Below are 139,575 nucleotides of genomic sequence, written 5' to 3' on the forward strand. Positions count from 1 at the left end.
GGGTGGACGTTTCCACCGTTTAAAAGCAAGCTAGTCGTTACAAAATCACAACATGACAAATATTCCCCAACAAATATTTGTTACTGTCTCTTGATTAACAATTATGAAGCTGACATCCTTTGTTATGTCTCTTCCATGCTTTGCTAACACATTTTTTTTATGTTTGTGTCCTACATTATTTGATACATTAACACATGCTATCTAACCCTTCCAGTTCAATAACATGAGTAATAATAGTATCTCTAATTAAACAATGTGGTTGATTAAATACATATATTTTTAGAGTTAGGGCAGGGTATTTTATTTAGCTTCCAAGACTTGTAAAAACAAGTAAACCTTTAAATTACAATTTTAATTTTATTGTAAAGACGCAACAAAAAAAATGTTGATGGTTTAAGCTTTTATTATTCGACAATCAGTGAGCCAATTCCTTAAAAATAATTGATAATAACAAAATTGAGACGGATACAAAAGAAAAATGTGATGATTAAATTAGAATAATATGGATCGAGGAGAATATCTAATACAACTATTATACTTCGTGCAAAAGAAAAATGTGATGATTAAATTAGAATAATATGGATTGAGGAGAATATCTAATACAACTATTATACTTCGTACTACTTACACGGTTACACTACATAAACAATTAAAATTCGACCCTTAATGTAGGCCCGATAAATAAGTTTCTTCCTTAGAAATATACTTCCTCCATTCTTTTTTACTTGACCCGCTTTGACTTTTACACTATTCACCACCCCTCCTTTGACCGTGTTTTGTGGATAATATGTAAGGAAAAACATATTTATGTTGGATCATTTTGAATTCGTCTCAATAAGTAATATCATAATATATAACTTTTATATTTTTTAATTTCGGAGAATTAAAGTTATTAACCGTTAAAGTTTTACATTGGCTAGCATGATAAAAGAAACAGGTCAAGTTAAAAAAACAGAGGAAGTAGGCAATTATTTGTTGAATTACTTGTACGGGTTGTATCATGCATGCATACATGATATAACCCTTCATATAAGAAGAATATAATAATCAAACTCTGAAAATCATTAATCAATTTGCATTGATTATTGAGCCATGATTAAAAAAAAAACATTAAAAAAAAGTACCATTGCTACTAAGGTAGAGGTACTATACTACTACTGTGGTAATAATTCTTGTGATGCAATATCATAAAAGAGCCGCTTGAACTTAATGAATTTAGTTGTTCGATCATGAAGTGTAATTTTTGGCTTCTTCATTCAATTACATTTATTTATGCAACTAAATTTTACCTACGTACAAAATAAATTAAATGAAGGTGTGTGGGTCCATATATATGACACAATAACAAGTATAAATGTAGAGTAACAGTTCAGTTTGTTTCTGATTGATTGAATAATGTTTATTATTGTTGTTGTATAATATAATGTTCATATCATATAATAGTATGTAATAATTGTGGGACATACAACTATATATTATATGATATGTCATGAACTTCTTGCGTTTTGTGAAGTAGGGATTGACGGTTTTGAAAATGACAGTAACATCACATATAAACAATATCAAGATTGATGCATCACATGAATGATCCCTAAGCTAGCTAACTGCTTAAAAAAGTTTTTTCCATTCAAGTTGTGAATCTTTCACGTTCATCATGCATGCTCTTCCCTAATTCTTAGCTTGCTTCTTGTTCCATCCATCCCCACTTCAGATCTTCATCACCCGCCACACAACGTTTCACCACATGTGATTTGTTACGTTGTTACGTTCCGAACAATTCATATGTTATATCCTTAATCGGGTGTTTAAATATTGTGTTGGCTATACTGATTGGTGTTTGTAACACAAAAGGTGCACCGTACTTGTGATTATATGAATGACGTATATCAAACATGTAACACAAGAACGCATATGGAAGTTGTATGTATGTCGATTGTGTTCTGCACGCAGACTCCTAGCTAACTCCCTCACACTACGCAAATGTGTGATATACATGTTGGTGGTAGAATAGTTTAGCAGTTTGAGTCCCGCTTTATGTAAAATGTGATCATAACATGTTATATATCGTTACTAATCCATTTTATAGCGAACTAGGTTAAATGATCGATTTCACTTCCTTTGATAGTAACATGTACTCGATTTGATTTATTCTGTTTTTTTTTTTTTTTTTGAAATAACTCAATTTGATTTATTCTTTAACTTAATAGTTTTAGTCATATCATTGTAATTAATTTATTGATGAATCAAAGGAAAAATAAAATGAAATAAAAATTGACGTGGAATTTAAAATCAATGTCATCATAGATAGTTTGTTCTCAGTGTTGATAAATTTTAAAGTTTATTCCTCAAAGATAATACGGAATATAACTTCAGCTATTATCACATGTGTAATATTTATAATGTATAGTTCATTTTAAATCAAGTATTATGTTTATCTAAATGGAATAATGCACAAAGAAATTATTGAAAATACTTTTAGGGAAAACTTAATAAACTATCATTGTTCATTTGTTAGTAAGTATTTCACTATTCTTCTAAAAAGTCCCATTTAGATGTAAAATATGTGTGTTTATTTAATTATTTTTTATAGCCAGGTGAGTTATGTTTAGAGGTTTGTTCAAAATTAACCCCCGTTCACTTCACTTTATTTTCTAAAATGAAATTATTTTTACTGAATTGAAATTATTTTTACTTACTATTATATTTTTTAAGGTGAAGTGAACAGGGCCTTAGTGGACCGTAAGATACTTGTAACATATGTTACAGCAACTACTAACACATTGCTGGTAAAGAGGCCAGGTGAAAAAGGCTGTTTGGCAACAAACCATCACATTAAGAGCCTTTTACTAATTAATTTTCAAATTAATTTAACGTTACAACAACCTGTTTGTTCCCTTACACAAGTAATTCCAAACCCATAAAAGACATAATCTTACCTTCCTTTTCAGTTAGGGCTTTCCACTTGCCAACTCCATTACTTGCTGCTGTTTTTATTTTTGTTTTGTTTTTTTTTTTTTTTTTTTTAGTAATTGATTTTTAATTTTATGTGATATAGTGATGTATAAAAAGGTTGGAATTATACCTATTATGATTATGGGAGAAAATAAAATAAAGGTATGGGAATGAAATAAGCTGATTTTACATTACATCATCTAAAAAAGGAGAGGAACCTACCAAAAAGTTTAAAGGACTATTTGTTCTTTAGGAAAGTTTTTGCATGCATGTAAATATAGATAATACATCAAATTATATATCATGTAAAAGCTTATAATAAAGTGTATTTTATACTCATTAGTACTAAGATTATTGTCACTTTTTTGTTCTTTTTTGAAATTTGAAATGACAGAGAACATTATATAATAAAGTTGATTGGATCATTATATTTCAATTTATTTAGTTATTTAAAATGCTAAATTTTGTTGACATTTTAAAGTATAGTCCTAATTCTTTGAAATAAAGAATGAAATTAAAAAATATATTCAAAAGCAAAAGGCAAAGTGTTGAAAGCAAAAGCAAAAAGGCCTTAATCTTAATTTTCTTTCTCTTTCAATTTTCCTTTTGTTTTTTTCCTATCTCTTTCTCAATATACAAGTATTTTTTATTTAACAGCAGAATCAGCAGAATTAGATGCAGCTGTTGTTTATGCTTTGGGCTCATTCTCCAAGATTCCCTTGCAATAGCTAAGCCAAAACATCTTTTTATTCTTCATATTTCGCATATATTAATTTTATATTATTAATTACTCCCTCTAAATCATGCCATCACAAATCTCCAAACCATATTTTGTCAATGCATTATTATATCAAAATAGCAATTAAATAATACCTCAATATGAAAACACAAACTTTTAAATAAAACGGATGTTCAGTAAATTACTGAACATCCGTTATAAAGTGACTATAAAAGGCGCAAAAGTTACACTAAAACGCACAAAGGTTACTGTGACATATATAAGAGTTATTTATGCTTCATTGATAAATTTGACAAAAGTGATACTAAATTTGACAAAAGTGACACTAAATTTGACAAAAGTGAACTCGATGTACAGTAAATTACTGAAAACCGGGTGTATACAAAAGTAATTGATATAAAAATATTGTGAATGATGCATAAAATATGACAATTTTATTTCGCGAGTATTTTTTAAAACTATCCTTATTCCCTAAAAATATCTGATTCGAACAACATCTTTATACATTATTTACTACCCCTGTTATTTTTATACAACCCTTCTTGCAAATCAATAATGCAAAACATTAAAAGGGGAAGAAACCCTAGAGACCTAGAATCAAAATCTATAGTTTCTGTATCATTAATATCACTATCTTGGCTATGATATACAAGTAGTAGTAATAGTCAGATGTTGACAGTGCTTAAATTAACTCAACAGAAGCCTCCACTTTTTGAGACAATAAAATTACAATTAATTACAAAACTCCAACATTGTTTTTTTTTTTTTAAAAAAAAATAAATGGGAAACCCAATGCATTAGCATTATGACAGTTTATTTATAGATAGGTGAGTAGTAATAACAAAAAAGGGGTGAGTGAATGTGATAGAAGTGTTGTCTGCTTAATTGACTGCTGTCTGTTTACAGAATCTTACTACTTGTAGACTGCCTGCATCTCTGCTTCTTTCTTTCTCTTTCTACTTTCATAGAAGATGATAATTCTGACTCAATGCAATATTATACAAACCATACATTAGAATAATACAAATATTAATGTAAGCTAGCTAAGATATGGTCTAGTAATAAGCTTGATGTTCAAGCTAGATTGTTTATGTTACCAACAAGATATGGAGGTTTTTTTTAACAAAACCCTATGCAATTCTTCTAGCACTGATCCCAGAATAAAGAGCTTTGGAATTACCAACACTACTATACCATGCATAATTCATTACTTCATGCATGTTTCTCGTTTCACAAGTAGCGTCTAGTTATTAGTGTAATTCGAACTAATAATGTGACTAATGATACAACACTTTACTGGTGTATTAATAGTGTGACTACATACATATAAGAATACTCTGTATCATTTTAATAGTGTAATTTAAACTAATAAGACGGCAATCAACACCTTTATTAGCTATAGAAAAAGATAATTTAAATCATATCTTGAGATGATAAATTTAAAACACCTAAAAGAGATCAAGAGTGCCTTAAAAATAAACATATTACAATCTAACAAAAAGGTAATAGAGAATCACAAGAAAAGAGCAAGATCACATACAATTACAATTTATTTTTTTTTTGATGGAATACTTAACACCTTTTTTATGAAAAGGTAATAGAGAATCTTTGCAAGTAATTTTTGTTATGTCACAATCTAACAAAAAGAGCATTTTTTATAAAATAATTCTAAAACATAAAAACAGGAATTCAGGATCAGTTTCTTCCCTCATTTCCTATTAATCCATGGAAAAAGCCAAGTTCTTAAACAGTTACTAGTTTTATCCCAAATCCCAAGCAATTCTATACCAAAAAAATTAAAATTAAAATCAAAAGTCGGTAAAAGGGGAAATAACACAAAATAAAAATTCTGTAACATTGATTTCTCATTATACCAGCATAATTCAACAAAGTCTTACAAAAGGTTACCTTTTTTTTTTTTTTACTTACAAGTACTTATAGTACTAATTAATTAAACTTTAAAACAAACTACTCTTAAAATTAATTAATCTAACCTCATCATTTAAACTACATATAATTAATTAATTAATTAATTTAATGACATCTTTGCTGACCTCTTACCAGCCACCATACTCTCTTCTTGCTTCTCTTTCTACAATCATCTACTGCAGTCCGTTAAACTGATGATGATGATGATGCAACTCCGCCGTCGTCCAAACACCGTTAAAATCATCTTCATTATTGTTGCAATTTGTAGTCGTAACACCCACATTTGAATTATTGTTATTACTGTTGTGATTATCAGCGTAATTAGCACTAGAATTTGTTTGAAGTTGATCAAATAACCATTCAGTAGGACCACCCACATCAATTTTATTATTATTATTTCTGCTGGTGTTTTCTAAACTCTTGAACAAACTAATACCTCCTCCTCCTATAGATAGCCCTTTATCTTGATGATTGTTGTTGTTGTTTTCGTCGATTTGACTATCAACTGTTGGTTGTCCATAGATCATGGCGAGTCTTTGTTGTTGTAGCTTCCAGTGCATCTCTTGATTAATCGAGCTTAACGACTCGATTGAGGAGATAGAAATGGATTGATCACCCACACCGCCGCCGCCAGCGAGAGATAACGAGGACGAGGAGGAGGAAGAGGAGTTTTCTGAGTTTGGAATTGTTGGGTAGTTATTGTTACCACTTATACCCAACAAGTCCAAACTAAAACACCCTCCAGTTCCGGGGCCCACAGACGGGTGGTGGGCCCCGGAACTGGCGATAAACTGGGTGTAGACCCCCGCCGTAGCTGGGTGGAGCCTAGGGAGGGAGAGCCCACCCAGCTGAAACTCCATGGCGGGGGCCACTGTTGGCGGGGCCAGGAACTTAAACTCGGAACTTCCTGGCCCCGCCGACAGATCGAAGCGTGAGGAATTGGATATAGATGATGGAGGGCATGAGTTAGAGGGTTTGTGTTTTTTGGTTTTACGGCAACCGCCTCCGATTGGGACGTTGCGAAGGGCCCCACCTTTAGTCCAGTACCTTCTACAAGTCTTACAAAAGTGTCTAGGTTGTGTTAGGCTGTAATTGTTGTAGTAGCAGAATTTTGTGTTGGCGGAATCACAACGAGGGCACTTGAGAGCAGGTGGTTGTTCTGGTGGTTTTTGAGATGTTTGTTTTCGGGCGTTTGCGGTGCCGGTGTTGTTGTTGTGATCTGAAGGGTGTGCCACCGGAGGGATGTTCTCCGATGACATCATTTTTTGGTGGGTGTAAAATGAGGTGGAAGTGATTGATTGGTTGTAAAAATGGGGTGTTAAGGGGTGAAAGTGGGTGAACTTGTGAAATTCATCAAGGAGTGAGGGGATGAAGGAGGAGAAATGACTAAATGAGGTGAGGTTTTATGGGGTAGAGAGAGAAAGTAGAGGTTGCTAGAAAAGGGGTTTGGGATATATATAGCCAATTAATATGAAAACTAGTATATCATGGTGGAGAAGATTGTAGTATGTACAAGAGACAAAAACTAATTTATGACAAATGTGATCTACCTTAATTAGTTTGTAATGTGGCAATACCTTTTTATCCTAAGCTTCTTACTTGAAAAGTTGAAATTTTGGGTTTGTTTGTTTAATTTAGGATGCATTTGTCATTGGCTTAGCTTATCTTAGGGCATGTTCTCATTGACTGAACTGAACTGAGTTGAATTGAGCTGACTGAACTGAGTTGAATTGAGCTGAACTGAACTGAACTAAGCCGAAGTGAGCTGAACTGAACTGAAATGAATATTTTATAAGAGAAGAAAATTAGGAGCTACGCTGAACTGAACTGAACTGAACTAAACTGAATTGAGCTGAGATGAACTGAACTGAACTGAATTTCAACGTAAGAGAACAGGCCCTTGGTTTACACAATTTTCAATTTGTTTTAGATAGTGGAAAATAATAACCTTGAAATAATAGAGCAATGTCTAATTAGTTTAGGAAAATTAAAGGGTATTTTAGGGCTTGTTTTCATTGACCGAACTCAGTTGAACTGAACTGAACTGAGCTGAACTGAACTGAACTGAACTGAATATTTTATAAGAGAAAGAAATTAGGAGCTTAACTAAACTGAACTGAATTTCAACGTATGAGATCCTAATTAATCAAGAAATGAATATTTTATAAGAGAAGGAAATTAGAAACTGAACTGAACTGAATTGAAGTGAACTGAACTGAATTGAGTTGAACTGAACAGAACTGAATTTCAACATATGAGATCCTAATTAATCACTACTATTGATCACACGTATGGTACGTATTAAGTTTAAAAAAAAAATCAAGAATGTGTTAAGGTTAATAAGTTGGTTAATTAATTCTTGCAAAGATAATAAATTAACAACAATTGTAATAAATTTTAAAAGTACTTGAAATCCATCAGATTTTACATAGAGATCCTAATTAATATGAGTATCAAATTTATTTATGACCAATATTTTTCAAAAATTATTTTATGCTTTAAAAGGGGTCTTCTATGTGAAGCTAAGGTAAGGATCCTTCAACATTAATGTTTTCTTCTTTTGAAATAATGACTTGCTAGTAGCGCATACTTAAACTCTAAAAAAATCATCTCCGATTGTTTTTCTCCCAATTTTTCAGTCTTTATTTATTAATGAATATATATATATATATATATATATATATATATATATATATATATATATATATATATATATATATATATATATATATATATATTTTGACACATTCAATCTTTATAGTATGCATTAGAATGGTACAATTTATTAAAGATAATGATCCAATCATTCCATATAAGAACATTTTGCATAAAAGTATTATCCTTTTGAGGATATGTACATTTTTAGTATAGCAAAGTATACAGACCACATATCCACAACTCCACAAGTACAGCGAAAACTACAATTCCTAAAGACCAAAATACATACTCCGTACTTCATAATTACAAGATTTTCTTTTTTTCATCTGTTTCGTAATATTTTATTATTTCTCTTTTATACTAACTCCATTTACACTATTATTATTATTATTATTATTATTATTATTATTATTATTATTATTACTACTCCTCGTACTACTACTATTATTATTTTTTAGAGAGAGGGTTAGCTCAAGTGGTTAAAGTTTCCCTTCCGGGTGATCTTGAGATCAATTCTTATTACTCGTGCTTGCATGTGACTCTCTAAACACTATTGTTCATCCTAAGTCCCACATGAAAAGATTAAGGAATTAATAAGCTCCTTATAAGTTGAAGCACACTCCAAATATAGTATGAGCCATTTTGAAAAGGTGCCCAAAAAAAAATCTGTGTAGGTCAGGCGTAAAGCGAACAGTATCATACTAATGTGGATACATGAATAGCATTACTCTTAAAATATATCCCACTAACTATATTTTTATAATATAAAACTCCCCCTTTGGACCTCATCCTGTAATTTGGCCTGTTTTGTTCAGCTTAATTTCAGTTTAGTTCAGCTCTAATCATATCAATTCAATTTAGTTTAATCGTAAATCGGAACATACCCTTATATATGAGTCGTCTTTTGCAAAATTAAAATTCGTGTCCATAATAAATTGATTAATGATTAATTAATAAGTGAGAGCACAAGCATAGATTCAGAAAAATGCACAACGAGATGTCTTTGAGTATTGATTTTAATACATAAACTTAATTAGGAAATGAAATTGATATGCACCAAAACAAGTTTAAAACGACATAAAAATGAAACTATATATTACGAGTACTCCGTATTCAAATGAGGATTCAACGATAGGTTTCTTATTCATCGTATACGAGTAATCTGAAGTTGGGATCGATCTCCGGCCGTAATGCAGATATGTATCATGTATGTAGGATGATGGAGATGTTATATGGTACTCGTAGCAATGTCAGTGAGCTAGGTGATAGTATGTAATTAGATTATACAGTAGGTAGCATTTAGAATAGATAATAGATCGAGTGAAAATGAGGGATTGGACTGACTGCCCACGCCACTGGCAGCATTGGTCTAATTAACTTATCATGAACTGTCAATTTTAACTCCGCCTCACATACCCCAGCTACCTCACTTATAGCCCCACCTCTATCTTTTGTCTCTTCTCTCTCTTTCTTCTAAAATTGCACCATTCTATTTGTAATTTTTTTTTTTTATAATCCTATTTGTATTTGTATTTGTATTGGTGGAATAATTTTAGCCGTATTTTTTTTCAAAGGTAAGGAGAATTATTTTACAAGTACATAGAGGCTAAATTAGCGATCTATTCCACTTGTTTGAAGTGAGAATTGAACACCTTTTATAAGGATGAAAGAAGGGTCTCCAATCACTAGGCCAACCTTGATTCTCAATTGTAATCATATATGGGTGATAAGTTTCAAGGAGTAATAACAGCAACATGCATTTTACAATTTCACTTCACTACGTACTAGTACAATTGTACAAGGTGTACAACATTGTATTGTATTATTTCATGAATGATATCTAAGCTAGAAAAAAGAATTTTAAATAATATTTTGATCCAATGCTTTAGTTCACTTAACTAAGGTCATATTCTTTTGAGATTCTGTACAGAGCAGAACTGGAGTTAGTGATCAGATTTCAATAGAGTAAAATAGGGCTTTCAACACACTACAAAACACATAACAGAACATATTTAAGCAGAGTACGTATAGCATGTCAGAGAGTATATTTCAACAGAATAGGGCATAGCAGAGCAGATTTCAGCAGAGTTGAGCAGGACAAAGAAGAGCAGAACAACTCAAAAGAACAGGGTCTAAATTTCATAATAGTATTATGCTATGATTACTATTATTGAAACTACTTCCGTTCCTAAAAGAACATTTTTTATGGTTATTAGGAAATTTAAATGGGAAGTACAAATGTATGAGGAAGCTAATAAAGTACATTGAAAAGATAAATTTATATGAGATTTGTAAAAAAGTGGATAGAGAAAGTAATACGGAGTAAAAGTATATGGAAAAAACAAAATTTACATGAGAAAGCTAATTTTGCACAAATATTATTGCAAATTGGAGGGTATTTTAATGCAAATGGGATGAACATTTTGGGATTAAAATTTGACAACAATGATAATTATCAACAAATCTTTGATTCAACTATGATCGAAAATCTTTGACTACTGAGGGACAAGAGGGGGGTTAAAACATGCATGCAGACACTTGACTACAAAAAATGGGGTAAAAATCTCTAGGAAATCTAAAAGGTGAATAAATGCAACATTGTTTCTCCATTGATCATAAATGGAGGGATTTTGATTAATTGAACTGCAATTTACAGTGCTCGAAGCACTGAGACCGTTAATTAACTACTTTGTCTCGTCAGTCAAATTACACTTATTTCATTTACTTATCTTACATACGTACTCTTTAATTACTGTAATTTATTTACCTGCTACTTGGATTAAATGCTTCATCTGTTTTACTTTTCTTCCTGTACGTAATAACAAGATTTTGTAGATTATTCTTTCACGTTTTTATTAATTTTTCTGTATTTTTTGTTTACTTTTGCATTCTTTTCTTTTCGTTTGGGATTTTTTTTTTTTATTTTTTAGAACAATTTTATAGACATCGTAAGTACATAAGGAGTATTCCTGACCTTTTCCTTAAATTAAAATAACATAAGGTGTCTAAATAAAGGTATTCTTAGGGCTTATTCTCATTGACCGAACTCAGCTGAACTAAACTGAAATAAAATGAATATTTTATAAGAGAAGGAAATTAGGAGCTGAACTGAACTGAAGTGAACTGAACTGAACTGAACTGAACTGAATTTCAACGTAAGAGAACAGACCCTTAACCAAATTTAGTAGCGTAAATGAAATTAAAGTAATTATATGGGGTCACTCCATTAATTAAGCTTATGTTTATACAACATAAGATTAGTTAATTAATTAGCCTTTTGTGTTTCTCAAACTAAAGTAAATTACAATTAATAAAATACCTAATTTTGCCACCATATTCTCCACCTCATAAGTACTTGTACGGTTGTACCTAGCTACGTAAGGTCGTATGTTCAGTATCACAATTGATTTAATTTAGTATCATAATAATTTGTTAACTAATTCATTGGTTATTAATTTTATTAAACTACAAGTCACTCGGTCACTATATATAATCAATATAGATATAATCGTTATTCTACGTACATTACACTCGATAAAAATTTTACCCGGTTTTAAAATTAACTTGAATATTGACCATAAGAAAATTTATTTTTAGACCCGAATAGAATTGAATAAATAAATAAATAAAATATATATATATAGATAGATAGATAGATAGATAGATAGATATAAGTATAACCCAAACAACTATTCCATTCATTCCTTTGAATTCATTAACAGGATTTATTTAAATATAATATAAAAATTTGCCCTAGCTTAGTAAAGAAAAGTGTAATTGAATACAGATAAATTTGTATGGTGCTTTTGTGTCTTGATTTTTAATTAATATAGTGAATTTGTTTTTGAAATGACAAAGTTGTCATTTAATTATATCTCGACAACACTATTCAATTGATGATTTATGTAAGAGTCATATGACATTTATAACAAAAATTAAATCAGCAATTAGAAGAAATTAAAGAGGGGATAAGGTCAATATTATATAACTAAATGATTCTCAAAAGAAAAGGCAAGATACATAAGACATAATAATAAGATTAATAACTGCCCAAAGACGTTGAGAGTAACACTTAAGAGTTGATGACATACAAAAAAAACCAACTATAAAAAAAAAAAAAAAAAAAAAAAAAAAAACCAAGTAACACTACAGAAACAGCTAAGACCACCCTTTAGATGGTATTCATCATTTCATCAAATTAAACAATTAACTAAATTTATAATATTAATATTATAAATTAATATTATGTAGTTATGAATTTTAGACAACTGTTGAATAATTATGTTATTGTTACTAGTGTTATATAAGAGAGAGAATGGAGCTCGTGAGGGGGGTGGCCGGATTCCCGTGAAAACGAAAACAGCAGAAGAAACCGTAGGTAAGATTACAAAACAAAACATTATTATTACATACTACTTGTATATTAACAAACCACATAGATTAAGGATGGAGGTTGCTTGTTTACACAATTACACCGGTATCTATCACCGTTGACATCTACCTTGTCTTATATCATACATGCTATATGTGCTCTTTACTTGCCTTCCTTGTGTGTGTATCCATATACACTACACGTTTGTTACATGCATTTTCGTACCTACGGACTACAGAGTAATAATACATACTAGATTGCGTTTAATTCACCTTATTAAATAATGATCACTTTAACTATCACTAATTATGTATAGTTAATTGACATGAACTTATCTGAACATTGTTTAATTTGAGGGTAAATTGAATAACATGATTTAGTGTAGTTCTTATTAATAACCCTATGTTGAACTTATTTTCACTTATTTTAGGAAAAATAAATTTTGATAAGATATGTGGTTTATGAAAATATATAGGTTTAGATAAGAGTTAATAAGGGCCGATTAGGTTACTTTCATGGCTAAAATAAGTTATTATAAGTTCTAATAAGTTTTGTTAAATAAAATACAAGTGAATAGAACACACCTTAAATATGTATGCAAATTAAAGTTGTTAAATTTTACAAAAATAGATTTGAGTGATCTCATATTTTTATTGTAACGCATTTCAAAACAATATTTCGTACTCTATAAAATAGATTTGATTGATCTCGTTTTTTTTTAATGCATTTCAAAACGATATTTTGTCACGTAATACTTAATTAATTAGTATAAGTAGATTAATTAATATTTGAATTTTATTCTCATGTTAGTTGTTGATTAATCTTTACGTACTTTTCTTTAATTAATCAATAGAGGATCATATCACCTTATACAATTTTGTTACTAGTAATTATTTGTATTGTACAAAGTAATTCTTAGAGCAAAATTTGGCGTTTGAAACACATTTTACATATAAATACTTTTTAAGACAAGTACTCCGTAACTCATAGTTTGGATTTTTATCCCCAACAATAATTTAGCTAGCACCTCCATTCCACCATATAATAAGCTACAGGCCCACAATATATACAGAGTTTATAAATTTTACTTGTAATTAATAATTTACTCGTAGTTTAATTTGGACCAACAAACGTACTAGAAGAGAATTTATAGTGAATAGAGTAATGTAGCATCACTATCAAATCAGGATGAAGCCAATGTCCAAAACTTCAATTTGGAATATTAACTTTTGTTGTCTGCCCTGAACCCTACATTTTTATCAGACATACTCACATACTTCTTCCAAATTGTACGGGGATAAACCTTTCTTTATTTTTTATATTTTTGTAAAGTACGGAGTACTGTATTTTTTAATACATAAACAAATTATTAATTTTAATTACTGTGTTTACATGAAGTAAACCCAAAATCAATACCACTAATAAAATAAATGATGCATAATGTAAAAGTGCAAAAATAAAATAATTTGGAATCCTTCATGGACTTCATCCCATACAGAGGGAATCAGGGTGGCATATCATCATTATTATGGCTGCTTGCATCAGTTGATGATCATCCAAACAAAATGTACTTCTTAAAAGAGTAATGTAAATAAAAGTAGTTTATGACGTCATAAAAATTAAAACTTTCAATACTAATTTCATGCCTCTAAAGAATAAATTTGTACATTTGCATAGATATATATATATATATATAGTCCAAAAAGGGCGAGCTCAATATTGAGCCTATGCATTTAAGCTCACTTGGAGCTCGTTGAGCTTTGAATGTTATAGAATGCGTTCAATTCGATTAGAAAATTACTTAAAGTTTAGTTCAGTTTAGTTCAATATTTTGAGACAGTACTTACTCGTATATCTTTTTTAATTTGTGTCAAGCAAGTTTTGACCAAACTGAATTTAAACTTGGAGAGAGAGAAAAAAAAAGTTATTGTGGGTCTGGTAACTAGAAACGAATCAGCGCCAAGGCGGCCCAAATCTTCATCTCGGACCTTCAAGCCCAAATATTTAGCAAACTTAACGGCAACAAGGCCCAGCCCAATAAAAATTAGGGCTTTTCAACTTTAACGGCTCTTCCGAATTCTGGTATGATTCTTGCTCAAAAATCAAATTGTTTGTTTGAATTGTAGTTGATTAATTCTGGTATGATTCTTGTTCAAAATGTTTAATTGATTCGCAATCTTTGTTCATTTTCCCAGATTAATTTTTGTGCACTAAACCCTAGTTCCTGATAATTCCTTCCTTAGGTGAGTAATCATGGCTACCAATACACCCAAGGCTCGAACCAGCAGCTTCTCTCGTAATCCATTGGCTGGTCCTGCTTCCCAAGTTCCGGGTCTTAAGCCCGGTCCTAACGGTGTCGTTTTCCTTTCCTCCGGCATACCTGACCTTGACAGTAAGCTTACTAATTGCTGGGTGTTCCTTGATTTTTTGGTAATTATTGATGTGCTAATTATTGGTAAATCTATGAAATGTTTAGGGTTTTCTGGAGGTGGGGATTTTATTTGGGTGTGTGAATTTATTGAATTAAGCTTTAATTTGGTGAATAATCACCAAGTGATGTTTAATTAGGATTTAGTTGGAATCTAGTTTTCTGAAATTAATTTCCTTTCTATGTTTATGGGTGTTATTGAAGTTGTGATTTTGTCTAGTTTATGATGGAATTTTGTGCCCTATCTTTTAAAAACAGGGATTTTGGGAGGTGGGTTCAGTTTGGGGAGTTTAGTTATGGTAATGGAGGATCCAGAAGCACCTCATCATATGTTATTGTTGAGGAATTTTATGGCGCAAGGATTAATTCATAATCAACCTCTTTTATATGCGAGTCCGTCGAAGGACCCGAAAGGGTTTTTGGGTACTTTGCCTAATCCAATGTCCCCTAAAGATGACAAGCCTCGTGATCACAGTACTGAACAGGTATAAGGGTTATCATTGTATGGATTGTGGAGTGTATTTTTAATGGAATCACCCACTGACTGTGTGGTTTGATTGTTTATAATTGTAGGATAAGGATTTGAGAATTGCTTGGCAGTACAAGAAATATGCGAGGGAAAATCAACCCGGTCACGATATTAGAGGTAATGTGGATTGGTTTTCATCCCTGCTAATGATATCTCATGATCTTATGCTGTTGGTTGTTAGGACATTGGATATCTTGTAACTTGCAATTTGTGAAATCTTAGAGCAAAGTGGAAAGTATAGGAAAATGGCCTTTTCAATCTTTAAATAACTTTGAATAGCATAAACTTTGATTGGTTTTTAATAAAAGAAAAGTGATGAAACTTATTTGGTTGGCTTTGCAGATTCCAAAATTGAGTACTGCAACAATTTTGATTTGCGTAAACCTTTGGGGAGGGAACATTTTGGAGGAAAGCACATTGATTGTGTGAGCACTCAAGATCTGACTCTGGACACACTTCATCAGCGTTGCTCTACGTTTTTATCTCAAAACTCTAGGTATGCCCTTTTGATGATATAAAGGATTAGGGGAGGCAATCCTGCTTTTGTGTAGGTTCTTTGTGACATCTCTTTTGCTTCTCAAATACTGAATTTTTGCTTCTGATATGGGATCTTGTAAGCTACTTGATCAACTACATTTCTTTCTCTTGACGTTACTCTTCTCTTATTTGCTGAAGTGGTAATACCGTTCCTTGTGGTGGCCGCATTGCTATTCAGTCATTGTGTGCTCCCCAGTGTGGATACTTTGACAAGGTAGTAATTCATTTATGCCCTTTGTTGCAATACTAAATATTTCTGTTCATTTTTCCAATCATTTAAATGTTGGGAATTTTCTGCTTTTAATGTTTCAGGACTGGGATATGCTTGCTTTTATTAAGTCTTTGAAAGTCATGGTTAAGGCATCAAATTCAGTTGCCATTATTACCTTTCCACATTCCCTTCTGTCGTCATCCTTCTCTAAGAGATGGCAGCATTTGGCTGATACCCTGCTCTCAGTCAAAGCTATTCCAGGCATGTCAATAGACTATAGCTGTTTATGTTGGAAGATCATGGTTATTTTTTTAAATTTCAAAGTAATTCATATTCTATGCTCTCATCAGATGAGGACAAGGAGTTAGCACAACTGCTTACTGGATATCAAGAAATGGTTGGTTTCCTCAGCATTCACAAAGTGGCCCGGTTCAACACCCAGGTATTTGATTATTTGAGATCCTCCTTGTCTTGGGCTTTCTTTTGACTAATCGAGCTTGCTTGGTTTTGTCAACCCTGTGGGTTAGAGTGGGCTTTTGTGCGTGTATTTTCTTTTTTTGGTAACCAGTATGCAATTTGTTTCTCAATTTCAGTTTATCTTGTTATAAGAGAAGGATTATATCTTAACTTTTAGTTCCTTTGTTGGATGCCACAAAGCAGGTACCTTTGGTTTTAGAGGCTTCAACATTTTCAATCAAGCTTCATAAGCGTAGATCGTTGATTTTAGAATGTCTAAATCAAGCTCCCATTGATGGTTCAAGTGGAGCATCATATGGCACATCTAGTAGTTGTTCTTCATCCACTAAACAAGGGTCTCTTGACTTCTAGACTTTCTATTTGATCCACAAAGTTTTGGAATTTATCTCGCGCTGTCAATGTCGGGCATTAATGGGCCTTTAAATCATAACCTATGCAGCTTACTGTTACACTTTACGCAATGGTAAGAGTGATAAGATGGCATTTATATCTTTTTGTATTTCAGATTTATGATACATGAGTATGATGCTAACTCTTTCATTCTAATGCTGATAACAGCATAACACAAGTGCATAGCGCAGGAGTGGAGGAGCCTGAATGTTGAGGTTGAGATACGATTAGAAAAGTCATATGGCATGGTACATTAACAAATGGTCAGTGTTTGTTGATGTTAACTGGGTATCTTAATCCCGTAGTGATGTCAACTCCAAGCACTGTCATTATTAGATATGGAAATGACATCCACAGTCGAGGAGGACGATTGACAGCCCACTTCCTGTCTCTTGGACACAGGTGTGCCCAAATACTCAATGTCCATCGGCATTTTTGACAATGATATCTTGGGCCATGTGTAAATGTTTAGTACGGAGTAGCTGTTAAGAAATGAGAAGAAACTATGTTCATTGTATTATGAAAATGTCACTGTATTCCCTGTGTTTGAAATTTTGAGCACGGTAATTTTGCTGGTTCTATAGCATAGTGGTTCTTGTAAAGGGAAGAGTATGTAAGCCCAAATGCCCAAGCACCGTGAGTTTTGCACGCTTGCCATGCTATAAGTGCTTGTATTTCGTGTGCTGCTGTGATGCGTATGCAGCAGCAGGTAATGCATTACATACTCGAGCAGCTTTCAACAGCATACTAATTTCAACACCCAGATCATAGCCAAAGTTGTTCAGTTAAAGAAGATGCACATGTTCCCATCCAATTAAAAAAATTCATGTATTATAAATCAACCACAACATCAATTGTTCTACATAGATTATAATGTTGATTGTTTACATAGAAGATAGTAACCAAAGTAGTTATTGAAACAAGACTTGTTCTAGAAAGTCACAACTTATCACAGCCTCGTCAGATCATTATAATGCATCTATTCTCATTCAGCTTTCATTGTGTTGGCAATGTCGATGACAAAACGGTACCTAACGTCTGCTTTGAGAAGACGTTCCATGGCCGTGTTCACATAATCCATCGGAACAACCTCAATATCTGCTTTAATATCATGCTTGGCAGCAAAATCAATCATTTCTTGCGTCTCTTTCATGCCTCCGATGCAGCTTCCAGCCACGATCTTCCTACCTGTTTTAATTAACACAAAAGCCAATCATGAATCTCCATTGTAGCTCACTAAATCAAACACTTGATCATACAAAAAAGAAAGTAAACAAACAAATTCTCGCTTATTTTTGGTAGGGGTTGGGGGAGGAGGGTCGCTTACCCATTAGCAGAGGGAAGATTGGCAACTCAAGAGGTCTGTCTGGAGCCCCAACCATGACCAACTTTCCGTGAGTCTTCAACAAAGCGATCAATGGTAAGAGAGGGTGAGCTGCTGAGACTGTATCAATAATGCCATCCATTGTTCCTACAGCAGCCTACACAAATGCAATCAGTTCTAGTCAGAAAATCCACAAAGTCTAATTTAAGCAATGCAATCCTTGGGAAGACATGCAACTTTAAGTACCTGCAGTTGCTGAGGATCGCGGCTGACCAGGAAGGAATCAGCACCAAGACGGTTCACAGCTTCTTCCTTTTTGCTAGGAGAGGTACTGATAACTGTGACCTTAGCACCAAAAGCCTTGGCGAATTTCACAGCCATGTGTCCTAGACCACCAAGGCCAACAACACCGACATGGAGTCCAGGTTTATCAAGCTCAAAGTACTTCAAAGGGCTGTAGACAGTGATACCAGCGCATAAAAGAGGGGCAGTGGCATCGAGTGCCATGTTCTCAGGAATGCGAACAGCAAAATGCTCGTCTACAACCATGGTATCAGAGTAACCTCCATATGTAGGGGTGCCATCGTAGTAAGTGGATCCATAGGTTAGGAGCACTTTGGGGCAGTAATTCTCGAGGTGCTTGTCACAACTATCACACGAACGACAGGCTCCAACCATGCATCCTACCCCAACTTTGTCCCCTACTTTGAAGTTTTGCACCTTGCTTCCTACTTCTGTAACCTCCCCTACAATCTCGTGCCTGAAAAAAGTAACATAAATCTTTAATTGTTAGAGGACCGGCTACTAAATACTGATACCATGTTAGAGGACCAACTCAACCAAAATCTTAAGCTGATGGTTAAAGGCCATGATCGGTTTATATACTCTATCATTAATTATACTCCATAACACAATATGTATCACGAAGTATACGATACAGAAACATTGTAGGAAAAGGTAATTACCCAGGAACAGCAGGATAAGAGGCATTCCCCCATTCATTCTTCATGAAGTGAAGATCAGAGTGACAAATGCCACAGTATAACACTTTGAAAGTTACATCTTGCTCTCCTGTTGCCCTGCAAGTTTAAACAATCACCTTTTATAAGTAATCCGCTAACTTCATCACAGACTTTGTAACATATTCGCATTAAACACATAACTAATCCAGAACAATAGTTTAAACAATTTGTAAAATTGTGTGACTTGAAAATGGCCTTAAATCATGTACTTGAAATTAGTACAACTTCCATCCTAAATCAGGTAATTAATTAATTCTTCACCACTTTGGTATGTTCAAAAACAAAGCTTTATCACCCCATCACAGTTGGGCCCTACCTATTCCATTTTCATAAAAAAATAAAAAATCTGCTTTTATTTTTTTTACCCCTTAATAGCAATTATTCATTTCCCCGTCTTTCGTGATGCATGACAAAAATAATACAATGTACCGTACTTCATATCAGATTATAAAATAACGTACTCCTATTTGTTACTATCACAACTTGTTATAAAATAGTTATGTGACTATGTCATATGCATCCGTACGTATATTATAAGCTTCAAAAACAATTCTTAAATTTAGAATATACTACGTATGAAAATTTATAAGACTTTGTACCTTAAATTCCTTTATAATTCTCTTAAATTATAATTGCAAAGTAATCCAATAATAACAAACAAAATTGATAATTAATTTAATACACCTCATCATCATCTCTTATTAAAAACGATCATTAAATGAGTACAAATGTACGATATTTAAAAAAAGTTGTACCCTTATACTTATTAATTCATGAATACATGACAATCTGATCACTCTCACAAAATCATCATCTTGAGATTAGAGAGCAGTATGCATGACAAAACACGCTAAAATATAAAAAATCGATAATAAGATTGAAAACAAAAGAATGTCAAACAAAATATACCTCCTAGAGAAATGGAAGGGAGAAAGGATTCCTGATGTATCTCTAGCAGCCCATCCAAAAGCCTTTTGTGGGTGTACATCCTCAGGTCCTGCCATTTTTTTTTTCCTCTTCAAATTATTTTGTTGTAAATTTTTTTTATTCTTAAATAAAACTCCACAAACTTTCAAGAGAATAAATTTTTTTCCTTAACTTTGTTAAAAATAGAGGGAAAAGAAAATGTATGAACGAAAAAGTTATGACCCAAAAATAGGTATATAAGCACTCAATTGAGGAGCAAAAGTGACGTAGTTGGTGACCTAAGATTTTGTGACAGCCTCTGTAATTGGGTGGAGTGATTTTATTACGTTCATATGCGGGTGAGAATTGACAGTGCTACATGAGTTTCTTCTTGTAGTCTGTGTTTTGCCACGTGTCTTTACAATTGCTTTAATTGTGTGTTTTTTTTTTTCGCTTTCCTTGGACAAGGAATTATTTGGAATTATCACGTAAATGTTCTGCTTTTGAAAATCTAGAAATCACGATTTTATAGTTGTTCAATTCAAGATTTGTAGAATAAGTTGAGACAAAAAGTTAAAAAGAAACAAATACTCGTGGAATTTTCTAGTTCTCATTAATTTTTTCATTTTTACTTTTTTTTTTTTTTTTTTTTTTTTTTTTGGAAACAAATCAATTCATTAATAAAAAGCCATCCGGCATCTACAAATGAAATCTAAATTAACAAATACATAAAATTGAATCAAAATTAGGTTTTCCTTCATCAGAGCTACGATCGTTGAAAAGATCTTGCACTGTGGTACATCTCTCGCACACATCGCTGGAATATACAACCTTTTCGGAGAGACGGTCTAACGATTTGTTGTAGCCGTAAGGATGATTCTCATCTGATTCGCCTGAACGCATTTGAAAATTTGACAACCGTTGCGATCCCGAACAAATCTTCACCAAAGAACTGACAATAGGGCAAAAGATGATTACTTTTTTGATGAACCCTAACACACAAACAAACCCTAAACAAAAACAAAAACAAACAACTAAAATAACGAAAACTAACGACTCCACCATAGGGAGACACTCCACCATAGGGATCGGAGACGGACGAATATCTACACTACTTGTGTAGATTTATTGAAATTCAAATTGCAAAACTAAATAAAATTAAAGGAAAAGGGTCGGAAATAGTCTAATTTCCGAAGAAATTAGACTATTTCCGGCCTAAACAGCCAAGATTTTGGAGAAACCCTAGAAGAGAGGAGGAGAGGAGATGAGAGAGTATTATTATTTATTTTTTTTTACTTTATTATTACAATGACAAATGTTGAATTGTTGATAGGAAATCATTCTAATTAGGCAAGTACAAATGTACAATGTAACTAATTGATTCCTAAAAATTTTAAAGATAATGTAGGTTTTTTTTTTTTTTTTTTTTTTTTTTTTTTTTTTTTTTTTTTAATGCAAAAGAGCGTAAAAAAACCTTAACACACGAAAAAACAAAATAAGCTCACCTAACAAACCGGGGTGAGGTAACCCCAACTACGTCCTCCCAAAGAAGTTTTCTTATTTCAATTGGAGGATCATCGAAATAAGACACCTTCTCTTCAAGGACGACTCCTAGATTAGCCAAACGATCAGCTACTTTATTGCCCTTCCTAAAACAATGATTAACTACAACATTACAAAAAATACTTTAAATAGATTTCGACAAATGTTCAAGATGAGATAACACTCGCCTCCTTGATGTTGTGCTTCCTTAAGCGCTTCAATGCATGCTGGTTATCCATTTGGTTATCTAAAGATAATGGAGTGATTTACTATCTCAATTTATTAATCGTAATGTTCTACTTACAATTTGTAGGATCAAACTAAATTTTTTTCAACCACCTACTGCTACTTTTATACGAATATTAAGAAATTACAAATTGTGATATTATTGAAATCATTTCAATGTGTATTGTGTAGTATCCAAATATTAATTTTTATAATTTGCATTAGTCTATAATTTAAGTTATAATTAATCAAATATGTGTATTGGATATCGCACAACAATGTAAAAGAGTAAAACAAAAATGCTTTCAGTATGTGCCCTGCAAGATCCCAAAGTGATCGAGGGCCTATTTTACTGAACTAAAATAAAGTGAGCTAAATTAAATTGAATTAAATTGTTTATAAAAAAAAAAAAATTAGGAAGTGAACTGTATTGAACTGAAATTAAGCTGAAGAAAACAGTCCTGAGTCTGATACTCTGATCCCTAACTCACAACTAACCCATTCAATAACATGGAGATTATAATGTATAAAATTATACTCCGTAAATAGAATTTATAGCTTAAGCAATAAAATGACACATTGATATATGTTATATTACTCGATACTTGTTAAATTGTTATGTACGGAGTATTATCAAAATAAATCTGGTTATGTATGTAATCAATTATTATTATTATTATTTTTTTTTTTTAAATGTAGTAATATCAAGTAGGATATTACAAGCTCTCAAAAAAAAAGGTAGGATATTACAAGATAATAAATTATGTAATCAACTAGGATATTACTGTACAAGATCGATAAACATATTATTATCTGTAATATCTATGTACTCCGTATCAAATAGGATACATGACAAAAATTAAATGCATCATCTTGTAATATCTTTGATTACATGGGGTGTTACATAGATTTTTTTTTTTTTTTTTTTTCCTATAACATCTTGTAAGCATCTCCAATGATAAGCTACAATACTTTGTACTGTAGCTTACCTTGCCACATCAAATATTCAAGCTGGTATATTTTGTAGCTACAAATTGCTCCAATGGTTAATTGTAGCATATTGTAGCTTGGAAAAATATAAATAAATAAAATAGTTTTTAATTATAAACATGTCATTTGTTTAATGCAATGGGTGATATTATCCTTGAAAAATCAAGCAACGTAGCTTGTTTGAGCAACGTTGCTTAATCTAGCTACATCAATTTTTCACTCCAATGGTAAACTACATGCTTGTAATTTTAATTAATTTGCAAGGAAGTCCCTATTTGTATACCATTGGAGATTTGGAGATGCTCAATATCTTCTCGATCATATCACTCCGTATTTAGACAACCAAATCCCACCGTTTTTCATTAATTTTTTTTTTACAGGACTGTTTTTCTATTTTAAGACGTCTATTTATGGACGGTAGGATCGAAATATATTTTGCTTATGTCAAATTTTTTAGATAAAATTGAAGTTGTTAAGATTTTGTGGAAAGAAATTGAGAACGAAGTAGTCAATGTAGTTATTAGGTCCTTTCACTTCACCTTAAAAAAATAATATTCAATAAAAATAATTTTAATTCGGCAAAAATAAATTTAGTTCAATAAATATAATTTCACTTCAGTAAAATTCAATAAATTTAAAGAAGAATTATAACAGAAAATTAGTAAAAAAAAAAAATAAAAAAAAAAGTAATTTAAATTCAGCAAAAATAATTTCAGTTCAATTAAAAAAAAAATTAAAAAAAAAAAAAGTTCAGCAAAAATAAGGTGAAGTTATTAACGGGACTTTAAACTTATTAAGAGTAGTTTAAGCCTTATGTGAAATTAAAGGAGCGACATGATATGGACCATCTTATTTCGAACGAAAGCAAACTTGATAAGTTGATAGAGTATGGACAGATAAAAAGACTTCAATTTCAACTTCCATTACAATTTGTGTCTGATGGTAAACTCGTGTGTCACGTTGTAATTCAATTATTCAAACATCATTTATATCACTGAGCATATGAACCACATAATTAATGGCTACATATCTTGATGAGTACAAGGTACAAAATCATATACGTATGTAGTATATGCATTCCCCCAATCTCATGTAGCTTTCAATGTGTTACCGATGTCAATGACAAAGCGATACCTAACATCTACTTTGAGTAGACGGTCCATGGCCGTGTTCACATAATCCATTGGAATAATCTCAATATCCGCTTTGATATTATGCTTAGCCGCGAAATTAATCATCTCTTGTGTCTCTTTCATGCCTCCAATCCCACTTCCAGCGACCATTTTTCTTCCTGTCACATATCACATACATTCGATTAATCACGTGTACACGAAAAAAGTTCTTCTCGGGTGAAGGAGCTTACCCAAAAGCAGGGGTAAGACTGGCAACTCTAGAGGTTTGTCAGGGGCGCCAACCATGATCAACTTTCCCTCGGTTTTAAGTAGACCGATCAATGGTAGTAAAGGATGAACAGCCGAGACTGTGTCTATTATGCCATCCATTGTCCCTTTAGCTGCCTGCTTATACACAAGTAACGTTACCAAAATCACCTAGATAATTTTACTCAAGGAAACATTGTACATTTGACATTTCCATACACAAATATTACCTTAGGAAAATCTTCACCCTTTACAACATTAAAACAAAATCAATCTAATTTAAGGTAAGACATTAGCGACTTATATTAAAAACTACCTGAATTTGTTCCGGATCGCGACTGATCAAAAATGAATCAGCCCCAAGACGGTTGACAGCTTCTTCCTTTTTGTTAGGTGAGGTACTAATAACTGTGACCTTAGCCCCAAAAGCCTTGGCGAATTTTACAGCCATGTGTCCTAGACCACCAAGGCCAACTACACCAATATGTAGTCCAGGTTTGTCGAGCCCAAAGTATCTTAGGGGGCTGTAGACCGTGATACCAGCACATAAAAGCGGGGCAGTGGCATCGAGTGCCATGCTCTCAGGAATGCGAACAGCAAAATGCTCGTCGACCACCATAATATTAGAGTAGCCTCCATATGTAGGGGTGCCATCATAGTAAGTGGATCCATAAGTTAGCAATGCCTTAGGACAGTAATTCTCGAGATTTTTACCGCAATTATCACATGAACGACAAATAAAGGTATGGAAATTGAAAAATGTGATGTATATTACTTTATTGTTTGCTTGTGTTGTTTTCTTAAAATGGCTTGTTTATTCATTAATTAGAAATGATTCAAGTTGAATGGTAAAGTTGGTAGGGGTAAGTGGGATCATAAATTAGATGGGGGAATTTGGGGTACGTAATAAGAAGAAAAGAAAAGTTTTGAAAGGAAATTAAAATCAATTCCAAAGAAGAACAACGAAAAAGTGAAAGGGGAAGTAAAAATCTAAGCTACCCTTCATAAATTTGGCTAAGAGTTAAAGGATTAACGGAATCAAATTTTGGCATACCAAAATGATTATTACCAAAACACTATTTATTCGGATAAAAGTGGACCATTACAGCATTACTCGTACTAAACAGATTACATGACAAACCGATATAATACTAAAGGCAAACTTAGATTTAAGCAAACAGGACAAGCATCATTTAATGATGGATCGAACCATCATGAGTACAAGGTGTAAACTGTAAAATCATAAAAGGTTGATTCCACTCCTCTAGCACTTAGCCAAGGATCGGCATGATGACTCCAACAATTGTCTTTTAACCATGAAATGATCAAACTCGAACTCATGTAGCTTTTAGTGTGTTGCCAATGTCAATGACAAAACGATACCTAACATCTGCCTTGTGTAAACGCTCCATGGCCGTGTTTACATAATCCATTGGAATAACCTCAATATCCGCCTTTATATCATGCTTAGCCGCGAAATCAATCATCTCTTGTGTCTCCATCATGCCTCCAATCCCACTTCCGCCCACCATCTTTCTCCCTGTTACAATGATAGTGTTAAAAATCCAATTTATTTAATAACGTACAAAAAAACAAGTTCGCTAAGCTAAATTAATTGCCTATTTGAAGGCTTACCCATTATCAAAGGGAAGACTGGCAACTCAAGTGGTTTGTCTGGAGCACCAACTGTGATCAATTTTCCCTCTGTTTTCAGCAGACTGATCAATGGTAGTAGAGGATGAGGTGCTGAGACTGTATCGATTATTCCATCTAGTGTCCCAGTAGCTGCCTATACAAATATAATGCAACCAACAAAATTACATAAAAAAACATCATGTACAAATGTTCAATTCACTACTCTAAAATAACAATAAGCCTTGTACAAAAATAAAACTCAGCTAGAGCTAGAACAAAATGGGGTTAGTAAGCTACCTGCATTTGTTCAGGATCCCGACTGACCAAAAAGAAATCAGCACCAAGACGTTTGATAGCTTCATCCTTCTTATTAGCTGAGGTACTAATAACAGTGACCTTAGTCCCGAGAGCCTTAGCAAATTTCACAGCCATGTGTCCTAGACCGCCAAGGCCAACAACACCAACATGTAGTCCAGGTTTGTCGAGCCCATAGTATCTCAACGGGCTATAGACAGTGATGCCTGCACATAAAAGCGGGGCAGTAGCATCAAGTGCCATGTTCTCAGGAATATGAACAGCAAAATGCTCGTCTACCACCATAATATCGGAGTAACCTCCATACGTATTTGTGCCGTCATAGTAAGTAGATCCATAAGTTAGCAACATCTTAGGACAGTAATTCTCAAGATTCTTGCCACAGTTATCACATGAACGGCATGATCCAACCATACATCCCACCCCAACTTTGTACCCGACTTTGAATTTTTGCACCTTCGTCCCAACTTCAGTAACCACCCCTACAATCTCATGCCTGAAAATACCATATAATCACATTAAGTAGTACGTCACAATTCTTAATTAAACTTAATTAATTTTTTTGTTGGTCTGAAATATATATGATCAATTGCAATGATTAAGAAAATTACCCAGGGACTGCAGGGTAATTGGCACTAATGAAGTCACTACTCCCCCATTCATTCTTAATATAGTGAAGATCAGAGTGACAAATTCCAACATATAACACTTTGAAAGTTACATCCTGCTCTCCTGTTGCCCTGCACATCAAAAATATAAAACCCTCAGATTTTGTGAAAAATCCATCAAACTCATGATCACTCTACTTCATCGTATATAGCCAATTCACATACAACATATGACACAAACCAATATTGTGTGTGACGTTCTAATTTACGTTCTGTTTCACCAAATTAATTATTTGTGGACGGTAGGAGTATATGTATGTACCCTTGTCTAGATCAGTTGTCACTAACATAGATCTACTCGTAGTACCATTGAGGCTATTTTTTATCAAACAGACAAGAATATTTCAAACTCAAACAAAAACATGTTAGTACGTACAATAAAATCAGTTTTTTAAAAAAAACGATTTTAGCGAGACCACCTTATCATCCATGATCACAACCCCTTATTAAACCACATGTTAGTAACGTGTTATTTAGGTACAACAAAGCCAAGTCTTTAACACAAATTCAATGTACAAATATGTTAAAACTAATTTGATGTTATTTATTGCATTAAAATTGTATTTAATCTATAAATTAATATCTTTTACTTAATAAAGTTTTAAAATAAAATAATGGCGGGGCCGGTGCCACCCAGAGCCCTTAATTAATTAATAGCTCCGCCACTGCAACAAAGGATTTCACCGGACAACCACATCATCCATGGTCCCGACCCCTACCTTAATAAACCGATAAAACATATAAACGTACCTCCTAGAGAAGTTGAAAGGGGAGAGAACTCCGGAAGAGTCTCTTGCAGCCCATCCGAAAGCCTTTTGAGGGTGAACATCTTCAGGTGCTCCTGCCATATTTTTTCTCAATTCAGTAGTCGTTTAATATGTAAACTTCCAACAATAGTATGTATAAATAGAGAATAGATGAGCAAGTGAAGTGGTTGAGTAATACTATATACGAAGTATATATATAGAAAGACGTCCCAATTGTGAACTTACCCTCAAAGTGAGGAGCACTAGTGACGTATTCAATGATCAAAGCTCTATTAACCATAAACTCAAACACCAATTGATAATATTATTGCATTGATAGAATGACACGAGTGCTTCAAGTACGTACTGTGTAATAAATTAACAGCTTAACTTCCACAAATAGTACCATGTCACATAGTCACTATCACGGTAAACATTCGTGTTTTTTTACACATTAGTAAACTTGATTTTTAGTCACATAGAAGGTATAGGGTCGTATTAGTAACAGTTTTTATAGTTAATAAAAGATTAAAACGTACATTTACTTTTTTTATTTAGTGTAAGTCAAATAGTCAATAGTTGAATTATCAACTACTAGCTAGAACATTATCAGTGTAGTATGCTTCAACTTTTTTTTTTCATTCAAGGGAATATGACGTTAGGAGTGATATCAATCATACCAATATTAACCACCTCAATAAACTTGGAAGTCTATGTTCTATGTACCTTGTATATAATATTGTATCATTAATCATTAGTGAAATATATAAGTAATTGGTTATGATGACTGATGATGAAGTGATAGTATGTAGGTTTGTCTTCTTAGGAAAAAAGAATGGAAAAGAATTGAAAAGGTTTTGTGTTTCACACTTTCACGATTTACAGATAATTTTAAGCAATTAATGGGCCATTTTTGGGGAACAAATTGAAATTTAAGGACGTTAGGTACTGAATAATAGACTAAATAACGACTGTACTTTGCAAGTCATAATACGTTGTTGTAGCATTTCTCTACCCAATATTTGTTGCTTAGCTTTCTTCATTTTGTCCTATTGTAGTATTGTACATGTACAAATACCAAATGTCTACAACCTACGAAGCTGCCGAAAGCAGGTCGTAGTGCGTTCCATAATTTTCATAAAATTATTTTTTTTATTGGGTACGTGTGATATTATAAACTGTAGGAATTATGACTAATAGCAATTAATAATAGAACAAACTTATCTGATATAATGTCGTGGCGTGACATAGCATCACTACCCTAAAGTCGAATTTGCCCCATACTTATACACACGGACTCATAGCAATCGACCTCCAGGGTTACACGACTCTAACTCTCCGGTGTACTACGAAAAGCTAGATTGAGAACACACTGATCAATGCCCAAAACAAGAAATTATTTTGTGTAACATTTTGGAGTAAAAAAGAGAAGTATGTCTTTCAATTGTACTGTGTATCTCCCTTGTGAAGTGGAGGATGCTTCAATTTATTGTGGAGTAGTATGTAATCTTTTCCGTGTATCCAAAAAGAAGTGGAGAAGCTTCATTTATATAGAAGTTTCACCAAGCTCAAGTCAAAAGAAGGGAAATAATATTTCACGGCAACCATGCATAAGAAATCAATCAAAAACCCTTTAATTATGCAAGTTTACTAATTAGTCTTCCATCTATGTATTAAACGGCTAGAGAGGAGGAAATATATGATGATCAAAGTCAACTAATTGCCATAATCATGGTATCAATCAAGCAAATTTGAATTTTGATCTTTTGAAGCAACATCAATGAACCAAGACTTGGAGTTGTACTATGGGAACAAGTGAATAACTCCAACATAAACCCCTCCTCACAAGGGAAATTGTGTTAGAGATACGACAATATCGAAAAATATATGAATATTACTACCTCCAATAATACCCTAAAATTGTAAAAAAAATATGAAATGAAGGTAGTAAAAATTTTGACGGATTACTTTAATTTTTTACTTTTTCTATGTAAATCAAGAGATAATTTTGTATCATAAACTACGGAGTACCAATTAAACCATTACCGATAGAGTCCAACATTTTTTTTTTAATGAGGTAGAAAGCGATACCAATTATATCACTACTAACGAACTTATGTACTTTGTATAATTGTTCAGGGAATCATTAATGAAATAAATTTGGTTTATAAATTTTATAACGACCGATGAAGTGACGAGGATTTAGTGTCTTCTCATGACAAAAAAAAAAAAATAATAAAGAATAAAAAGAAGTTTAGTGTTTCAGGAATTACAGATACTTTAAGCTGGAATGGGTTTCCGGGAACTAGTTGAAAGCTAAAGAACATATGAATATTAGATGACTGAATAATGAACTATACTAGTATACCCTACAAATCTTTTTTTTTTTTTTTTTTTTTTTTTTTTTTTGGCATAGCAATTTTCATTTTATTTTATTCCTAAATCCTAATACTCGTTATTTTATTTATTTTGTCATATTATACATCTATAAATAAACTAAAGGAACAACCGTTGACATCATATTGTCCACGTGTCAGCTTACTAAAAAAAAAAAAATTCCCGCCTAAATAAAAATCTGACTTCATTATATTTTCTTTGGTTTCAAATTTAATTTCTCCTCCTCTCAATTAATATATACTCTTTAATTTATTTATTTTTCTTCTATCACCAACGACTATTGGTATCTAATACAACTTTCCCTTATACTTCATCGAACAAAATACTTTGATGTATATATTTTTTCTATTTTCCTTTATATATTACAAGTTTAAAATCATTTTTATTTTCTTAATTAAAATCGTACATTACAAATCTAACTTTTATGTATATGCTTAAATTTTCATATATATTCGGTGTGTTCTTCTTCAAAATTAATTTCATAAAAATAGCATTTACAACTTATGTTCATGTCTGAATAATTATTCTGGTACGTAAGAATACATACAATATATACTCTATATTTCAAAGAAATCTGTGCATCGCACGAGACTAATCTAGTACAATAATTAAAAGACTTCAATCCATGGAAGTACCAAAAGCATCCCCATAATGCGTTTCCATAATTTCCACTAAATTTCCATTAAAAAAAAAAAAAAAAAAAAAAAGTGATTTATATTGGATAAGTGTATACTACGGCCCTGTTTGATTCACCTTAATTTTGCTGAACTGAAATTATTTTTACTGAACTGAACTTATTTTTACTGAACTGAAATTATTTTTACTGATTTTCTATTATAATTCTTCTTTAAGAAAACTGAATTTTACTGAAATGAACTTATTTTTACTGAACTGAAATTATTTTTACTGAATTGAAATTAATTTTACTGAACTGGACTTATTTTTACTGAACTGAAATTATTTTTACTTAATATTATTTTTTTAAGGTGAAGAGAACGGGGCCTACCTCCTTTTTTTTATTAGTTGACACATTTTGACTTTAGTATTATTTAGTTTTTACATATCTCCTTTTAACCATTTTTTGTGATTCATATGTGAAAAAAATATAATCGAGTACGATCTTGTTAGATTCGTCACAATATATATTTTCAAAATATCAACTTTTTATAATTTTTGCTTATTGATAGTTAAAAATATTAATAATTGAATTTGTGCATTGGCAAACGTGACTAAAGAAACACGTCAACTAAAAAAAATCGGAGGAAGTATAAGAAAATAAATAGTATCATTTTTTTTTTCTGTCTTACAAGGTTTGTCCCAATTTTCTTTTTAGTTTATCTTTTTAACATTTTAACCTATTAAACCTTATTAGACTTAATTAATCTAATTCTCACTTTATTTTTACACCTGATTGGTAATCTGATTGGACCTAAGTAGACTTAGCGCCTGAATTGATTGGAGCTGAATTGAATTGAATAGAGCTAAAATGAATATTTTATAAGAAGGAAATTAAGAGTTGAATTGAACTGAAATTAAGCTGAAGTGAACATACCCTTAATAATTTTTTTCTGAGGTTGAGTCGTGGGATAACGTACTTTCACATTACTAATGTGTAATGAATTAGTGTGGTGGTAGAATTTGAAGAGTAAAAACCATTCTTACAACATATCAGCTCATGTTGCATAGTATATACTACAAAATTTAGTCCTAAGAGGTTTATTATCGATAAATCCTTGGTTTAATCATCATATCAAACAGTATGAATGAGTTATTTTTCTCTCAAATATAGATAAAATCTCCAAAATCCAAAACAGAAGCAAATAACAGAATTTAATATTAAGTATTTAAAAACAGAAGCAAAATTTGGGCTGGGTTTCAAAATTGGATTCTATAGTAGCTTTAAAGCTAAATATTGGGCCTAGATTTTGATAGATAGGCAATTGTTTGGGCTACTGGGTCTGCATTATATTATCTGGGACCCATTAGGCAATTGGTCCAGCCTTTCCATGTGTACTCCTCCATTATTTGTCCAGCTTTTGATGAGTAATTTGTCAATCAATGAATGAGTTAGTTGTAGCCAATTCCTTCTTTAAAATGAAATTTTGATAGGTTTGATTGATACTTGATAGTGATACAAAATTTTTCCTTTTTCTTTTTGCTCCTATCCTTGGACTATATCTCCTTTTTCGGTTATTCCTATGTTTTGTTCTTTTTTTTGTATCCTTAGTATAGGTTGCAAAGTAAGGTGTATACCAATAACAATATAACATAGTACAGAGTAGTAAACTAATACGAAGTATTACAAATTTAAGGTATGTTCTATTTACCTTAAAAATTACGAAGTAAGTTTCAGGGTTAATCATGGATAGTTTGAGTTGATTAGGCCTAATTAGGTGAAACACACAAGTTGAAAATTAAGGGGTTATACATGGCTCATGAGTCAAGCTTTGGTAAGGTCCTCTATTGTGAGCCAAAATTAGCGATCCTTTTTCGTATTGTTTTGGGCTAGCCCAAAATTACAACTAAAAACTTAATTTTAGTTTAAGTTGACTAAAACCCAAAAAAAAAAAATCATAATTAATTATTTTTAATATTAGATAATATATACAATGTAAAATAGGTACCTCTTCTCTCAAAATTGTAACCTAACTTATCAAAAAAGAAGAAAATAAGACATTTTAATATCTAACTTTATCAAATAGAAGAAAATAAGACATTTTAATGTCTAACAAAGTTCTATATATTTCAAAAGTTGGCACTGAATAGCCCAAGGAAGCTAGATAATCTTCTGTCTTATTTCAAAGAAAAAAGAATTTCATTAATAAAGATAGTGATGTCTTATATGTTGACACTTATATGTCGCAAAAGATTTTAGAATCGTCTTTATATCATTTATAATGAGATAACCCTACAAGATACTCCGTATTAATAATAACAAGATTGTCACCTTTAATTTATTTTAAAAAAATAAAAAATAAAAAAATTGTCACCTTTAATTAAAAAAAAAAAAAAGATATGACTATATGTAATGTTACGCTGCTTAGTTTGGAAGGCCATTGCAAAGAGTGTTAATAAAATTATAAAAAGTGCATGCTAATAAAATATACATTAAAACGACTCAAATAAGATCCCAGATGAATATATTTTATCAACCTATTAACCACAAAAGCGAGTTAAAGCTTGTTGTGTAAATAGTGTAAAAGTCAAACGGTGTCAAGTAAAAAAACGGAGAAAGTATATCATCTAGCCATTAAAAAAAATATCGAGTATCCATCCAAGAAAACACCCCAAAACAAAAACAGACAATATACGGGCCTGTTCTCTTACGTTGAAATTCAGTTCAGTTCAGTTCAGTTCAGTTCAGTCCAGCTCAACTCCTAATTTCCTTCTCTTATAAAATATTCATTTCAGTTCAGTCAATGAGAACAGACCCTACTACGTTCGTGAATTGCCAAAAAAAAACCTTTTAATTTAAACTAACCGTGCAAAATAAAAAAATACATAAAAGTGGACCCCAGTTGACACCGTCTTTTTCAGTCCCACTGTAACTAACAAACACTCATCTCATTTCTCTCTCTTCTTCCCTTTCAATCCAACCTACTCACTCACTCATCTTCTTCAAATGCTACTGTTTTCGCTTCAATTTCAATCCCAATCTCAATTTCTAGGGTTTTGTTTATGATTCTCTATCAATCAATCAATCTATTACGATGCTTTCTCTCTCTTCAATTTCCTTAATCTTTCTCAATTTTTCTGCAATTTTTTTCCAGTTTTGCAATGCTCGAGTTTTCACATTTGAAATGCATCATAGATACTCAGAACAAGTAAAGATTTGGTCGCAGAAGAACTACAATCATCCTCGTTATCATCATAGTCCTCATTATTATCATCATCTTCATCATCATTGGCCTAAGAAAGGCTCCTTTGAGTATTATTCTGATTTAGCGCAGCGTGATCGCTTTCTTCGGGGTCGCAAGATGTCTCAACTTGATGAACCTGTTACTTTTTCTGATGGAAATTCTACTTTTCGAATTAGTTCTTTGGGATTGTAAGTTTATCTTCTTAATTTTTTTTGTTTTGCTCAATTTGATGTTGTTTACTGCTGAAATTGTTACTGTTTTTAGTATATCCGAAAATAGAATTAAATTTAGGGTTTATGATGATTGATTGTGATTTTGGAGAGTTCTTTGTCTACTTAGGTACTGATTGATCGATTGTTGAGATGTTTTGGTGTAAATTAGGGTTTTGATGATGATTATTTTGGTATATTTCATTTATTTGTTGGTTATGTACTTGCTATGGAGTAACACATTCTGCCGTTAATATAAAAGCAGAATAAGGTTTGATTATTTAACAAACTTTGCTTATTAGTGAAAATTAATATAAACTCTGCTTGTTTAATTGTTTTATCAAGTCAAATTTGTACTCTTAAATGAAATGAGTTATTGTTGTGATGGTGATTAGTTGGTAATGTTTGGCAGTTTGCACTATACAACGGTGACGTTGGGGACACCGGGAGTGAAGTTTTTGGTGGCGTTGGATACAGGGAGTGATCTGTTTTGGGTGCCTTGTGATTGTTCAAGATGTGCTCCACTTGAGGGTGCAAGTTATGCTTATGATCCTGTAAGCTTATGTTACTTCATTACTCTTAGTATCTCCAATTAGTTCTCGTTAGGGTGTTTTTTGATGTGCCCTTGGATGTTGGTATATAAATGAAGGTTGAAATTTAATATTTGGCTTATGAGGTTAAAAAGGGGTAGGTGGAAAGGCAAAGTAAATCGAGTTGTGTTATTGGAAGAAAAACTTTCAACAGATGCATTTAAGGACTTGCTTGCAATTTTGATAAAATCTTGAGCGGCCTTAAGACCAATAAGCAGATTCATGTTGGAGTGCTAGTTTTTGCTTATTTATAATGGGTTGCTTCTGCTGGATTGTTTTTTAACCACATGTTAATTAATGAATTTTTTTGATAACTTGAATAAATTATAAAATCTGGAACAAAAATTTGATTCATTAATGGAGACATATCTAGTTTGTTTTATTGTAAATATTAACAACCAGTACTCTTTGTATCACTTCAAAATGGTAGGTTTAAGTAGAACTTGAACCAAAAGAATTGTCATAGAATCATGAAGCATATTTTTGGGTCTGTAGGAAATTTTTTGAATGCAACAACCATTTTAAACAGTTTGACATGCGGTAGACTTGTGAACTTGAACCTGTAAGCCTCAGTTCTTGTGCTTTGTTATCCTATTCTGAAAGTTCTGATATCTTCTTCTTATTCTTCTTCAACTTGAACGCCTTAATCCCATAAGTAGGGTCGGTTACATGAACCAACATGAGGACTTCCCAGGAGGTCACCCATCTCATATACTTCTATTCAAATTCTATGCGGTTTACGCAAGGAAGTAATTAGCCATCTATAAAGCTTAAGAATTCACATTAGTGCCTTCGTCTTTCGATACTTCCAAGCATTATGTTGGGTATTCTTCTAGAGCGTGATTATTTCTGAATCTATTAATAGAATTTAACCCTTCTGTTACTTCATTTAAAGCTCTTTTATGCCATGATAGGGTTTATCTGCATGGCTTTGATGTAAGGCAGATTTCGTTAAACTTAAACAATAATTGGTTCATCAATTATAATGAAGTGTCTAGTTTCAACAGTATTTGCAAGTTCTATTTTGCTCTTCCATTCTGTACTGTCCAAATATGTGATTATTCCTTATTTTTCTTTATTTGTGGGAGCACAGGATTTTGAGCTTAGCATATACAACCCTAAAGCGTCATCCACTAGCACGAAAGTCTCATGCAATGATACCTTGTGTCTACACCATAACAACTGCTTGGGATCATTCAGTCATTGCCCTTACGTAATCTCCTATGTCTCTGCTGAGACATCGACCTCTGGAATATTAGTGGAGGATGTTATGCACTTGACAACAGAAGAACACCATCCGGAATCGGTTGAGGCTTACATCACATTTGGGTGAGTTCCAATTAATTGAATATTTTCTCTTGTATTAGTGCATGTATGTGAAAGCTAGACTAATTACATCTGTAGCTTAATTAAAAATCCTCCTTTACTGGTAGTAGACATGCTCATTTGGCACTTGTAGTGACAATTCCCAGATTGTTGCCTGCACTTTGTAAATGTGTCTGAATTTAATATGGAAGTGAATTGGCATACTAATAAATTGTTAATTTTGTTGTCAACTGAAATTCTTGAGTTCAATTTGTTAAGCTTCAAAATCGAGCTTGTGCAGGCCTTAATGAGTAGCAACTTGATGGAACTCTTCAATGCTATGACAGTGTCTGAAAATTTTTCGTTCTGGATGCTTCAAACTAATATAGGATTTTTGCAGCTGTGGACAAGTTCAGACTGGTTCATTTCTTGATGTAGCAGCTCCCAATGGTTTATTTGGACTGGGTATGGAGAACATATCAGTGCCCAGCATACTGTCCAGGAAAGGTTTTATCGCAAATTCTTTCTCCATGTGTTTTGGTCGTGATGGAGTTGGAAGAATAAGCTTTGGTGACAAAGGTAGCCCTGAACAGAAGGAAACTCCATTTAATGTAAATCCCTTACAGTAAGTGGTAATTTTCCATATACTTGAAGCTGTTTTTTTGTCTGTCAATTTTTACCTGTGAATGATTCCTTAAGTCACATTGATTGAAACTCCTTACCTGTATGTCATCTGAAATTTTTCTTCTTCTTTGGTGCAGCCCTAGCTACAACATAACTCTAACTCAAATTCAAGTAGGAACAGCCCTCAATGACGTGGAATTCACTGCTCTTTTTGATTCTGGGACATCTTTTACATATCTTGTCGATCCCTTTTATACAAACCTGGCTAGAAACGTAAGGATTAATGTGATTAATATATAAGTCACACTGCCATGTTATCCTATCTAATTATGTTGTTTTCTTTCCTCCCCTGATGGAGCAGTTTGATTTACAAATTAAAGATAAGAGGCGTCCTGCTGATTCCAGACTCCCTTTTGAGTATTGTTATGATATGAGGTTAGGTTCTAGGACCTTCAGGTTATTTTAAACTTCCCTAACATATCTCAGATTCTGAAATTCTATTATTTCCTACACAATCGGCAGACCAGATGCAAATACAAGCTTGGTACCCACTGTGAGTTTTTCTATGGAAGGGGGTGGCCAATATAGGATTTATGATCCCATCATTGTCATTTCAACCCAGGTGGGAAGCTAACATCCACTTATAAGCCATGCTTTAAATTGTACGAAGTATAAACTCAACCTTTGTCTAATCTGCTGCTACTAAGTGCATTTTTCATGCTTTTGAATGCAGATTGAACTTGTATATTGTCTTGCTGTTGTCAAGAGTAAAGAGCTCAGTATTATTGGACGTAAGTCATTTAAATTCAATATTTGAGTGAAATTGATAAGTAGATTTTGATCTCGATACTCTTGGTCTGGGCTTTGCGTCTTTGCTTAACTATTTTAGTAAGATCTTATTGCTGGCTATTAGAACAGATTATGTTCACACCCTATAACTGAACTTTTGATGTATAAGTTATTTTATTCTTATTCTGTCGGTATTTATGCAGAAAACTTCATGACTGGCTATCGCATAGTATTTGACAGAGAAAAATTAAGCTTGGGCTGGGAGAAATCTGATTGTAAGTCTAAATTTAGTTGTATGGTATACACTAGCTGGCCCCAATACTGAACCATTGGCGTTTTTGTGCAGGTTATGACATTGAGGACTTTAAACCTTCTGTAGGAGGTAAAGAGACTAATGACACCCGCGTCCCTCCTGCAGTTGCTGCACAACCGGATAATATAACTAAAGGTGCTACAGGGAGCACATATCATAGTTCAGCAACATCACCCACTTGCCTCTGGCATTTTTGTGAAGTATTTACTTCTTTGATTACCCTATTTTTTATGACTTTCTTGTTTCAGTAGCACTTGAGAAGTACCACATGATTTTTTTTCTATGCTCTGTTCTCTTGTTATTCTTTAAGGTCTCTACTGTTAGAAGATGAGACTTGTAAAGTGTAATTTTTTAGCGTTGTATTACCAAGAGAAACAGGCTAGGCCATTATATTAGTAGTATATTATTGTTTTATAGATTTGTAGTAATAGAGTATAAACAATCAGTGGTGGATCCAGGAATTGTACCTAGGGGGTTCGAATTTTATCAAACACCCAATGTCCGAATGCACGGATATAAATCGGGTATTCAAGTATAAAATAAAGTGTTTAAATAAATACCAATACACAAGTACACAACACTACAATAATTAAAAAAAATTGATGATTTTTTAGATTTATTCCAAAAATGCTCCAAACTTTTTATGTGGTCACAGACTACAATAATTAAAAAAAAAAATAAAATTCAGGAGTACTAAACTGCCCAATTAAAGTTAACAATATAACAAAACAACAAACAAAAACTCACAAACAGCATATTCAGTATTAAATTAACATTATACAATTGAAAAACAATATATAATTGACAATAATTCAATTCATTAATCAAACAACTACAACAATTAAAAAAAAACTTAGAATGCATCTAATGTCTATACTAAGTTTTGAACACAAGACCTTTTGTCCAAAGCTAATTAATCTATCCAACTGAGCTGCGCGGTTAACTTGTTGTATGATTGTTTTGAATATTATTTATATAGTTTTTCTGTTAGTTTTTTTTTAAAAAACCCATTTTTTCCCGGATCTAACGGGGTTCAGTTGAAGCCCCTGAACCCCCGCTAGTTCCGCCACTGTAAACAATTTATAAAATTCGTGAAAAAAATTGTTTTAGTATCTGTCAGCTTGCCAAAAGTAAATTCTCAAGAGGTAGCTCAATTGGTTAGAGTTTTCACCGGGATTGAATCCCCCCCCCCCCCCCCCGCCTTTATGCTGTGAAATTTTGAATAATGCTTTTATTAGTACAAGAGTAATATAAAGGTCAATTGTTTGAGATTTTCTCACCCTTTCTTTGAGGATTATTTCTAAAGGCACTTGGATTGTGGGAGTGTGAGATTTTTTGTTTGATGTGTATGAAAGTTCACACGATAACACACTGTAAGATAAAGGTGTTGGCTGATCCTCATGTCTAAACATTAACAATTGCTTGGCTAGTACTCCGTAAAGTGTTGTCATACAATTTTTTCCTTTATGTAGACTAACAGGTTGCTAGCTTTGGGGTTGTTAAAAAAGTGTTGTAGAATCAACATGCCTAATTTTTTTGATGGGGGTTTGTAAGGTCAAATTTATAAAGGGTGGTTTGGTTTGCACTAGGTAAACGAAATGGAATGAACAAAGAGAATAAAAAAGGACAAAGTTCCGGCGAGGAGTGGGGAAAGTGAGGCAAATTCGGGCGAGGGGTGGGGAAGGTGCTTTGAGTTCCAGCGAGGTGGTTGGGCGGTGGGGGTAACTAGTTTCTGGTGTGGGTATGGTGGTGTAGTGGTGGCTTAGGAAAAGGAATGGAAAAGTCTAGGGAGGGGGGGATCGATGTAGACTGATTTTGGGTAAACTAAAAAAATAAAAATGGATAAAGGGAATAAAAAAAATTGACAAACAAACAGCAACAACGGGAATGAGGCATGTTTATTACCTTTCCCAAATGAGCCCTAAATGTTTTTGCTTTCTCTTACTCTCCGTCACATAGCTTTTTTTTTTTTTTTTTTTTTTTAAAAAAAAAAGCGTTTCTATTCTCCTCCCTCCTCTCTAAAGTTTCTTCTACACTTTTCCTCTTCTACTACATGGCTATCTCGACTCTCAAGTTCTTAACATCACCTTACCATACCACCCCACCTAACCGCTAGAACCAACATCAACTATATCTAGACCTGTCAATTCTAGAATTGACCTAATTACAAACCCAATTTATTGAGAGAAAACCTAAACCCTACCCAAATGATTGATAATTGACTCGAGTTGACTCTTTTATCATAACTTGTAATGATCCAAACAATCCAAACCACTTTAACCAAATGACCCATACAACCCAAAATGTGACTCGAACTTAACTTATTGACCCCAATTGATAGGTCTAACTATATCGTTCGATAAACCCGCCGCCTGGTTACCAGCAAAGAAATCATTGAACTGCCACAGAACCCACCCACATTTATACCAAAGTGACAAATTTTTTTGTTGCAATAAAACTTTATTCAAGGTGCAATCCATTGCACATATTAAAAATGTTATATATGTACATAGTTTGGCTGTCATACTTAAAAATATTTACTCTGTAATACAAGTATTGTTTGTGCATCAGAGGTTAAGTCAGCTCAGTTCCGCATTCTATCACTTGAGAGTAAAGGGGGAAGGTAAAGGAATCCCCTTATTCCCAAGCATTTTGTAGTTAGCGGGGTTCGATCTTGTAACCATAGAATCACGAGATGAGTTTAAGCTTATTCCCAAACTTGGTTTTTGATTTTATTTGTGTGTGTCATTAGTACTACCAGTAAAGAATAACTAAAGGACATATTCTGATTTATTGAAAACAGCTGAATTAAATTGAACTAAACGGTTTATAAGAGAAGAAAATTAAAAACTAAATTAAAATTAAGCCGAATAGAACAAACTTTTAATACTCGGTACTCATTAGAAGATATTTTACGAAAACAATAATACTCCATAATAAATTAAATTAAGAAATATAAAAAACCCAAAACCCTAGAATCGCACATCCTAGCCAAAAACCCAGGTTACAAAATAGCAGTCACAACAACAAAAAACCCCTCTTCCTGTTGTCCGGACCATCAATTATCTTCTTCATTCAATTTTCTCAATTCATAGAAATCAGAGCAAATGACGAACAAGGGCAAGCAAAACCCTACTGCTTCAAATTCAGATTTCTTGGTATGTATATTTCTTCATCTTATTTTTCTACAATTCATCGTATGTATCTATAAAAACTATATCTTAAATTTTAATATAATGTTTGTTAATGATAATTTAATTTTTCGAATTTATAGCCGCTTGAAGGTGGTCCGGCTCGTAAGCTACCCAAAGGCGGAGAAGATTTAGATAGCAAAGCTACTGTTCTGTATGTCGGCAGAATTCCTCATGGATTTTACGAGGATCAAATGGAAGGTTTGCCTTTTTTAAATAATTTTTTTTATTAATTTTTAGGGCTTCTGTTGGTTGCTTTGTGATTGATTTTGATGAATTTTGCTGATTTTTCGTATTTTTGATAGGGTTTTTTCAACAATTTGGGTCTATTAAGAGGTTGAAGATTTCTCGAAGCAGGAAGGTTTGATTTTTTGTTTTCTTAATTACATATTGAAATTTAATTGTTTATAATTTGTCAAAACAAGGCGGTTAGATGTTCTTGCTGAGGTTTATCTTGCTTGTAAATGCTTGTGTGCTACTTGATTTTAATTTTTCTTCATTTTATGAGCTTTAATGATTATAAGAAGTAATATCAAAACATACATTGTGAATTTTGATAGCCGGAGTGATCGCTTTTGGAACTAATTTGTAAGAGACCAGCTCGAAAGGCTTACTAAGTGATTTGTATGAGGAGATGCTGATCTTGATAATGCTTGTCCTGTTTTTCTAATGTTTATTTTTTGTATTTGAATGTTTTACAGACCGGAAAATCTAAGCATCACGGTTTCATCGAGTTTGAGTACCCAGAGGTTGTTTAATTTTACTGGCTTGAATTGTTGTCTGGAGTTTGTTACTGTTTTTCTAATCTTGGTGATCGGTGTTACAGGTTGCCAAAATTGTTTCAGAATGTATGCATAATTACCTACTGTTTGAGCACATGTTGCAAGTAAAACTGATTGCTCCAGAGCAAGTACATCCTAAACTGTAAGCCTTTCTTGTTCGAGCTGTATACTATTGGGAATGAATTTTATTTTGGTCGTGTGAAATGACTTGAAACTTTTTGGTTTTGTGGAGTTTCTTGAAATAATGAGGCAATCCGCAATTGTGTGAAATTAGGAATTTGATAGGTTGATAGGACCATAATGTTTCTTATTTGATCTAATTATTATGAATATTTATTTAAGAAATTGTCAGTCCAAGTGTCTATATGTGAAATTAACTGTTGTGGCTTGTACTTTTGTGTCTCTTTGTATAATTCTTTGACTTGTTACCTTGTTTAGATAAAAGGTAGTCACTAGTCAGATCATTGTTGTAATCGGAAAATGTGAATTCATTTTTCTACCAAAAGTAACAAGGGTTAGTTTCATAAATATGGTATTTGATGGAAGCATGGTTGTGGGGTTTTTGGAGGCTTGGAAGACAGATGGCTAGGTGGATGGTGTGTTTAGGATAAGTAGAGGGTGGTCGTAGTTGGCCTAGTTGGCCTTAGAGGTGGTGATGGTTGGGAGAAGTTGAGATATATGTAGAGGTGCGGGGTGTACTTTGGATGTTCCTGTGATTGTCTTTAATCAGCGGTGGAAGTTGTTTTGGTCGTGATTAGCAGTTGTGATTAGAGTTATTGGTAGAAAGTTAATTGGTGGAGATGGGAGGTAGTGTTAGACTGTTAGTGTTGTGCTCTCTCATGTGAGGGTGTAAGGGCATAGATGGTGGTGTTATTAAATAATTGGATGTAGAACTGGATTCAAATATGGATTGATTTGGTTATGATTATAAACTGAACCGAAAAATCGATCATCACTCAAATATTATTTGATCCGAATCGAATCTGCCTAGATTGATTTTGATATGAATGTCCTATTTTCTAGTATTGGGTGTGCCATTATTGCATCTTATTTTATATTATTTTTGGTATAAACAAGAATAAATTAACACCTCTACAGAGAACACAACCTGAAGAGTATTTTTTTACAATGAAAGTACTAAACATGAAAAAGGGATCAAAAGACATATCTTCCATTCCACCTATTCTCATATCTCAATAGCCTAATATTCAAATCTTAATATTATTCACTCCCTATCCTATCAATTGGGTCCTTATTTTGTACTTATGCATCACTTGCTGATGTTAGTGCCCTAAATATTTATTTCTATGTAGTATCATTAATGCTAATATTTTTTGTAAACTTAATAAGTCTTAAGTAATTTATGCAAAGTGAAAAAGTAGGGAAAGAACAAAATGTGTGTTTGGATGAGTGTGAGACCTAACTCAAGATTAAAATTAGAGAGAAAATCTTTTCTAACAAAGAGATGGGGCAAAAATAAATTGGGACACCCCTGAAAAGAAAATGGGGCTAGTAAAATGGAATTAAGGTAGCAATTTATTTTAATACTTTGTGCCTTAAATAATATAAGTTGGTGTAATCTGCGTAGATGTGATCATTGAACCTGGCTAAGACTTCTAGAGGTATTGATTTTGACTTGAATGGCAACTATGGTATTCATGGACTTATTATATTATAATTGTGATACTTGCAGCTTTTTATCAAATTTCGTGCTCATTGTCTACTATTACAATTATTAGTTCCATATCTTTATGCAATTATGCTATATTGCCTGCAAGTTGGGTGAACATCCTTTTATGTTTTTTTTCTAAGGATGAAAAACATGTACCCTTCCTACATTTCAAATTCATGAAATGCTGCCACTTGTCAATCTTATGTTAGATTTTTTCACTTCAGTATGCTGTGTTTCTGATATTTTACGTCCATCTTACAAATGTAGATGGAGGGGCATAAACCGCAGACAGAAGACACCAGTTGACTTTGTTGAAATAGAGAGGTTAAAGCATAATAAGGTATATGTTGATAGAAAGAGCCTTAGTTTATGTAAGGGAAGGCCTTTGAGTATCTTAATAATTTGTGATTATGCAGGATAGGACACTTGAGGAGCACAAGAAATTGCTGAAAACAATTCTGAAGAAGGACAGAAAGCGAAGAAGTAAAATAGAGGCTGCTGGAATTGACTATGAATGTCCCGAAGTGGTAAGTTGTCCTAACTTTTACTCCCATATTAAATTGTGGGGTTAGCTATGTCATGTATATGCTTTGGTTGGTTCATGTGTGTGAGTGTGTCACATTACCCTGTAATAGTGTATTTCTCCTTTCTACAATTGTCAAATTTTGCGGATGAAAAAGAAGAGGGGGAAAGGGGGGGGGGGTTTGATGAGATTTTCTTATTTCAGTTAAAGTAACTGGTGATAAGCTGTCCTTTCAGTTCAGCATTACTTGTTACTATTCCAAGGATGCCCTCCGGTTGAGGGCAATCCATTTCCAGTTACTATGTTTTATGAGTAAATTGATCATGACAAAGTATATGTAGGTAGTGGAGATTTGTTTGAATTAGGAGGGTATTGGAGGAAATGGGATGGCCATTAAGGAGCTGAAAGCTAATCTTGTTACTTCTGAGTCAATGCCTCGGGGTTCTTTCAAGTTTTCATTTTCTGGATGAGAATGAAGATGACTGGCTGAAAGGATTAGAAACACTGGGTTATTGATCCTAGTCATATAAGAGCTCAGTATTTGGTACCCAGATCATTTCTCTCCCTCTTATGGAGTCATTGTAATGTCTTTATTTTACTGACAGATTTGAGGAAGGGTAGCTATAAGTGGTATGCTGTTAGTCAAATTATTTGGTTATTGTGTATTACAGTTTCACTATATTATCTATTCATCTACAAATCATTAGTTTTGGTTCTTAATTCTTGTTTTTCCTCTGTATTTCTATTATTGTTGAGATTGCTTGGGTGATGTTTTGTATTTGGATGCATTGGATGTTCTGTGGAGTATAAAAGCCACAATCCCTTGATTGGTGTATGATAACTATGATTGTATGTTTATGTATGTAACAGCTTTTTTGGCCATCTTACTGAGATCTAATTCTTTTGTTCTTTTCCTATTTTACAGGAGGGCGCTAACCTGCCTGCATCAAAGAAGATTAGGTTTGATGATTAGTCTTTCTAAATCATATAGGTAAAGGTCCAACATACAAGCAGCATAAATCTTCTTTCTTGCTTATGCAATGTCCTTACTGTCTGACTTATTAATGTATATGCGCAGCTCTCTTGTGAGTAAACTGCTAGAAGGATGGCTAAGAAGTGAATACCTATGAAGTTACTTTCAGAGCCAGGAAACATACTTGTGTTACCAAGGAGGCAACATTTTTGGAACGATACTTGTGTTACCGGTAAATGCATAGTTTGTAGCTTGCACACCTGTTGGAGTGATAAGTAGCGTTTTATCTATGGTTTATGTTGTAGGCTTGCGTTATGCTTTGGCTTACATATGTTTCCTATCTCCTTTGTTTATTTTAGGATTCTGTTTTGTACTTGGCATATATAGATATGCTGGTTTAGGATTCTTCTTAAATTGTAATCTCCTTGCCTTTGGTGTATGAATGTTTTAGAGGAATATTTACAGTCCCTTTATGAAATTCTTTAAATAGCTGATATTCGAATTCTCTTCTGCTATTATTCTTGCATAATCTACTGATTTTTAGGTTTTGTTTGCTTGTTAGCGAGCATTCAAAGCCACAAGGTTTGCTAACTTGGTGAAAATCAAAGTCAATTTGTAATTGCATTTCCCGTCTTTTTTATTGTCATATACTAGCCTGCTCTACTGGCACCGTGGCAAGCGATGATGTGTGCACAAATATTGTTGGATGTTGACCTACCCATTCACATCAACCTACAGGTTCATTTTTCTCACCTTGTCCTGGCATAACGAAATTTGAACATACTGCTACCTAAATGTTACCTACGAACCTACCCAAATCGGTCACTGAACACGAAATTGTACAGGTCACCTGTCTCACAGCCACTTAACACAGGGCCTTCTCCCTTCAACTTCTACGAGGTCTAATCTAAACTGCCTATTATCAGACGTAATTCATACTCTATTTACTAATCTCGTAAAGCATGTTAGACAACAAGACAGGCATGTCCATATCAATTGTATGATGTTATTATGCGTAAAAATGTTAGAAGTAGTGTGCACTCCACCGCTATGCTCATAGATCCTGATTTTGAGCCTTATATCTTGAAGGGAGCCTTCTCTTAATATCAATTGTCCCAACTTGATACTGTAATTTATTTTTCAAAAACTTTAACTTACTAGAGCCTTTTATGTACGTGGTAACATGAAATAAGTCCAGGAGAGTATTCTAACCGAGGGCCTATTCCGATTTACTGAAAACAACTGAACTGAGTTGATTGGGGTTGAACTGAATTGACGAGAGCTGAAATAAATTGTTTATGAGAGAAGGAAGTTAGGAACTGAACTGAACTAAAATTAAGCTGAACAGACCCTAAGACTATTAATAGTTAGAGTTTTGACCATGATCGTATTATGTGATGTATTTTAAGTGCATCTAGATGATCTTGTATTCTTTCTTAGACCTCACATAGTCACATATGGATTACTAGTCGAGTCTTACTATCCAAGGCACGTTATGTGCAATTTTTCTTTGTTAACACTAATTTTTTTTGAAGGACATCTGCTTAAAAGACCTGGCTGACTTTGCCCCACAATTCCACAAATGACTCAATTGATACAAGTACTATACAAGTTGATAGAGGTGCAATCAAATTTGAATTGGGAAAAGACTTCAAGTTTTTTAATCCATATTTTAAATTTCAGTACAATATTAATTGGTTGACTTAGACTTGGTCCTGATTGAAGTGTCAAACATCTTTTTTTTTATTGACCAATGTTGGTGTGTATTGAAGATAGCAGAATGCTGAAAACTTTATCGGATAATCATATGCTTTCTCTATTTTCTTCAAACTTGTAAAATTGAAACACTTTTATTTTCATGCTTGTAAATAAGTTAATAGGAAGTACTATTATTATTCTAATCTTAATTACACAGTACGGAGTAGTATTTATTTTAACTAATTTTTGTGGTCCATAACAATAACACATAATCATATGAGATCTTGTTAGATTCTTCTTTTTTTTTTTTTTTTTTTTTTTTTTTTTTTTTTTTTAACTTTTAATTATTGTAATTAGAGATAGTTATGGTTAAATTTATGCATAAATAGGTATAATTTAAATAAAGTGTCCAATAATTTGTAACAGAGGCGATATTAATTAATAATAATGCTTAAAATAACGACATATAACATGGAACACAAAAACTAATTAATAATTATATGTTATGATGCAAACCCATGCATCACGGCAGAGATTTGTCAAATGGTTTCCGCGTTCAAATATGATTAATGATACGGAGTACTATCATAGTATACTACCAGTCCATTTGTTTGATAACACAAAATTCAACTCGTAATTTTAGTTTAATCAAGGATTAGGTGGTGATTACTCCTTTTAAATTTTAATTAGCTTCAAATTTTCAAGATATTTCAAATTTCAGTTTATTTCAATAATTGATTAACTGTTCCGTGTTTTATCAACTTTCCAACATCCTTCAAAGAACGTTGTCAACAATTACATAATCACGTCAAAGTCTCTTCCTCATTCGTGTTTCAAGTGTGAAACTGTGAAATACTCGTAATTATGTATAGGAATTATGTATATTTTGAAATAATATTTAAGTTTGTTTCTCCTACTTTATATATTTTGAAATAATGAAATCTCACCTATATTCATTCCTCCATTGCTTCTACTCCGTGCTTAACATGAAATTACACTTGTATTTAATAACATAGAATACTATAAAATTATTATATTCCATTATATTATATACATACAAATTTATGGAGTATATAAGAGAGGTGAAAGGACATTGAATATACCGTATTAAGTTATAACATATATGCCAAGTTTAATTGTGTTAATTATTATAGAAGAGAGTAGATTTGTACAATTTGACAATTTAACACTAATTATGTTTGAGTACTAGATAAACGAACTTTCATTACTATTAACAAAGTAATAATTGACAACAAATAGCTATTAGGTAGGAATTATGTATAAATAAAAATTAGTCATTATCTATCATCATGTCCTTTTATTATGGGATTGATGCTATGTAGTCATTTAATCCATACATATATGTGTGATTAATTTTTTCTATTTTTGTCAGCAACAAAATGAAGCGATTATGGGCTTGTTCTCTTCAGCTTAATTACAGTTCAGTTCATTTTCTAATTTTCTTCTTTCATAAAATATTCAGTTCATTTCAATTCAGTTCCTAATTCCCTTTTCTCACAAAATATTCAGTTCAGTTCAGTTCAGCTCAATTTAGTTAATCAAAATAGACCCTATAAATTTCAATTTTTTTATAATGTCAAACATATAACACCTACGTACAATTGATTCCATATTGTTCACAAGCCGCTTTGTTCATGGTCACCCTAATCGGTGTTAGTAATAATTAATTAAATGGTCGAACTAATTAATTGATTTATTAAAAAACAGGATCAATAATATCTAACATATACTTCTTTCCCATATACGGAGTATTTTTTTTATTGAGCCAAATGATATTATAATCCGAATAATATTCTCCACCTCTAAAAACTGTATACGAAGTACTCTTTGGTATGTTTATCGTCTACCTAGCTTGCACGTAAGTGCTGTACTCCTTGTTTAGATATTAGATCAATCCAAGTGTCCTTAGTTTAACATCAAGCTTTTCAAACTTTTAATCCACTTACTTCAGCTTAATGAGAAAGTTTTTTTTTTTTTTTATTTTTTTTTTTTTTTTTTATTTTTTTATAAATAATTACTTAATCACGTCATTTTGGCATCATAAAACGTAATTCCTTTGTCAAAAGTTTTCGACCTCCGACCTTTACAAGGAGCAAAAGTGCAAAACCCATATATGTTGAATGTATTAAACTATTAGTTCACTAAAGCATCACTATGGGCATGTTCTCATCAGCTTAATTTCAGTTCAATTTAATGTATATCAATTCATTTCTTAATTTTCTTCTCTTATAAACAATTTATTTTAGTTCAGTGTAGCTCCAATCAATTCAGTAAATCAGAACAGACCCTAAGTTCTTCACTCGTCATGCGGATTAATTAATAAAAATTCCCAATAGTAAGTCCTCCATATTCAAAGGGAGGTGGAAGGTGGCTTCTTTTTTGGGTACATGTCCCACCACTCTTAGTCCTTACACTATAATTAACCACCAAACCTTGTACCCTCTTCTTCCTTCTCCATTTTCTTGTCTTTCTTTTTTATGCTTAATTTTTCTCTCTCCAATTTACCCAAAACTTACAAAATTAAAGTATGAATAATAATAATAATAATATTAAACCCAAAAATATCCAAACTTACACACATGTTGTTCTACTATTTGTTCTTTTCTTGGGCTGGGCTTGTTGGCCCACCCAAGCTTACCACACATTCGGGTTTGAACTCCACCATAGATTCTCGGATCCAGTTAATCGGATTCTCGACGCCGGTGATAAGTTACCGGTAAAGGGCTCAACCGGTTACTTCGCCGCCTTAGCTCACCGTGATCTCGCCGTTCATGGCCGCCGGTTGTCGTCTACTTCCGGTGACTCTCGTACTCCTCTTACCTTCTCCTCCGGTAACACTACTTATCGCATCAGCTTCTTCGGATTGTAAGCTCTTTTTCTCTCTCCTCAATTATTATTCTAGTAAATTAGTCGAATGAATTGAATTTAATTTTGATTACGAATTAAATTTACTATTTAAATACCTGAATTTTGTATTATTATCAAGTTATAGTGAAGTAAAGTTCATCTAGATTAATGAATTTCCAATTTTTAATGTAAAGTTTGATGCTTTTTAATCCTAATTTCATTTTCATAATTACTTCGTAAGTTTTAATTTTTCCTTTTATAATCACCTTTTAAAATTTAGCAAAGAGAATGTCTTTACCAAATAAAACCCGTATAAGTCAACCCGGCCCGTTTTAGTATGTACCAAACGGCCCAAAGTTCCTTTAATAGTACTTTACCGTTAAGCGGTTATTATGTACTATTGTACTTCAATGAATAAACAAAAGTTTTTTTGTACAAAAATAACTCGTATGTATGTAAAAGAATGGTATGGTATATTCCGGTTTGGACATTAACCATCTAAACTAGTTGACACGTGTTGACATGCATGGTTTTATAAACGTTGTTGTATTTTATATCAAAGGTGGGTTAATTAAATCTATATATATTTTTTCATGTACTTGGATTTTTTTGGTGCGAAATTGCGGGAAATTTGTAGAATGATAACGGGGAAAAAGACTGGTTTTTTTTTTTTTTTTTTTTTTTTTAAAAATTTTTTGATGCGAAAAAGTTGGATTATTATAGTGAACTTTTTATGTACTAGTAAATGCTTATTTTTTTTAGCATAGGATGCTTATAATTATACTCATTAACAAAAAAAACTTTTTATCTTTTTAACAATTAAGGGGTACTAGATGTTTTTCTCTTCTTTTGGGGAGTGGAAGAATTTGACTTAATTAAAAAAAAAACTCCTATTAATAGTCTAAATGTGTTTATTGCAGCTTGCATTATGCAAATGTAACGGTGGGGACACCTGGGTCATCGTTTCTGGTGGCGTTAGACACCGGAAGTGACCTGTTTTGGCTACCTTGTGACTGTATTAAGTGTGTCAAGGGAGTCAAACTTAACTCTGACGAGGTAGTATTAAATTTGTTGTCCTATAATGTTATGTTTAAAAATTATATAATTATACCATTTATCATATTGTAATGTTTGCTTGGACTTCTTTAATGTATGATTAAATCAAAGTGGTATCTTTTTTTTTCTTATAAAAGAAGACTAAGAGAATGTTGGTTTAGTTTTATTATTTGTGTATCTTTTATTAAAATATATACTATGAATAATTGAAAAGCTAATTGCTTTATAGTCCTTTAATTATATGGCACATCAATATCAACATGTATAGCACTAGATATGCGGAGTTTCCATATAAAGTAAACATTAATATAGTTCTTAAATGGAGGTGAAAAAAAAAGGGAAGAATATTCTATATAATGCATGGTTTACTAGCTTAGTCATTAGTGGTTGAGGTATCCCTTTCGGTAGTTCAACAAGTCTATCTTAAGCCATCTTTGTTTGTTGAGGTAATTCTTTTGTCATTCTTTTTTTAATATTGATAGTGCAGGGAGAAAAATAACAATGTAGTCCTAACTAAGAAGCCGGCTTGTTAATTCGAAATTTAAGGTTCCATTGGATGTTAGTCACTATGTCATGGGGCCATTAATGACATTCATTTGTTTATGTTGCTTGTAAGAGTTTGTGGTCTTTTCGCCTTAGGGTAGAAGTGAGTTGCCTTTGAATATCATTTGGTTGTAACAACTAGCATTTGGAAGCTTGCAGTGAAAAATAGGAAAATTTTAAATAGAGTGAAGTCTTGGACCGTCAATCTTTGTATAAAAACTATAGGTTAGAGCCTTAGAGGCTATGAGCTAAAGTGTGCTTTGAAATAAGAATTGAATTTGGCTATTTCCGATTAGTTCCCCTAATTTGATCTAATATACAGTGACCACAGATCAGGTGCCAAATCATATCTGGATTCTCAGGGATGGAATTTATGTTCGTAAGATAAGTTTGAAATCAAGTTTTTCAATTACATCACTTAAGCCCCTGAAAGTGTTTCATGCTTATTTTACATTCCTAAAGTAATTGGAACCACGTACCTCTATTTCTTTTACATTCACAAGTTTTTTTTTTTTTTTTTTAAATAATATGTTTCATTGTAAATGGCTTGACAAGGGGATGCCGCTTTCTCTTGCAATTGTGGCTCTTGGAGATAACCTTGTCAATATTGACATATAATTTTTTGGTGTACCAGCTAGACTTCAGCATCTACAGTCTCAATACATCGTCTTCGGGGTCAAAAGTTCCTTGTAACAGTCCTCTGTGTGCACATAAAACCACCTGTCCACTTTCACCCGGCATGTGTCCCTACAGAGTCATGTATCTCTCTTCTAATACATCTTCTTCTGGATACTTAGTAGAGGATGTTTTGCATCTTACCGCAGATGATAATCCTTCTAAGCCTGTTGATGCAAAAATTCCTTTTGGGTAAGTCAATTTCGAGCTGTTGGTCTACCTATAAATTGATTCTTTAAAATTGTGATATTTACAGTAAAAGGCCTTAGTAGTTGTATGCTTTGGAAGAATGTAGGTAATAAGTTGCATATATAATCTTTCAGGATACATCACTAATCTACAAGTTAAGAGTATTCTTTTCTGCAGATAATCAGATAGTAGGTGGTCAAAATATCTGAAGCAAGTAAAATATTATTCACATATAGCATTTCTATAACCAATAGACTCGTGTACTTTCGGTTAAGCTTCAGGGTGCTCTAAATTTCTGCATATGACAAATCTGTTATCCATTTTAAAAATTCAATTAATTTTTTAAGAAACCTTGATGTAGTATGGAGTTTAAAATTAAGCTTGTAAGAAAAAACATAAAACAAAAATTCAAGTACCATAAAGGACTTAATAGCTGGCTTGCCCATTTTTAAGGGGCTTAAAAGCTTAACAAAATTTAGTTTCTGTTTAAGGAGTTCAGTTTTGTTTTTCAAAAAAAAAAAAAAGGAGTTCAGTTCTAACAAGAGTATGGTGAACTGATTTGCAGTTGCGGCAAGGTTGAGACTGGTTCATTTTTGGATGGTGGAGCTCCCAATGGTTTACTTGGGCTTGGTCTGGATAGTATATCGGTGCCCAGTATGTTATCAAGTCAGAAAATTGCTGCAAATTCATTCTCCATGTGTTTTGGAGATACTGGGTTGGGGAGAATCACATTTGGTGATATGGGCAGCTCGGATCAAAGTAAAACGCCATTCAACCTTAGAAAGATAAAGTATGTTGTTCCCTATCTATGGATTTTTTAGCTTGACAATCTTTGGTTTGATGATTAAGCATCCTCTTGTAATATCTTCTGACCTTCCGTTGTTAACCTCTTACCAGTCCGCATTACAATGTTAGCATATCGCAGATTAGCGTGGGATCAAAAGTCTCTCACGTCGATGGTCTTTATGCAATTTTTGATACTGGCACTTCATTCACTTACCTAAATGAACCAGTTTACTCACTAATCGCTAAACAAGTAAGCTCTTAAAAACCTTGTTATTTGTGTGAGAGCAAGTAATTTCCTTGTTAAATGCAAGTATTCAGAAGTCTTTCTGCGCAGTTTGATGCTCACATAAAAGATAGAAGGGACACTTCTCAGTCTGAAGACATTCCTTTCGAGTACTGCTACGACTTGAGGTGAGTATTAGTGTTTCTTTTTTGAAGTGTTTCTTTTTTATTACCTTTGCTGCTTATATCAAAGCAATGACCAAACTCAAATTTGCAGTTCAAGCCAAAGCGGCCCAAAAATACCATCTATCAATTTGACAATGGATGGTGGAGACCAATTTTATGTTACTGATCCTACAGTTACAGTTTCTGTTATGGTGAGTTTTCTTCTCAAATATGTTAAAACTTCCACCTTTTGCTGCTGTACTGAAATATTTCATTTTATCTTCAGACTGGAGACATATATTGCTTGGGAATTGTAAAAAGTGAAGACGTAAATATCATTGGCCGTGAGTATATCATTTTTTCTGTAAATTGCTCTGCTGCTAGAATATACGAAGTAGTATGTTAGCATGGCTATTGGATATTGTTCCAGAATTCACTCATATCAAATTTTTCCCCCTTGATTCCAGAAAACTTCATGACTGGCTATCGTGTAGTATTTGATCGTGAAAATATGGTGTTGGGATGGAAGGCAGCAAACTGTAAGTAACTCTCATAAACTATCAAACTTTTCTTTTTGGCTCCTGCACCTTACTTTCTCTGTGATTATTAACGAAATTCGAATTCCAGGTAACGAAGCACTGGAGTCAAGCATGCTGCCTATAAGTCCTGAGAGTCCCCATCCAGTTCCTCCAATATCTTCCATTGAACCTCAAGCCGTACAACAAAATGGTTCTCATATTTCCGCGGCATCATCAACTTTGAGACATAATTTATCTCATTTTAACTTCTGGACTAACACACTCATACTGTCCTTGCTTCTAGTCTTATCAATTCGTTGGTAAATTCGTTTCCCACGGGAGTGCCTGACAGTCTTAGATTATTATTGATTGGTTTATGCATTACATTTGGAAGGCATAGATCATGACATATTCGAGCCAGCCCGTCACCCATTTCTAGCTGTAGTTCCAGTTTTGTTTAGGCCCTGAATTATTTTTCCTGGAGGCCATTTTTTGAGCCTGGTATTGTATAATGTATATATAATTTAGCTACAGAAATTGCATTGTATATCATCATATAATGTGCTATTTGCACACCTATAGTATCAGATTTTGCCACTTGATCTCTTCGTGTGTTATTAGTTATTACCAGTTACATTCTGTTTCTCACTGTTTGTTCTAATGATATGGTTACTGTGATCTCCACTCGATCTCCATGTCGCATTAGTTGTCACGTTGTTTATACTACCTCCGTTACAGGTTATGTGCAACGATTAGACAGTTTTCCTCTATGCTTTATGTCAAATCGTTGCACATAACCTGTAACAGAGGTAGTATGACAACTTCTGACGAGAATAGTTTATATGAGTATGTGACTACTGATTCTGGGAATCCATTCTTTCTACTAGATGAATAAAATCAACAAATGCTTTATGGAGAAAATGATGAAAGAAACTTTTTATCAAAAAACTCAAAATTAACCACTTAAAGTTTGTAATAAAGGGATTAAAAAGATGATAAAACTAAAAAAAAAAAAAATAAAGGAAAGAATTGTGACATTTATTCGGACATTGATTTTCTAAACTCATCAAAGGGAATATCTTTAAATGTTGGACACAGTCTCAATCTTCAGTAGTTGGACTTTCGTTGTCATTTGTCTTTTATTTTCTTGTTAGAAACTTTGAATTACGTATTCTCCCTCCGCTGACTTTTCTACTCGTATTTGACTGTTTATTTTTATTTATTTTTTTTTAAAAAGAATTGAATTTTTCTGGTTTTATAGGTTGTCCGTACATGTTTGAAGAGTATATGGTTGGCGATTTATATATTACGTGTGAAGTTCATGCTGACCACCCCCAATGTTCGTTACATATTAAGTTCTTAGATTTTTATATGTAAAATATGAAATAAGTTATTAGTTTTTGAAAGTCTAATTAACTCCGTCTAACTAAAAACTCATTAACATACACCAATTGAGTGAATTGACGACGATTGGGATTACACTTGGTAGGAGAATCCGTGTTCGATCCCCACAACAACAATTGGGAGAGCTAAGATTGGAACCTAACCACCCAAAACTGATCCTCGAATCCGGATTAGCCCAAAGGGTGAACTAAAATTGTAGGTAAATTCTAATAAGTTTTAATATTAAGTGCTACTAATTTAATTTTACTACTAAAATAAGTTGGAGTGATAATGAAATATAAGCCGTAACAAGAGAAATAGTTTCACGGAAAGAGAGAGAAAGAAGATGCCAAAAGTAACATTTTGAAGATTCTCATACATTGACTTTGAATTATTCTACAGCTTGCTTACAAAGAATACTTTGTCATTATATTAAAATTTATCACCAACAATTTTTTAAATTGCTTGATCACCAATTGGTAGCTCAATATTAAATGAAATGCAAAACTTCCACCATAATGTCTGAATTTCATACAATTTTGATCATCTCATAAAATTCAAGCTAAGTTTATTATAAAAAGTTATGATATTATTCATGAATTGTAAGATGGGGTGCAAGTCAACTTATGGATTACTATTGCTGTTTTTGATGTTGTTAAGTTTGACATGTCAAAGTTGTTATGGATCTGAGGCATTTGGATTTAATATCCTTCATAGATTTTCTGATCCTGTTAACACAATTTTCAACAATGATTACGGGTTTCCAGAGAAGGGAACGGTTGATTACTACGCAGCAATGGCTCATCGTGATCGTGTTTTCCATGGCCGCAGATTAGCAGGAGAAAAGGCTAATGACAGCACCCTCACCTTTGCTTCTGGGAACACCACTTACCATATCGCTGAACTTGGATTGTATGCTCTCTCATTTTTTTTTGTCTGCGTTAAATTTATTTTCTGAGAGATTTTTTATAAAGTCAAACCTTCAGAGGACTTTATGGTGCTGAATTAGCAGTAATCTTGAGTTTCTGTCATAGGCTTCTGATGAGTTTGAATGTTATTTCATCTGTTTTCTTTCTGCCTTACATCATTTTTTGTTCCTGTCCTTTTTCAGTTTATATTACGCGAATGTGTCTGTAGGAACACCGGAATCATGGTTTCTAGTGGCTCTTGATACAGGCAGTCATATTTTCTGGCTACCGTGTGACTGCGTGCCTAATTGTGTCACGCAATTGCAATTCAGTTCTGATGCGGTAAGTTTGTGCTAATTCCTTCCTTTCTGCTGTCAAATTCTGATTTTTGTGTGTTCTGGCATGTATATGTACCTGTATTTGACAGATTCGTAAATGCATTGCCTTTTAAGGCTATTATGTGTATTCTACTCTAACAATTGCCCTGCTTTATTTTTTTTCCTCCTTATTTTGGACTTCAGGTTTTAGACTTCAACATATACAGCTTACGTACTTCATCGACAGGAACCCAACTTCCATGCAGTAGCCCTCTCTGTCAGAACAGCCTAAGCTGCGTTTCATCAGAAGGCCGATGCCCCTACGGAGTTCATTATCTACAAGCAAACACTTCATCTTCTGGTTACATGGTAGAGGATGTATTGCATCTTTCAATGAACTCTAATTCTTCAGCGCGCATCAATGCTAAGATTCCTTTCGGGTAATCCTTCACTTCTTTTAGCCCTCTTTACAGCAAAGAAGTTTTACATTAAGGCCTCGTTTGGTTTAATGTAAAACATTTTCAATGGAAAATTAGTTTTCATGGAAAACATATTTTCAAGGAAAAACACAATTGCAAATTAGTTTTCCTTTGTTTGGTTGCATACAAGAAAAGTCCAAGAAAAATAAAAAATAAGAGTGGAAATGTAAGGATGAATGAGAGGGAAGTAAAAAAAGAGGTAAGGAGGAGAGAGGAAAATGTGGCTTCCCTTGTTTTTGGAAGGAAACTGTTTTCCATCATTAAGGATGAAATTTTCCACCCTTGAAAAATTGTTTTCCACTCCTTAACAAACCAAACAAAGGAAAATGGGAAAAAAAATGGAAAATTCATTTTCCATGAAAACATTTTACATCAAACCAAACAGGGCCTAAGTTGGAAAAACCAACTTCAGAGATGAAATGGTATTTGAAAGGCAGAATCTGTGAGAAATGTGCTTGGACAAACTAGCTGTTGGGAGCTTTCCAACAATCAAACTGTGCATTAGTTGCAAAAAAACATCTTTACTGATGTTTCAACGTTTAACTACAACATTTTTGTCAAAAAACGTTTAGCTACAACATTGGAAAAATGGAAATTGCATTATTTTGCTAAAAAAATGAACTGTTTTAGTAGCCAATTAGCTGATCATGATCAAAGTGCTTGTGGCTTGCAGCTGTGGTGTCCGTCAGACTGGTTCTTTCTTGAGTAATGGAGCTCCAAACGGCCTGCTTGGACTTACTATGGATCCCATTTCACTACCAAGCGTCTTAGCAAGTCAAAACCTTACATCAAATTCTTATTCCATGTGTTTCACTGGAGATGGCATTGGTAAAATAATCTTCGGAGATAGAGACAGCAATGAACAAGGCGAAACACCACTCAGTACTGATGATCCATTGAAGTAAGTCATTCATTGTCTTTCAGTATGATTTCTTGCTTAAAAGGTGTTGGGAAATTTTACTCAGATAATACTGTCTTTTTTCAACAGTTTATATAATGTCAGCATTACTCAAATTAGTATGGGAAAAAACGTCTCTGCTACAAACTTAACTGTGATCATAGATACAGGCACTTCATTTACTCACTTGACTGATCCGGCTTATAGTATTATCTCTGAAAAGGCAAGTTATTTGAGTTATCTTATATTCTTATTGATTTTTGAAATGAGGATGGAGTATAATGGTTACAATCTGTGTGCAGTTCGATTCACAGATTAATGATCGAAAGTTGGCAGTTGATCCAGAGAATCCTTTTGAATTCTGCTATTTAACAAGGTAGGTTCAGTTTATCTGAAAAAGAATTTGAGATATACTTGTAATATTTCATGTACTGAAATTTACCTTAATGTTGCAGTTCAATCATCGACGACTTGAACATTCCCAGTATTAATCTGACAATGGGAAGTGGAGACATAATCACCGTGATTGATCCAACTATTCTTTTTAATACTGAGGTAAATTTGTGACAATAATTGGATGAATATTATCATGCCTCTTCACTATATGAAATTTGACAGTTTGCTATTGATCTTCAAGGATGGTCGATATGTATACTGTTTAGCTGTTTTAAAATCTGAAAGTGGCGAACATGACATAAATATAATTGGAGGTGAGTATTGATTGCTTTAGCATATGAGAAAAGAAAAGTGATATATAGCATATACTCATGTTTGGTTCTTTTACAGAGAACTTCTTGACTGGCTATCGCATTGTTTTTGATCACGAGAGAATGGTATTTGGATGGAAGGAACACGACTGTAAGTACTATATATATATTTTTTTTAAATACTTCAAACCTGTGATAAGTAGCTCGGTTTAGTAGCTCTGTACTTTCCATCTTTCTCGCTCCTCTATGAAGTTTCCTCAATGTTTAACCAACTACTTCGTGCTGCATCAGGTGGTGAAGTTGTACCTGTCAGTCCAAGACCTCCCTTTTTTCAACCAACCGTATTAGGCACACCGGCACCAAACAGATCAGGCGCACCATCAGCTTTAGCACACAGCTACTTCTTAATCTGCACAATTTTGATCCTGATTCTATCTGTTTAACAGATATTTCTTTGGACCGGAGCAGTTCATCCAAATACACGTTTCAACATTTTATAGAGTACAATGTTAGCAGGCTACTTGGTTATGGATATAAATTATGACCGTCAGTTTGTGTAACTCAACCCTTTACTTGTAAATATGGCTCACTACCATATAATGATTTTTTCATACAATACAGCAGTAAATAGATTGGAGATTTTGCAAATATGTGATACTATCTTCTACTGTACTTCAGCTTCTTTTTTGTCATTCCTTTCGGAGAACACAGAAATGTTTTGAATTAACTACTTAAAAAAAAAAAATCATGGTCTTTCATACTTATTTGAAGATACAAAACAATTCAGAAGGGAATGATGAACTGAGAAGGGTATGAAAGGATCATCACATGTGGAGTAGTTAATATAGCAATTCTCCATTTCACGCTCCAAGTATGTAAGATATACTATGGTTTTCAATCCTAAGCATTATAAAGTTTCTACAATTAGAATGACAGTATATAAGATTATAAGAACACCAAGAACAGCATTGTCAACAGGCTACAAATCCTACTCTTAAAAACACTTGAAAAGACTAATCAAGCAGAGTAAGTCTGTAATTCAAATAAATGAATAAATTATCAAAATTTTGTATGGGTGAAGTGAGTTCATTCTTATTCTATACTCTGGCCTTTTTCTTCATTTTGTGATCCAATCCTTCTAGCGTATGCTTCTTTTCCTTTATGGTTGATCCATGTTCTGTCTTACCCTTTTTCAATTTGTCACTAGATGGCTTAGGAAGCTGCTGAGATTTCATTTTGATAGATTTAACCATCGAGGATAACTCAAACTTCTCTTTGCGGGAAGCACCTTCAGAATTATCATCTTCTTTCCTACTCGAGCCATTTGAACTTGGTCTTGACAGTTCCACTGGCGCTATTGCTGTATCCTCTTCTCTGTCATTCTGTTGCCGCTGAGCTAATTGCCGAAAGTAAGTTGCACTCCTGCAAGAAATCAATAACACACTTCAGAAACAATATAGTAACACTTTCCTTGGATTCATTATCATATTCTAGGCAATAGATCCGGAAAAATATTCTGTTTTATCATGTATATCCTATAAAAAGTAAACAAAGATTTACCTCTTGAATTGAGGGTCCGTGGGATCCAAAGAGAATGCAGGATTAGTGAAGAGTGCTGAAAAGCGCGGGTCATCATAGTCAATTTCTGGTAAGTTGTCTTCATCAGGAGCCTCTTTACCCTTCTTTCCCTTGCCCTTTTTCGGTTTAATTTTGTAACCCTTCGGATTATTATCTGTTCCCTTCTCATCTGCAAGCAATAGCTCCAGCTCTGCTGTAGTTGCTACAGTTTCTTCATCTTCCAACGGTGTCTTCTCTTCCCTATTCTTCTTACCATGCTTAACCTTCTTGCTTTTAACAACTGATGGATCTTCCACAAAAAAGTCCTCTGTCTGTTCGAGAGGCTCTTGATCACTCTCATCACTGTCATCATCAGATGAATTCTTTGAGCTGTATTTCCTAGCTTTCTTTTTCTCTTTCTTTTTTCTCAGATATGCCTCCCAAACACTTTCTGAACCTTTATCCTTCTTTTCAAGAATTTTCTTACTAAGATCTTCTAGACCAGTGTTAAAAGTAACCTCCATATCTTGGCCTTCATCTTCATCATCCTCTGAACCATTTCCAGATTGGACCAAGGCAAGGTACATATCCTTTTTGGCCATCTTCGCCTTCATCTTTGTTTTCCTGGCTTTTTTATTTACTTCATCGGATAAATCTGCAACATCGTCACTCACGTCCTCATCCACATCCTCGTCACTATCACTATCACTATCACTCTCATCAGATGCCAAAAATTCTTTCAATTCCAATTCAGCAAGCTACAACAAAAAAAAAATTATGAGTGATGAAAGGGAAATAACCCTGCTGAATTCTGTACTGTCAACATTTTAAAGGAAACCATTGAACATTCATCTTTTAAGTATTGTCAACATGAAAAGTGGAAACATACACTTTCCTTGAGAATTGATCCTGCATCAAATAAAAGTATAAAACATCCTTGCAATAAAGTGACTCGACTATGTGGTAAGGTATCACTTTCAACTAAAATGTTAAGAAAAAATAATTTGATAAACAATCTCCTTGTGAGTGCGTGATTTTTTTGATAAATACTATCCACACATCACCCATATATTTGCCTATTTTCCTATTCTCAATCAGAAACAATAAATCAAAAAGGCTGCTCACAGATCTAACATATTACCCTTATTAATAAACCATAATTCCCCCAATCAGAAACATTAGAGTTAAAAATAAATAAAAATAATAATAAAAAAATCTCACACAAAGCACAAATGTATAACCAAAATGCCATGTTGCCTCATATAAGAAATAGTAGCTAGCCTAACTCAAATTTAAGCAAAAACCACATTTAGAAGAATGTTGATATTCCCCAGCCAAAGGGAATGAATACTGCAAAATAAACTTACTAAAAATACATATCAGGCAGAAGAAAAATGGATGTATGTTTATGACAGGGTGTAATATTAACCTGGTTATCATTGAATTTTCGCCTCAGTGTCTTCACGCGATGTGGTTCATCATCATCCCAAGAAAGGGTTACATTGCTTTGCTGCAAAGCCCGAGTTTGAAAGTCTAAACCCTCATAATCAGCTGGCGCCTGATATCAAGAATAAACGCAAAAGGGAAGATTTAATAAAAATTGCCATCAAATAATCAAAACATGATGTGATAAAATTGCCATTATATAATCAAAACATAACCTAAAGATCAACCTACAGTACAACCACAATGTTACTATTATCTGTTGGGAAGTAAACAACTCATGAATCATGATATCAGAAAATTTAACAAAGCCAAAAATAATTAACTGCTTTCGTCAAACTGCTATAAAAGCAATAATATCTTTGACTGTGGACAGACATCGCAGATAATAATTAGGTCAAATTACCTCCTTTGCAACATCCCGCGGTGGATGAGGAAATTCCATAGAGTCAGGTATAAATCTCAGGTCCAGCACATTAGATGATCTTTCGAACTCAACCCCATCACAAGCTTTGTAGATGTAATCTGCAGTAGCAATAGAGTCACACTCCACTACGGCAAAGTAGTACCTGGAAGAGCACGGAACAATATAGAAATAACACTTAAAATAAAGCTTTGAGTTCATAAATCTCAAACAATTAAGCCACTTGAGCATAGCTATATAAAACAAACAAGAAATCTGAAGTGGGACACAGAGAAAATAAGGGAAAGAACATGTAGCAAAGAAAATCAGAACCAGCAATCTCCCACAGGGGTTAAGAGCAGTACATGACCACTATAAGCTTTTCTTCACCCTGACTTCCTAGATATAACTTGTGACGGGGACAACATAGCCAGCTCCTACGAATTCTATTATGCTTGTCATCTTTTTTTGGAACTTATAACTCTTACATGTATTAAGCTTGCTCACATATTATATCCATGACCTATGCAACTGCTCTTCATCTAGTCTTCTGTACCACTCAAAACTCCAAGAAGGGTATATAATCTTTACCTCATAATTTTTTGCAAGCATGCAGCTGTGCTAAACTGCTAACACTTCAATGAAGCTTAAGACACTTCATTCATTACGAGCCATATAACCGTAGAACAAAATGTAGAGATGAATATGTGCCCACACATAGGCTACAAATTAGCATTCCAAAAAGAATTAACAATCAAGTCAACCTAAAATGTGTGTATATTAATGTATACGTTATAATTCATGCAAAAAGTATCCTAAAAACATGAATACTTTCCATTGTATATAGTGTCCCTGCACTCGTGTACAATTTTAAGACAGTTTCCCCGTGTTTGAAATTTCTAACCTTGGAGTGTTAGATACCTAAATATGTACCCAGACCCGAAAGTTTTACCCATGTCTTAAGTAACAAGAAAGACAGTTGTTACAGCAGTTTCATAAATGAATTAGTGTTTCAATGTTATGCGGAAAAGAGCAAATCATGAAAGTATAACAATTCCTCTCGAGGCTATCAAACATCTATACATAGAATCTCAGCAGGGAACCTTCATAATGCTTTTAATTATTACCTTAGCCTACTTTTTTCATAAGCACGCAGCTTTTCAGTATCTATCTCATCATCATCTTCTTCTTCTTCATCTTCATCTTCATCATCGTTTTCATCTTCATCTTCGTCTACATCTTCCGTACCCTCATCGTCTTTTTTCTTCTCATCCTCCAACAAGGCAACTGGACCACGAACTGCTTCCTCTTCCATACGCTTGAGTCCAAATTCTGAAGGATAGACCGTTACAGACTTAATTTGCCCTTCTTTAGGCATGAATGATCTCAACATCATAAATATATCGACAGCCTACAGAATACCATCACAATCACAAAGGTAAGATAGAGTAATGAAGTAAAGCCAAAAGATAACAGCATAACATTTTAGTAATCCCGTCTATGATACAGCAAGTTCCATCCTTCTTGGTAGTTAATCAATCCAAATTCCACAAGAATCTAAAGGAATCTACATATTGCCAATATTCCAACAATGATAATCACAACTCATTAATCATGGACAACATTACACAAAGTAGATCAATAACTCAATTTGCATTTCAATACAAATATGTTTGAATTCAATACAACAACGAATACACCATATTTGATTTTGAGTCATTAGAATTGCACCAAGGGATAACTTCAAATGACCATTCAAATCAGCTTTAAAACTCGAAAAAAGCTCAAAATAATACCTTCACTTGATTCCAATCCATATTAACAACAGCCAATCTATGCGTTTCACTATCAATTACAGGCACATTCTCCACCTGTTCCACAAACAAATAAGCCGAAATTCGAAACACTTAACAACAAAGAAATCAAATTTATTCCAAAAACAACAATTCATAATCAAAATATACCTCAACAGACTCATCATCTTCCGACACATCCACACCACCCGCCTCATCATCATCACTATCACTCGTCAAACTATCATCATCACTCTCAGAATCACCATCCAATTCCGACTCAGACGATTCGCCACTCGACTCCGGACCCAACGTATCACTGCTATTTCCTTCACTTTCATCCTCAACTTTCTTCACAACACTCTTCTCCTTCTTCTTCTTCTTCTTCTTAACTTCATCCTTTTCTTCCTCATCTTCCTCCAAGTGATAAAATCGACTTAAAGCATTTTCCGACTGCTTTTTAGGCTTCCCACGCTTGTCAACCTTGGCTGAGGATCCCGCAAAAAGCTTGTCAGTGAAGATTTGACTGAACCGAGAATCGATTGAAATCTTATCCATTTTCTTCGGAACTCTCTGGAATCTGGGATCAGTATGAATCATTGAAAATCGAGGATCTTCAATCATCTGAATCTCCTTCTTCTTGCCATTTCCGCTACCGCCGGCGGAATCTCCGGCGCCGGATTTGTTCGATTTCTTCTTCTTCGATCCCATTGTAGAAGATGAATTTGTCCAATGAAGATTAATACGAGGTAGAAATTGAAGTTGGAGGACAGGGAATTTGGAATTAGGGTTTGCTCTGTTGCTTAAACCCTAGAATAAGGGATTAAGGGGTAAGGGTTTTGTGTTGTGTTGTGAGCGGCTAACGGCTTTGCTATTTTCTTCAGAATACTCCGTGATTTTTTTATTAAATTTTTTTTTTTTTTTTTTTTTTTAAAGGAAGTACTCCGTGATAGGGATGTCAATGGGGCGGGGCGGGGCGGGGCGGATGTTGGCATTCCCATCCCCATCCCCACCTAACATTTTCATCCCCATCCCCACCTAACATTTTCATCCCCATCCCCATCCCCGCGGCGAGTCTAAAATTCATCCTCATCCCCGCCCCGGCGGGTACAATTCCAAAACCATCCCCGCCCCACCCCCACCTGGATATCCACCCCCACCTAATCCCCGCCAAAGACCCACCTAATCCCCACCCAAGACCCACTTAACCTCCACCTTTCAAATACACAATCCTACATAATTAATATAGATTAATTTTTTTTTTTAAAAAAAAAAAATCATTCTTAATATTACACATTTTTTTTGTTTTATATTATAAGTGTATTACAAAGTATTATAATTAATATTTTATATTGTACATAAATATTTTATAAAATAGTACAAAAGTATAGAATTTTGTTTTAAAAGATATATAGATGTGGGTATAAGGTGGTGATGGGGCGGGTACAACCTAAAATCCACCCCCGCCCCATCACCCATGGCGGGTATGGTTTTCATCCCCCATCCCCGCCCCACCACCCGCCAAACCGAGACCCATCCCCACCCCACTGGGGCGGGGATGGGGCGGGTCTCCTACTTGACCCGCCTCACTGACATCCCTATCCGTGAATTTTATTTAATTTTGGTAGTCGTTAAATTTACCGGGAAAATGGAAAATATGGGGTTTTTCCCACTTATGGAAATAATATAAAAAATGAATTTTCCTATATTAAAAAAAAATAAAAAAGTTTAATTTAATATCCTCTGCATATTAAGTTAACACAGTTAAATTTTGATTAAACAAAAAAAGTTTTTGCTGTTAAAAATAAAATATTTATATGTCTTCTTAGGGTCTGTTCTCATACGTTTATTATCAGTTCAGTTCAATTCAGTTGAGCTCGTAATTTCCTTCTCTTATAAAATATTCAGTTCAGCTGAGTTCAGTAAATGAGAATAGGCCCTAAAGTTCCTAATTGTTACTCGGGTATTTTTTTTATTTCTTATCCCCTATTTTTATCGTTATTACATGTCTTTGTAGAAAGAAACAAAAGTCTAATACGTAGTAATAAAGAATTAAAAATGACATAAGGCAACAAGAATTGTGGAACATATTTTAATAGTAACATTTCAATAGATAGTACTCTCTCCGTTTCATAATTAGAAGCCTATTTCCCAATTTTTACGGGAATTAAGGAAGTTAGTTGGGGGGTTCAAATATGCATATGTGGTTAGAGAGAGATAGAGCAAAAGAAAAAGTAGTTGAGAATTATTGAAAAGGTGGAGAGAGAAAGTGTTGGAAATTGATGCCCAAAGTACAAAAATTTATTTTATTTTTTTAAAAAACAAGGATGATCAAAATGTACTATCTATAAATAGAAACAGACTTCTAATTTTGAATAACAGGCTTCTAATTATGAAACGCGGGGAGTACTTCGTAATTTTTATTCTCAATTTAAATAAGTTGTAACTGGAACATGTTGTCAAATTAAGTATTTCATTAAACTTCATGGGTCAGCTAGACAATTTTCGTAATAATATACCGTGTAAGTGTTTTATTACGGAGTAACGATATTAGTTTCCACTTTGTTTGTAAGAAGGAAGGAAGGGAAAAAAAAAAACAAACAAACATTATGACAAACTAATTGGTAATTGCAAGGTAACTCCTCAAAATTTAAAGTGGTTATTCCCCATTTCTATCAACAACCGATCAAATGTGAGCAACAAATGGATTCAATATTGTGTACATGATTGCACCATAGTAATCCCTTATTGTAGATAAATTTGATTAAAAAAAAAATGACAAAAGTAATTTGAAACTTCATTTTTTGACAAATTTAGGATCATAATTTGATGACTTCAAAGCCAAATAAATACCAGTACTATTCTTATCAAGACACAAAAGGAATATTAGTACATTCTATAATAAAGACTGCAAATCAACAAACAACAATATACATAAGCAAAAAAACATAATTACTAATATTTGATTTTCTATCTTTCCCTTGTTTCTCATTCACAAGTAAAAACAAAAAAAAAGTATTAGAATCCTCTAAATTTTTTGTATCTAAAGCGGATGCTTCAACAATAAACATCAACACCTATTAGGCTGAACTAATTTACTGTTGTCAACCAACAACATCTTAAACCTTTTTAATAACCAACTCTGTTACTCTGTCATTCTCTATCAATCTCCTTTTTACTACTGTCACACTAGATATGCCTATATATACCTTCAATATCCACTTCAACTTCATCAACAAAAAACAGTAGAGAAAACAGCAATAATATTCATCATAATCATAAACATTAACATGGCTATTTCTGCTGCAATCTTCAGTTTGCTACTAATCTTCTCTGCATTTTCCCTAGGAGATGCTTTAAGCTTAAATCACTACGCTAAGACGTGTCCTGATGTCGAGTATATCATTTCCAATGCAGTCAAAGAAGCATTCCAGACAGATAAAACAGTCCCGGCTGCTCTGCTTCGCTTGCATTTTCATGACTGTTTCATTAGGGTACTAAATCAGTTTGCATTGCCAGAATATATTTCCTTTTCCATACATTTCATATTTGTATAGATAAATTCAAATGCTTAATAGAGTTAAATCTGTTTGCAGGGATGCGATGCTTCAGTGTTGCTAGACAAAGATGGGAGCAACAAAGTAGAGAAATCTGGACCTCCAAATCTTTCACTGCATGCATTTTTTGTTATTGACAATGCAAAGAAGGCGGTGGAAGATGCTTGCCCCGGAGTTGTCTCGTGTGCTGACATACTGGCTCTCGCTGCAAGGGATGCAGTCGTCGTTGTAAGTAAACAATAAACTTTCTGTAACGATCACACAAGAAAGGCATGCTATTATATATGAGAATTTTTTCAAAGTACATCCGTGCAAAAGTTGTAGACTGTAACATTCTCATCATAGAAATTCCTCACTCAACTTAAATTTTATAATAATGATCATCTTTTGTATATTTGTATAATTGATTGTATTTCTCATAAAGGCTGGCGGACCTACTTGGGATGTGCCAAAAGGAAGGAAGGATGGAAGAAAATCGCTTGCTAGTGAAACAATACAACTTCCAGCACCCACCTTTAACCTATCTCAACTTCAACAAAGTTTTGCACAGAGAGGCCTTAACCTCGGAGATTTGGTAGCACTTTCAGGTAAAAAATACTGGACAACAGCAAGAAACACGCTATCACCATCCGAAATTTTAAATTGATCTGAACTTTTCTAAACTTAACCTTGAAATTGTTTTTTACGATTTTTTTTCAGAAAGATACTTAGATTAAGTGTGACAGACCAGAACAAAAATATTAATCATTTCTCTTCAATGCAGGTGGACACAGTCTAGGGTTCTCCCACTGCTCATCATTCCAAAACCGATTGCACAAGTTCGATGCAACTCATGACATTGATCCCTCCATCAATCCTTCCTTTGCTGCAAGCCTAGAGAAAGTCTGCCCAGCACATAACAAAGTGAAGAAAGCCGGTTCAAACCTAGATCCTTCCCCAACAATGTTTGACAATACATACTACAAGCTAATTCTCCAAGGAAAGAGCCTGTTTTCTTCGGACCAAGCTTTGTTCACAGCTCCAAGTACTAAACACTTGGTCTACAAATATGCTAGTTCCAAGGAAGCTTTCTATGAAGCATTCATTAAGTCTATGATTAAAATGAGCAGCATCAATGGAGGACAGGAGATTAGAAAGAACTGTCGAAAGGTCAATTCATAAGGGCTTGTGTCTAATAAGTTAAATGTGCAACATTTTTAAAAAAAATCAAGGCAATCAAATGTTCAATGTATTGCCTTTACTTCGTGAACAGCATGTTTTGTTTCCAGTTCCAGATATATACTAGCTGATAGCTATGTTGTGAGATTTGTAACAGAATAGAATTGAAAATGAATTTAAATTTTTTTAACTCTTATTGAGTAAACAATCAGAACGCGTTGTTTCTGAAGGAAATCCCCTGTTCATTAAGGTAATTTTGCTAAAATACTAAGCAAATTCTTAATAGCTATTAAAGATTTATAGTAAAGAAGATTAGCCAACCACAGGAAGGATACTGCTTCTAGTAAACAGCTTGATTATTTCATTATAAGGTCATTTTTTGAAACAATGTTCATGATAGCCCTTTGTGAAAAATCCAATTATATCAAGAACATCAATTACTGTTAAATTATTTCACATCTTAAAGACTAATTTAAGGAAATATTTTAGAATTTTTTGAGTTTGATTTCTATCAATAAACTCGAGTGTACTTATAGACCAGCAAACGCTCGTTGGCCCTCCCTCTCACACAATCACATGCCACCAGGCCACCATGTCTGGTGGAAGTGATGACAAAGACAAAACACAACCTACGTACTAGTTCCCACTCTTTCCTTCTTTCCCTAATTGCATGATCAACCTAGTAGATCTACTGTGCTTAGTTCTAAAGGGACTCCATCATGCAAGGTTGCGAGCTTATCATCTTGAGTAACTCCTTGATTAGCAACTCAGTCTGCCGCTCAACTTCTAATTAAAAGTAGTGAACAGAAAGGTTTATGTTCAAGTCATACTCGTACTTGAAAAGTTGGAAACAAGTTACGAAAGTAATATCAAATCATAAGGACAAGAGGTGAAAACGAAACCAGCAACTTTCATTTGGATGTGATATACGATTTATTTAACCTTTTAACGTTTTTAGTAGTTTTCAACATGCATCACATTGAAATTTCATACAAGTAGCAAGGCAACGAGTTAGAGAAGTTGGTATTAGAAGAGATAAAAGAAGTAACAAAAACACCATAATTCCAAGGATAACCAGATTAACATACTATTATTGGATTTTTCCTAAATATATTCATAGCTATTGAAAACATATATATCCCTCCTACTACTAGGGAAATAATTGTAATTTGTCATATCTTAAACATACAAATACATCATACTTTGTATTTTCTATCTCCAAAAAAAAAAACCGATATAGCAAGTATTTTTAGGAGACAGCCATTAGTACATTCGTAAAGTTACGAGGGACATCAATAACTTTTTCTAACTTTGAAGGAAACACAAAATAATCTTTGAATATATTCAAGTAAAGAACGAACAATGACCATTTTACACTCGCATATAAAATTACACTCTCTCACATTTTACATGCCCGAATAAAAAATTGTAAATATTTTATGCGTATACATCGGAGTAAACGGGCCAACACTCAACAGTTGCCGACACAGACTTGGTAAAGCCATAATGCAGAACACCGACAATGAGAAGCGCAGTCAATTCAGTATACAGTCGTCACTCGTTAGCGTAACAGTACGCATTATTAACTACTAAAGTACTACTTTGCAGCTAATCTGTATCTTCTCGCCTAGTAGCTGCTTAAATTTGTGATCCTACTACCTGATTTGAAGAATCTGTTTTTAGCTTGAACCCTGAATTATTTCTTCATAATAATAATTGTAGCTTAAACAGCAAGCATTAAAGAGGAAACAGTGATTAACGAACGTGATAGCTCAATTCTAACCAAGTGTTTTTTTAGTCACATCCCTTCGAAGTAACATTTCTTTTTGACTTGGCACAAAAAGAAACAAATATACACCTATCAAACAAATCACGAGGATTATTATCCTATCATCTCATACAGTTATTACTTTCTCATTCTTTAACTCTCCAATTATTATCCCTTAGTCCCATATGCCCGTGTCTAATGGTGAAAGGCGAAAGATAGTGACAGAAACGACAGTCATAACACGTCCTAGTCGATAAAACTCTAACGAGTAGATCACTTTTGAAGAGTTCGAATAACTAAGATTAGCGTAGCTTAATCAAGATAAAACTATTACAGGCCAATCGTATGAAACTGCATTGTGTGGAAAATGTTGCAAGAAAAACAATGGAACGTTAAGAACAATCGATTGACACTCACATTGCAAGAATGGAATATACAAGCACTTCATGCAATAAATGTGATATTGAAACAGAATTAATCTCCTGGTTGAAGAATCATTACTAGCTACCTCATGTGAGGACACGGTCAACTTCGAGTCCTCAACCACTATAGGATCACATGCAGAAGGTTCAGGAGAGACCAAGTAAAAGTAACCTTGATAATTTGGGGAAAAGTTGAGGAATAAAAGTGGAGGTATAATCAGAATTTCTGCTGATGAGGATGCTTAAATATTACTCATCACCATTAGGCTGAACTAATTCACTAGTAAACCAGCATCCAAAATCTGTCACATTAACAACTCTGTTATTCTGTCACTCTCTATGCCAGTATCTCTATATCACCTTCACTCACTCCCTCTCTCTTCATGTACCTATAAATACTCATTCGTACCCTTTTCATTTACAACAATAAACTAAGAGAAAGTAACAGTTCAGAGAGTCTAACCATGGCAATTGCAGTTGCAGTCTTCAGCTCCCTTCTTCTTTGCTCAGTGTTTTCCCTTGGTGATGCTTTGAGCTCAAATTACTATGATAAGACATGTCCTTCAGTGGAGGATATTGTCACAAATGTAGTCAAGGAAGCATTCACAGAAGATAAAACAGTCCCAGCTGCCCTGCTTCGCCTGCATTTCCATGATTGCTTCATAAGGGTATAAATCTCGCCCTACAAACTTTGCCAACATATTTTAACTTTGTCTCATCATGTGTGAGTTTTATGTTTGTATGTGTTCAACTGATGGAAAAAAATCTTTTTTCTCCTTTAAAGGGATGTGATGCTTCTGTGCTGCTAGACAAATTTGGGAACAGCAAAGTAGAGAAATCCGGCCCTCCAAACCTTTCACTGCATGCGTTTTTTGTCATTGACAATGCAAAGAAGGCGGTAGAAGCTGCATGTCCAGGAGTTGTCTCATGCGCAGACATATTGGCTTTAGCTGCAAGGGATGCAGTAGTCCTTGTAAGTAAACAGTACACATAGGCTTTATAGCACATTTTAATAGAAATTAAGAAAACGCAAAAATAAAAAAGCAAATGCTAAGAACATAATCTTCACTGATGACCCAACTTGTCCCACTTTTCTTTTCTTTTTTTTTTTTTTCTTATAGTTAACATATATTTTCCTTCATCTACCTCTTCTAATTAATTTCATAGATTTAAAAGATACCTAACACCTCAGAAACGATCCTCGATCAAAATGATTCTCCAGCATCTGTAATTCTCTCACGAACTAGCTTCATTCTCATGTTTACAGGCAGGTGGTCCCACTTGGTATGTGCCTAAAGGAAGGAAAGATGGGAGAACATCACTTGCCAGTGAAACAAGACAACTTCCAGCACCCACATTCAACTTATCTCAGCTCCAACAAAGTTTCTCTCAAAGAGGCCTAAACCTCGGAGATTTAGTAGCTCTTTCAGGTAAAGAAAACAACAGGGGAAAGAGTAACCTAACACCTAACATCAATGCTAGACTATCAATGAGAATACAAAGAATTCAACTAACCTTCTTCATTCTGCAGGTGGACACAGTCTCGGTTTCTCCCACTGCTCGTCATTCCAAAACCGATTGCACAACTTTGACACAACTCATGACGTTGACCCCTCAATAAATCCTTCCTTTGCTGCCAGCTTAAAAAGAGTGTGCCCTGCACACAGCCAAGTGAAAAATGCTGGTTCCAACATGGATCCTTCCCCAACAATGTTTGATAACACATATTACAAGCTAATACTTCAAGGAAAGAGCCTGTTTTCATCAGACCAAACCTTGCTCACTTCTCCAAGCACCAAAAAATTGGTTTACCAATATGCTGGTTCCAAGAAAGCTTTCTATGAGGCATTTGCTAAGTCTATGATCAAGATGAGCAGCATCACAGGAGGGCAGGAAGTAAGAAAGAATTGCCGAGTGGTCAACTGAGGCACATTCACCTTTGGGATATCTAATTTAAATACTACAATGTGTCATTAGAAAAGTTTAGTCAAGGCAATCAAGCACAATGAATTGCCTTAGTTTGCAGTGTGTGAGCCTTTTATTCCCCTATTTCATACAGTCATACTAGGATGAATTTCTACAGAAGGTCCATCTTAAAAACATCCTTTCAGAGGAAAATCAACAATAAGGTTATTTGTTGAGATCCCTGGATAAGGGAAAAGAGGTCTTGATTGAATGTGGCAGTGCGCTGCATTTTGTCATTTGCATGAAGTGTATCCTACTTGCTTCAGTATTACAAAGCAGATAGCAGTATTGTCTATTGTGATGGATTAGCTACAAATTACCTTAAATTTTTTAAATTTTGAATGAAGTTCACCTCTCAAACCCCTCCCCATAGAAAGTGCAAAATGATCGCCAATATTAACAACAAAGAAAGACAATATTTTGCTCATTTCAAGTAAAGTAAGGAGTTCAAATGTGTCTCAAATATTTTTGGACAATACAATAGGCAATAGGCTATCTCTCAAAAGAGTTGTTAGTCCTCACAGAGGTTTAAATTTCCACCTAGATGAACTACTCAGACTTAAATGATGAAGCCTCTCATTTTAACAGGCTTCAACATGACAAAATAGATCTGTGGTGAGACAATTATATCTGGCTAACATTTGTAAGAAAATTTAAGACAATTATTCAACATTCTCAGAAAATCAAGTTTAGCAGAAATTGTTCATATAGTCCTAAAAAAGCAGCAACTTACGCCTCAAAATTTGAAGTATGGCACTCGTAGAAAGTGTCTTGCATACTATTCCAGGGAGATGATAACTTTTTCTGCAGTGAAATGCTTTTCTAAACTGGATATCAATTCATTGTTTTGTAATTTTTTTTTTTTTTTTTTGGCTGAGCATATCAGTTCATTTGTTTGGAATTGTCAGCCTTAGCCCAGGACTGCTGTCTCAGACAACGACAGCAGCATTCAATCTGAAGCATTTTGAAGACTACAACCCCACATCGAAGATGAAAGCAATTGGTAATCACTAATCAGCCGTCTTTGGAGCAAGATGTCACTGTAACAAAGAGAACCATCTAATAAAGTTAGATATTCATGTAAACATGAAAGATCCAAATCCGACAAGACATATCAATCAGAAACAACTTACCCTGTTGGCTAACGTAAACAATTTCAGCTAGTTGAATATTACCACTAAGTCCAGATGCTTTATCAGATGGCATAAAAGAGAAGGCATCCAAGAGTTTTATACATTTTAAACCCCACTTAACCATCAAGAATTCTATAAGATGATGTCCACTGCATATACATAAGAATAAGAAAGACAGGCCAAAACAAAAGTATATAGGTATTTTGTGGATGATATACGGCAATATAAATGAATACAAACCTTCGATTATGATAAGATGTTATAAAAACTGATCCTGGTGTAGTTTGAAGCAAGAATGCAACAGTGCTGAAGAGATCATCAAAGGCTAGCTTAAATGAAATAGGTAAAGTATCAGTGTAAGCTTTTACTAGTATAAAGATTAAAGGCACAAAAAGAAAAGGCATGGGTTTCTCATACCACTGGTATCATACAATACATCAGCCCCAAGTAATATTTGGGGATGCAATTCGAATATCTGTGCATCCCAGATTCCCCATGTGAGTCCCTTTACCTGCATCAAGATCAAGAGTAGGTTAGCAGGCAAAGATATGTGAATTTTGAACGGGTAAGAGAGTGATGAAATTGAATAGTCGACGAAAATAGTAAAAACAAAAACAAAAAGGCATATGGGGGAGAGATTTCATCTTTATGCTAGCCATTCTACTAAGCAGAACACTTCCCTTCCACATAAAGCATTAAATTGCAAGAGAAATTCCTCCTCTTAAATGAATCTATGAATGTTATCGAGACAAAAACAAGTAAAATTTAATCACTTTTCTGGCCAGATTTATTTCCTTCCTATTTGTTGCTTTAACCATATAAACAATTGAACACAACATGAACCTATATGCAGCAAATTTCAGACTTTTCGGAACTTATCCAAAATTTAACGATGAAGCAAAATAAGACGGGGGTCAGACATTACCTTACAGCTCAGCTTATTTAAGTCACAAACACTCCTAATGTTCTCCAGCACCTGCAGCACAGCAATTGACCCATATAGTTGTGAACAATACAGTATTATCATCAAATAACTATATGTAACTTCGATTAGGCTATGAGAGACAAAATCCTTTAACCTCCACTCTTTTAGAATCGTCACTCAAAGTGACATCTGCCCCCACTTTCGCCGCTACCAATCCAGGCAATGAGGTTCCTGCACCCAGCTGCAACCACATCCCCAAATAAACCCAATTCAGCACACACACTAGCCCTCTCCCTGACTCAAAAAAACACCCTCTACTCTACTAATTTTTTTAATCACTTAGCAATATCAATGTAATATTACTCGTCAAATCTCATTACATAATCAAAGTCCACATTAGATATCAATGCATAACAATAAGTTTTTAATAAAGGAAATTATATAATAAAAGTAATCATTAGATATCAACAATCAAGTTTTTAATAAAGGAAATTCAAGAGTAGATAGCATAAATTACATTAAATAGTGATTGCACGCATTATATAAATCAAATTTGCATATCACATAACACCCAAAAAAAAAAATATTGAAAAAATGACCTCAGTAACCGAAGTTCCAGAAAAGCGGGATCGTTGTTGCCAAACATATTCAGCAAGAACAACACTACACGGCCATACAAACATACCATACTCTTCTCTCATATTCTACAAGTATTACATAATACAATAATCAGAGTAAAATTTTCAAATTAATAATAGCAGTAAAAATATGAGATGATAAGTGAGAATTCAGTACCTCGATGATTTTAATAGTGAAGCCATGATTATCGTCCTCGGATTCGCCGAAAGAATGGAGAGAAGAGGTAATCATTTGGTCATCTTCCGGCGAAACGGCGGCCGTTTCAACCGCGTTGTTGCCGTCATATTTCCGTTTCAGGGGCATTTCAACCCGGAGATAGTATTATTACGGAGTAACCTTTAATTTTACTCGTACCACAATAGCTTAAGAAAATAAAGTTTTATCTATGTGATATGTTTATCCGGGAAAATGGATTAAAATTTAAAAATTAAACCGCTATTTGAAATAACAGTGTGAATGTAACTTTATGGTGATTAATTGGGGCTTAATTAATAAATCAATTTAATAAAAATAAGTTTCAGTAGTGGTTTTGCTTCATGATAAATTAAACTTGTTTATCATGTAGATTAATTGAGGTGACTTTGTAGCTTAATTAGTAAAGTTGTTTCTTTGTCTTTTGATTACTTTAAAGTAGTGTAAAATGAGTTGGAAATACCCTAGCTCCTTTAGTTGCTAATAGGATTCTAGGGGATGTGATATGATTCTTTGTTTTAGATGTAAAATCGTCATGTCACTTACCCAATTTATTATTATGCCACGTTATCCACTTAACACCTTAATATGCCACGTCATCCACACAACCAACAAGGATGAGAAGATTCGAACACTTGACTAATTGTCAATTATGTTTTAACTTTGCACAATAAATAATACATTAGCAATTGCACAACTATAAAAGTAGTAATCCGGGGTAACACTCAAACTACTCACTAGTTATTACTTTAAATACCTTCAATCAAAATAATTTAAGTTCAATGAAAATAAGGTGAATCGGAGGCAAGTTCTGTTCACCTTATACTCCTCTGTAACACAATACCATTACGGATTAGACAGTTAGACCCAAGTATTAGTTGAAATGGGACTAGTCCCACTGTTTTAGATCAACTCTGTATTTTAGTGACAAAACCATCATTAACAGGAGCTTTTTTGTCTTTCTCGACCCACCGCAACATCCAGAGTTTACCATCATCCATTTTCTCTCTCTCTCTTCTCAAACCTTACTTCCTCTCTAATGGCGTCTCTTCACTCCATGGTCGTCGCTCCTCCAATCGAACCTTTCACCATTCCCAGGACTCCATTCAAAACTTCCCCTTCTTCTCCTTCTCTTTTACTTTCTTCAACTTCCAATTTCAAAAACCCCAATCTCTGTTGCCTCTCTTCCCCAACTAGACTCGCTCATTCCGGTAATTTTTTAATTTACTCAACTTAATTTCTTTCTCATTTCGTAATTTGGGCGCAATTAGGATTTCTCTTGATGAATGTAGGTTTCAATTGCAAGATATTCGATGATTTTATAAAAGTCTTAATGTTTATGAAATTTGAATTTGTTAAATTTCGCCATTTGATTGATTAATTACTAGGAAGTTCTAGTTAGGTTATGATGATACTCAACTAACTCAAGTGACTTGATTTGTAATCAAACTAGTAATATACAAGTAAATTATTATTATATAGTTATGTACAAGTAATCTGCATGATTTTTTAGGGTTCTGCCAAGAAATGTGAGTTTTCTAAATTCCACTTCACTGTTAGCTTCAATATCAATAGCTTGGTATATAGGGCTGCAATTACCTAGGTATATAGAGCTGGTGTTATGGGAGTATGATTAGTGTGGATTGTATTAGTATTTCTATTTCAATTTGGTGGATTGAGGAACATAATCTCCATGTGATTAGCTTTTGAACTGAAGTTATAATGGCTGTGATTTTTAAACTAGGAAAGGAAACCGGGTGGATTACCAAAATCATCCTCTCGGGCGAAAGACTGTGACTTTGAGGCAGCAATAATATGATCAAAGCTTAAGATATAATTACTCTCTAGTCTCTGCCATACCCGAATTCCAAGAAAACTTGGTGATTAGCATACACTGACTCTGAGTTTGATATTGATCGCTTGTGCTTTAATATTGCTTAGAAGCATATTGTCTTTGAAGATTGAAAGTGTAGAGAGTGTTTGACAGTGCTTGTTTGATGAAGCTATCCTCCTTACTTCGCTGGTAGCTATAGTACCTTTCTTTTAATAAAATTGTGTGTGTGATATTGTTGTTGGTTGCTTAGTAGTTGATGTTTCTAGCCATTCAATTACTCTGGAATCAGTGATGGTATACAATCACTTTCTGTGTAGATTTACTTGTGAGGATTGTATTCGCAAGTTTTTTTTTTTATCACATGATTAGAACATATTGAAATTTTGAGGAATGTAACCTCCTTGTGATGAGGTTTTGGAAATTGGATCTGAAGTAATTCTAGGTTCACAGCTGTGAGTTTGATATTAAATCTGGCGATACAGTTTTTGTAAAAGACTTTTACTTGCTGTGTGCTGAAAGATTGCTCAGAAGTCTGTGGACATTGAAGACCAGGTGTAGATACTGTTTTTCTGTGCCTATTCTAGCCTTTTAAGATATTAACATATTATAAGTAGCTTCCATAGAGAATGTATGCTTCAAGTTTCTAGAAGGTGCCCTTGAAGAGAAAATTCTGCAGATGTTTTAGAAAGGTTGTGCGTTTATACAGATTCACAGAAATATATTCAATTTGGCAGCAAAAGAGTAGGAATCTTGAAAGAGAAGTATCTGATTTAAGAGTGAAGCATCTTTTAGGAGATCCTGATTTTTTTTTTTCCTTTTTTTTTTTTAATATATATTAAAAGGTAACATCTATAGTTTGGTGATGGGGACTATGATATAAATAGATATAGAAGGAACGAATTAATGTGTTTTTATTGTCTCCCCATGATTGAGTCGCTAGTTAGAAGAGTCATTAGTTAAAAGCCATCTGTGATTTATTTATGAAACATGCTACAGTAGATCATTTTTTATTTGTATATATCATATTATTACATGTAGGCTGTTGTTGTTTACAACTAATATGTTTAATTTCTACAACTGTGCAACCTACATTATAATATCTGTATGCAAAGTAACTTGCACAGAGAAAAAATCATAATAAATGAGCAGCATATAAACCATGCATAGCACTAAAAGGGGAGCTGCCGATATAATTAAAGACAAAAGGGAAATTATCATAAATGGCTTCTAACTTTGCTGATAACTATACAGTCAAATTTTTGTAGACGACTAATAATAATGTGCAGGGATTTTGAATTAATACCACTGTGATGGGTGTTCTCAGTTAAGGTTAAGGCTCAAGAATCTGAAGTCAGTGTTGCTGTGGACGCCTTTACTCAATTCAAACATTTGCTTCTGCCTATCACTGATAGAAATCCATATCTCTCAGAGGGAACAAGACAGGTATCATAATAAGCCAGTGACTGTGGTCTGTAGAGATATAGGTCATGTTATATTTTATCCACTTATGGCATTCTTCTAACCTTTTAGTGCAATATTATTGAATGAATTTTTTATGATAAATGTTTTGATGGCATCATTTCATATGTTTCGTAATATAGAGCAATTACATTCATGATAAATGTTTTGATGGCATCATATTATATATTTCATGATCCATGATTTGAGAAATTCCTCATGAATTATCTCCCTATTACTGCGCAACATGTCTCTCACGTAAATTACACTTATTTTTATTACATTGATGCATCATGCATGAGCTATATCCTTATACAATTTATGCCATTAGACTGTTTTTTTACCTACAGCTTAATTACACTCAAAGTAATACTTATTCTGTTCATAATTTGGAAAATTTGACTTGTGTTATTTTCCTACATCCGTAAATCAATTTCTTGCCAGGCTGCTGCAACTACTGCTGCTTTGGCAAAAAAGTATGGAGCAGACATAACAGTTGTAGGTATGTTTTCTGACCATACCTTTGCTCAATATATATATATACAAAGTATTATGGATCAAAACTTGGGACTCAGATACTTTAAAAATATGGTAAGGCAGTAAAGTTGCATATTTACAACTCCACTTAAATGAACTTGATGCGAAGTAATCACTTATGAATTGTGGTGGTGGTGGTGTTATATGCAATTGTTATATTATAATGTAATACTAAGCAGTAGTAACAATTTTCTCTATCAAAGGCTTTTTCTAGTGCTAGATTACTGGCTACCAGAATTTCATCCTCATTGCAGTTATTGATGACAAGTCGAAAGAGTCGCATCCTGAGCATGAAACACAGTTGGGCAGCATTCGCTGGCATTTATCTGAAGGTCTGCTGATCTATACTCCCTCCCTTTGCTCAATTCCCAGTCCATACTTTGCTTGTCTTTTGTACAGTGCTTGCTCAAATTGAGGTTAGGTGGATGAAGTGAGGGGCTCTGTAAGATGCAAAAGTTATCATTTTCAATGTAATTTTTGGCTTTTACTCACACAAGGGTGAAGGATGAAACCATTCATTCTGTGCATGCTTGATCTAAGTTAAACTTGGACTTAGGGATAAGGACAAGGGCCTGATTTGAATCTGGAGGGCTGAAATTTGCTTCTTCCCCCCCCCCCCCTAGTGATTCCATCTTTTTGGGGTATTATTATTTGAAATGTCGATGTGTTGTTTCCTCTCTAGGTTCTAAATCTAATTGAAAAGTCTAAGCATTGTAGTTTGTTTCGACACTTGAGCACATGTGATTGCTAAGATATCATTATGTATTTGGTCCTGCAAGTCTCTTGCATGAGTTTCATCATGTCTATTATGTAGAGACAAGATATTTATACTTCGTTTATCTTTATCCAAACCAACCATTACTAGAGGCAGGGGGGTCATCAGTCTGCATGTTCTGCAAGTGTTAGCTGAATCAGACATCCGTGTCATATGTTCACCCTTCTTATTGTATTTATTTATCGTATTTATCGAACTTTTTCAATTCAATGACAGGTGGGTTTCAGGAATTTAAATTGCTAGAGAAACTCGGCGAAGGAAGTAAACCTACAGCCATAATTGGGGAAGTTGCTGATGATCTGAATTTAGATTTGGTTGTTTTAAGCATGGAAGCAATACATTCCAAGCATGTTGATGCAAATCTCCTGGCAGAGTTTATTCCCTGCCCTGTCTTACTATTGCCCTTGTAAGGTAGCTGAATTTGACGACCCTTCTCAAAGTGCCTCTGGTAATCTTGTTTTATCGATCTGATTTGTCTATTGTTTCCTTCTTTTGGTTTGGGCTTTTCTTTTGGTATCACTTTGAATTAAGAATATTGAGTTGAAGTTTATTGTTGTACAGAAACCTGTGTTCTTCTCAGCAAGTTGATTATTCTATGGTACTTAACACATTATCCCATCCCAGTTAATTTTTTTTTTTTTAAAAAAAAAAACATTCCGTTTACATGTTATTTCGGCTCTAATTACATCGAGCAAAATGTGCTCCATGTTTGTGACAAAAATGTGCTCAGATCGGTCCCATAATGTAGGGAGAAACATCGCTATCCCAGGGACACGGGTTAATCAGATAATTTTGCGTGGTTAGAGTGACGACAATTTAGGCTCAATACTCATTAGCTCATGTTTCATGAAATGTGATGGTAACACTAATTAATTAATAGGTTAGGTACATTAAATCCCCAAGGAAAAAGAGAGGAAAAGGTTAATGGTAAGTTATTCACTGGGTACAGCTAATAATGACACGACTTTCTCGTGGAAACTCTTATTTTCTGCACATTTGGTGATGGATTTGCTGCTTCTTAAATTAGGTGAAACTTTCCAACGTTGCATCAATTTCAGTGAAAGGGTTTTACCATGCACTTAAATAGTCACACCCTTTTCCCTTCCTTAATTTCTCCGGTATAATACCCATTATATCCCTATATAGACTATTTTTCATTCCTTAATTTTTTTTCATGGTTAGAGGAGCATTTGAGACAAGTGTTGTCATGTTTGAAGGAGCACCGGTTGTATACAAAGCTGTCAAAGTGTGAGTTTTGGTTGGAAGAAACTAACCAGGCCAAAGCTCGATAATTTACAAGAAATCGACCCATATTTTTTTTTACTTTGTAGTACTTTCTACTAGTATTGATCGGTAATTTTGATTATTTTTACTCTGTAACACAATTTAAAATCAACCTCAAAAACGAACATTAAACCATTGACCGAATTGCCACCCCCCACATAAGGTATCATTCGGGGAAAAAAGTGTGAAATTCTGCCACATAGAAATGTATACTTCCTAGATTTTGATACCCTCATTTGTTGTTGGCTTTAATTTTGTGCCTAAGCCACACAGGGGTCCTTCCTCGCCTTCTCAAAAAGGGAGAGAATTTCATCTTTATTCCTCATTGAAAAGAATAATTTAGCTTCTTGTGTAAAGCATCCACATAAATAAATGATAAAAGAAAGGTTTATTGGATCCATCTCCATACCAAACATAGAATAGATTAAGGTACAAATTCTTGGCTGCATTCTAATGCAGCCAAGCTAGCTGCAACAGCAATAAATATGAACATATAGTACGTTAAAATGAACATACGTTTTTTTTTTCTTCCCTATATCTTAATTTTCTTTCTTCTTCTTCCTAAGCTCTATTATTTTTCTCTCTCTTCAGTTTTCTTCTCAATTTAAAATTTTCTCTTTCCTCTTTACCTCACTTCCCTTCAATCTTTAAAGTTTTCTTCTTCTTTATATAAAATTTTGAGTTAGTAATTCGTGTTTTGATGGGTATACTCCTTTCTTTCTAAATCTATGAGTTTCAGATTCAATCATTTGGCTTTATCAAAGAGGAAAGAAAAAAATAGAGGAGAGAGAAAGTTGAGATCAAAGAAAACAATGGAGGTTAGATTTTATCAATTTGTAATTGTATTTTGTATGATTTCGTTGATCATGCATGATGATTTATTGTTTGATTATTTGAAATTATTATGAGTTTGTGATGAATATCAATTAAATTGCTTAATTGTTAATGAATATCAATTGTATTACTTAATTTGTAGTTATTTTCTCTCTCCCCTATCTTTCTCTCTCTCTTTTGATTTTTTTTCTTTTGATTTCTAATCATGTTACAAATCAATAATTATTTTCTCTATGATGAATCAAGATTAGATTTAAGGTTTATAATCAATTTTTTAGAGTTTTAATAATTACAATCGATCTTGAATATAATTTCTGTAAAAAAAAGCTGAATACGTAGGAATTTAAAATGAACATCTTTTACAAAATGAGCATTTAGTACACCGAAAATGAATATTAAATACATAAAAAATGAACATATTTCGACAATTTATTTTATCTTTATTTTTCATTAATAATTATGTACAATGAATTTGAACCTTTATGAAAATCATGTTCATTTTAATATCTTAAATGTTCATAACTTTTTGTTACATATTCATTTTATAAGTGTTCATTTTTTAATACTAAATGTTCATTTTTATTAGGTTGAAAATAAAATATAATACGTTGAAAGTTAAACTATTTGAACATTTATGTTGAAAATCTGAACAATTTATTATGAATATATATTTTCGTTATTCTTTACGAACATATCTGTTATTGATTATGAACACATATGACATATAGAGTGAATATTATTTATATTTTTAAGTATTGTATTGATGATTATATATTATAAACATTCTAAATAATTATTATGAAGATATTTTGTGATGATTATGAAAATTCTGATTATTTGTTATATTTTAGTGAGTACGGATTAATTGTATTTGTAGAAGACAAAGACTCTGAATTAGGGAAGAAACAACTAAGAAGTGATGAAGAAGTATATGATATGTACAATGAATTTGCCTTTAAGTTGGAGAATTTCCAATGTATATGATCCCAATTTTATGGTTGTATGATAAAGGTTCATTTCTAATATACTAAATGTTTATTTCTTTTTTTTGACATGTTCACTTTTTATTACTGAATGTTCATTTTTATTACTGAATATTTTTTTTTTTTTTATGTGTTCATTTTTCTAACTAAATGTTCATTTTTAAGGTCGTGGTCTAGCAAATTTATGATTATATGATGATTAGATTCATTTTTAATAAATTATCATTTCCTTGTAACATGTTCACTTTTTAGTATTAAATGTTCATTTGTTTTACGTGTTCATTTTTTGTTTTTATATGTTCATTTTTTTCATGTTCATATTTTTCAACTAAATGTTCATTTTTTATTTGGACCGCGCGTTTTGGACTTCACTTGTTGTAGCTATCTTAGCTGCACTAGAGTGTAGCCAAGACCAATTGAGATTAAGGGGACAAAGAACCCATTTTATTACACGAAAAAGAAGAATCTCAATTGATTTTATCGCTTCACAAGTGGGAGGGAATTTAAGGGCACCATGAAATTGAAAAAGACCATCAAATATAACTCCTATCAATCATTCAAATATTTCTTACTCTTATTATGTTTATATTACATCATTAGATTCATCACACATTATATGCTTACAATTTAACTTTATTGATGATACATTAATATTAGTAACCTTCTTATCAAAAAAGAGGCTGAGAAAGATATAACAATGTGAATTGATTAAATTTTTATTTATTTATCATTGATAATTGGTTGTATATATATAAAACTATACAACTATGTTGTTATAGAGACCATATAGGTTGTTTCAAGTTGCCTCATAAGAAGAAGAAAAAAAATAAAATTGACCCATGATATAATTTTTTTTTTTTTTTTTTTTGGGTGTTTAGAGAGCCACAAGGGCGGGGGTGAGAATTGATCCCAGAATCTCCTGGAATCGGGAGGGAAGCTCTAACCACTTGAGCTATCCATCACTCTCATATAATTTTTTTTATCAAATACATACATTAGCTTAGTCAATGCACCCAATATTACACTTTTCCATCTTATATGTTGACATATTGTTATAAAAGTGTGCACACATTTTTTGCTTCCAATAATTGATTAATGGAGTTAGGAAGTTAATACAAGTTGTCGGGGGAATACTTAGGCTTAGAGGGTCACAATAAGTCAATAACCAAAATCTCTCGATATGGATGCTAAATTAATCGCTTAAATTAAGGCTTTAATATGAGTTGGGTATGGGTTGAGTTGACATAAAGGAACTACATATAATGTAAAATATAAAATTTTTTAACTTGATATAAATTTATGATACGACACAACATATCGGCGCGTGAGGCATGTTGGTGGACCATGGACTATGCATGAACATCTTTTTAAATTTTGGTATGACCCGTACAACATGACCTCATGTTGGCCTGCTTATTTGACAAATTTATGAGAAAAGTATAAAATAATAAAGAGTTACTCGTGTCTATTAGCATGACATTACACAACATATACACCACACCATAAGATCGGGACAAGGCCAATACAAAGCCACACTTTCTCTCTTTTCTTTTTTAAAACACAATACATAGCACATGAGTTTGGAACGATTTCCCTAAAAATTGCTTAAACATAAATTTATTCCCTATATGCATCGGTTTAAAAACTTATTCCCACAATGTTGTCCACGTAAAACCGGTTCTAATAATTTAATAACATCACACTTTTTTTTTTTTTTTTTCCATTTCCTTTTGTTTATTAGAACCGCTAACGGTGTATGGAACCGTTGCCACCGTTATGTTGTAACTTTTGTTTATTAGAGCAAGTTTACCGTGTGACTAATCACATACAAAGTTCCAGAATTTGCGTAAACTTTTAGGGATATTTGACAAATGAGATTTTTTTACAATATTTATTGAATTTACGTACAAAGTAAAAAAAATATTATCCCTCTGGTAATTTAATGTTTTAATCAACATATCCTAGGATTTTTTTTATTATTTAAAACTAACGAATAATAATAAAATAAATAGATTTACAGATTTTTTTTTCCAGAGATTTATGCAAAATAAAATAAAAAATGAATCAAGAGATTGTACAGAGTAATATATATACAATATTTTAGCTAATCATACATTGTTTTTTTGCTGCAAGCTAATCATACATTGTATGAGCTTTAATATGATATAGAAATATTTAATAATATAGAAGCAAAATATTCATGAAAAAGGAAATAAATTATAAATTAATAGCATAAGTTAATTGTTTATACGTAGTAGAAACAAAACCTATCTTTTTTTACTTAAAAAACAAAAAAAAAATTGTAAGTAATTTAAGGGTGCAATTCTTATAGTAAGTTTGCTTATATAATTGGTAGTATAATATATATGGAGAATCTTATTTCAAAATAATTAAATTATATCTCATATTTGCTTGAAAAACCCGAATTAAAAAAGGAATTCCTAACTCTTTGAAATTCCTAAGCTACAAATACAAAGAGAAAAAGCAGGGTAATTTCGTAAAATGAAACTATAAAAAAAAAATTAAAAAAAAAACAGAGCACAAATACCCCAACCTAAAAAAGAGGAGAGAGAGTGAGAAGAGAAGAAGATCCCTCCCTCTTGTTCTTCTTCGTGTTTAGAGAGAGAAAAAAACCCTTAGAGAGAAACCGGCGAGAAGAAGAAAAGGAATTTACTTTTCTTCCTTCTTCTACCTTCGATTCGATTCGATCCTCATTCAATCTGTTCATCTTTCCCCTTTAATTTTTAAACCCTAATTTTAATCTTCCCCCAATTTCATACCAGATTTTTATTTTTATTTTTTGATCGTTTAAGTTAACTCGTTGGCATAAACCGAGTGATACCCAATACCCAGAAAAACCAAAAAAAAAAAAAAAAAAACCCTAATTTGGAATTTTCTTGGTTTTGATGGCAGCGACAGCTAACAGCAATCCTTCTCCTTCTCTCTCCTCTTCCTCCGCCGCCATATCGCCGAGTTCGACTCGGGCCGTGTTACCTCCGTGGTCCGGTGGCGTTCGACGCCCGGAATCTGAGTCAACCGGAGCTCCAAAGTCGCCGGCGGAAACAGGTGAGAGGAGTTTTTCATCGGCGCCGGAGATTCCGGCGGAGAACTCCGAGAATGGGGGCAATGCGGGTGGTAAAAAGCCCGCTTGGAATAAGAAACCGTCTAATGGACCCGTTGAGAATGGTGGGCCTGGCCCAGTTGTGATGGGCTCTTCTGCCGCTTGGCCCACTCTCTCTGAGACCAAAAACAAAGCTCCTCCTAAGCTTTCTTCTTCTGATTCCTCCAAAAGTCTTCCTGATTCTGGATCGGTTTCTTCTCCTCAGGTTTGCGTACTCTAATTTGTTTGATTTTTATTTATTTTTGGGATTTTTATTTATTTTTGGGTAATTTGTTTGCTTCTTAGATCATGTCATCCTGAAAATTATGATTTTGATTCAAAGTTTATTTACATATATAAATTCGGCTGATTTTATTAGGTATAAATTAGGGCTTAGTAGTGTTTTGATAAAATAAATTATTGATATTATAAGTGATGTTTGATGCTGCATTGGTTTTGTTAAATTAATTAGTTTTATTGGCTAAAAGGATCCGAGGGAACATGTTGTTTGATAATTTTATATATTTGTATAATTATCCTGTATTTTATTATTATAATTTGGGTTTATTGACGGAATTGTTGTTTCATGTTATGGTGTGGACTGTGGAGGATGTATTTGGGTTTTTGAAGCGATGGTGTTTATTGAGATTTTAGAGCATTGGATTTTATGGTGATGTTATGCTATCGGTTTATATATCGAGTAATTATTGGTAATTGGTAATTGGTTGGAAGGTGACTGATGTGAGAATGAAACGTTTGGGGTTGTTACATTCCCGTCTTCTGTGATTATATTGATCAAGTTTCCTCCGGATAAAGTGTACGGAGTACATGTTTTCCTTAAAGATAATAGTTTGATTTGTCATCAATCATCATCGTCTTATTTTTGTTATATATGTCTATATTTTGGTTGTGATGGTTTGGTTTGCTCTAGGTAATTGCATCCGAATCATCATCGTTGTCAATAGCTCCACCAGTACAGTCGTTGCCACAATCTTCATCAGCTTCTCCAAAGCCTACAACTAGTAGTTTGAGCCATAACTCTATGCCAAACCATGGACGTCCAGCGCGCCAAAAATCAATGAAGCGGGATGGTGGGGGAAACTCACAAGCTAATGGCGGTTTTTCTCATCAACCTTCATCTGCTGTGGAAGGTTCACACAATCATAATCATAACTCCTCAAAACCTACTTCTGGTGGTGCTTCTGACAGTTCTGGCAGAGACAACATTCAAAACCATGGTCACCGAGATCCGGGATCACGGAATGCTAGTGGGGATCATCCTCAGCCGCGCAACTCATACAGGAGGGGGGGTGGTGGGTCCCATTCACGAGGAGATGGTTCACATCAGAATTATGGGGGGAGACGCGGCGATCAGGATCGTGGGAATCATGATTGGAACCATCAGAGGAGTTTTAATGGGAGGGATTCTACCATGCAACCAAGAGTCTCTCCTAGAGGATTTGTGAGAACCCAGCCTGTTCCTCCTCCTTTTGTTCACACTCCACCTATGCGACCTTATATGAACCCTATGGGGGTTGGTAAGTTTTCATAGTTCCTTGCTGGCTAGAGTGCTGTTGTATGGGACTATGGGTACATATCTAATTTATTTGAATGTTTCAGAGCTCCCTTTGTATTATCTCCCTGGCAGTGTGCCTTTTGTTGCACCTGCACCTGTGTATATTCATGCTGCTCCAGATCCTCAGTTGCATACTAAGATAGTGAATCAGATAGATTACTATTTCAGGTACTTATTCTGGACTTCCTCTTTTCTGTACAGGGTATTTCTGAACTAATTGATGATGTGATCATTTATCTAATCATTTTGAGTTATTTATTGTGTTTTGACAGCAATGAGAATTTAATCAAAGACACATTTCTGCGGAAACAAATGGATTCACAGGGTTGGGTTAATGTTGGATTGATTGCTGGTTTTAAAAAAGTGAGTTTTTGTTCTGATGCAAGTTTTATTTAGATTTTCTTCTTGCCGTCTAATTTGATCTATTTGCCTGCTGATTGTAATTGAAATTTCATGACTCAGTTTTGCTCCTATCTTTATTTGGTTCTTCTTAATGCCCAGTGCCCACTGTTCAATTGTCATCTAGTGCCCTTTCCTTTTAAAATAAAATGATCTTATATGATCTTACTTTGTAAGTATACTCTGGCAGTAACTTTAGTCCTGGCATTCTTTCTTTACCATGAATTCTTTCTACGCTCATCTTAATTTCTCAATGATTAATTAGCTATATTCCATGCTTTGTGTACTTGGGTCAATCTATGGGCGGCTTCTTTCGTCTGTATTTTCCTGTACCTTGCTCTTTGCAGGTTTTTTAAGTGGTTCTTACAGTACCTTGAATGTTTAATTTAATGACTTCGCTCAGAATTAAATTTTTGGGGTGGTTTGTTTTATGTAAATAGTGGGAGTATTGAATGTGTTATATTATCTAACCAGTAAAGTCGATGGCTCTGAGTCTTTTGTAAGGTCCTCCATGATGGCTCTGAGTTTCTTGACCTTACTGAGCTTTTCTGCTTGAAATATTACATCTCCGTAACATATGTAGCTGTTTTTATTTTTATTGCAATCTAGAGCGCTCTGTTTTGCTACCTAAACAATGTATCTTATAACATTGCTTTCAAGTTGCTCTTCTATTATGTGGATCTGGCTCACCTGTATTTTGAATCTGGGAATGTTTACAAGTGGCTTGTTAATTTTCCCATGTTTATCCATGTTGTAGTACCAACACTCCTAGTTTTGATTCAAGAATGATGCAGCATAAAATATCTCATAATATATGTGTGATTTCTGTCTTAAAGTTAACTTTTCGGTTGAATATGCATGATTTCAAAAAATAGCTGAATATTATTGAAATAATGTGAAGCAAATGGTGAGAAAAAGTAAAATGAAGTGTAATGAAATAAAGAATAACGCATGGATGTAATGAAAAATGGGAGTGTAATGAAAAATAACGATCAATTTTAGAGTCTTGTGGCTGATTTGTAACAAGATGACAGTGTTGAATATACATTATTTTGGTAGATTATGTTTGAATTAGAGGATGGCTTTGTTCTTTTCTTTCCCAAAGAACCTTACTTTGTCACCATGTAAACTATAACCACTCAATTCACTCCCATTTGTTTTGTCATTTATGGCCTTGCAGTAAATGGAATTTACTCATTTAAGTCTACTGATTTTGTTTGGGATGACAAGTGGTTGGAGGGTATCACACTATCATTATCACCACTGCATTTGAGGATAGATTTGGGGTTGGATTGTGGGAATGAGGTGGGAGGAATGTAAGATGGGTATGAAGATGTGAGAGTAGGTATACTGACTAAATTAAGTTTCTAGGCTGGTTAAAGCGAAAGTTTTGCTTAATGATTTCATTGTAGAGGATAGTAAATGTGAAGTCCGAAGCATTGATTGTAAAGAATAGCTCGAGAGGGAATTTGACTATTTAAGTTGATGGTTATCTGAGTTATAGGCTGCTGTGACATCTAGAGATTGCTATAAATCTACAGGCTTTCTGCATATGATTTGTCATTGATTCTTCTGGGGATGATCTTTTTTTTTTTTTTTTTTAATTTTTTTTATAATAAATAAATATTTCCTGCACTGTTTTCCTTTGCGTAAGGCCACTTATTTAGTTATTTGTGTATCATCATGTTTGAGATAGTATGTTTGACAATATTGTTGGATCACGTATCTCACTGATTGGTTTGTATATGTAAGAACTCACTTCAATGAATTTGATTTTCTTTCTTTTGACATCGCATTGATATTGATTGATTAAGCTGATTGATCTTCTAGCTGTACTCGATTTGCCTGCGAGAAGTTTTGTAGGTTTCCATGTTTCTAATTAATTTCAGACCGTTTTTGTTACTATTTCCCTTTTCTTGCTTGCAATTGTTTGTTTATGAAATATGCGTATGTAGTACTTTCTTTCAGAAGGTGAAAGAAAGTTGGTCTGATTTATGTTGTATTCTAAAGGGCAGTAAAATCATCTTGTTCACTTGTTCATAGCATTGTGGGACAACTTTCATGGTTGAAGCAGGATATAACTAACAAGAATCCCTCTCTTGGCGGAATATGAAATCATCTGCTATCAGTGAAAAGAGATCATCATTCTTGTTTTATATTGCTGATGCCCCATTTATCTGGCACCCTCCCCCATGTCGGGGCTTTTGTTCTTCCAATTTCATTTTGATCAGTTGTGGAGTTCGATTTATTTGTTTCCTCTTTTCTTCATTATTTCTTCTATTCTCTTTAGAACTCTTTTAATATATTGTTATGTTGGCCATAAGAGAGTATGGAAGTGAGTATCGTCAAGAGATGAAGTTCCTTGTGAGTTTTGAGTAATAGGGAAGTAGGATTCCTTGTTTTTACGCTCCAAAGTAGGATGTCGTTGCTGTTTTTATATTACCATGTCAAAGCTATTGCCCTCTCCTCCATTTTCATACGTTTCAGCTTAATTTTCCTAATTCTGCACTTTCTTTACGCATATAGTTATGAGTATTGATAATTTTGCATTTTTTTCAATATCCTTTGCAAGTCTATAGCAGAAAATTCAGACCTAGGGAATTAGTATTTATTTATTTTTTTGTATCTGCCTGTAAGTCTATATTTACTCCCTATTCTCATTTTCCATAACGTAATGTCTTTAATTCATCTTCCACTGTTTTAAATGTCCCCAAATTTATTTTCCCATTTCCAGTTGAGGTTTCTTTTTCTCATCAACCTATTTTTTTTCTTGAATCTAATCGTAGCTCTTTCAATTTTACTTAACTCCCTTTTAAATTTTTATCTCACTTTACATATACTTACTGACCAAGAGAGTATCTTTACACAAGTCACAATCATTTAGGCACAGAATTCTGTTCATTGATTTTGTTATTCTGAAATGTATATGCTCTTTGATCTGTTGGTATAGAAAAATGGAAGTCGTGCAAATAAATTATGCAGTTATTGTCTATTTTTCTTGTGAAATGACCATTGATTCCCTTTTCATTTTACTTTGGTTATTGGAATGTCTCAACTCTTCAAACTATATATTATGCAGTATCTCTTTGTCAATGTTATGTTGGAACTTGATTTCAGGTCAAGGAGTTGACAGAAAATGTTCAGCACATATTGGATGCTGTGAGGTCTTCGACTGTTATTGAAGTGCAGGTAATATTCATGCCTGCTCAATTGATTTAATTATTTACCACCCCATCCTTTTTAAGAGCAGGGTTTTTGAAATTGTCTTGAGTGTAAAGTTGTTTTTTATTTTTTGGTAAATTACGATTGCAGGGTGAAAAAATCAGAAAACGTGATGATTGGGTAAGATGGATTATTCCAACAACTTTGCAGGATTCAACTGCATCTGGATCGCAATCTCCTAATTCTCCAACTACTGCTACACTGCCAGCTCAGTTTCAAAATCTTAAAGTAGATGAGAAGACCATTGATCAGAATCATTCTAAGGCTCAGCTAGATGTTAACGCTGCTACAATCTTTAGATCATCCTCTGGGGATTTGCATAGCCCGTCAAAGTCTGGAGCAAGCTCAAGTGGATGTTGATCAACTGGATCCAGCCTTTATTTCAGGCGAGGATCATGCTGATTATATTTGATCCGGAAACACCATGTGGAATGTAGGAACAGGGGATGAATGACCTTGGTGAGTATAATCCATTTATTCTGGATCATGACTTGCAATTACACCATGTTTTGCAAAGCAGATATATTAAACTATAAAACTCAAAAAAAAAAAAAAAAAAAAACCAAAAAAAAAAAAAAAAAAAAACCAAAAAAAAAAAAAAAAAAATAGAAAAAATAGAAAAACAAAAAGATTGAGAGATACAACCAACAAGATAGACTGCGGAAGAAGAATCCTAAAAAATTTTGTTTTTTTTTTCCTTCTCTTTGTTTCCCCCCCTTTTGTGTGTATGTAATATCTTGACCTTGTGGCAGGAGTTTATGGGTCTTTTTGTTTTTTTTTTTTTGTTTTTTTTTTTTTTTGGGATGTGATTATGGTAAAATCAGTTTTGCCTTCTTCATCTGTGTTGATTCTGGTGCCTCAGTAATTTGTTTGGGGAATTTTGATTTCATGTCCCTCTGCCCCTCAGCCTGTTTTTATCATAATCTTTGGGGCTATTGAGAAGTTAACTACTGAAATGTCATCGATGGATGAGTCTTGTACATTGTTGAGGATGACAAAGGTGGTGAGTTTATCTGAAGCTGCTGATCGTGCATCGCTCCTGCCATTTAACTTTACTCTGGTGTTTGAAAGTCTCTTGTCTCTTATATATACTGTGTCGTATTTAGTTTATACTGTGCAGTTCTAACACTGCAAAGACTTGCACTCTCTTGGTGAGAGAAGTGTTCTAGGTTAGAGTTTGGTATGTTCAGAACTTCATTTGAAACTAGATGTTAGCAAACGTATGGATTTGATGTTGGTATTGACTTGAATTTTTATCTATTATTGTTAGATTAGTCGTAAATTTTGTGACACCTGCCTTGGTTGAGACCATATAGGATCTATTGTGGCATCTAAGATTATTGACAGGGATGAGACCCTGTAGTTATTTGGAGCTGCGTGCTTATGAACCATATGGCTGGCTTAATCGATCTTGGGTTACAATTGAATTTGGGGATGATATTGATCAAAACTATCGTATGCTTTATGTGTAGTCACTAGTCAGACATCTACTGCCTCTTTAGCCTTTCCTAATTGTGTGTTTTTTTTGGTCTACACTGCCAAATTTATCCATTTCCATTCTAAACAACTTTACGAAGTACTTCGTATTTGTTTTGGCCAGTTTAGTGTTTTCTCACTGTCTCTTGCCATAGGAGATTTTGGAGACCACTTTGTTTGGAGCTAGTCACTTGATATATAGCAACCTTTGTTCCAAATTACTTGCTCAATTACCTTAAATGCATATAAACTGAAGTTTTACAATTGTTACGGAGTAATTCTTAGAGCACACGTCCACATTAGACCTAAATCACCTAATACATTGAAATCACACTTAGAATATTTTCATAGTATATTAGTTTATCCTAGAATGAAAAAAATCAGTGGGTTTTGATCAAATTGCCGATTGCAAATGATGACCTAAAGTCTATGCTCTTCACAATAAATTCTCGTGTGAAGGTTATACTTCGTATTTTATTTACCTGCTCCCTTTGTATGTACATGTACCCGAGGAAATAGGGAAAACTAGTCGTGGTTGCACCTTTCAGTAAGTAGCCAAGTAGGTTAACACCCGAGGAAATAGGGACTAGTAAAGATTTTTGAGTTGATTAATGTTATATTCCTTGAATCTGAGAGCGGTTGCTCTTTTTTAAAGTCTTCAACGCGAAGTGATTTGCCAAATTTCTCTTTTAAGTTATAGCGCCAAGGGCAGTAAAGGACCCAATGAAGCACATGGAAAGTGTTGCAAACTTTTATTTATTAACATGGGTTATTTTTGTACTAAGCTGTTTCTGATCAGTTAAAGTTGAGCTGTGTTACAATCTGATTCATGGGGTTGTACCACGAATTGTTTACGGCAACCCTACCACTTGATATCGTCCTTTTTTTAAGTAAAGGTTGATGATGACAAAGTAATGCTAATCAGCTCATTGTATGTCGTTTAAAAAGTTTCATGTAATTCATTTTAACTTTTCTTCTCGAGGCTTATTACAACTAGGGAAAACTGAAGAGTTATGGTATCTTATGCACACGTCACACGTCATGCGATTATAGATAAAGCTAATTCTCCGATGTGATTTAGCTAAAACGAGAAAGTAGCAAATTTAAAGCTCCAAGCCTCTAACGTTGGTGTATAATTTGCTCTCATGTTTCCCTCTCCTCCAAAAGTTTTTGGAGTATAATACATGCTCTAACAAATGCTTTCGGTTTTTTTTTTTTTTTTTTTTTTGTTAATTAATACTGTATAAAAAAGTACTCCTTCTATTCTTTATAATTAGAGAGTTTCACTTAAACTATTAAGAACATCATTTGTTGTGATAAAGCTGTCTTTTCTCTTTTTAAAAATCATTCATACTTTTTATTTTACTTTATAGATTTTTTAAGTTAAGTTTGTCAATGCACAAATTTAATGATTGATATCTAAGTTATCAACAAGCAAAAATTACTCCGGAAAAAGTTGATATTTTGAAAATATATACCGTGACGAATCTAATAAAATTTGACATGATTATTTTTTCATTGTTGTAAAACCAGAAAACACCGTCAAAAGGAAGTGCATGAACAGTGTAATAGTCAAAAAGCGTTAATTAGAGAAAACGAAGGAATTATTTGAAGAGCTATTCTAAAAGCATCAATGTACACGCTATTTAGAGTTGGCCAGTGGACCGGGTTGGACCCAGCCCACCCTGACCCGCACGGTTGGTGGGTCACGTGGGTCCGACCCGATTTTGACCCGGCACAACAAGGTTTAGCTCGGGTTGTGTCGTGGGTCTATGATTTCCGACAACCATTTTGACCCAGCTCGTTTTGACCCGTTTGATTCGTCCTAACTCGCACGACCCGTTTTGAGACTTTTGACCCATTTAATTCGAGTCACCCAAACCCATGAACCCACCCAACCCGATCCAGCTTGCATGGCCCACGACCCATGCAACCCGCATGACCCACCCAACTCGCACGACCCACACAAACTTCATATTATAAGTCGCTATAGATATTTTTTGTTAATGTTGTACTTTGTCTTTCGTACTTATCTTTACATATTTGCTATTTTGACATTTAATCACTACAAGTATCATTTTATTAATATTTTCTGTCAATGTATCTAATTATATTGTAGAATTTTTATTTTTCACATATTTAATTAAATAACCCGCGGTAACTTAATTTGCACATTATTTTATTCAGTTTCACATGAACAATAATCTATTCAAATTTACGTAATACACTACTCCGTAATACTTACAAGCTAAGACCAATTTCTCTAAAACTATGCACAAACACATTTGTTTGTTTGTTTTTTTTTCCCAAACCTTGACATATTATGATAGGTATCTAATAATGATTTTTTTTGGGTATGGAATACAAACAATAAGTTGAAATTGAGACATTGGAATAATTAAATTTGGGTCATATTCGAAATGTTTGAAGTTTGGAATATAGTCCTGTAAATGTTAAGAAAGAATGGTGATAAAAAATGTGAAAGAGACCTAAGCATTTGTAGTGGGGTGAAATTGTCCTTAGGGTGAAATTTTTACTCCTACCACTTGTAAATTGTGACCAATAGGCTCTAGATAGGTGTTACATTTATCAGAATTCAAAGGCTGTCCCACTTGAATAAGAAGAATCAGTATTCTGACATACACTCCTTTTTTTTTCTTTGTTTTTCCTGAGTCCTCCTTCTTTGGGAACAGCAAATATGATACTCGCACCTATTCTTCGTCTTTTGCGCTGTGCTGTAATGTTTCTCAACTGTACATGCTGTACTCCCTACTTAACTGTGCCACTACTCTACTACAACCTCAACTATATACAGTTTCATTCACTAACATACTTGTATATCTCACTGCCTATTGGTCTTTAGGGTTTAGTGGTATGTGACTAAGGCGTAAGTGTCTCTTTTTATAGTGTATAGCGGTATATGATTAAGGCATGTAGAAGTTGCGGTATCCTTTTTCTCTTTTCCTATAGCTTGTTGAAGTTTGAGTAGGAAATTCAAATCACAGTGAGTTTGCTCTTACAAACACATATCTAATTATCTATCATGTATATAGGTTATAGTCGCTATACGGATGCAATATAGTGGTATGTGACTAAGGCATAGGGATCTCCTTATCCTTTCTTTCTTTTTTACTTAGGCCTGTTTTGATTTGCTGAACTAACTGAATTGAAATAATTGGAGCTGAATTGCAATGAATTGTTTATGAAAAGGAAATTAGCAATTAAACCGAACTAAACTGAACCGAACTAAAATTAAGCTGAAGAAAACAAACTCTTAGCTTATTAAAGTTTTGAGTACAAAACTCAGGTGGGGGTTAGACCTTACAAATAAATACTCATACCTATCACATAGGCTATAATCACTTAGGAGGTTAGGACTATAGACCTATAGTGTATGATATGTTGACTAATGACTAGTAATGAGTAAGGATCTTCTTAATTCTTTATCCTTCTACTTGACTTGTTAAAGTTTGACTAGAAACTCGTGAGCAGTTAGGTCTTACTACGCATATTGATTTCAATTACACTTAAATAATTGAGATGTAAAGAAGTTGTTTGAAGTTTTTTTTTTTTTTTTAAAAAAAAAAGGTAATGCATGAAGCACATTGCCTATTCTAAGAATTGATAATCTAAAACTCCTATTTGAGATATTGAAAAACTCATCCTGGTTTGACACGTGAACAAAATACACCAACTAAACTCCAGTTCACGGCCAGAAATGAAGCCTCCAAAACTTTTGGCTGCTATGGCCCATGGCTTTAGGGGCTTCATCAATTCTATTTTGCCTTTTTTACTACCCTCCAAATAGGGCAACATACTACTATATTTGATTTATCTTTTAAGGGTTATGCTTAAATGCCAACAATGGAATATAATATGTAATTAGAAATTTGTAAGGTACATAGAAAAATTAGAAATTAGAAATTTGTTATTTGTAAGGTACATAGTATAATATGTACTCCTTCGGTTCATTTTTTCATTTACTTTATTAAGCCTTAAGCAAAAAATTATCCATGTGTTGGTTTGCTTGTGGAGACATTAACAAATAACAAGTTTGTGGAAGGAAAAACATACGGAATACTATTCAATATGGGACAATAAATTTTAATTTTTTATTGGAATTTTTTTTATGGAACAATAAAATATTTTTGTACTATAAATAGGAATATGGGGAACCAAAAAAAACTTGGTAAATGATTGAGTGGTCATGGAAGATAAGATAGGGCCATATGGGTGAATGGTGAATTGGCGACAGCAGCAAAATGTAGTCCAAGAAAAAAGAAATGATTGAGAAGAGATAAAGAAAGGGGAACTGGTTTGTCCAATACAAGTATAACCTGTTTCATTTACCTCAGGAGTCTCAACCCTTTCTTTTCGGCCCGTGATCATACTTGACCAATCCTTTTCTATTCCATTTATTTCTACACTTTTGTCCAAACACTAATTAATCTTCATTCTTCATTCTTCATTCCTAGCGTTGTCGTGTTCGACCTATATATCACTCCCGATTCCCGAATAAGTAGTATACTAGATTACTAGTATGATACTTACCTAGTATTCCTCCTGTTTCCTTATTTTTGTCATATTTGATTTTTCACAGTCTCCGAGAGTGTTTAAAACGAATATATCTCTATTTTCATTCACATAAAAATTATAAAAACTTAATATTAATACAATATACAACGAGACGAACACAATGACTATATTAGCTCTTACATATCAATGACAATTGATGATCAAAGTTTAAAAAGTTAGACCCAAATAATAGCAATTGGGTAAAAAATTAGGAACGAAGGGAGTATATAAGATGAATCAAGTATAATACAAGTATAAATTTTTTCTTCATTGTTTCACTTGAAAATGTACTACTGTACATATTTTGTTAAACGGAAAAGTAGTAGGGAGTATAATGAAAATGGTGATAAAATTAAAGGAAAGATATGATGGAAGAGGGAGAATCTGTTAAGTGATTAGATAGAGGTAAGTAGTGGCAGTGGTAGCAAAATTAAACATAGAGACACGTAATCGTAGGAGCGGCGGCATGCTTATGTACTACTCACTTCTCATTACTCACTTGACTGAGATGAGTGACTGGTAAAACACTACTCACTGTACTCCGTATACATCGTACAAACCACATTGATAAACACTCCGATTCTCTACTGTTTTAAATTAGATATTTCTCCACTTCCCAACACTTGTTAAATCATTCTTTAGCCTACTTCAACAAATCTGTCCATCCATCTCTCTTTTCTACCATAAGTTAAGTGGACAATACATGTACACTACTACTACGGACTAGTTTATACTCGTACACCCGAGTGTGCGTATAAGAAATGTTAGTTCAATTTTTATCTTCTTACACCAAAAAAAAAAAAAACAGTATAGAATATATACGGAGTATATATACTTCGTATCACCTAATGTTAGAATATTACATGGAATTTAATTAAGACTTGATTACTCGTGTGATTTATGTTAGATACATCATACATGTATTCCAATCGGCTTTTTTTTTTTTTTTTTTTCTTGGAGTATCAATTTTGGCTCAAAATAATGTATTCAGTTGAGGTAACAGTATCACTGGAGCTATTAAATCGAGTATGTGGACAGGTTCGGGCATGGATCAGACTATCAGAGGATAGTTCAAGTCACTTTGTGAGTGGGATCTTTCTCTTGTTAAAAACAGTTATATATTCACTGGTTTTCTAGTTTCCTGTAGGATTTGTGGTAATTGTTACCATTTGATCACAAGAGAAAAAAAAAATGAATGAAGCAATACAAAATACGGAGTACTTGAGTACTCTTCCCTTGAAAAAAAAAAAAAAAAAAAAAAAAAAAAACCTTAAGTACTCTGTAACTGTGTTTCATTTTTGTTTGTTGAGAAACACTAATCAATTCATCAAATCAAATTATTTTCACTAAAAAATTAATTTATTTAAATGATAATCTTATTAAACTGTGCTTATGGACAAATGACTTCAACAAGATGCAGAGTGTTATCGTTTCAAATTAGACGGTATGGACTATGGAGTATTTCAATTAACTAATTCTACTCTAAGTAAAATTGTTATGAGTTAGTCATATTTAAAATTTTGAATGTACATAATATCAAACTAGAATGAAATATACAAGTAGCTAATAAGATCCTGTATTTTCTTTTTAATATATACTATGTATAAATAAAGAGTACAAAAGATACAATAGATCAATCTTTTAGCATTGAAATAAAATTACACTCATACAATGTGTTTAAGTGAATAAGTGTTTTCTCAATCTCAAGTAGTACATTGCTTTAGCCTTTACTCATACAAGTACTTACTTTATGATGCTTTACCTTTAGACCCTTGATAGTAGTAGAGGTATTCGATTTAAAAGTACGTTGGTTCTATCCCTCTTACTCGGGGGTGCTTATGAGATGAGACAACTCGTAAGCTACTCGAGTTCGACTCGGTCAAAACTCGATTTGAATGAGCTTGACTTGAAATGTTAATGAGTTGAGTCGAGTAGTTCATTACTCGACTCGAAAGCTCGTAAGAAGCTTGAATTCCTTTATATGATATGATATTTACTAAAAAGTAATTAAAATATATTTATAAATAAAACTATTTTTTTACATTAATAATTAACAGGTAAACATTATTTATGCACTCTTACCATCATTTGCATGATTCTCAAATGATAAAGTTAAAGAGGATGAGCAGATGTATGTTACTCTAAATAGAGAGTTATGCTGAGACGAATCAAATTGCAAATTGCTTGATATTTACTCGATCAAAGCTCGACTCGGTCAAATTTGGTCAAAGCTTGAGTCAATTAAACTCAACTGGATATGGCTACCCCAACTCAAACTCGACTCGCATCATAAGCACCTCTACAGTTTTAAGGGCCCGTTCTCATATGATTATTTTCAGTTCAGTTCAGCTCTAATAAGTTCAGTTCAGTTCGGCTCTAATAAATTCAGTTCAGTTCAGCTCCTAAATTCCTTCTCTTATAAAATATTCATTTCACTTCATTTCAATTCAGCTCTAATAAGTTCAGTTCAGTTCAGCTCTAATAAGTTCGGTTCATTCAATGAGAACAAACCCTTACTCCATATGTGAGACAAATTTGATATAAGCAGAAACATCATTGTAAAACGGAGGGAGTAATAAACTTGCTTTTAAATGTTTAAATCTATATGCCTATCTCTTGCATGGTGATTTTTTCAAAACAATGCGTATCGATATTACGAGTAAGTATTACCCACTACCAGGTATGGATAATACTACCCAATATCACAATATATTTTTTATTTTTTTTAAAAAAAAAATTTCCTCTACCAGGTATGGGTAATACTACCCACTCAATTTAACTTCTAGAGAATATTAGGGAGCATGGTAAACATTTTGACAATTTTTATTTTCGGGCGAAAAAAAAAATAAAAAAATCTCAAAATTGAAGGCTAATATCCACACTTTATGAGTAACTAGCCTTCTGGCCCGTGCAATAATGCACAGATTGTTTATAGGTATGTAATATAATTTTTAATTTTATAATACTCGTATATTTTTTATTGGAAAATTAATAGTTATAAAGAAGAATAAGGGGTGAAAATTGAATGTAATTGTAGAAAATATTAAGTTGGGGGAAAGTGAATCAAACATTCATTCATGTATTGAATTAAAGCTAGTGTATTTTTTTAATATGAGAAAGATTAAATGAGATGACATGTGACATTGGTGGAAAAATATAATTTACATGTGACATCATGAGGACGATGGTTTGTGTTTTTAAATACTAAGTATAGATTTTGGAGGTTTCGGGGTCAGGTGTAGAAAAGTATTAATATTTTATTTTTTTTCCCTTTCCTCTTCATCTTCCTCCTCCCTTAAACCCTTTCCCCACCTCCATGGATAGCTCCCATTGCCGGCCAAACCTCTGCCCACCACACCTTCACCTCCAACAGCAAGAAACCCACCCCACTAGCTACTACCTTGGTCGAATATCCAAAAACACGCAACTATCTCCGTTAAAAATCACCGAAATTCACCCAAAAAAATAACCCAAAAACGAGAGACACAAACTTATGGCTCTAGCCATTAAAATCGGTGAGTTCTATGCTGGAAATCGTTGAGTTTGGTCGAAATTGACGACGGTACTTGTTTGTCGATGCTCAGTTATTATTAATTTCTATACTGTAATTATTGGTTTGTGTACTGTTATTCTTGGTTTGTATACTGTTATTCTTAATTTGTATACTGTTATTAAGAGGAAGGAGACTACGTTTTTACAACATAGGTAAATTATACGTGAAATTACATTTTTGCCCCTGGTATTGGCCCTATGAGTCTATACCTGGTAGTGGTCTATCACTACTCTCGATATTACACATATCAAGCATTGTCACGTTTCTCACTACTCGTTGATATATGATCTGTACATAAACACGGTACATAATTACACGGTCAAATGCGTTCTCACATGCCATTATTCATTGAGTTATGGAGTATACCTATCACAGTACAGAATTACACGGTCAAATGCATTCTCACATGCCATTATTCATTGAGTTATGGAGTATACCTATCACCTTCAATTAATTTTGGAAAAAGTTTGAAAATTACCATTAATAGTAGTAGTACACCCACATGATCATAGGATTACTATTTTTTAACAAGAGATAATCATAGGATTACCTCTTTTACTATTTCCCTTCCAAAAATAGTTGAATCCCAAATAGATGGTTACAAAAACTCACACACTCACCCATTGGTCAAAAGACCATTCCCCTCTTCCCAACCTAAAAAACAACCTCCATACCCCTAATCACACGTGCATATCACGTGACCTTACAAATAGAGATAATAATGACAAAATAAGATAGTACACACAAAACAGTTTCTCTCTCTAAAAACAGTTTCTCTCTCTACTTTTTTCTGCTCCACTCCTGCAATACAAAACTTACATACACCCCCCTTCACTTCACCTCAACCCTTCCTCCTACTCCTTCACCATTTTCTCTTTCTCTCTCTAAAAACACTTTCTCTCTCTTGTCCAATCAAATGTTGTCATCATCATCATCACCACCATCAAGTGACTCTACATTACTTTCCCCTTCTTCATCATCTTCTTCATCCCCTTCTTCTCACCTTAAACCCAACAATCAAAATTCTGAATCAAAAACAACTCAAACCCAGAAAACAATGGAGGAAGTTTGGAATGATATCACCATTAACTCACTCCCAAACACCCCAATTTCTCACATTCACTCAATTCATCACCCTACTTCAACCAACACTGCTTCCCATTACAAGGGTTTCATCTTCCAGGATTTCCTCAATGGTAGTGGTAATTACCCCACTAATCTTCGTAATTCCTCCGTCGATTCGCCGCCTCTTCCTCCTCGAACCACCACTACTGAATTTCAATTCCTCGATAATGAGTTTCAATTACAGGGGAATCCCTCTGTTCCTAGTATGATTTCTGGTGTTGCTCCTTTTGATAATCTTGCTTCTTCCTCTGTTCTAGCCACCTTCGCAACCGCTGTCAACAGCGGTTGCGGAGGTGGTTTCGATAACAAGAAGGTGGCTGATAATGTCGTGGATGGTTCGGTTGATCGTGTGCGCAGGCATAAGCGGATGATCAAGAACAGAGAATCTGCTGCTCGTTCTAGGGCTCGAAAGCAGGTTTTTATTATTCTTGTTTTATTTTCTACTGTATTATTATTAATATGTGTTATTACTATTTTTATTATTCTCGTCCTTTTAATTTTGGTGCCATTTATGGGAAACAGAATATGACATAAATTTATTTATTTCTAATCCGTATATATGAATGCTGTTATTTGTTGATTTTTAGTTTTTATATTTGGTTTGTCATGCAGAATAAGTCTTTTTTTTTTTTTTTGAAATGCACCATGAACCTATCATGCTATAGGCATCCAATTAGTCAGTATAGTCACATTCTTGGAGACTTATGATTGGAATTTTGAGATTGGTAACGACCACAATATATGCGTTTTAGAAAAGCGGTTGGTTCTGTTTGATAGGCGCTAATAAATGATCTTTATGATTATTAAGGTAGCGTATAGTTTGTAAGGAAAATCGAAGCCTTTTAGCCTAACATCTTTGTTTTTCTTAATAAATTTTCGTTATAAAAATTATTACATCTATGTTGGGATGACATTGAGTGATAATGAAATGGGAGAAAATATACTTTATGCGGAGTATGTGAGTAAAGTTGCGCCAATTTGCCATGGACAAAGACATGGGATATTTTTGTACAAAGTCCCACGTTAATTTATTACTATTATTACTAAATAGTCTAATTTAAATACCAAAGCACTGTTAATTACAAATTTATGCAGTGTTACATTGTAATTTATAGATATTCATTATCAATTTTAAATTCTTCATGTGTGCTAATATAAAGTATTCTTTAGGTATATTATATAAAGTACGTATACCCTTCATGTTTTTATTAAAAACTTCATGAAATTCCTCCGAAAATTCGAATAATAACAAATATTCACATGTATCTCGAATATTAGCTGTGCCATTGATTTTGTTAAGGAGGGTTAATTGTTAATTATCCTATTAATTAGGATTTATTCTTTAAAACAGGCATATATAACAGAGTTGGAGTTGGAAATTGACAATTTCAGAAAAGAGAACGCGGCACTAAGGAAACAACAACTACAGGTGAAGAATACATTTTCTACTCTTATTTAATTTCTATAAGCAAGTTTTTATTTATAACCCATTAACTCCTGGTTTCACAATGATTATCAGTTTATAACTATTACAATGATGTTTAACTATGAATGTGACTTGTAAGTTCATGGAAAAATCATTGCAAATATTACTATTAATGGTAGGTCTAAGAATTAAGTAATGTCATTTATATCAACAATAAAATGCAACTATTCTAGCGTATTTTTTATTTATTTATTTTTTTTTGTCACATTATCTCTTACTTTTGAAGTCGAAAAGTAAAGGAACTTTATCTTATACGTATTTTTTTTTTCAAACGACCTTGCTAATTTAATTTTTTTTATTTTTTTTTTGAAAAATGGTTATGTTTCTTTGAATTAATTGGTTCTAGGGCCAAATAGGTAGGCTCTTAATTAAAATCTTGTGTATGAGTACTTGTATTTAGTTCACCTAAAGAAGAATAAAAAAACTTGTAGTACATATCCTAACTCGGATCATTCAAGTCAAACTATTAATAGAAAAAAAAAAAAAAAGTCTCATATTATAATCTCCTCATGTTTATGTTACTATATTTGACTAATCATTTTTTTAAGAATTGGGCAACTTTTGTCAATTTGGTAATTTGATATTTTTTGGGTTACATTTTGGGGGCCCATACAATAATATGCAGTTAATTGAAGCTCCGCCTGCCCAGCTTCCGAAAAAGCACGGTCTTCGTCGAACATTAACAGCACCATTTTAAGATGCATATTTTTATTTTGACAAAAAAAACAGAAGACCCAAAATATTTGGTATTTTGCTGGTTTATGTAATGATATATTGGTATTGGTGGGGTCATTTTGTAGTACTACTAACAGTGATAGAGGACCAAAGCAACTAAATATGCTTTTGAACACGTGCCTTTTACTAATTGGTCCCTAGTTTATCCCCCCCTTCTATTCCTTGTTATTTATGAACAATGGTGGATGAATGTAATTATCCTTAATTAGTACTAATTCCGTTTCTTTGCCGATTATATATTTTGACTTTAGGACTATTTACAATTTTTGACTTTTATTAATGAATTTTGTAAGAAAAAACATGATATGAAATCTTATTAAAATTAATTTTTAATACCATTTTTTTTAATAATAATTATGGAGTACATTAATAATGAAAATTGTATGTCAGCAATGTCATTGTGTAGATGAATAAAATTAGGAAGGGGAACAAAAGGACGATACATGTTCTCTAAAATGGTGGTATTCAACTAGCATCATCATGCATGAAAGGACAATAATTTTGTCCTTATTTTGATTATGGTTTAAAGGAGTTAGACTTTGTTCTCTTTAACTTACTTTAGTCGAAATTATACTATTGATATAATGAGATTTAGTTCAACAATAACAACATATATTTTCATAATACCTTAACGAGTATATTAATATATTTTAACTTTATGTATTTATTTATTTATTTATTTATTTTTTTTTGTCAAAAATAAGTCACAACCTTAAAATCTAGCTTTGAAAAAAAATCAATCTTTTAAAACCGTTTATTGTTTAAAATTTGATACTCGTAGTACTTTATTGCTTTCATATTTAGCAAGTAAAAAAAAGAATTTTCCGTCTAATGATGAATATAGATTGAGATATGTGATGTGTGCGTGTGATAACCTTAATAAGAAGGGTTAAAAAGAATATGAACCACATATAGAAAAAGGGAGACGACAAAGAAAGTAAAAAATAGCTGAAATCTTATTTCCTTAAAGAAGAGGGGGGTGTGAGTGAGATAGTGAAGATTTAGTGATGGTCATATAATAATTCCAAAGTAGAAAATGATGTCTTCTTCGTGGTACTCAATGTGACACAAGAGGTTGTTGTGCCATAACCCCACGAAAGGGTGAATTTTCAAGATTCTCAATGTCATTTCATTTTATTTATTACTCTATATAAATAACCAAAATTATACGGAGTAGAATAAAAAAACAAATGTCTAAATCAGTTACAAAGGTGGTGGACCGTTGGAGGTACGGAGTAGCATTTTTTCTTTGTAGGTTCTTTTGTCCTCAACTTACCCACAATTATGTCTATGGTGTAATGGTTTGGTTTTTAAAATTTTTTGTATTGACATGTACGTTTGTACAATTTTTTTTTGGATCCGTTTGAGGGTTGAGATGAAGAAAATTTCTCTTAATCCAATTTGAATCTTAATTAGATATACTGTATTAAGATATTCTTTTTCGTAAGGTAAACACCTATAAAATACGAGTAATACACGAAAAAGAATATAACTTGAGATTCTCTTTTATCAACTTGTGCTTTTTCATATGCCTAAATGAGTGGGCTTTCCTTTTCTGGTTGGCCAATTGGGCATCTAGTCGTAATTCATGCGTACGTGCTAGATTTTTTACTTTATAAATTAAATAAAAAGCACTTAATTAACAACCTTCCGATGTCGTCCAGCGGTTAGGATATCTGGCTTTCACCCAGGAGACCCGGGTTCGATTCCCGGCATCGGAACTTTTTATTTTTTGGATCTTTTCAAGACACTGAGGCCAAGTCCTTATTCAACGTTTTTTTTTTTTTTTTTTTTTTTTTTTTTTTTTTTTATTAGTTTTTCTTTTTATTTTTAAATGAGTAACAAGAAACAATTACGGTTATGGATTACTTTTGTTGGATATTCATTTGACTTCAATCTGAAGTTTGATTTCAAGATTACTTTCAAATAGGGTGGACAGTTCATTAAGACAATAGATCATGTTCATTAAGACAACCTAACCAATTTTTCTATTTAACTCACTTTGTTTTTAAATTGGTTGATCTACTTCGTATTTAATTTTACTCGTCATAAACTCTGAGATGTTTTTGGAATTTTATGGTCAAAATCTTTTAAGTTTGATCAGAATATTTACAATGGGGCAAACTGATAGAGATGGATAGAGTACATTCTTACCTTCTCGATCAATATACACACAAAAAAGGTAAATTGATAAACACATAAAAAATGCGGATATTCCATGGCAAGTTGATGCCTAGATCATATACATAGAACCAATACCAATCCTATCCATACTGAAATATGTCATATGTCATAAAAGTATTTTGTAAAAATAAATGTTACCAAGCTACAACCTAGTTAAGTTTTGGCATTTTCACAGCAACATGGCAAATGACATTTCTTTTATTACCCACCAACAAATGTTTCTTTTTGAAGAAAATAGCCTATCATGGGAATTGGGAAGTTAAATATCCATTTAGAAAGCATTCTGATGAATTATGACTAATTATGAGGAATGATTAAGTGATTTTAAAAACTAAGACAAAAGATTAAATCCAAAAAAAAAAAAGACAAATTAGAGTTTGTATAACTACATAATTTTGGAATAAAAACACTTAATGTCAGTCAAACATAAGCCAAAACTTGTTGACAATTGTCTGTTGTTATATCTTCACTCAATTGACATACACATCTTAAAGGCAAAATTTAAAGAGTGCACAAAATACATACATTGAATTTGACTAATAAGTATTCATTTTTTTGACTCAAAAATCTTAGAAAATGCCAGACAAACCAGTTACATGAAAAGAAGAATACCATATCATCATTTCCCTACTATGCTCTTCTTCCTTCTTCTCATCTTCCACAATAAACCGGCAAATCGGACATGTTTTCCGACGTGCCTTGAACCACTTATTAAGGCATGTCGAATGGAAATGGTGTAGGCACGGAAGAATTGTAACGTCTTCACCTTCCTTGCTTAGACTTGATAAGCACACACAACAATCATCTTCTTTCGCGAAACTTATTAACTTCTTTGCTTCCTTGACCTTTTTTAGGCCTACGAAGTTGAAGATCAAGCATATAAAGTTCCGCATGATCATCTGCGTTACTAGTGTAAGGCTAATCAATTATAAGAGGTTGTAAAAGTATAGTAAGATGCATTCTTTTTTTTCTTGAGAAACAACTAACTATATGAATGGATAAAAGAAGTTAGTGCAACTTGTTTTAGGTCATTTTGCTTGGTTTGTAAGTGAATGTATGGTTGGAGTGTCTAGTGAAAATTGGTTGCACCTAAACTTAGAGAGTTACCCTTTAATTTAATCCTTGTCTTTTTGTCTTTGAATCACTAAGATATTTAGTTAATTATTTACAAACTTATTTAAGTTGTACTTAATTAGTTTTGTTATGGGATAGCCGTTCCCAACAACCCTTTGGCAATCAACAAAATAATTAACTCCACCAAAGTGTGTTTGGACTTTTGAGCACATTTCATTAAAGCTTAGATAGGAGCCTTGAATCAACTATGGTTTAAAATCTTATGAAAAAGACGTTACAATATGAATTGTATGAAGAATTTAAATAAATTTTTTTTTTTGATATTTAGGTGATAATGTACTTTCAACTTGGGTTTATATATTATAGAGTACCATCTATATCTACATTATCTATTGCACAAGCACACAACCATATTATTTGCAGTTTTAATATCACAAATTAAAGATCTAAAATTTCTTAAATAATGCAGGATTCAATGAATATATATAATGCGCAAATTATAACATCAATCCGATGTCGTCCAGCGGTTAGGATATCTGGCTTTCACCCAGGAGACCCGGGTTCGATTCCCGGCATCGGAACTTTTTGTGCGTGAAGTTTTCTTTCTTTAAACATCATGTAGAGGAGGTTAAGAAATCTTACCAAAATTGCTGCTTTTAAGTGTTTGACGAAGGCTCCAAAGTTGAAACAACCGAAGGACCCTTTAAGTGAACATGTTGATCAAGTTTACCGTACATTAAAGCAAAAAACCTGGAAAAATTAAATGAATAGGTGAAACCAAATACGAGGTAAAAACACACGTGTCTAATATCATTGCCAGGTAATATATGTATATATCCTCTTCAAGATTTTTCCTTAAAAATATGCCAACCCATAATTGATAAGTACAGTTCAATTATCAGTTTCATGATTCAGATTTTACATGGAATGATCAGAGTGTTTATTAAAACAACAGCAACTGCTATCCCTTTGCTCTAAATGGATAGTTCAGCGTTCTGCATTACACTCCTATCGTCCATCCATAGTGTCTATGACTGTGTCTGTGTGCATCCGTAAATATTGCCATCGAGTAAGCAACGAAATGGAGTTTGAGCATCACATTGAAAAATGAAACAAGGGAAATCAGATGCACAGCATCTGCATTCTGCACCAATTTGTATATAATTGCTGAATTTTCATAAGAGATAGTTACACAAATGGATATTAAAGAACTCGACTATCTTGGTCTTGGACATTAGCTGTATAAATCATACGGAACAAAAAAAATTGTAGTTCAGTAATCCTAAAATTGGGACTAATGTTACATGTGGCTCGTAGCAACACAGTATATAGCTATTCTAGGCAGGTTCACAAGAAGTCCCATCTCCCGCCACACAGAAATATAACATACAAGCAACATGCTTGAATTTGGGATAGAAGAGTACAGATCAATCTCAATCTTTCATTTCCTTGTGGCCATCTGTATGGGACAATCCTTCATCTTCAAGGATCTTCCCGTCCTTTGGAACCAACCGAGGTATCCCATCAACTATCTGTAGTGTAAATAAGGAAGATGATGAGAGATATTAAACAAGAAAAGATTCCTAGTATGTATGGCAGAAAACATATCTTGAGAACCCCCAAAACAGCAAGAACAAGACAGCAATAACAACCAATGGCAAGCAATCAATAATGGCACACGATGTAAATGTGCAATGGAAGCTACTCAGCTAGTAACTCTGTAGCAATATCTTGCTAGTAAGAGCCTAAGACCAGCAAGTTTATGGCCCAAGAACATCGTGTTCATGAATATGGTTAGAAACCTTTCACTGTTCAACATTATGTCAGGAGTTGGTTATGTTCATTCAGTCTAATTTGGAATGTCCATTGTAAAGCTGTAACTGGACATCCAATATCCTAAAATATACCTTTAGTCAAGATATATGCAAAATATGTAATGCAGTTGGTACCATATTGCAGTCAAAGTTACTGGATACAGCTGTAGGTATCCGTTATTTTTAAGATGGCAGGTCTTAAGGAGTAGAATTCATGAACCTTCCTTTCAAATATCAACTAAAACACACTTAAATTACAAATGTGATTGTATCAAAGGCGATTCACTAAATATAAGCAATGAATTTGATGAGGATTTGCCAATTTGGTAGGGATGTTCCATGGACCTCCAAAATAAAGCTTCACAACAATAAAGCTTCACAACTTTTAATTTTGTCACCGCTCATCATATCTTTAAAAAAAACAAAAAAACAAGGCATGTGCAACAACTGGTATTGGAAATTCATTACTTGGAAGAAGTAAGGACATTCCATATCAATTTACACATATATACATAATCATCATCAATCCCCCTCTTGATTCATTACATATCATCAAGTCAGGAGTCAATGTGCATTTCTTGTTACTATAAGAATCTTTCAGCTACAATTTACAAGATTGTATCCTATTAACATTATACAGTCTATCATAGATTAGAGGCATTAGACAGCAAAACAATCCTAGCACAAAGCAGAAGACATATCCTGTGAGCCCACAAGGCCACAATACAGCAAGATGAAAACGGCAGTAAATTTCTCTATTTGGAGCAAAAACAATGGCAAGTGTTCAACCAAGTTTTGGTATAAGGTTGAGAAGCATAAAGTAAAGCAAGCTTGTAAACAGTAGCAAAGTCTTGCAGTCGACACTGTCCCACTAAGACTTGCAAGAATGCGACTCAAAAACATCATGTTCGGGCCTAATTTGGAATGTCCATCGTGAAGGTGCTATTGGAGTTTTGAAGGGAAGTGCTACGTTACCAAGCAAACCTAGGGTTGTCAAAAGTTGACCCAAACCGAAATACCGAATCAAACCCGATTATTAACCGACCCATCTGAACCCGAAATAATGGTGACCCAAACCCGACCTGAAACCAACCCTAGACCTGAGTTGACCCAAGTATGTGAGACCCGAACCCGAACATGAACTGACCTGCAGATAACACGACCCGAATATAACCCGTAAATTATTGACCTGAACCGAACCCGACTTAAACCGAAATTGACCCAAACCCGTTTTTACCCGTCAAAACCCGAATTTAATCCGACTTGTTACTAACCTGACCTGAATTTAACCCAACCCGTTCCTAACTCGACCCGAATTTAACACAACCTGTTACAAACCCAACCCGAAATCAACCCGACTTGTTATTGACCTGACCCAAATTCAACCCGACCTGATTTTAACCTGCAAATTATTGACTTGAAGATAACCCGACTTGAATTTGAAAAATGACCCAACCTGATTATAACCCGCAAATTATTGACTTGAACCGAACCCAAGTCGAACCCGAGAATTACCCTAACCCATTTTAACCAGAATTAAACCCGACATATTGTTCACCCGACCCGAATGTAACCCGACTCAAACCCGATAAGAAGTATGACTCGACGTGATCCGGTTAAAGCATGACTCAACCCAAACCCGACCCGTATAGGTTATGGAATTAATCCGAATTGACCAGAACCGAGTTAACCTGACCCACTCTTACCGACCTTAACCCGACCCGTTTACCCGAATTGACAGCTCTACCCGAAAACTCCAAATTTTTTTAAAAAGAGAGGATATTAGTCTTCAATTTTGGAGTTTTTTGACTTTTTTTCACCCAAAAATAAAAATTGCCGAAAACATTTACCATGGTCCCCAATATCCTCCGGGAGTCCAATTGGCTAGGTGGATCCAATTTGCCTTTAAACAACCAATTTACCGGTTTACAACTTGCACCGTTTTCATTAAATCAAGCCTAACACAAACATTTATGACAACATATAATGATCATATATGGTTCCAAACGGCATTATATGACCCCGAAATGTATCCCCTGAAATCTGAATGTTTTTCGACACCAGACTCAAGCCTAGAACTTCAAAACTTTTCGACACCGGATCCCGAAACCTCCAAAATTTCTCAAAAAGCGTGGATATTAGCCTTCAATTTAGAAATTTTTTGACTTTTTTTCTCGGAAATAAAAATTGCCGAATTGTTTACCATGGTCCCTAATACCCCCCGTGAGTCCAATTGGATGGATTGAACCATCCAATTTGCCTTTAAACGGCCAATTAACGGTGTACAATTTGCACGAATTTCATTAACTCAAGCCTACCACGAACATTTATGACAACATATAATGATTATATATGATTCCAAATGGCTTTATATGACCACGAGATGTGCCTTAAATTTTCGAGGCTTTTCAACACTAGGCCTCGAAATCTCCAAAAAATTTCAAACTATTTTGGAAATTTTCGACTTTTTTTCACCCGGAAATAAAAATTGCTGAAATGTTTATCATGTTCACTAATACTCTCCGGGAGTCCAATTGGGTGGCTGGAACCATCCAATTTGCCTTTAAATGACCAATTTACAGATTTACAACTTGCACCGATTTCATTAACTCAAGGCTACCACGAAAATTTATGACAACATATAATGATCATATATGGTTCTATACGGCATTATATGACCCCGAAATGTATCCCCTGAAATCTCAATGTTTTTCGACAGCAGGCTCCGAAACATTCAAAATTTCCCAAAAAGCGTGGATATTAGCCTTCAATTTTGGGATTTTTTTTTTACTATTTTTGCCCGGATATAAAAACAGCCTAAATGTTTACCATGGTCCATAATACCCTCCGGGAATCCAATTGGGTGGGTGGAACCATCCAATTTGACTTTAAACGACCAATTAAGTGGTTTACAACTTGCATCGATTTCATTAACTCAAGCCTACCACGAACATTGATGACAATATATAATGATCATATATGGTTCCAAATGTCATTATATGACCCCGAGATGTATTCCCTAAAATTTCAAGGCCATTCGACACCGTGACCCGAAATCTCCAAAAAAATTTCAAAAAGTGTGGATATAAGCCTTTAAATTATGAATTTTTTAACTTTTTTACGCGCGGAAAGAAAAATTGGCGAAATATTTACCATAATCTCTAATACCCTCCGGGCGTCCAATTGGGTGGGTGGAACCATCCAATTTGCCTTTAAACGACCAATTTATCGGTTTACAACTTGCGCCGCGATTTCATTAACTCAAGTCTACCACAAACATTTATGACAACATATAATGATCATATATGGTTCCAAATGGCATTATATGAGCCTGAGATGTATTCTCTATAATCTAAAGGCTTTTCGACACCGGACCCCGAAACCTCCAAAATATCTCAAAAAGCGTGGATATTAGCCTTCAATTTTAGAATTTTTTACTTTTTTTCGCCTGAAAATAAAAATTGCCGAAATGTTTACCATGGTCCCTAATACCCTCCGCGAGTCCAATTGGGTGGGTGGAACAATCTTATTTGCCTTTAAACGGCCAATTTACCACTTTACAACTCACATCGATTTAATTAACTCAAGCCCACTACGCATATTTATGACAACATATAATGAACATATATGATTCCAAACGGCATTATATGACCCCGAGATGTATCCCCTAAAATTTCAAAACTTTTCGACACCGGATCCCGAAACCTCCAAAATTTCTCACAAAGTGTCTTCAATTTTGGAATTTTTTTACTTTTTTTTTTCTCGGAAATAAAAATTGCCGAATTGTTTACCATGATCCCTTATACCCCCCGTGAGTCCAATTGGATGGATTGAACCATCCGATTTGCCTTTAAACGGCCAATTACCGGTATACAATTTGCACTGACTTCATTAACTCAAGCCTACCACGAACATTTATGACAACATATAATGATTATATATGATTCCAAACGACATTATATGACCACGAGATGTCCCTTAAATTTTCGAGGCTTTACGACACTAGGCCTCAAAATCTCCAAAAAATTTTAAAAACCGTGGATATTAGCCTTCTATTTTGGAATTTTTCGACTTTTTTTCACCCGGAAATAAAAATTGCTGAAATGTTTACCATGGTCACTAATACTCTCCGGGAGTCCAATTGGGTGGATGGAACCATCCAATTTGCCTTTAAATGGCCAATTTACAGATTTACAACTTGCACCGATGTCATTAACTCAAGCCTGCCACGAACATTTATGACAACATATAATGATCATATATGGTTCCAAACGGCATTATATGACTCCGAAATGTATCCCCTGAAATCTCAATGCTTTTCAACACCAGGCTCCGAAACATTAAAAAATTTTCAAAAAGCGTGGATATTCTTCAATTTTGGGATTTTTTTACTATTTTTCGTCCAGATATAAAAACAGCTGAAATGTTTACCATGGTCCCTAATACCCTCCGAGAATCCAATTGGGTGGGTGGAACCATCCAATTTGACTTTAAACGACCAATTTAGAGATTTACAACTTGCATCGATTTCATTAACTCAAGCCTACCACGAACATTTATGACAATATATAATGATCATATATGGTTCCAAATGTCATTATATGACCCCGAGATGTATTTCCTAAAATCTCAAGGCCATTCGACACCGTGACCCGAAACCTCCAAAATTTTTTCAAAAAGTGTGGATATAAGCCTTGAATTATGAATTTTTTGACTTTTTTTCGCCCGGAAAGAAAAATTGGCGAATTATTTACCATAATCTCTAGTACCCTCCGGGCGTCCAATTGGGTGGGTAAAACCATCCAATTTGCCTTTAAACGGCCAATTTATCAGTTTACAACTTGCCCGCGATTTCATTAACTCAAGTCTACCACAAACATTTATGACAACATATAATGATCATATATGGTTCCAAACGGCATTATATGACCCTGAGATGTATTCTCTATAATTTAAAGGCTTTTCGACACCGGACCCCGAAACCTCCAAATTATCTCAAAAAGCGTCGATATTAGCCTTCAATTTTAGAATTTTTTACATTTTTTCGCCCGCAAATAAAAATTGCCGAAATGTTTACCATGGTCCCTAATACCCTCCGCGAGTCCAATTGAGTGGGTGGAACCATGTTATTTTCCTTTAAACGGCCAGTTTACCACTTCACAACTCACGTCGATTTAATTTACTCAAGTCCACTACGCATATTTATGACAACATATAATGATCATATATGATTCCAAACGGCATTATATGACCCCGAGATGTATCCCCTAGAATTTCAAAACTTTTCGACACCGAATCCCGAAACCTCCAAAATTTCTCAAAAAGTGTGGATATTAGCCTTCAATTTTGGAAATTTTTGACTTTTTTTTCTCGGAAATAAAAATTGCCGAATTGTTTACCATGATCCCTAATACCCCCCGTGAGTACAATTGGATGGATTGAACCATCCAATTTGCCTTTAAACGACCAATTACCGGTATACAACTTGCACCGATTTCATTAACTCAAGCATACCACAAACATTTATGACAACATATAATGATTATATATGATTCCAAACGGCATTGTTACAAACCCGACCCGCAATCAACCCGACTTGTTATTGACTTGACCCAAATTCAACCCGACTTGTTATTGATCCGACCTAAATTTTACCAGACCTACTTATCCGATCTAAATATTCAACCCAATCTGTTACTAACCCGACTCGAAATTAACACGACTTGTTATTGACCCGACTAAATTCAACCCAAATTGTTCCTGACCCGATTTCAAATCACTTTAAATGCAATTTAGACCATTTTATTATTGTTGATCTTAGCATTTTGTCTAGGAAGACCAAGTCGGTCCAGGCAGCAAAAGAAAAAAGCATCATCCTCAAATTTAAGAGTTAAATATAGTATATATTTGTTGTATAGTCAAAGGAGATAATTATCTTCCTAAATTATAGACTATAGTTCCCTAGTATATTGTCATATATATTATAGTCAAAGGAAATAATTAGCTTGATAAAAATGATAATTATCTATTTATAGTTAGTTGAGCCTGAATATGACCTGACTTGGAAATGACCCGACCTTATTGTAACCTGCAAATTATTGACTTGAATATAACCCGACTTGAATCCGAGTATGACCCAACTTGGAAATAACCCAACCTGATTATAACCCGCAAATTATTGACTTGAACCGAACCCGACTTGAATCAGAGAATGACCCGACTTGAAAATGACCCGACCTGATTATAATCTGCAAATTATTGACTTGAACTTAACCCGACTCAAACCCGAGAATGACCCGACCTGATTCTAACCCGCAAATTATTGACTTGAACTGCACCTGACTCGAACCCGAGAATTACCCTAACCTGTTTTAACCCGTGAAAACTCGAATTAAACCCAACCTATTGTTTCTCTGACCCGAATGTAATCCGATCTGTTATTAACCCGACCAAAACCCAACCCAAACCCGATAAGAAGTATGACCCGACGTGACCCAAATCAAGCATGACCCAACCCAAACCTGACCCGCATAGGTTATGGAATTAATCGTTGACCCGACCTGAGTTGAGCCGACCCACTCTTACCCTACCCAAACCTGACCCGTTTACCCGAATTGACAGCTCTAAGCATACCATTAGTAAAGGCAAAGTTTAATGTCAGAATTTTACAGAAACAATGCAAGATAGCTAATGCAGACATGCAGTTGCTAGTTTGCAACCATATTACAGCTGATGTTAATGGACTCAACTGCAACCAGTAGTAAAGGCAAAGTTTAATGTCAGAATTTTACAGAAACAATGCAAGATAGCTAATGCAGACATGCAGTTGCTAGTTTGCAACCATATTACAGCTGATGTTAATGGACTCAACTGCAAGTATCTGATACATTTACTAATAAAGTTCCAGGCTCGGAATTTCCCGAAGTTTTGACCAATGTTATAGGCCTATAGCATACGAGTATTGAGTAATTTTATTCCTACACTTCTATGTAAGTAGTCTAAAACTCTTGTGCTCTACTGTGAAGGAAGAAACTATATGTCAGATGGATCACAGGTCCTTAAGGAACGACTTGTATTCAAGAACCTTCATTTCTGTTTTCTATTTAAGTACTAGTTATTGACAAATGAATTTAAGAAGCAATTTGGCAAGGAGTATTCCATATTATTCTCCAATCATCAAAGACTCACACACTCACCTTTAAAGTTTGGTGATGGAAATGCCTTACTTTGGACATTCAATTAGACGTGTTAGGGCATTCCATGACCATCATCATTTTCCCCAATGATTCAACACATTACATCAAGTGATCCTAGCGAGGTGACAATGTGCATTACAGCATTAGTGCAATGCTTATCGCTTCAACCATCTTTCAGCTACCAAATGCAAGATTGAGCATCTAGTCTTAATATCAATAACTATGGAGAGCCCTAAGAGTAGAGCTAATGTTGACCACAACAAATCAACCATGTTATTGCTCCTACCGAATTAAAATGAGTTTTGTGTTGCCACATATCTTCTATCCCTAATTTTTTTCAATTCAATTTTACAAGTTTCTCTCTTCATGCCATGCTCAATTGCTCATGCCCAATCACTAGGAATTTGGTTCTTCTTTTAAACAATTCATTAGAAATTTCTAGCTCAAAACAAGAAAAACCCCAAATTTCTATTATAAATTTCTAGCTCAAAACAAGAAAAATCCCAAATTTCCAGCAAACAATTCATCAAACAAAACAAAAAAAAAGAAGTAAAAAATGTAAATCTCACCGGAAAAGAAACCCCAATTTCACCACTGATTAGTGATCCTGTCTTCTCGCAAAACCTGCCCATATATTAAAAACAAAAAAGCAATCAAATATTTCATAAATTATTTACTGAATCAATTTAATTTGTTTAAATAGCAACTCAAATCTGAAAAATTAAAGAGAGGAAAATGAATACCTTAAGGGCTGTTTGGTTAAAGGGCAAACCAGAATTTCAGAGAGAGTTTTACTGATCCCTTCTCCTACATTTTTCATCAAAAATTTGCTCACTTTTACCATTTTTATTCCTGGTTTTCTCTCTCCTCTGTTTTATCTTTTTCATAGTGATTTTATTTTGTCCTTTTATTTTTTAATTTTTTTTCCCAAGTAAAAACCCTTTTAATGATAAAACGACGCCGTTTCAAAGCCAACAAATGAACAAATGGGTAAATTCCTGCGCCTCCAATTTCCCACGGTTTTAGAGAGAGAAACAACCGAGGAGGAGAGAGAAAGCTATTATGAACGTCAATGGCGGAACCCAACTTGATTTCGAAATCCCATCACAACCCAGTTGCAGATGAATGGCAAGAGCTTTAATTCGAGACATTTCTTGTCTCTTTCTTCCTGCATTTCGATGTAATTACTCATCTTCTACTAACAATCTCCCTCTTTCTCATCAAATTTTGACCTGCATCAATTCTCAATGGTTGAAGAAGAACAAAATCAAAGAACTTTATGCAATTTTGATAACTTCTGGTCGCGTGAAAATCCCTTTTTTTGGATGTAAGTTGCTCAAATTTTCATCCCAATTTGGTGATTTGCGTGATGCTTTGTGGGTTTTTCACAGCATTGATGTTCCAAATATAGTTTGTGTTAACAATGTGATCAAAGCTTATGCTGGTAGTATTTTTCCATTGGAAGGTGTAAGGTTTTATTTTGAGACGCTGAAATCTGGGATTTTTCCTAATTCTTATACTTTTCCGCCATTATTGAATTGTTGTGCTAAAGAGGGTAGTTCTAGAATAGGTGAAATGTGTCATGGTCAAGTTATTAAGAATGGGTTTGATGGTGTGGTGCAGATACAGAGCTCATTGATTCATATGTATGATTGTTGTGGGATTAATGAGGTTGCCTTGAAGGTGTTTGATGTAATGCCTGAGAGAGATTTAGTGTCCTGCAGTGATGGGTTTGTGAAAGATGGTGATTTTTCAAATATAGTTTATTTTAACAATGCGATTAAAGCTTATTCAGGTAGTATTCTGCCATTGAAAGGTTTAAGGATTTATTTTGAGATGCTGAAATCTGGGTTTTTTCCTAATTCTTATACTTTTCCGCCATTGTTGAATTGTTGTGCTAAAGAGGGTAGTTCTAGAATAGGTGAAATGTGTCATGGTCAAGTTATAAAGAATGGGTTTGATGGTGTGATGCATATACAGAGTTCATTGATCAATATGTATGCTTGTTGTGGGGTTATTGATGTTGCCTTGAAAGTGTTTGATTTAATGCTTGAGAGAGATGTGGTGTCCTGGAATTCTATCTGTGATGGGTTTGTGAAAGTTGGTAATTTGAGAAATGCACACAACTTGTTCGATTCAATGCCTGAGAGAAATGTAGTGTCTTGGAACATTATGATGACAGGTTACTTAGAAAGGCTCAATCCTGGGTATGTGTTAATACTTTGTAGGCAGATGATAGAAAGCAGATTATTGGGGAATGATACGACTATGGTTAATGTGCTTGCAGCTTGTGGGAGATCTGCTAGGTGGAAAGAGGGAGCATCAATACATGGTTTCCTTGTGAGAAGGCTATGGAATTTAAGCTTGATAATGAACACCGCTCTCATTGATATGTATAGTAAATGCAAAAAGGTCGAGGTGGCTCGTAGTATATTTGATGGCCTACTCCAGAGGAATTTGGTGTGTTGGAATTCAATGATATTAGGGCATTGTCTTAACGGAAATCCTAATGATGGACTTCATTTATTTGAAGATATGAAGTATAAGATGAAACTAGATAGTGAAGCTGAAGGTCAGAGGTATGTGCATGTAGGCGGAAGACATCAACTGCTTCCTGATGAAATCACTTACGTCGGTGTTATATGCGCATGTACACGAGCAGGGCTATTGGAAGAAGGAAGATTTTATTTTGATCAGATGGAGAATTTGTTCGGCATAAAGCCCAATTTTGCGCATTATTGGTGCATGGCAAATCTACTGGCAAGTAAGGGGCTGGTGCAAGAAGCACTAGCCACTGTAAAGAAAGTAAATGAGTTTGTTGTTGATGTGTCGTCAGAGTCATTGTTGTGGGCTAGTTTGTTTGGTTCATGCCGATTCCAAGGTGATTCATCTATTGCAGAACAAGTTGCAAAAACATTGATTGAACTAGAGCCACAAAATACAATGTGCTATGCACTACTCTTGAATATTTACGCTGCTGCCGGTAGGTGGGAGGATGCTGATGAGGTGAAGGAACTGATGTATAAAAGAGAGGCTGGCAAAGTGTACGGTGGTAGTCTTGTAGACTTGATAGAAATTGTTCACAATTTTAGATTAGGAGATGGGAAAGAGTATGCAGTGGAGATAGCCAAACTGGTTATTGGTGGAGAAGCTGTTGACGTCCAAGAGAGCAAGACTGAAAGTCAAACTTAGTATCAGGCTCATGTTATATCACTCATGTGGGATGTCTTAACTGATGTAAATCAATGCAAGTTGCCAAATACGGTAAATGGTGTTGTTGATGGTATGTGGTTCAAACTTAAAACACCATTTGGTAAAGAATTGTTGAGTATATGGGATTTATTGCCCAGGAGTTCGGCTGATCATTGGCTTTATGTAAGCAGGAAGATGATGGAATAACTCAGGAGGCGAATGGGGAGAGCCTTCTTGAGGTCAGAAACTCCCTTACACACATTGACATCTCAAGTTTTACTGTATTATTTTAGTAACAACTTGAGTGAAATATTCCCCTTTTTGTCACCAAATAACAAATTGTGATGTTCATTTTTAAGATTAGTACTTAGTTTTATATCTACCCGGAGCCTTGTAATTTGCATACTCTTTTGATGCTACACTGACTCTTTGTTCGCATGAACGTTTTGCTTATGGTTGCACCTCAGATTTAAATCAAATCTAAGGTCAGTGAAACTTCATATGTAAAGTAGTAAAGTAAGATCCCCTGGAATTAGGATAGTTTTGAGCATTTCCTGAGGAAACTAGGATATACGACATTACATGTCAACCTTTTGCATCTAACCAAGCAGCCACTGAAATAATGCAACTACATCATTTTTAGCAATGACATTATAGGGATTCATTTGGCGGTATAGGCAACATATAGTCACTTCAATCTTCATAGTTTATACTAACAAATCTAACAACACCAAACTCATTGTAACAGAAACAATTTTAAGTTGCAGCTTGTTCACACTCTTCAGAATTTCTGAAAGCAATATGGTAGTTGAATTTGAAACAATTCGATAAACTAATACTACCCTATGCTTACATATGCTCATATGAGTTCATCGAAATACATACATGCAAACATCTAGAGTGTAGGCTGTTAAAATGTTCAGCAAAAACGAGGCTCAAACACAACAATTCATCTCTTTCACTTTCCTAACTTTTGGCTTTGAAAATCTCCAAAATTTTCTGTAAATTAGCCCCAGAAATGACGATTTTCTCGGTTCTTGGGAAGATAATGACGAATTTGAATGCCTTGATGATGCTGGGAGACAAACCGCAAGTTAATATTATTCGTATTGCAGTACTTTCTCCTTATGTCTGATTCCATACCTTTATCCCCAGTAGAACTAAACAAGTTCTTAGCCTAAAGGCAAAACTCAAAATGCAGCAAGAACACCAACACATAGTAGCTAAATCTCAAAGAAATCAGAAACATAAAATTTAAGTTATGAATGCAAAGTACCCCACAATTCACATACATGATTAAAAGATGGAAGGTGTGACTGTCTGAAGATGGGGCTACCATCAGTAGCAGTCACCCACAAGCAGCAACCCTCCATAAGACTACTATTATTTACAATCCATCTTTGTCTCACCACTGAAGAGTACATTCTAAGACAGAAGAATAAAGATGAGACCAAGTCAGGAATCTCAATTTCTACTACAAGAGGCATAAATTCATTGGTATATTCATTCATAGAATAGCCAAACACATCCTTCCCACAGGCTTGACTGTATTCCCCAATGCCACGGCATCATTCAAAGGCCCACTGATTCTCCCTGCGAACCTCTTCCTCTTCCTCCGGAGTAAAGTCATTCTTGATGTTGAATGTCTTCCTGATCTCTTCTGGTGTCTTTCCCTTGATCATGTCAGCAACGGTTTGACAAGTCAAGTCCAGCAAGCTCTTGATATTCAGGTAGTTGGCAGCCTGAAATTACGAGCAAATCAACCAATTTTTATACATTTTCTAAAAAAAAGTATGCTTATTACTTTATGAAAAATAAATCAAGAATCTTGAAAGACATCTCACAATATTATCTGAGAAGATAAAAAGACTGTCAAACACAGTTTGGCTTTTCTATCCACATTTATATATATAAGCAAAAAATAAAAATTGCACAAGAAAGGGTATAACATTATCCAAGAAATTAATCAGATTCAAAGAGAACATACAGTAACTGTAGCTATGAACTTATGAAACTAACCACATAAACCAGAATACAACCCAATCAGGTAGTACTCTAGGCAGCAAAATGTAAAACAAATAGATAATTCAAACTTTGTAAGACTAATGCAGATGTTAGTTATCGACTTATCCCATCCAGAAGTAATTAGTCATATACACTTCTAGTAAGCAATGGATAAAGGAGCCCAAGAGTGCATTGAACTACTCCAAAATACCAAAAGTTAAACAGTTTCAGCACACAAAAAACACAGACATATCCCCTTCTGAAAACAGAAAATAGACAGTCGCAACATGATCCTGTACACCACTCCAGAATCAAAGTAAATTTAAGAATGAATGGTCAAGCAATATAGAAAAAGCACAAATAGGGAATAAGTGATGATTAGATGGTATGATACTGAGTCTCCAAAGAGATTTTCAAAGCTTCCCAGCACTTTAGAAAACAATTACTTCCCTATAGGTTCTTGACCAAGATTAAAAGACAAACCATTCTTTAATTCATCCGTGTGATGTTTACATAAGGATGCATCGGAAGGATGCATCGGACTCGATGATTCAACCTTATAACTTTGTTTGGATTGCAAGGTAGAAGAGGATTGCAAGGGAGAAGAGGGAAGATTCTCTCCATCCTAATCAAACAAAAAAAAACTTGTTCCTTCCGCTCTTTTTCCCTTATCCAAACAAAGTGCTAAAATTTGGACACACCTTTACCCCAACACCAACACCCCTAAGGAATCAAACAAAACAATAACAGATGCACAATTACCACAACCTTAAACAATCCGATTCCAACAGAGCACACAAATTTTTAATCCGCATCCAATTATAGCGCAACAGAGTCGAAAAATAAACAATCAGGTAATCATCCGAGCGAAAATCCTATCAAGAGGAATCATATAAAACATCCAGGAGACTAGCAGTATACGAAGAAAATTCCAATCAATTAAGAAACATAGTCCTAATTTCTTCTCTCCAATAAGGCAATATCTATACCTACAGAAGCTGTCAATCTGTTGTATACTACTTTCAAAATTCAATATCCAAAAAATATACAACACTTAATTATTCTGCAATACATCAAACCCAAGCAAATTTCAGTTCAAACCCCCGAAAAATGATTACTCCCAGACTTCCCAAATATAATACATCACAGTCAAAATTCAATATCAAAATCAGAAATTGTCCACAAAACAACACTTTCAAGTCTTACAAAACATCAACCCCAAGCAAAATTCAAGTTCAAACCCCCAAATAAACAACTATTTCATCCAATCAATAGAGAAAAATAAAAACCCAGAAAATTCAACAATTGAAGAATGAAATAGAGAGAGGAGAGAGAAAGAGGGATACAAGGATGAGATCGAAGAGGGTAGCCTGGTCAACTTTGACAAAATCAGCATCCCAAGTCTTAAGTTCATCATCAACCTGACGATCGGCAGCAGCAGCGGCGTTATCAGACGATGATTTAGGAGAATCGACATGCTTCTTACAGTACTCAATCACCTTAGCAAGGATCTTGCTCGTAACATTCGGCAAAGGGATAACATTATCAGCGCAATCATCTTCAACCATATGCTTAATCGTCTGAGATTCCAAAGCAACCGTTTCTTCTACCTCGAATGTCTCACCATCTGAGCTTTTTAGTGTAATCTTCCTGGTTGACGCCATTGATTTTTCTGGATTGAGAAGCTTAACCCTAGGAGAGAGAAAATGGTAATAGCAGGAAGAAGATGAGAATGAAAGAACGAACAAGTTTGGGGATTTTTAATTTCTAATTTGTTGTTTTTTTATTTTATAGACAATCATGAATAAATGATGAATTAAAGTACGCGTGGAAATTTGGATTTTGGAATGGTCTAGAGAAACCAACCCATGGGTTTATGGGTCCGATTTGGTTTATTGGGTTTTGGGCCTTTTTGGCTTCTCGATTTTGTTTGAGCATGCATGAACAATCATGAGTCCATAACCATTCCCCTATGAGAGTCAAGTATTTAGAGTTTCCCTCCCGATTTTAGAAGGTTTTTAGGATCGATTCTCACCCCCATTCATGTGGCCCTCTAAACACCAAAAAAAAAAAAAAAAAAAAAAAAAATCCGCTCTTGCTATTCATCTTTCACTCATCCACATTATCTATACCATCCATGAATCTTTTGCATCGAGTTTCAACTGATTCAAATAGGCGTTACATTATGAGATAGGGTCCATACAAAAAGTACTTTAAATAAGTTTGGAGTTAATGACAAATTAAAAACAAGCATCAATCATGTAATTAAATGTTAATTTTCTGTAATTTTCTTCTTTTAACTTCTTATACACAACCCTTTACTCAAAAAATTATATTAATTGTTACATAGTTTTAAATAAACTAATTTTCCTCAAAAAAAAAAAAAAAAAAAAAAAAAAACTAATTGACTTTATAGTAAAATTTTAATAAGAGTAAAGATGTACTCGTATAATCTTAGAATGTCTTTCCACTCCATAACATTAATGAAATGGAGAGAGTTTATAATCTAATTGGCTTTCTAAAAGTCCAAGAATCAAATTAAACTACTATAATACTAAAAATCTAAAATTAAATATGGGTAATATGGGTCTAAGCAGCTTTATACAGTAATAATTTAACAACAATTATATCGTACGTAAGGGTAGAGTTAGTAACATAATTTACCACACGAGGTTTAAAAACTAACCAAGAACTAAAAACAGAACAAACAGAGGTTTCCAACAGAATTAACAGAATCGTTGGTAGTTAACTAACTTTATCCTCATAATAAATTAATAGTCATTAATTATAATTATAATTTATAAACCCAAGATGTGGGCTCTAAAATGTGCCTATATATACACCAGATAAACAGAAAATTGAGTGAAAATCCAGAAGTAAAAGAAATCATTACCAGAAGAAACCCAGTAAACAAAATTGATCTTAAAAACTCACGAGCTTTCTTTAATAATGGTGGAATTAATTACAATTGACAACAATGGTATAATTCCTTTCTTCACTTGTTCTTTCTCCTTTTGCTATTTCATTTCTTCAATTATTCATTTTCTTTTTGACATTCATCATTTTCTTGGAGAAGCAGGAAAGCCACACCCACTGCAGCTAGACTATGTTCGAGGACCAAAAGGAGCGTACGAGTTGAAGAAGACCAAAAAAGGCATTTACGTTCGAGTAGACATGCCGGGAGCAGAAGAGGTTCGATTCAGTCTGGTGGATCAACTCAAGGCGATTCATTTTATCGGTTTCGCTGATAAATTTGACGATGAAGAATGGCTCCATGTTAAATCAAAAAGGTTTTATGATGGTTATATTAAACTTGATTGTCAGGAATTTAATCAAGTAAAATACCACGCTGAATTCAGCAGAGGATCCTCCAGATTTTTAATTACTGGTGCTCATAATGCCTACCTCGCCTATAATGCTCCTCAGAAAAAGGATTCTGGTCTGTCTTTTTATTTTTATCCTCATTTTTTTTGTTGAAATTTTCATCAAATATACGTTGTGATTTTGTTTTATTTTATCAAGAATCTGAAACTGCTGCGAATGAAGAACAACCGCATCATAATCCCAATAATTTTCGACTTGGTAAGAGTTAGTTTCATGTACATACCTTACTGAAATTTATTTATTACTACTGTAATTGTTATTTTGTATGATACATTTGTACTTATTAGCATATGTTTAATGTTCCTTAAACTACGAATGCATATTACGCAGAGGGAATCTTTTTCGAGAGTAGGCACAACGATAATTGTAGATGCTGCAACGGCAATAAGACTCATTTTGTTACGACCGGTAAAAAAAATATTTTCATGTTTTTTCTAATTAATCGATGTCATATTTCTCTTATGTTTATACCAAGTACTAATTATTAGAATCGATCATTTTTTTTTTATGAAACGGAGAGAGTAATAAAGTACGTGTATATGTATGGGGTGCAGGGCAATGTACAGAGGAGGATTGTGATGTTAACCCATTTGTTCGTGCGTATGAGAAGGCCGGGAAGGGCATATTTGAAACCAATTTCAAGAAAGAGGACGACGTGACCGAAAATTATTTCCTGTACATCCGTATGGATATGCCGGGCTGCACCGATTACAAGGTGTGGGTATGGAAATACTGTGTCTTTGTTCACGGGATTACCGACTTAAATACAGGAGATTCGTTTCAGTTGGAGGAGAATAATGGACGTCGTAAATACAAGTGTCAGATCACATTGAACTGCAGCAACTACAACGGGGTCTATAGCAAAGACACTGACTGCCCGCTCGGCTGTTCGTTTCTGGAAAATTGGTACGTGTGTAAACTTCAATACGGGGTTTTAAGGATACAAGTCAAGATTTTAGGGAACAAGGGTTCAATAACAATTCACACAAATGGTAAAATTCATTTCTTCATTTTCTTTTTCATATTAGTCGTTTTCTTGTATGTTAAATTCTTACAATAATGTGTGATACCACCAGCAAAGCGACACCCACTGCAGCTAGACCATGTTCGAGGACCAAAAGGTGCGTACGAGTTGAGGAAGACCGAAAACGGCGTTTACATTCGTGTAGACATGCCGGGAGTAAGAGACGTTCGTTTGAGAGCGGTGGAAGAACTCAAGGAGATTCGTTTTACAGGTTTCGCCCATAAATTTGACGACGAAGGATGGCTCCTCGTTGAATCAAAGAGGTTTTATGATGGTACCATAAAACTTGATTGTCAGGAATTTAATCAAGTAAACTATGAGTTTGAACACATCAATGGAACCTGCAGATTTTTAATTACTGGTGTTCATAATGCCTACCTCACTTATCTTACTAAACACAAGTATTCTGGTTTGTTTTTTAATTTATCCTTTTTTTTTTTTCCTTAAATTTTATTTTGTTGAAATATGCGTTGTAACTTTGTTTAATTCCATGAAGAATCTGAAACTGCTGCGAATAAAAAACAACCTTTGGCCTCGACCTCGCATCAACCGCATCATAATCCGAATAATTTTAAACTTGGTAATGAATTAGTTTCATGTACCTTATTGAAATTTATGTATTCCTACTGTAATTGTTAATTTTGTATGATATAATGTAGTACTAATTTAATGTTCCTTAAACTACGAATGCATGTTATGTAGAGGGAGTCGTTTCCGAGGAATGGCACAACGCTGATTGTAAATGCTGCAACGGCAATACAAGAGTTGTTCTCTTCAACGGTAATAACAGTATCTTTCATGATTTTTTCTAATCGATTTCATATTCCTCTTATACTAATTAGAATCGATTTGTTTTTATAATGAAACGGAGAGAGTAACAAATAAAATACGTGTATGTAATGGGGTACCGTGCAGGGCCTTGGACAGGAGAGGATTGTGATATAAACCCATTTGTTCGTGCGTATGAGAAGGCCGGGAAGAGCATATTTGAAACCAAATTCAAGGCAGAGGGCGACGCGACCGGTAACTATTTCCTGTACATCCGTATGGATATGCCGGGCTGCACCGATTACAAGGTGTGGGTAAAAAAATACAGCGTCTTTGTTGACAGTGATACCGGCTTATCTACAGATAAGTTTCAGTTGGATGAGAATAATGGACAACGGAAATACATGTGTATGATCACTTTGAACTGCAGCAACTACTACGACGACAACAACAGCAGCAGCAGCTGCGTGCACGGCTGTTCATTTCTGGAAAATTTGTCTGTGTGTAACCTTAAAGACGGGGTTTTAAGGATACTAGTCATGATTTTAGTTGGCGAGAGGTTTCTGGCTTATTCTGATCCCCCTCACGACTACTCCGCCCAGTGTTCCACGACTTCGTTTACACCAGAATGTTCGAACAAGTGACCGTCATCTGATCTGACATTCATGTACATATGTTATGTTAATTGCAAGGCCTGAAACCAGCTGATCAAATAGTCAATTCTGTTAAGCTAGTGTTTTTTTAGATCATCTACTTTAGGAAGGGACGAAGCTCTAATCTTTTACTATGCTACAAACAACAACACTGTATGTACTACGTTTGACGTTGCAATTAGTTAGGTTGTGAGTGTGATCATATGATGTGTCTTTTCTTCATCTATATAGTGATGAATATTGTAAAGGTTAGCCTTAACGTTGGTTTGATTTATTTTTGTGTTATTTTACGTGCTAATATTATGTTTAGATGCCATTCATAATTTTAAAGACCAAAAAAAATGGATATAAAAAAATACTCATACGTTAATTTTAAGACAAAAAAAGTGGATATAAAAAATAGTCATATGTAAAATAATACTCTGCATTAGTGCATTTTGATTAAAGCTGTTAATTCGGGTAAACGGGTCGGGTTTGAGTTGGTAAAAGTGGGTCGAGTCAACTCGGGTCGGTTCAATTCAGATTAATTCCATAACCTATGCGAGTCGGGTTTGGGTTGGGTCATGCTTGAGTCGGGTCACGTTGGGTCATACTTCTTATCGGGTTTGGATCGGGTTTAGGTCGGGTGAACAATAGGTCGGGATTAATTCAAGTTTTCATGGGTTAAAACGGGTTAGGATAATTCTCGGGTTCGATTCGGGTTCGGTTCAAGTCAATAATTTGCGGGTTAGAATCAGGTCGGGTCATTCTCGAGTTTGAGTCGGGTTCGGTTCAAGTCAATAATTTAAGGATTATAATCAAGTCGGGTCATTTTAAAGTCGGGTCATTCTCGAATTCAAGTAAGGTTCAATTCAAGTCAATAATTTGCGGGTTATAATCAGGTTGGGTCATCTCCAAGTCTAGTCATTCTAAAATTCAAGTCGGGTTATGTTCAAGTCAATAATTTGCAGGTTACAATCAGGTCGGGTCATTTCTAAGTCAGGTCATATTCGAGTTCAACTAACTATAAATAGATAATTATCATTTTAATCAAGCTAATTATTTCCTTTGACTATAATATACTTCTTCCATTTTCTTTTAGATGCAACACACACTTTTTCACGGTATTTAAGAAATATGGGGTTCACATGATATAATACACTTTAAAATGGGATGAGTGGTTGTTAGGAGTGTAATTTAGTGGGCCATGTGCTTTAAATAAGGGAAATAGTATCCCTAAAGTAACTTTCCTTTTATAGTGTGTTGCAAGTATTGTGACATTTTCTTTTTAGGGAAGTGTTGCAAGTAAAAGAAAACGGAGGAAGTATATGGCAATATACTAGGGAACTATAATCTATAATTTAGAAAGATAATTACCTCCTTTGACCATACTATATACTATATATAACTCTTAAATTTTAGGATGATGCTCCTTTCTTTTGCTGGCATGGACCGACTTGGACTCCCAAGACAAAATGCTTTGATCAACAATATTAAGGTGGTCTAAATTGCATTCAAGGTGATTTGAAATTGGGTCAGGAACAATTTGGGTTGAATTTAGGTCGGGTCAATAACAAGTCGTGTTAATTTCGAGTCGGGTTAGTAACAGATGGGGTTGAATTTTTGGGTTGGGTAAATAATAGGTACGGTAAAATTTGAGTCGGGTCAATAACAAGTGGGGTTGAATTTGGGTCAGGTCAATAACAGTCGGGTTGATATCGAGTCGGGTTTGTAACATGTTGGGTTAAATTCGAGTCGGGTTAGGAATGGGTCAGGTTGAATTCAGGCCAGGTTAGTAAAAAGTCGACTTAATTTCGGGTTTTGACTAGTTAAAAGGGGTTTGAGTCAATTTCGGTTCAAGTCGGGTTCGTTGCAAGTTAATTAAATTGGTCGTTGTAAACCGGTAAATCGGTGCAAATTATAAGTCGGTACATTGGCAGTTTAAAAGAAAATTGAATGGTTCCACACACCGAATTGGACTCCCTGAGGGTATTAAGGACCATGGTAAACAGTTTAGCAATTTTTATTTCCGGGCCTAAAAAAGTAAAAAAAAATTCAAAAATTAAAGGCTAAGATCCACGCTTTTTGAGAAATTTTGGAGGTTCGGGGCTCGGTGTCGAAAAGTCTTGAAATTCTAGGGGATACATCTCGGGGTCATATAATGCCGTTTGGAACCATATATGATCATTATTTGTTGTCATAAATTGTTTGTGGTAGGCTTGAAATCGGTGCAAGTTGTAAACAAGTAAATTGGTCGTTTAAAGGCAAATTGGATGGTTCCACCTACTCAATTGGGCTCCCGGAGAGTATTATGGACCATGGTAAACATTTCGGCAGTTTTTATTTCCGGGCGAAAAAAAACCAAAAAATCTCAAAATTGAAGGCTAATATCCACGCTTTTTGAGTAATTTTGGAGGTTTCGAGGTCAGGTGTAGAAAAGTATTAATATTTTAGGGGATGTATCTTGGGGTCATACAATGCTGTTTGGAACAATACATGATCATTATATGTTGTCATAAATGTTCGTAGTAGGCTTGAGTTAATGAAATTCATGCAAGTTGTAAACCGGTAATTAAATTGGCAGTTTAAAGGCAAATTAGATGGTTCCACTAACCCAATTGGACTCCCAAAGAGTATTAGGGACCAAAGTAAAAATTTCGGCAATTTTTATTTTCACACGAAATAAAGTAAAAAAAACTCCAAAATTGAAGACTAATATCCACGTTTTTTGAGAAATTTTGGTGGTTTCGAGACCCGGTGTCGAAAAGTCTTGAAATTCAAGGGGATACATCTCGGGGTCATATAATGCCGTTTGGAACTATATATGATCATTATTTGTTGTCATAAATTTTTTGTGGTAGGCTTGAAATCGGTGCAAGTTGTAAACCGGTAAATTGGTTGTTTAAAGGCAAATTGGATGGTTCCACCCACTCAATTGGACTCCCGGAGAGTATTAGGGACCATGGTAAACATTTCGGAAATTTTTATTTCCGGGCGAAAAAAAAATAAAAAAATCTCAAAATTAAAGGCTAATATCCACGCTTTTTGAGTAATTTTGAAGGTTTCGGGGTCAAGTGTAGAAAAGTATTAATATTTTAGGGGATGTATCTTGGGGTCATATAATTCCGTTTGGAACAATACATGATCATTATATGTTGTCATAAATGTTCGTAGTAGATTTGAGTTAATGAAATTCGTGCAAGTTGTAAACCGGCAATTAAATTGGTAGTTTAAAGGCAAATTGGATGGTTCCACTAACCCAATTGGACTCCCAAAGGGTATTAGGGACCACGGTAAAAATTCCGGTAATTTTTGTTTTCAGGCGAAATAAAGTAAAAAAAACTCCAAAATTGAAGACTAATATCCACGCTTTTTGAGAAATTTTGGTGGTTTTGAGACCCGGTGTCGAAAAGTCTTGAAATTCAAGGGGATACATCTCGGGGTCATATAATACCGTTTGGAACCATATATGATCATTATTTGTTGTCATAAATTGTTTGTGGTAGGTTTGAATGAAATCGAGGCAAGTTGTTAACCGGTAAATTGGTCGTTTAAAGGAAAATTGGATGGTTCCACCCATTCAATTGGACTTTCGGAGAGTATTAGGGACCACGGTAAACATTTCGACAATTTTTACTTCCGGGCGAAAAAAAAAAACAAAAAATCTCAAAATTTAAGGCTAATATCCACTCTTTTTGAGTTATTTTTTTTGGAGGTTTCGGGGTCAGGTGTAGAAAAGTATTAATATTTTAGGGGATGTATCTTGAATCATATAATGCCATTTGGAACCATACATGATCATTATATGTTGTCATAAATATTCGTAGTAGGCTTGAGTTAATGAAAATCGTGCAAGTTGTAAATCGGTAATTACATTGACAGTTTAAAGGCAAATTGGATGGTTCCACTAACCCAATTGGACTCCCAAAGGGTATTAGGGACCACGGTAAAAATTTCAGAAATTTTTATTTTTAGGCGAAATAAAGTAAAAAAAAAAACTCCAAAATTGAAGACTAATATAATATCCACGCTTTTTGAGAAATTTTAGAGGTTTCAGGGCCCGCTGTCGAAAAGTCTTGAAATGTTAGGGGATACATCTCGGGTCATATAATGCTATTTGGAACCATATATGATCATTATTTGTTGTCATAAATGTTCGCGGTAGGCTTGAGTTAATGAAATCGGTGTAAGTTGTAAACCGGTAAATTGGTTGTTTAAAGGCAAATTGGATGGTTCCACCCAACCATTGGGACTCCCGGAAGGTATTAGGGACCATGGTAAACATTTCGGCAATTTTTAATTCGGGCGAAAAAAAAAAACAAAATTTATAAAATTGAAGGCTAATATCCACGCTTTTTGAGAAATTTTTGAGGTTTCGGGGCCCAGTATCGAAAAATCTTTAAATTATAGGGGATACATCTCGGGGTCATTTGATGTCGTATGGAACCATATATGATCATTATTTGTTTTCATAAATGGTTTGTGGTAGGCTTGAAATCGGTGCAAGTTGTAAACCGGTAGATTGGTCGTTTAAAGGCAAATTGGATGGTTCCGCCCACTCAATTGGACTCCCGGAGAGTATTAGGGACCATGGTAAACATTTCGGCAATTTTTAGTTTGGGCGAAAAAAAATCATAAAATCTCAAAATTGAAGGCTAATATCCACGCTTTTTGAGTAATTTTGGAGGTTTCGGGGTAAGGTTTAGAAAAGTATTAATATTTTAGGGGATGTATCTTGGGGTCACATAATGCCGTTTGGAACCATACATGATCATTATATGTTGTCCTAAATGTTCTTAGTAGGCTTGAGTTAATGAAAATCGTGCAAGTTGTAAACCGGTAATTAAATTGGCAGTTTAAAGGCAAATTGGATGGTTTCACTAACCCAATTGGACTCCCAAAGGATATTAGGGACCACGGTAAAAAATTTGGCAATTTTTATTTTCAGGCGAAATAAAGTAAAAAAAAAAAACTCCAAAATTGAAAACTCCACGCTTTTTGAGAAATTTTAGAGGTTTCAGGGCCCGTTGTCGAAAAGTCTTGAAATTTTAGGGGATATATCTCAGGTCATATAATGCTATTTGGAACTATGTATGATCATTATTTGTTGTCATAAATGTTCGTGGTAGGTTAGAGTTAATGAAATCGGTGCAAGTTGTAAACCGGTAAATTGGTCGTTTAAAGGCAAATTGGATGGTTCCACCCACCCAATGGGACTCCCGGAAGGTATTAGGGACCATGGTAACCATTTCGACAATTTTAAATTGGGCGAAAAAAGCCAAAAATTATAAAATTAAAGGCTAATATCCACGCTTTTTGAGAAATTTTTGAGGTTTCGGGGGTTTAGTGTCGAAAAGTCTTGGAATTATAGGGGATACATCTCGGGGTCATTTAATGCCGTTTGGAACCATATATGATTATTATTTTTTGTCATAAATGTTCGTGGTAGCCTTGAGTTAATGAAATCGGTGCAAGTTGTAAACCGGTAAATTGGGCGTTTAAAGGCAAATTGGATGGTTCCACTTACCCAATTAGACTCTCAGAGCGTATTAGTTACCATGGTAAACATTTTGGCATATTTTATTTTTGAGCGAAAAAAAGTAAAAAATAGAAAAAATCCTAAATTGAAGTCTAATATCCACGCTTTTTGAGAAATCTTGGAGGTTTCGAGGCCCGGTGTCGAAAAGTCTTGAAATTTTGGGTAATACATTTCGGGGTCATATAATATCGTTTGGAACCATATATGATCATTATTTGTTGTCATAAATGTACGTGTTAGGTTTGAGTTAATGAAATCGATGCAAGTTGTAAACCGGTAAATCGGCTATTTAAAAAAAAATTGGATGGTTCCACCCACCAAGGTGTACTCCCGAATGGTATTAGGGACCATGGTAAACATTTCGACAATTTTTATTTCCGGGCGAAAAAAAGTCTAAAAATTCAAAAATTGAAGGCGAATTATCCGCACTTTTTGAGAAATTTGTAGTTCTCGGGGTCTGGTGTCTAAAAGTCTTGAAATTCTATGTAATATATCTCGGGGTAATAGAATGTAATTTGGAAACTTATATGATCATTATTTGTTGTCATAAATGTTCGTGGTAGGCTTGAGTTAATGAGATCGGTGCAAGTTGTAAACCAGTAAATTGATCGTTTAAAGGAAAATTGGATGGTTTCACCCATCCGATTTCACTCCCGGGGGGTATTATGGACAATGGTAAACATTTAAAAAAATTTCTGTGTGAAAAAAAGTCAAAAAATTCCAAAATTGAAGGCTAATTATATCCATGCTTTTTAGAAATTTTGAAAGTTTCAAGGCCCGGTGTCGAAAAAAAATGAGATTTTAGGGGATACATCTCGGGGTCATATAATGCCCAATGATGTTTGGAACAATAAATGATCAATATATGTTGTCATAAATGTTCGTAGTAGGCTTGAGATAATGAAATAGATGCAAATTGTAAACCGGTAAATTGGCTGTTTAAAGGCAAATTGGATGGTTCCACCCACCCAATTGGACTCTCGGAGGGTATTAGGGACCTTGGCAAAAATTTTCTTTAATTTTTATTTTCGAGTGAAAAAATTTCAAAAAATTCTAAAATTGAAGGCTAATATCCACACTTTTTGAGAAATTTTGGAGGTTTCGGGGCCCGGTGTTGAAAAGGCTTGAGATTTTAGGAGATGCATCTCGGGGTCATATAATTCCATTTGGAACCATATATGATCATTATATGTTGTGTTAAATGTTCGTGGTAGGCTTGAATCAATGAAATTGATGCAAGATGTAAATCGGTAAATTGGTCGTTCAAAGGTAAATAGGATGGTTTCCACCCACCCAATTGGACTCTCAGAGGGTATTAGGGACCATGGTAAACATTTCGATAATTTATATTTACGGGCGAAAAAAAGTCAAAAATTTTCAAAATTAAAGGCTAATATCTACTATTTTTGAGAAATTTTGGAGGTTTCAGGGCTTGGTATCGAAAAGGCTGGAGATTTTAGGGATAAATCTTGGAGCCAAAAAATGCCGTTTGGAACCATATATGATCATTATATGTTGTCATAAATGTTTGTTGTAGGGTTGAATTAATAAAATTGGTGCAAGTTGTAAATCGGTAAATTGGATGGTTCCACCCAACCAATTGGACTCACAGAGGGTATTTGGGACCATGGTAAAAATTTCGACAATTTTTATTTTCGGGCAAAAAAAAGTTAAAAAATTCCAAAATTGAAGGCTAATATCCACACTTTTTGAGAAATTTTGGAGGTTTCAGGGCTCAGTGTCGAAAAGTTTTGAAATTATAGGGGATATATCTCGGGATTATATAATGCCTTTTGGAACCATATATGATCATTATTTGTTGTTATAAATGTTTGTGGTAGGCTTGTGTTGGTTTCAGGTCGGGTTTGGATCACCATTTTTTTGGGTTCAGATGGGTCGGTTTATAATCGGGTTCGAGTCGGTATTTCAGGTCGGGTCAACTTTTGACAGCTCTAATTGTGATATACACATATATGTATAGTTACTGTTTTAGAAACTTATAAAATTTAAAGTAAGTTCTATCTATTATATTTATTTCAAATATAATTGAGTAGTAATTCTTATAAAGTATTTACCTGTATGTATGCATGCATGCTTCGTATTATGATACATATTATTATTATTAGGGAAATTGTTTCGTGTATCCCTGAGGTTTTGAAAAATGCACTGTATACCCTTGAAAACTTTCAAATGCACCATGTACCCCTGAGGTTTGTAAAAAAATGTACCACATACCCTGATCGTCTTACAAATGCACATATCATTGACTTATCATACTAAAATTATGCCCACACACTATATCATTTTTTGTACTTTTATATTTATGGAGTAAAACCGCCTAAAAACATAAAACTACATCAAAGTTTAATGAATGTACAGTGTTTGGCATAGTGGTGTTTTTCCTTCAGATTTAAACTTTTACACCCCTTGACACTGAGTTCGATCCTCATTATCATCATTAACTTTTCTTTTTCTTTTTTTTAAAACTCTTGCTGGGCTGTAAACTAGATTCTTTTGATTTTTTTTTTTTTGACAAATGTAAATAAAAAAGAAGCTTAAGTAAACTAGATTAATTAATACATATTTTATAATTATACTACAACAATTCTAATCATTTTTAAACTGTTAATTATTACTCCGTATAAAATTTTGGACTATTTGCCTACATTACATTATATTTTAATAGTTACTAAAATTTGAGTGTGATCCTAACCTACTACTACGCAAACAAAGGTATATCATCCCAATAAGTGTGAGAAAAAAAGATACTACTCCGTAATATCTATTATAGACTATAAGCATTTTAACATATACATTTATACTAACCCCAAAGATAATACTCCGGCCGTAATATTTTATATCTCACAAATAATACCCCAAAGTTGCAAGTAATTTGAACCGGAGGTAGTATTTTGTGAATTGAAATATCAACTAACCGGCCCCATAACTTTATAATCCTGGCTTCGCCCCTGTATTGCAACCCTTTTATCATTATCCTTTAAATGTTTTAATTTTTATTCATAAATGCAACTGATTCTCAAGACAAAACGACCGAACTGAGTATATGTTTAGTTAAGCCGTTTATCAGAGCTTCCTATATATAATGCATTCTAATTTGATTTAATCATGCTTCTTGGCTATGCATGGTGCTCCACCACCCAAACTGATTTACTAAAATATGTGTTTAACCAAGTTTAAACTAAACACAATTTTATCGTAAGTAAGGTAGATCAAGGGTTAGTGTAACAATGAAACTCCACGAAGTTAACAAATATTTACCAACATTGAAAAACAAAATCGAACGTCAAATAAGGAATTTTTATATTTATTTCATTTTCTAACTAATGGTAGTAACTAATTCCAGATAAGGACAACTTTCTGTTATGGATTACTTGTATAATTACATTTAAAATATAATAATAAATAAAAATAATAAAATTAAAAACTGGTAGTACATTCAAAATGTCGGCTTTTACGTGTCTATATATAGATGATAGGCTGATACCACTTACCTATTAAAACTTCATCTTCCCCAATATCATTCAATATGATCAGATGTCATTTTACAAATGTTTTCAAGAAAATTTTCCCAAAAACCCCTAACCTTTCATCGCAAACTAACCGTAAGCTTTCTTCTACACATCTCAACTTCAATCTAATCTCTCCGTTGGAACAGTTGGAGACTCGAGAACAAGACTATAGGTTATACATTCACGGCTTAAGACTTGTACTACAAGGTGAAGAGAAAGTCAACTCCATGCCTTCCTTAACGACAATCAATAAGGGAAAGTTCGGTGTAGCATCCCTTACATTAGATGATGAGGTGAAATTTCACTACAAGTTTATGTATTGAAGTTCTTTGAGAATCAAGAACTTCAGAACAAACAATATGAAGGAAAAATTAGAGAGAAGAAGAAGAAATTGATATTACTCAATCTGATATTTTTGTGTATATTTTCATTGAGTACAAGAGTATTAGATGCAGTGTATTTATACACTGAAATTACAGCAAATAAGCTAATTATTACAGCTCATAACAACCAACTAAGAATTAGTTACAGAACCAATCAGTTACAAAACAGAATCAAATTCTGTTACAAGAAATAACAGAATTTGTTATTATTCCTGCTGACATGTCATAGCACACGGATTGATGACTTGGCAAGGATGCTTGATCATCTGAGTCAGCTGTATGAAGCAGGCAGGCTACCAATGCTGAGATTAGTTCTTCATGACTGGCATTAGCAGCATATGAGTAAATTTATGGGTGAGTAATTTTATGGGTGAGTAAATTTGTATGGAGGTTGAATGTATATTGGTTGGATGCCTCAATATGAGCCAAACTCCAACTATTTATAGTTGGTTAGGTCGGTGGAAATGGATGCCTCAAGATGTATGAAGAATTCTCTAGATTTGCTTGCATGATAATATAGCTTCTAGAGAGTTGACCATTTTTCTAGAATAATCAACATAATTGTAGAATATTTGGCATACTCTAGATGCAAATTCTTGGCTGCATTCTAGTGCAGCCAAACTAGCTGCAACACCATTAAATGTGAACATATAGTACGTTAAAATGAACATACGTTTTTTTTTCTTCCTTATATCTTAATTATCTTTCTTTTTCTTCCTTAGTTATATTATTTTTCTCTCTCTTCACTTTTCTTCTCAATTTAACATTTTGTCTCTCCTCTTTACCTCATTTCCCTTCAATCTTTAAAGTTTTCTTCTTCTTTATATAAATTTTTGAGTTACTAATTCGTGTTTTAATGGGTATACTTCTTTCTTTCTAAATCTATGAGTTTCAAATTCAATCATTTAGCTTTATCAAAGAGGAAAGAAAAAAATGGAGGAGAGAGAAAGTTGAAGGTCAAAGAAAACAATGGAGGTTAGATTTTATTAATTTGTAATTGTATTTTCTATGATTTCGTTGATCATGCATGATGATTTGTTGTTTGATTGTTTGAAATTATTATGAGTTTGTGATGAATATCAATTAAATTGCTTAATTGTTTATGAATATCAATTGTATTGCTTAATTTGTAGTTATTTTCTCTCCCCCCACCCCCCTCTCTCTCTCTCTTTCTCTTTTTCTTTTGATTTTTTTTCTTTTGATTTCTAATCATGTTACAAATCAATAATTAATTTCTCTAAGATGAATCAAGATTAGATTTAAGGTGTATATTCAATTTTTTAGAGTTTCAATAATTACAATCGATCTTGAATATAATTTCTGTAAAAAAAATGAACACGTAGGAATTTAAAAATGAACATCTTTTACAAAATGGGCATTTAGTACACCGAAAATGAATATTAAATACATAAAAATGAACATATTTCAACAATTTATTTTATCTTTATTTTTCATTAATAATTATATACAATGAATTTGAACCTTTATGAAAATCATGTTCATTTTGATATCCTAAATGTTCATAACTTTTAGTTATATGTTCATTTTATAAGTGTTTATTTTTTAATACTAAATGTTCATTTTTATTAGGTTGAAAGTAAAATATAATACGTTGAAAGTTAAATTATCTTAACATTTAGTGTTGAAAATCTGAACAATTTATTATGAATATATATGTTTCGTTATTCATTAAATTACGAACATATATGTTATTGATTATGAACACAAATGACATATAGAGTGATAATTATTTATATTTTTAACTATTGTATTGATGATTATATATTATGAACATTCTAAATAATTATTATGAACATATGTTGTGATGATTATGAATTTTGATGATTTGTTATATTTTAGTGAGTACAGATTAATTGTATTTGTAGAAGACAAAGACTCTGAATTAGTGAAAAAACAAGTAAGAAGTGATGAAGAATGATATAATATTGCAACGAATTTGCCTTTAAGTTGGAGAATTTCCGATGTATATGATCCCAATTTTATGGTTGTATGATAAAGGTTCTTTTTTTTTTTTTTTTTTTTTTTTTTTTTTTTTTTTGTTGACATGTTCACTTTTTATTACTGAATGCTCATTTTTTTACATGTTCATTTTTATTACTGAATATTCTTTTTGTTCGTTTTTTTTATGTGTTCATTTTTCTAACTAAATGTTCATTTTTAAGGTCGTGGTCTAGCAAATTTATGATTATATGATAATCAGATTCATTTCTAATAAATGATCATTTCCTTATAACATGTAAACTTTGTAGTATTAAATGTTCATTTTTTTTACGTGTTCATTTTTTGTTATTAAATGTTCATTTCTTTTT

The 139,575-nt window shown here is 33.8% G+C and overlaps 20 protein-coding genes, 1 long non-coding RNA gene and 2 other non-coding genes across 24 annotated transcripts; 14 read left to right on the plus strand and 9 right to left on the minus strand.

Annotated features, from left to right (window-relative positions):
- Window positions 1–5,522: 5,522 nt before the first annotated feature.
- On the minus strand, window positions 5,523–7,058 carry LOC145626206 (dof zinc finger protein DOF5.7-like). Its single transcript, XM_081678636.1, has one exon. The coding sequence runs from the start codon at window positions 6,880–6,882 to the stop codon at window positions 5,794–5,796; it is 1,089 nt and encodes a 362-aa protein (XP_081534762.1). The 5' UTR covers window positions 6,883–7,058; the 3' UTR covers window positions 5,523–5,793.
- Window positions 7,059–14,746: 7,688 nt separating this feature from the next.
- On the plus strand, window positions 14,747–17,824 carry LOC145626214 (elongator complex protein 4-like). Its single transcript, XM_081678648.1, has 10 exons — window positions 14,747–14,789; window positions 14,894–15,042; window positions 15,337–15,563; window positions 15,652–15,724; window positions 15,950–16,103; window positions 16,283–16,358; window positions 16,457–16,616; window positions 16,706–16,797; window positions 17,016–17,295; window positions 17,391–17,824. Exons 2-9 carry the CDS (start codon window positions 14,904–14,906, stop codon window positions 17,181–17,183), a joined length of 1,089 nt encoding a protein of 362 aa, XP_081534774.1. The 5' UTR covers window positions 14,747–14,789; window positions 14,894–14,903; the 3' UTR covers window positions 17,184–17,295; window positions 17,391–17,824.
- A 207-nt stretch (window positions 17,825–18,031) lies between these two features.
- Window positions 18,032–20,697, minus strand: LOC145562555 (putative mannitol dehydrogenase). Its single transcript, XM_081622864.1, has 5 exons — window positions 20,478–20,697; window positions 19,512–19,625; window positions 18,793–19,306; window positions 18,550–18,703; window positions 18,032–18,410 (listed from the first exon to the last, which is right to left on the minus strand). Exons 1-5 carry the CDS (start codon window positions 20,570–20,572, stop codon window positions 18,208–18,210), a joined length of 1,080 nt encoding a protein of 359 aa, XP_081478990.1. The 5' UTR covers window positions 20,573–20,697; the 3' UTR covers window positions 18,032–18,207.
- Window positions 20,698–24,148: 3,451 nt separating this feature from the next.
- On the minus strand, window positions 24,149–24,767 carry LOC145626225 (putative mannitol dehydrogenase). The gene is made up of 2 exons (XM_081678657.1): window positions 24,595–24,767; window positions 24,149–24,522 (listed from the first exon to the last, which is right to left on the minus strand). The coding sequence occupies exons 1-2, from the start codon at window positions 24,731–24,733 to the stop codon at window positions 24,320–24,322; spliced, it is 342 nt and encodes a 113-aa protein (XP_081534783.1). The 5' UTR covers window positions 24,734–24,767; the 3' UTR covers window positions 24,149–24,319.
- A 905-nt stretch (window positions 24,768–25,672) lies between these two features.
- Window positions 25,673–28,170, minus strand: LOC145562562 (putative mannitol dehydrogenase). The gene is made up of 5 exons (XM_081622878.1): window positions 27,979–28,170; window positions 27,172–27,300; window positions 26,543–27,056; window positions 26,246–26,399; window positions 25,673–26,150 (listed from the first exon to the last, which is right to left on the minus strand). The coding sequence occupies exons 1-5, from the start codon at window positions 28,074–28,076 to the stop codon at window positions 25,948–25,950; spliced, it is 1,098 nt and encodes a 365-aa protein (XP_081479004.1). The 5' UTR covers window positions 28,077–28,170; the 3' UTR covers window positions 25,673–25,947.
- A 5,731-nt stretch (window positions 28,171–33,901) lies between these two features.
- Window positions 33,902–38,475, plus strand: LOC145626236 (aspartyl protease family protein 1-like). Its single transcript, XM_081678668.1, has 10 exons — window positions 33,902–34,419; window positions 34,853–34,994; window positions 36,124–36,359; window positions 36,736–36,960; window positions 37,097–37,232; window positions 37,321–37,394; window positions 37,482–37,581; window positions 37,693–37,750; window positions 37,952–38,023; window positions 38,095–38,475. The coding sequence occupies exons 1-10, from the start codon at window positions 34,082–34,084 to the stop codon at window positions 38,310–38,312; spliced, it is 1,599 nt and encodes a 532-aa protein (XP_081534794.1). The 5' UTR covers window positions 33,902–34,081; the 3' UTR covers window positions 38,313–38,475.
- Window positions 38,476–41,060: 2,585 nt separating this feature from the next.
- Window positions 41,061–45,698, plus strand: LOC145562570 (putative RNA-binding protein C1827.05c). The gene is made up of 9 exons (XM_081622889.1): window positions 41,061–41,219; window positions 41,336–41,453; window positions 41,558–41,613; window positions 41,954–42,001; window positions 42,079–42,176; window positions 43,974–44,046; window positions 44,123–44,233; window positions 45,155–45,220; window positions 45,308–45,698. The coding sequence occupies exons 1-8, from the start codon at window positions 41,169–41,171 to the stop codon at window positions 45,200–45,202; spliced, it is 603 nt and encodes a 200-aa protein (XP_081479015.1). The 5' UTR covers window positions 41,061–41,168; the 3' UTR covers window positions 45,203–45,220; window positions 45,308–45,698.
- Window positions 45,699–49,366: 3,668 nt separating this feature from the next.
- On the plus strand, window positions 49,367–54,524 carry LOC145626246 (aspartyl protease family protein 1-like). Its single transcript, XM_081678679.1, has 10 exons — window positions 49,367–49,786; window positions 50,689–50,824; window positions 52,002–52,234; window positions 52,797–53,021; window positions 53,129–53,267; window positions 53,352–53,428; window positions 53,517–53,616; window positions 53,691–53,748; window positions 53,872–53,943; window positions 54,032–54,524. Exons 1-10 carry the CDS (start codon window positions 49,449–49,451, stop codon window positions 54,244–54,246), a joined length of 1,593 nt encoding a protein of 530 aa, XP_081534805.1. The 5' UTR covers window positions 49,367–49,448; the 3' UTR covers window positions 54,247–54,524.
- A 1,270-nt stretch (window positions 54,525–55,794) lies between these two features.
- LOC145562587 (aspartyl protease family protein 1-like) lies at window positions 55,795–59,262 on the plus strand. Its single transcript, XM_081622910.1, has 10 exons — window positions 55,795–56,217; window positions 56,417–56,555; window positions 56,735–56,970; window positions 57,683–57,910; window positions 57,998–58,130; window positions 58,210–58,283; window positions 58,363–58,462; window positions 58,545–58,617; window positions 58,694–58,765; window positions 58,906–59,262. The coding sequence occupies exons 1-10, from the start codon at window positions 55,889–55,891 to the stop codon at window positions 59,055–59,057; spliced, it is 1,536 nt and encodes a 511-aa protein (XP_081479036.1). The 5' UTR covers window positions 55,795–55,888; the 3' UTR covers window positions 59,058–59,262.
- Window positions 59,263–59,529: 267 nt separating this feature from the next.
- On the minus strand, window positions 59,530–64,617 carry LOC145562579 (pre-rRNA-processing protein ESF1-like). Its single transcript, XM_081622897.1, has 7 exons — window positions 63,982–64,617; window positions 63,814–63,888; window positions 63,145–63,428; window positions 62,021–62,183; window positions 61,601–61,729; window positions 60,175–60,929; window positions 59,530–60,036 (listed from the first exon to the last, which is right to left on the minus strand). The coding sequence occupies exons 1-7, from the start codon at window positions 64,519–64,521 to the stop codon at window positions 59,712–59,714; spliced, it is 2,271 nt and encodes a 756-aa protein (XP_081479023.1). The 5' UTR covers window positions 64,522–64,617; the 3' UTR covers window positions 59,530–59,711.
- Window positions 64,618–66,902: 2,285 nt separating this feature from the next.
- On the plus strand, window positions 66,903–68,758 carry LOC145562595 (peroxidase 64-like). The gene is made up of 4 exons (XM_081622922.1): window positions 66,903–67,304; window positions 67,407–67,595; window positions 67,792–67,954; window positions 68,131–68,758. The coding sequence occupies exons 1-4, from the start codon at window positions 67,101–67,103 to the stop codon at window positions 68,526–68,528; spliced, it is 954 nt and encodes a 317-aa protein (XP_081479048.1). The 5' UTR covers window positions 66,903–67,100; the 3' UTR covers window positions 68,529–68,758.
- A 2,045-nt stretch (window positions 68,759–70,803) lies between these two features.
- Window positions 70,804–75,754, minus strand: LOC145562607 (uncharacterized). Of its 2 annotated transcripts, XR_014094415.1 has the most exons (10): window positions 75,534–75,754; window positions 75,338–75,442; window positions 74,893–74,979; window positions 74,739–74,789; window positions 74,231–74,324; window positions 74,054–74,138; window positions 73,814–73,962; window positions 73,414–73,720; window positions 72,231–72,372; window positions 70,804–71,665 (listed from the first exon to the last, which is right to left on the minus strand). XR_014094415.1 is itself a non-coding variant. In XM_081622944.1 (8 exons), the coding sequence occupies exons 1-8, from the start codon at window positions 75,678–75,680 to the stop codon at window positions 73,695–73,697; spliced, it is 744 nt and encodes a 247-aa protein (XP_081479070.1). In that variant the 5' UTR covers window positions 75,681–75,754; the 3' UTR covers window positions 73,101–73,694. The 2 variants fall into 2 exon arrangements, 1 of the variants encoding a protein (XP_081479070.1); XM_081622944.1 differs by lacking the exons at window positions 70,804–71,665; window positions 72,231–72,372 and having other exon boundaries at window positions 73,101–73,720.
- On the plus strand, window positions 71,180–73,065 carry LOC145562599 (peroxidase 64-like). The gene is made up of 4 exons (XM_081622930.1): window positions 71,180–71,383; window positions 71,500–71,688; window positions 71,983–72,145; window positions 72,247–73,065. Exons 1-4 carry the CDS (start codon window positions 71,180–71,182, stop codon window positions 72,639–72,641), a joined length of 951 nt encoding a protein of 316 aa, XP_081479056.1. The 3' UTR covers window positions 72,642–73,065.
- Window positions 75,755–76,510: 756 nt separating the features above from the next.
- On the plus strand, window positions 76,511–80,777 carry LOC145626256 (uncharacterized). Its single transcript, XM_081678690.1, has 5 exons — window positions 76,511–76,780; window positions 78,728–78,846; window positions 79,306–79,363; window positions 79,653–79,730; window positions 80,390–80,777. The coding sequence occupies exons 1-5, from the start codon at window positions 76,609–76,611 to the stop codon at window positions 80,581–80,583; spliced, it is 621 nt and encodes a 206-aa protein (XP_081534816.1). The 5' UTR covers window positions 76,511–76,608; the 3' UTR covers window positions 80,584–80,777.
- Window positions 80,778–85,855: 5,078 nt separating this feature from the next.
- On the plus strand, window positions 85,856–92,861 carry LOC145562615 (la-related protein 1C-like). The gene is made up of 6 exons (XM_081622956.1): window positions 85,856–86,600; window positions 87,306–87,912; window positions 87,995–88,118; window positions 88,223–88,313; window positions 91,467–91,538; window positions 91,662–92,861. Exons 1-6 carry the CDS (start codon window positions 86,181–86,183, stop codon window positions 91,929–91,931), a joined length of 1,584 nt encoding a protein of 527 aa, XP_081479082.1. The 5' UTR covers window positions 85,856–86,180; the 3' UTR covers window positions 91,932–92,861.
- Window positions 92,862–102,045: 9,184 nt separating this feature from the next.
- LOC145626264 (protein FD-like) lies at window positions 102,046–104,738 on the plus strand. The gene is made up of 3 exons (XM_081678699.1): window positions 102,046–102,715; window positions 103,652–103,729; window positions 104,412–104,738. The coding sequence occupies exons 1-3, from the start codon at window positions 102,092–102,094 to the stop codon at window positions 104,481–104,483; spliced, it is 774 nt and encodes a 257-aa protein (XP_081534825.1). The 5' UTR covers window positions 102,046–102,091; the 3' UTR covers window positions 104,484–104,738.
- Window positions 104,739–106,170: 1,432 nt separating this feature from the next.
- On the plus strand, window positions 106,171–106,242 carry TRNAE-UUC (transfer RNA glutamic acid (anticodon UUC)). Its single transcript has one exon. It is a non-coding gene; the product is annotated as a tRNA-Glu (tRNA).
- Window positions 106,243–107,274: 1,032 nt separating this feature from the next.
- Window positions 107,275–107,598, minus strand: LOC145638717 (uncharacterized). Its single transcript, XM_081689717.1, has one exon. It carries the CDS (start codon window positions 107,596–107,598, stop codon window positions 107,275–107,277), a length of 324 nt encoding a protein of 107 aa, XP_081545843.1.
- Window positions 107,599–108,288: 690 nt separating this feature from the next.
- TRNAE-UUC (transfer RNA glutamic acid (anticodon UUC)) lies at window positions 108,289–108,360 on the plus strand. Its single transcript has one exon. It is a non-coding gene; the product is annotated as a tRNA-Glu (tRNA).
- A 527-nt stretch (window positions 108,361–108,887) lies between these two features.
- LOC145626276 (uncharacterized) lies at window positions 108,888–117,682 on the minus strand. Its single transcript, XM_081678709.1, has 3 exons — window positions 117,533–117,682; window positions 117,359–117,413; window positions 108,888–109,311 (listed from the first exon to the last, which is right to left on the minus strand). Exons 1-3 carry the CDS (start codon window positions 117,631–117,633, stop codon window positions 109,213–109,215), a joined length of 255 nt encoding a protein of 84 aa, XP_081534835.1. The 5' UTR covers window positions 117,634–117,682; the 3' UTR covers window positions 108,888–109,212.
- Window positions 117,683–117,796: 114 nt separating this feature from the next.
- LOC145626288 (pentatricopeptide repeat-containing protein At3g51320-like) lies at window positions 117,797–120,519 on the plus strand. The gene has a single exon (XM_081678720.1). The coding sequence runs from the start codon at window positions 117,915–117,917 to the stop codon at window positions 119,979–119,981; it is 2,067 nt and encodes a 688-aa protein (XP_081534846.1). The 5' UTR covers window positions 117,797–117,914; the 3' UTR covers window positions 119,982–120,519.
- A 686-nt stretch (window positions 120,520–121,205) lies between these two features.
- Window positions 121,206–123,757, minus strand: LOC145562623 (SKP1-like protein 1A). Its single transcript, XM_081622970.1, has 2 exons — window positions 123,332–123,757; window positions 121,206–121,723 (listed from the first exon to the last, which is right to left on the minus strand). Exons 1-2 carry the CDS (start codon window positions 123,647–123,649, stop codon window positions 121,550–121,552), a joined length of 492 nt encoding a protein of 163 aa, XP_081479096.1. The 5' UTR covers window positions 123,650–123,757; the 3' UTR covers window positions 121,206–121,549.
- Window positions 123,758–125,942: 2,185 nt separating this feature from the next.
- Window positions 125,943–127,446, plus strand: LOC145626298 (uncharacterized). The gene is made up of 4 exons (XR_014110985.1): window positions 125,943–126,361; window positions 126,446–126,973; window positions 127,096–127,173; window positions 127,309–127,446. It is a non-coding gene; the product is annotated as an uncharacterized LOC145626298 (long non-coding RNA).
- Window positions 127,447–139,575: the final 12,129 nt, after the last annotated feature.

Source organism: Chenopodium album, chromosome 1 (genome assembly GCF_948465745.1).
Source record: "Chenopodium album chromosome 1, dcCheAlbu1.1, whole genome shotgun sequence".
NCBI classification, from domain to species: domain Eukaryota; kingdom Viridiplantae; phylum Streptophyta; class Magnoliopsida; order Caryophyllales; family Amaranthaceae; genus Chenopodium; species Chenopodium album.

Bases quoted from the DNA above. Each gene is read 5' to 3' on its own strand.
- LOC145626206 (XM_081678636.1), bottom strand. From the start codon at position 6,882: ATGATGTCATCGGAGAACATCCCTCCGGTGGCACACCCTTCAGATCAC.
- LOC145626214 (XM_081678648.1), top strand. From the start codon at position 14,904: ATGGCTACCAATACACCCAAGGCTCGAACCAGCAGCTTCTCTCGTAAT. The intron at 15,043-15,336 runs GTAAGCTTACTA...TTTTAAAAACAG, and splicing joins CGGCATACCTGACCTTGACA to GGATTTTGGGAGGTGGGTTC. The intron at 15,725-15,949 runs GTAATGTGGATT...TTGGCTTTGCAG, and splicing joins ACCCGGTCACGATATTAGAG to ATTCCAAAATTGAGTACTGC.
- LOC145562555 (XM_081622864.1), bottom strand. From the start codon at position 20,572: ATGGCAGGACCTGAGGATGTACACCCACAAAAGGCTTTTGGATGGGCT. The intron at 19,307-19,511 runs GTAATTACCTTT...TACTTTTTTCAG, and splicing joins TCTTATCCTGCTGTTCCTGG to GCACGAGATTGTAGGGGAGG. The intron at 18,704-18,792 runs GTACTTAAAGTT...GCATTTGTGTAG, and splicing joins GCGATCCTCAGCAACTGCAG to GCTGCTGTAGGAACAATGGA.
- LOC145626225 (XM_081678657.1), bottom strand. From the start codon at position 24,733: ATGGATGGCATAATAGACACAGTCTCGGCTGTTCATCCTTTACTACCA. The intron at 24,523-24,594 runs GTAAGCTCCTTC...GATATGTGACAG, and splicing joins AGTCTTACCCCTGCTTTTGG to GAAGAAAAATGGTCGCTGGA.
- LOC145562562 (XM_081622878.1), bottom strand. From the start codon at position 28,076: ATGGCAGGAGCACCTGAAGATGTTCACCCTCAAAAGGCTTTCGGATGG. The intron at 27,301-27,978 runs GTACGTTTATAT...TTTGATGTGCAG, and splicing joins CCTTTCAACTTCTCTAGGAG to GGCAACAGGAGAGCAGGATG. The intron at 26,151-26,245 runs GTAAGCCTTCAA...TCATTGTAACAG, and splicing joins AGTCTTCCCTTTGATAATGG to GGAGAAAGATGGTGGGCGGA.
- LOC145626236 (XM_081678668.1), top strand. From the start codon at position 34,082: ATGCTTTCTCTCTCTTCAATTTCCTTAATCTTTCTCAATTTTTCTGCA. The intron at 34,995-36,123 runs GTAAGCTTATGT...GTGGGAGCACAG, and splicing joins CAAGTTATGCTTATGATCCT to GATTTTGAGCTTAGCATATA. The intron at 36,360-36,735 runs GTGAGTTCCAAT...GGATTTTTGCAG, and splicing joins GAGGCTTACATCACATTTGG to CTGTGGACAAGTTCAGACTG.
- LOC145562570 (XM_081622889.1), top strand. From the start codon at position 41,169: ATGACGAACAAGGGCAAGCAAAACCCTACTGCTTCAAATTCAGATTTC. The intron at 41,614-41,953 runs GTTTGATTTTTT...AATGTTTTACAG, and splicing joins AGATTTCTCGAAGCAGGAAG to ACCGGAAAATCTAAGCATCA. The intron at 42,002-42,078 runs GTTGTTTAATTT...TCGGTGTTACAG, and splicing joins TCGAGTTTGAGTACCCAGAG to GTTGCCAAAATTGTTTCAGA.
- LOC145626246 (XM_081678679.1), top strand. From the start codon at position 49,449: ATGAATAATAATAATAATAATATTAAACCCAAAAATATCCAAACTTAC. The intron at 50,825-52,001 runs GTAGTATTAAAT...TTGGTGTACCAG, and splicing joins TCAAACTTAACTCTGACGAG to CTAGACTTCAGCATCTACAG. The intron at 53,022-53,128 runs GTATGTTGTTCC...ACCTCTTACCAG, and splicing joins TTCAACCTTAGAAAGATAAA to TCCGCATTACAATGTTAGCA.
- LOC145562587 (XM_081622910.1), top strand. From the start codon at position 55,889: ATGATATTATTCATGAATTGTAAGATGGGGTGCAAGTCAACTTATGGA. The intron at 56,556-56,734 runs GTAAGTTTGTGC...TTTGGACTTCAG, and splicing joins TGCAATTCAGTTCTGATGCG to GTTTTAGACTTCAACATATA. The intron at 58,284-58,362 runs GTAGGTTCAGTT...TTAATGTTGCAG, and splicing joins GAATTCTGCTATTTAACAAG to TTCAATCATCGACGACTTGA.
- LOC145562579 (XM_081622897.1), bottom strand. From the start codon at position 64,521: ATGGGATCGAAGAAGAAGAAATCGAACAAATCCGGCGCCGGAGATTCC. The intron at 63,889-63,981 runs GTATATTTTGAT...TTTGTGGAACAG, and splicing joins AAGATGATGAGTCTGTTGAG to GTGGAGAATGTGCCTGTAAT. The intron at 61,730-62,020 runs GTAATTTGACCT...TCTTGATATCAG, and splicing joins CGCGGGATGTTGCAAAGGAG to GCGCCAGCTGATTATGAGGG.
- LOC145562595 (XM_081622922.1), top strand. From the start codon at position 67,101: ATGGCTATTTCTGCTGCAATCTTCAGTTTGCTACTAATCTTCTCTGCA. The intron at 67,305-67,406 runs GTACTAAATCAG...ATCTGTTTGCAG, and splicing joins TTCATGACTGTTTCATTAGG to GGATGCGATGCTTCAGTGTT. The intron at 67,955-68,130 runs GTAAAAAATACT...TCTTCAATGCAG, and splicing joins AGATTTGGTAGCACTTTCAG to GTGGACACAGTCTAGGGTTC.
- LOC145562599 (XM_081622930.1), top strand. From the start codon at position 71,180: ATGGCAATTGCAGTTGCAGTCTTCAGCTCCCTTCTTCTTTGCTCAGTG. The intron at 71,689-71,982 runs GTAAGTAAACAG...TCATGTTTACAG, and splicing joins CAAGGGATGCAGTAGTCCTT to GCAGGTGGTCCCACTTGGTA. The intron at 72,146-72,246 runs GTAAAGAAAACA...TTCATTCTGCAG, and splicing joins AGATTTAGTAGCTCTTTCAG to GTGGACACAGTCTCGGTTTC.
- LOC145562607 (XM_081622944.1), bottom strand. From the start codon at position 75,680: ATGCCCCTGAAACGGAAATATGACGGCAACAACGCGGTTGAAACGGCC. The intron at 75,443-75,533 runs GTACTGAATTCT...TAATACTTGTAG, and splicing joins TCACTATTAAAATCATCGAG to AATATGAGAGAAGAGTATGG. The intron at 74,980-75,337 runs GTCATTTTTTCA...ATGTGGTTGCAG, and splicing joins CTGGAACTTCGGTTACTGAG to CTGGGTGCAGGAACCTCATT.
- LOC145626256 (XM_081678690.1), top strand. From the start codon at position 76,609: ATGGCGTCTCTTCACTCCATGGTCGTCGCTCCTCCAATCGAACCTTTC. The intron at 76,781-78,727 runs GTAATTTTTTAA...GGGTGTTCTCAG, and splicing joins AACTAGACTCGCTCATTCCG to TTAAGGTTAAGGCTCAAGAA. The intron at 78,847-79,305 runs GTATCATAATAA...ATTTCTTGCCAG, and splicing joins TCTCAGAGGGAACAAGACAG to GCTGCTGCAACTACTGCTGC.
- LOC145562615 (XM_081622956.1), top strand. From the start codon at position 86,181: ATGGCAGCGACAGCTAACAGCAATCCTTCTCCTTCTCTCTCCTCTTCC. The intron at 86,601-87,305 runs GTTTGCGTACTC...GGTTTGCTCTAG, and splicing joins GATCGGTTTCTTCTCCTCAG to GTAATTGCATCCGAATCATC. The intron at 91,539-91,661 runs GTAATATTCATG...TTACGATTGCAG, and splicing joins CGACTGTTATTGAAGTGCAG to GGTGAAAAAATCAGAAAACG.
- LOC145626264 (XM_081678699.1), top strand. From the start codon at position 102,092: ATGTTGTCATCATCATCATCACCACCATCAAGTGACTCTACATTACTT. The intron at 102,716-103,651 runs GTTTTTATTATT...TCTTTAAAACAG, and splicing joins GTTCTAGGGCTCGAAAGCAG to GCATATATAACAGAGTTGGA. The intron at 103,730-104,411 runs GTGAAGAATACA...AATAATATGCAG, and splicing joins TAAGGAAACAACAACTACAG to TTAATTGAAGCTCCGCCTGC.
- LOC145638717 (XM_081689717.1), bottom strand. From the start codon at position 107,598: ATGCGGAACTTTATATGCTTGATCTTCAACTTCGTAGGCCTAAAAAAG.
- LOC145626276 (XM_081678709.1), bottom strand. From the start codon at position 117,633: ATGGTAAAAGTGAGCAAATTTTTGATGAAAAATGTAGGAGAAGGGATC. The intron at 117,414-117,532 runs GTATTCATTTTC...ATATATGGGCAG, and splicing joins TTAACCAAACAGCCCTTAAG to GTTTTGCGAGAAGACAGGAT. The intron at 109,312-117,358 runs GTGAGATTTACA...TTTACACTACAG, and splicing joins AAATTGGGGTTTCTTTTCCG to ATAGTTGATGGGATACCTCG.
- LOC145626288 (XM_081678720.1), top strand. From the start codon at position 117,915: ATGGCAAGAGCTTTAATTCGAGACATTTCTTGTCTCTTTCTTCCTGCA.
- LOC145562623 (XM_081622970.1), bottom strand. From the start codon at position 123,649: ATGGCGTCAACCAGGAAGATTACACTAAAAAGCTCAGATGGTGAGACA. The intron at 121,724-123,331 runs GTATCCCTCTTT...TCGTAATTTCAG, and splicing joins CCCTCTTCGATCTCATCCTT to GCTGCCAACTACCTGAATAT.